The sequence below is a fragment of the Carcharhinus amblyrhynchos genome, chromosome 25 (assembly GCF_965287045.1).
Source record: "Carcharhinus amblyrhynchos chromosome 25, sCarAmb.v2.hapA, whole genome shotgun sequence".
NCBI lineage: Eukaryota > Metazoa > Chordata > Chondrichthyes > Carcharhiniformes > Carcharhinidae > Carcharhinus > Carcharhinus amblyrhynchos.
This window is the reverse complement of record NC_137348.1, coordinates 15798619-15942797: the sequence shown is the minus strand read 5'-3', so window position 1 is coordinate 15942797 and position 144179 is coordinate 15798619. Positions and strand designations below refer to the sequence as shown.

At 43.5% G+C, this 144179-nt stretch overlaps 1 protein-coding gene across 1 annotated transcript; it reads right to left on the bottom strand.

Moving 5' to 3' along the window:
• Positions 1-25723: 25723 nt before the first annotated feature.
• Positions 25724-142269, bottom strand: LOC145358353 (carboxyl-terminal PDZ ligand of neuronal nitric oxide synthase protein). The gene is made up of 11 exons (XM_080212310.1): positions 142056-142269; positions 140730-140801; positions 55274-55366; positions 52640-52698; positions 50342-50450; positions 48812-48953; positions 46908-47047; positions 42932-43093; positions 36741-36906; positions 34156-34498; positions 25724-27771 (listed from the first exon to the last, which is right to left on the bottom strand). Exons 1-11 carry the CDS (start codon positions 142158-142160, stop codon positions 27183-27185), a joined length of 1980 nt encoding a protein of 659 aa, XP_080068436.1. The 5' UTR covers positions 142161-142269; the 3' UTR covers positions 25724-27182.
• Between the last annotated feature and the right edge of the window lie 1910 nt (positions 142270-144179).

The window sequence follows — 144179 nt, the reverse complement described above, 5'->3', positions numbered from 1 at the left end:
AATAAGCTATACTCTGTTTTAATAATGTACCATATTATAATTACTGAATAACCTCCTGACCCTGGAAAATTAATTTTATATTTGTATAATGTTGCATATTTTCATAATGATAAAGTTACCACTTTTTTTTATTCTGATATTTAAAATTCTAACATGTCCTAATTCAAAGGTTGCTTTCTATCAACTATATAAAAAGTAAAGGGTAATCAGTGCATTTTACTTCCTGGTTTGCTGTCTGTGAGAATTCTTCCATTCGATTGGTTGCTTCCCCTGTTTGATGATAGCATTGCTGCTGGTTGCTTGGAGATTGACCTGGCGTCAGATTCAAACAACATCAGGACAACTAAATTCACGCCACAGAGATTGCTCGATCTCTGCGGGCAGCTTTCTACAAGATTAATTGTGAGTGTTGGCACTTTGCTTTTTGCTGTGAAATCCAAGCCATAAAAAGATGCCCTGATATTGTTTTAAGTAGCAGCAGAGTAGCCACAGTTTCACATAAAAGTAGAGCAAGCTGAAAAGTAGCAGCAAGAATTCCAATTTAATGAAGAAAAATCTCAGAATCCCTACAGTGCAGAAGGAGGCCATTCAGCCCATTGAATCTGCACCAACAACAATCCCACACAGGCCCTAGCCCCGTAACCCCAAGTATTTACCCTGCTAGTCTCCCAACACTACGGGGCAATTTACCATACAAAGAACAAAGTACAGCACAGAAACAGACCCTTCCGGCCCTCCAAGCCTGTGCTGATTATGATGCCCTAACTAAACTGAAAAAACACCTTCTGCCATTACTCGGTCAGCATCCCTCTATTCTCTCTCTGTTCATGTACCCATCAAGATGCCTCTTAAATGTTGCTAATGTGTCTGCTTCCACCACTTCCTCTGGCAGCACGTTCCAGACATCCACCACTCTCTGTGTGAAAAACTTACCCCGCATGTTTCCCTTAGACTTTGCCCCTCTCACCTCAAGCCTGTGCCCCCTTGTAATTGACACTTCCACCCTGGGAAAATGCCTTTGATTATCCACCCTGTCTATGCCTCTCATAATTCTGTAGGCCTCTATCAGGTCTCCTCTCAGCCTCTGTCTTTCCAGGGAAAACAATCCTAGTTTATTCAACCTCTTCTTATAGCCAACACTCTCGAGACCAGGCAACATCCTGGTGAACCTTCTTTGCACTTTCTCCAAAGCTTCCATGTCCTTCTGGTAGCGTGGTGATCAGAATCATCACAAAATCATAGAAACCCATCGAGTCCACACCAACCACAATCCCACCCAGGCCCTACTCCCATATCCCTACCCACTAATCCCTCTAATCTATGCATCTCAGGACATTAAGGGGCAATATTAGCATGGCCAATCAACCTAACCTACACATCTTTGGACTGTGAGAGGAAACCAGAGGAAACCCACACAGACACGGGAAGAATGCGCAAACTCCACACAGACAGTCATCCAAGCCCAGAATCGAACCCAGATCCCTGGAGCTATGAAGCAGCAGTGCTAACCACTGTGCTACCGTGTCGAACTGCACGCAATACTCAAAAAGGCGTCTAAACAAAGTTTTATATAGCAGCAACATGATTTCCCAACTCTTGTACCATCTCCAAGGTTGTTTTCAACTCAAGATTCTCTGGGAATTGACGGAACAAAATTTAAAGGTTCCTTGAAATGTATTCACTGTGTTTAAGAGAAGCAGGCATTCTGCCTCAAAGCAACAGCTTTGATTGAAGAAATTGCATCTGCAGTGCATAAATCATAGCCCAGCGCCTCTTTAGAGGCGTACAACACATTAAAGGGCTGTGCATCAACAAAACTTTACCTAATTAAGTGCTTGTGACCGTAGAGTGGAAAGTGAGTGTTTCAAACAATTGCTTTAATTAAAAAGACCTGACTTAGGGCTCTTTCAATAAGCAAACTGCTTCGCTACAGGTACCTTGGCAACCACATCTTCTTTATGGTATAATTAAATAAGCAACAATTCTTCCAACAGTGCGGAATGTCGCCTATCTAACTGTCACATGTTAATGTGGAATCGAATTTCAAATCACTTCTGGGCTGATCGATTTGGGGTCAGGCTTTCACTTCTCATGTGGCATTGTGGGTCTTAAAACTCAATTTCTGACAAGTGGAGTGACAAACGGTGCAGTTTTAATAACACGTGAATGAGAAGTTTCTATTGTCCATGAAAACCCATTCTGTCTAGTCACAGTCTCCACAGAGCATTCCAAACTGGTAATGGATATCACACATTGACATACAGGCTGGATAATTCCACATACAATAAAGAGCTGTCGTATTCTGTTCCATTGGAGATTGTCCTTCGTCTAAGTCCTCGGAGGCAGAAGTCCCTTCACCAAAGTCCCTTCATTTACAAGATCCAACAACACTATACAGACTGTTTTCAGTCAGCCGTCTCCATCCGGAGTGCCAGAGGAACTGACACGCCTGTTTAAGTACAGAGCAAGGGGTTCCCTGATTGGACCATGAATATGGCCCTTAATCAGGGAGTTCATATTCAAGCAAGCCAACCTCAATTGCCTGATTAAAATCAATACAGTAATGTCCCCCGAGTAAAAGGGAACAGTTGTGAGGATCAATGGGTGGAATTTTATGGCCTCACTTGGGTGAGATTGTAAAATCCCACCCGAGGCCAGTAGAGATTTCCGTTCTGGGAATATTGCCTGCACCGAGGTTATAGCATTTTGGCCAGTGATTTTTTTTTAAATCTCTTGAACCTAAGCTAGAATCTAGGCCAGGCCCTGTGAACTGCATTCTGTTGACCTCAACACACTTATGTTGCCAGCACAGACCTGTCCACATTTCAGTAAGAGACATTTTTATTAAAGTTTGGGTTAATGAAACATTGGCCGGAATTTTACCGTCCCGCCCACCACTAGAATCGGAAGGGTTGGGGGCGAACCATGGAAAGGTCCACTGACCTCATGTGGGATTTTATGGTTCAAGATGATCAAGGCTGTAAAATTCTCCCCCCCCCCCTCCACTCTGTTGTCTGAATGAGATATCCCAATTTTGGGAGTAACTGTTGTTAATAATGGAAGACTAAAATGGAAGGGGAAAGGGTGTGTGGGTGGGAGGGGGTTGTAAGTAAGAAAGGCTCCTGCTGCAACTCACCAACTCTGGGACTCTGCAATAATGACTTGACTCTGACATCAATAAGACAAGGTGCTGAACCCCACTGTTCCCACAAAAACATCATTCAGAAAAAGGTTCTGGGTTGTATTTTGAAAATGGACAATGCTTTCCCTTTGAGCCGCTGCTTAGTGGCCATTAGACACAGGGTAATGTAGTGGGAGTGCACACTGCATTAATACTGGTTTCAATGTCAAATATGAACACTGGGATTGATTATGTTTCAAAAGGGAAGTATTAATAAGCTGATAAACTACATATTATAAAATTTAAAAATTAACCCAAGCAGGACAGAAAGGTTTCACAGTGACATCCGAGAAATGCCGTATGCAAATAGAAATATGACAAGAGATAGTGTTTGAGGGAAAGATAGAGACAGAAAAAAAAATTAATGTTTTGGAAATAAGAGAAAAAAATTGGGCAGAATGTTAGGTTATTTTAAAATAATTTTGGGGTGGAACTATTTCTGAGGACTGATGCCACACTTCCTGGCAGCCTGTCCTGGGAGGTTCACCTCCTCATCACTTCCTCCACTCCAGTCACCCCATTAAGGATGATGGGTGTGCGGCTGGGACTGTACAACCCAAACTTCACCTTGAGATGCCCTCTGAAAAGCTTTATTCCTTTATTAAAATTCAAATGAGGCCAGAGCTGCCAGGACATGCCTGCCGATAGTAAAACTCGTCGGAAACCCCTCCACAGGACAGACAGTGGCTGCAGCTGTGTCCCATTAAAACATAACCCACTCCCCCCCACCCCCCGGGGGAGGTAGGGACTGAAAGAGGTTTCACGCACCCCCACAACCCCCTCCCTACAACCACCAGGTTAGTCATCAGCAAGCCAGGTTCCAGCTTCCTGCTGGGCTTGTGCACTATTGGGGAGATGACAGGGTTACATAAAACATACTGCACAGAAATAGGCCATTCGGCCCACCCAGTCCTTGCTGGTATTATTCCAGCTAATGAAACCTCTTCCCAACTTTTCTAGATCTACCATTGTAACCATCTATTCATGTTTCCCTCAAATGCATGTCTAAATCTCTCCTTAAATCCATCAATACCATTCTGCTTCAATCATTCCCTGTGGTAGCAAGTTCTACATTCTTACCACTTTTTAAGCTTCTGCTGAGTTCCCCATTGACCTTGGCAAAATCCCTAGTTTTAACACTTCATTATTCAGGCTATTATAGCCATTATAATGGCTACTCACTGCGGCCGGATGGGTAGCTTTGATGACTGAGAAGGTCGGTCAGAGGTGGGAATCTGTGGGCCACTGACCCAACACCCTCATTTCAACATGTCCTCTCTGTCCTGCTTTCCAGCCTGCCTCCATGGGACTGGGAAGATTCTGCCCTCCCATCGTGAGACAGACATTTCTTACAAAAAAGGAGAAGGAATGTTCTAGTTAGACAGGAGCCAAAGTACTGAGCACTGATCCTCCCCATAACTGATGGTGATTGACACTGTCATGTATCTATCGAACCAGCTCCCATCCTGGGCTAACCTGGCAACTATTTCCTGTTGGGTTGATATGAATGGAGACCTTCCAACTTCAGACTCAATTTCCTTCCTGGAATATATTAATGTAACTCATTATCTCACACTGATGTGTTATCTGAGGAAGACAACCCTGGCCAAATTCTTCAACAGGAATTAATTTGCATTCCCAGAATATGATTTAATCCTTTGCGAACAGAATTTAACTTCAAAAAAACTTATATTATTTTAACATAAAATTCCTGTTCAGTCCGACAGTTACATAATCTTGCAACTCGACAAATATTGTTTTTATTTTATCAGAATGGTTAAAATTCCATATTCAGGATGGGGAAGAAAATTTATTCTTTCAAAGTCTTCAATGTGAAAGAAAGATTTGCATTTATATAGTACCTGTCCTGACCACCAGACATCTCAAAGTGTTTCACAACCAATGAAATACATTTGAAGTTTAAATTTTGTTTATTAGTTTCACAAGTAGACTTACATTAACACTGCAATGAAGTTAGTGTGAAAATCCCCTAGTCACCACACTCTGGCACCTGTTTGGGTACACTGAGGGAGAACTTAGCACAGCCAGTGCACCTAACCAGGACATCTTTTGGGCTATCGGAGGAAACTGGAGCACCCAGAGGAAACCCATGGAGAGATGGGGAGAATGTGCAGACTCCACACAGGCAGTGGCCCAAGCCAGGAATCAAACCCAGGTCCCTGGTGCTTTGAGGCAGCAGTGCTAACCACTGTGCCACCATGCCACCCTTAAGGGTAATCACTATTGTAATCATAGGAAATGCAGCTGCCAATTTGTGCTCAGCAACCTCCCACATACAGTGATGTGATAATGACCAGATGATTTTTTGTGATGCTGTTTGAGGGATAAATATTGGCCCGGTCACCAGGAATTAACATACAGTTCAAAATAGTGCCATATGATCTTTTACATTGACCCAAGAGAACAAACAGGCCCCGAGATAATGTTCCATCCAAAGAAGTAAAGGAAAATTTATTTATTAGTCACAAGTACAGCTTACATTAACACTGCAATGAAGTTACTGTGAAATTCCCCTAGTCACCACACTCCAGCGCCTGATCAGGTCACTATGCCTAACCAATACATCTTTCAGACTGTGGGAGGAAACTGGAGCACCCGGAGGAAACCCACGCAGACACAGGCAGAACATGCAGACTCCAAACAGACAGTGACCAAAGCCAGGAATCGAAGCCGGATCCCTGGTGCTGTGAGGCAGCAGTGCTAACCACTGTGCTGCTAATACAAAGACCTCTGGTAGTGTAGCACTCACTAAAAACCAACACTCACTGCAGTCCAGATCTTTGTACTCAAGTCATGGAGTTTAAAAAAAAACTACTTAAAGAAAGACCTCTATAATGAGGGTTGAGAGTAACTTGTTGAATCTCTCCATTTGTATAACTATGTCTATTTAAATAAGTTCATCTGTACTAAGCAAGAACTAAACATTCAATAGTTTGTAACTTCTGTGTTAGAGTTTGACTACTAACTTAGTACATAGAAATATTAATGTTGGTATATTGCCAATGAAAAAATATTGGAATGTCATCCTTCAGAAAAGTTTATCAACAGAAAAAAAATCATATTTTAAATACAAATCTTGTGTTCATTAAAGGTCACAAAATAAGACATGAGAATTTCAAATTATTAGCTTGAAACATAATCCATCATTTTTTATTTCTGATCTGCTACCCAAGGATTGCCTCATGAAGACAAGACAATTTTATCCTTCTCCATTTTCCAGCTCGTGTCCCAATATTTATTTGCAGCCACCTTCAGTGATGCCACTTGTCTGGCTGTTTTAGAAATGCTGATGCAGATCTTCCACCAAACATCTTTGCAAGCCATGGCACTCCAACCTTTCAATGATGGAGGACCACAGCCTTAAAGGCTTAGGGTCAGCAGGAGAACATTGTAGAACTTTGTCAACTGCTGCAAGAATACCTATCACCAAACTAGTTGATAGGTACACACTCTCAGTGACACAGCAAGAAGTCTCACAACACCAGGTTAAAGTGCAACAGGTTTATTTGATAGGACAAGCTTTCGGAGCACTGCCCTTTCATCAGATGAGTGAAGAGTTGTGTTCACAAATAGGGCATATATAGACACAGACTCAATAGCAAGATAATGGTTGGAATGCGAGTCTTAATAGGTAATCAAGACTTTACAAGTACAGGCAACGTGAGTGGAGACATGGTGAAGCACATGTTAAAGAGGTGTGAATTGTCTCGAGCTAGGACAATTAGTAAGATTTTGAAAGCCTTCCCCTAAAGGGAAATACTTCAGCAGTCAAGGGCGTTCAGCCTCTGATCTTTGGGTAAGCATACTCCAAGGCAGCCTTCAAGACAGACGACAATGCAAAATCACCAAGCAAAAACTGATCGTCAAGTTCCACACCAATGAGAACGTTCTCAACTGGGATCTTGGGTTCATGTCACACTATCTGCAACCCACACTATTTGCCTGGGCTTGCAGCATCTCACTAACTGTCCTGGTTTGAGGATATTCACACCTCTTTAACCTGTGCTTATCCCTCACTCCACTCACATTGTCTGTCTCTGTAAAGACTTGCATTCCAACCATTATCTTGTAATTGAGCCTGTGTCTATATATGCCCTGCTTGTGAACCCAACTCTCCACTCACCTGATGAAGGAGCAGTGCTCCGAAAGTCCATGCTACCAAATAAACCTGTTGGAATTTAACCTGATGTTGAGAGACTTCCTACGATGCTTACCCGAGTCCAACACCAGCATCTCTACATCATCACTCTCAATAATGGTAAAGGACACTTTAACCCTGACTATACCCTAGCCTCAGGCTTATTATGGACACATCATTTTGTAATACTTTCTACAATATAGGAGAGAGAAAGAGGTTTGATTTGATTTATTATCATATGTATTAGTATACAGTAAAAAGTATTGTTTTTGCACTATGTAAAGCATACCGTTCATATAGAAGGAAATGAGAATGTAGTGTTACAGTCATAGCTAGGGTGTAGAGAAAGATCAACTTAATGCAAGGTAGGTCCATTCAAAAATCTGATGGCAGCAGGAAAGAAACTATTCTTCAGTCGGTTGGTGCATGACTTCTGACTTTTGTATCTTTTTCCCGACAGAAGAAGGTGGAAGAGAGAATGTCCGGGGTGTGTGGGATCCTTGATTTTGCTGGCTGCTTTGCTGAGGCAGCAGGAAGTGTAGACAGAGTCAGTGGATGAGAGGCTGGTTTGCATGATGGATTGGGTTACATTCAAAACCTTTTATAGTTTCTTGTGCTCTTGGGCAGAGCAGGAGCCAGAACAAGCTGTGATACAACCAGAAAGAATGCTTTCTATGGTGCATCTGTAAAAAAGAGAACATCTTTACATAATTCTCCCTCTCTGAAATATCCTAAAGCAATTCATATGTAACAAACCAGAGGCAATGTAATATTGTGGTTATGTTGGTGGATTAGAAGCCCAGGTGTCTGGACTAAGGCAGGAGTTTAAATCCTACCAAGTCATTTGGGAAATTTAAGTTCAGTTAATTAAGTTGGGAATAAAAGGCTGCTGTCAGTAATGGTGACCATGTAACCACCGGATTGTTACAAAACCCAGCTGATTGACTGCTGTCCTCTCGGGGCAGAAATTGCCTTACCTGGTCTAGCCTTTGTGTGGCTCCAAGATCCACAGCCATGTGGTTGGCCTTTAATTGCCCTTTGAGGTGGCCTAAAGTGTCTCTCAATTGTGACAAGCTGCTCACCACACAGACCGGGGCAACTCAAAAAGGTGGCTCAGTGTCACACCCTGTGAGTGAATTTTTAATAATGACTCTGGGCTATAATCATGGTTATGTGGCTGAACGTAAAATCCGTTTGAGTCAGAGGAAACTCCCTCAATAGGCAGTGAGATGAATGACACCAATTTTTCATGGCATTGGTCAAGTGAAGGATATTGGCCAAGGCACCAGGAGGATTTGCTACTCTTCTTCAGGTTAAAATATCAGCTGGAATTTTACCGTGGCTCACAGACCAGAATTCTTCGTTAGCCTCGACCGAGATTTTAGGAGCCTCGCCTGATCAAGATAGTAAAATCCCGCCCGTCATCACCTACAGGCAGATGGAGCACTGATCAACATTTCATCCAAAAGGTAGAGGAGTTTATTTCATTTATAGTGCATATTTGGAGTAGATCCCTTATAAGATAAAATATCAGACTTCTTGTCTATTGTCCCAAAATCCAGAAGGACCCAAGACCAGTTCTAGCTCTGGAAACTACAATCCCCTTCATATCCAGGGTTGAGGTGTCTGACCCCCTGCTAATTGAGTCCAGGATTAAGGGTGAAAGTTGGCCTGGTCTCCCCACCATCGCTTCCCTTCCAACCTGAGTGCAGTTCAGAGAATTTAACCTAGCTTTAAGTCATCTGTTTCCTCCACCCCAGGACCAAAATCCCTGAATATCCCCGTATCCAGTACACAACTGGCCCTAAGCTTCCCGGATAGAGGGTACTCTGTCGATTAAAGAATTTTGCGTGAACATTGTGCAAAATGACATGAGTAAAAGGCATCTGCAGCAAGGTGCAAATGGAAATATTTGCTGTTAAAATTTCCAGATGCAAAGAGTGTAAAAAGTGTTAAGAAAGGCACATGAACACTGTTCAAGCCATCATCTCTAGGGCATGCTCCTGTGCCATTGACAGAATAACAGTTCATTTGACTGGGATGTTGGATACAAATGAAATGTTAACAGTTTCATTAAATATCATATGCGATTATCTGCTGGGAGTTCTGACGCACCTGCAGCCTTGTTGCAGAGAAAAGGCAGAACAGTTATTGTCTTTTGAATGACATTCTTCACCACACACCATTAATCATCGAAAAAACATTTCATAATACCTGCTCCATTTGTCATCCCATCATTTTCCTTCCCATTCTGTCTCTTATTGCCTCATTTTGGCTGAATTGTTCCAAACTATATCTTTGCTAATCAAACAGTAAATAAAAACTTTATTTTGTGAAGGCTGGAATTGAGAAATGAACTGAAAGAGTTGTGGGTAAGATTGGACAATGGCCTTTTCCTCTATGGTGGGTGAATCTTCACAGGATACTGGTGCAGGGTCTGCAACTCTTTGGGGTATGATTCAAATTTCAATCCATGATCCCACCAACTTGTATAACTGCTGGTGCCAGGACCAACAGGTTTAGATTTCCTGATTTAGGATTTGGATGCAAAAGACTGAGTAACCTTCGGGATACTGTGGGAGTTTCTTTTTGTTAGATACAGATTAACCTATTCAGGCGGGCATTTTGGTAAAATCCCTACACCTTTTTAAGTCAGGTGGAGTGGCACAGTAGCACAGTGGTTAGCACCGCTGCCTCACAGCACCAGGGATCCGGGTTCAATTCCCTGCTTGGGTGACTGTCTGTGTGAAGTTTGCACACATTCTCCCCGTGTCTGCGTGGGTTTCCTCCAGCTGCTCCGATTTCCTCCCATAGTCTGAAAGACGTGCTGGTTAGGTGCATTGGCCATGCTAAATTCTCCCTCAGCGTACCCGAACAGGTGGAGTGTGGTGGCTATGGGAATTTCACAGTAACTTCATTGCAGTGTTAATGTAAGCCTTACTTGTGACACGGATAAATAAACTTTAACTTTACTTTTAGAAATTCAAGCTTCGGATTGATATTTAAAAAGACTCAGCAGTTTGGCCACTCTGTATAATAAAGTGTTGTTCTGGATATTTTGCCTTAGGTCTTTTATTGAAATCGCACACCACAAATCTTGTGGTGCCAAGAATTAAGGGAACTTTTGACAATGAGAAATTCAGATGTGACATATGGTCGGCATCAATCATTAACTAATGTGTGCCAATTAATCATAAACTAGAATTCTCATTAAACTAGCAATCGAATCTGAGAAATGGGTGGATTTTGTCTTGTGCTTCTTAAAAGACTGTTCTGTCAATGTTATTTTCTTAGTGGAGCAGTTATTGCAGAGAATGGAAAACAAGCACAGCCTATCTCAATAACACTGCCTGACTGCACCTTATCTCAGCTCATCTGCTACTGGAACCCTCATTATTACCTCTAGAATTGATCGAGTCAAAACACACTTCATTAGTTTTCCATGTCTATTCTCCTCAAGATGTGGGTATGCCAGCGTTGGACTGGCGTAAACACAGTAAAAAGTCTGACAACACCAGGTTTTAGTCCAACCGATTTATTTGATAATAGATTCACAAGCTTTCGGGGTTAGCCCCTTCGTCAGGTGAATGGAGTGTTCTGGCCTCAGACAGAGCATATAAAGCACAGACAGTTTAGAGATTACTGATTAGAATGCGAATCCTTGCACCTAACCTGCTGTTCAAGACCTGAAGTGGCTGACAATGTGAGTGGAAGGAGCACTGATCACAGTTTAAAGAGATGTGTATTGTCTCCAGACAGTACAGTAAGTGAGGTTTTGCAAACCCAGGCAAGTCACGGGGGTTACCGATAGTGTGACATGAACCCAAGATCCCTGTTGAGACCGTCCTCATGTGTGCGGAACTTGGCTATCAGTCTCTGTTCAGTGACTCTGCGCTGTCGTGTGTCGTGAAGGCTGCCTTGGAGAATGCTTACCTGAATGTCAGAGGCGGAATGCCCGTGACCACTGAAGTGTTCGCCAACAGGAGGGGAACAGTCTTGCCTGGTGATTGTCGAGCGATGTTCATTCATCCGTTGTCGTAGCGTCTGCATGTTCTCCCCAATGTACCATGCTTCGGGACATCCTTTCTTGCAACGTATCAGGTAGACAATGTTGGCCGAGTTGCAGGAGTATTTACCATGTACCTGGTGGATGGTATTCTCACGTGTGATGATGGTATCCATGTCGATGATCCGGCATGTCTTGCAGAGGTTGCTGTGGCAGGGTTGTGTGGTATTGTGGTCACTGTTCTCCTGAAGGCTGGGTAGTTTGCTGCGAACAATGGTCTGTTTGAGGTTGTGTGGTTGTCTGAAGGCAAGAAGTGGGGGTGTGGGGATAGCCCTGGTGAGATGTTCGTCTTCATCAATGATATGTTGAAGACTCCGGAGAAGATGTTGTAGCTTCTCCGCTCCGGGGAAGTACTGGACGACGAAGGGTACTCTGTCCACTGTGTCCTGTGTTTGCCTTCTGAGGAGATCGGTGCGGTTCTTCGCTGTGGCGCATCGGAACTGTCAATCTATGAGTCGAGCATCATGTCCTGTTCTTATGAGGGCATCTTTCAGGGTCTGGAGGTGTCTGTCACGATCCTCCTCATCTGAGCAAATCCTGTGTGTACGGAGGGTTTGTCCATAGGGAATGGCTTCTTTAACATGTTTAGGGTGGAAACTGGAGAAGTGGAGCATTGTGAGATTGTCTGTGGGCTTGCGGTACAGTGAGGTGCTGAGGTGACCGTCCTTAATGGAGATGCGTGTGTCCAAGAATGCAACTGATTCTGGGGAATAGTCCATGGTGAGTCTGATGGTGGGGTGGAATTTGTTGCTATCATCATATAGTTGTTTCAGTGATTGACATTTTCTTCCTTTGGCCTCATGGTGAACAATCACTGAAACAACTATATGATGATATCAACAAATTCCACCCCACCATCAGACTCACCATGGACTATTCCCCAGAATCAGTTGCATTCTTGGACACACGCATCTCCATTAAGGACGGTCACCTCAGCACCTCACTGTACCACAAGCCCACAGACAATCTCACAATGCTCCACTTCTCCAGTTTCCACCCTAAACATGTTAAAGAAGCCATTCCCTATGGACAAGCCCTCCGTATACACAGGATTTGCTCAGATGAGGAGGATCGTGACAGACACCTCCAGACCCTGAAAGATGCCCTCATAAGAACAGGATATGGTGCTCGACACATAGATCGGCAGTTCCAATGCGCCACAGCGAAAAACCGCACCGATCTCCTCAGAAGGCAAACACGGGACACAGTGGACAGAGTACCCTTCGTCGTCCAGTACTTCCCCGGAGCGGAGAAGCTACGACATCTTCTCCAGAGTCTTCAACATATCATTGATGAAGACGAACATCTCGCCAGGGCTATCCCCACACCCCCACTTCTTGCCTTCAGACAACCACACAACCTCAAACAGACCATTGTTTGCAGCAAACTACCCAGCCTTCAGGAGAACAGTGACCACAATACCACACAACCATGCCACAGCAACCTCTGCAAGACATGCCGGATCATCGACATGGATACCACCATCACACGTGAGAATACCATCCACCAGGTACATGGTAAATACTCTTGCAACTCGGCCAACATTGTCTACCTGATACGTTGCAAGAAAGGATGTCCCGAAGCATGGTACATTGGGGAGACCATGCAGACGCTACGAAAACGGATGAATGAACATCGCTCAACAATCACCAGGCAAGACTGTTCCCTTCCTGTTGGCGAACACTTCAGTGGTCACGGGCATTCAGCCTCTGACCTTCGGGTAAGCATTCTCCAAGGCGGCCTTCACGACACACGACAGCGCAGAGTCACTGAACAGAGACTGATAGCCAAGTTCCGCACACGAGGACGGTCTCAACAGGGATCTTGGGTTCATGTCGCACTATCGGTAACCCCCGTGACTTGCCTGGGTTTGCAAAACCTCACTTACTGTACTGTCTGGAGACAATACACATCTCTTTAACCTGGGATCAGTGCCCCTTCCACTCACATTGTCAGCCACTTCAGGTCTTGAACAGCAGGTTAGGTGTAAGGATTCGCATTCTAATCAGTAATCTCTAAACTGTCTGTGCTTTATATGCTCTGTCTGAGGCCAGAACTCTCCATTCACCTGACGAAGACGGAAACCTCGAAAGCTTGAGTCTATTATCAAATAAATCGGTTGGACTAAAACCTGGTGTTGTCAGAATTTTTACTGTATCCTCCTCAAAACATAGAAAACTCTGTTGCCCACATTCCTAACTCGCACCAAGTCCCATTCTTCCATCTCCGCTGTGCACGCTGGCTTATATGGGCCCCCTGTTAAGCAACACCACAATTTTAAAATTTCCACCCTTGTTTTCAAACCCTTCAATATCCTCCCTACCTCCATAGTCCTCATCCTGCAACTTGCGTTCATCCAAGGTTTCATCACATTCCAATTTTAATCACTTCTTCTTTGATGGATATGTTTTCAGCTGGATGGTCTTAACCCCTAAACCTCTCTTACTTGCTACCTCTCTTTCATCCATTAAGACACTTCTTAAAACCAAACTCTTTGATCAGGCATCTGATCATCTGCTCTAATTATCACCTTATGTAGCTTGGTGACAAATGTTGCTTGGTAACATTCCTGTGGAACAACTCAGGACAATTTACTGTGTTAAATATGCTATATAAATGTTGATCATCCACAAGGAACTACTATAGTTAACTAACCAACGAATACATCAATACAGCAGACTTCAAATCCATTTCTGCACTGTTCAGGATAGTTACACTTATTCCATATTGATCTAGCAGTTACCAGCAGCCTCTGCTTGTACACAAGTATAACAGCCAGAATCCAAGTTTCTTCCAGTTAGTATCAGATGTTTTAGACCTGAAGAAACTTATTAGATCCATGTAGGAATAATCCCTTGATCCACTTCAAACGTTGCTGTCAGTATATATGAACACCAGTTCCCTTACACTGGACCTCATTAATAGTCCATCTGCCAAACTTAAACCTCTTGGCCTGCATCAGAAACAATCCATTAAGGAGACGTTTGAAGTATATTCAAAGTGGCTGACAACAGATGGTGTTTAAATGACTTTCCACTGTGCAAAGAATGGCAGGAGAAAGATGAGGGGGCTGACCGAGCTGAATTCCCATCTAACAAGGGCGGCACGGTGACACAGTGGTGAGCACTGCTGCCTCACAGCGCCAGGGACCTGGGTTTGATTCCCAGCTCGGGTCACTGTCTGTGCAGATTTTACACATTCTCCCCATGTTTCCTCCGGGTGTTCCGGTTTCCTCCCACAGTCCAAAGATATGCAGGTTAGGTGCTCAGCAAAAGTATATACCAGTGATAAGGAAGGACTGTAGAAAAAGAGATAATCATGGATATCTAAGGAAATAAAGGAGGGTATCAAATTGAAAGAAAAGGCATACAAAGTGGCAAATTAGAGGATTGGGAAATCTTTAAATGTCAACAGAAAGCCACAAAAAAGCTATAAAGGAAAGTAAGGTGGATTATGAGAGTGAACTAGCTTAGAATATGAAAACAGATGGCAAAAGTTTCTACAAATACATAAAATGAAAAAAAGTGGCTTTAGTAAACACTGGTCCTTTAGAGGATGAGAAGGGGGATGCAATAACTGGAAATGAGAAAATGGCTGAGGCATTGAACAGGTATTTTGTGTCGGTCTTCACAGTGGAAGACACAAATAACATGCCAAAAATTGATGACAGGAAGGCTATGGCAGGTGAGGACCTAGAAACTATTATCACAAAAGAGGTAGTGTTGAGCAAGCTAATGGGGCTAAAGATAGACAAGTCTCCTGGCCCTGATGGAATGCATCTCAGGGTACTAAACGAGATGGTGGGAAAAATAGCAAATACACTAGTGGTAATCTACCAAAATTTGCTGGACTCTGGGGTGGTTCCCACAGATTGGAAAACAGTAAATGTGACGCCACTGTTTAAAAAAGGAAATAGACAATAGGCGAGTAACTATAGGCTGGTTAGCTTAACTTCTGTAGTAGGGGAAATGCTTGAATCTATCATCAAGGAAGAAAATAGCAAGACATCTGGATATAAATTGTCCCATTGGTAAGATGCAGCATGGGTTCATGAAGGACAGGTCGTTTGACTAATTTGGTGGAATTTTTTGAGAACATAACATGCACAGTGGATAACAGGGAACCTGTGGATGTGGTCTGTCTGGATTTTCAGAAGGCATTTGACAAGATGCCGCACCAAAGACTGCTGCAAAAGATAAAGGTGCGCGGTGTTATGGGTAATGTATTAGCATGGGCAGACAATTCGTTAACTAACAGAAAGCAAAGAGTGGGGATAAATGGGTGTTTTTTCTGGTTGGTGATCAGTGACTAGTGGTGTGCCTCAAGGGATCAGTGTTGGGACTGCAATTGCTTATGATTTACGTAGATGATTTGGAGTTGGGGACCAAGTGTAGTGTGTCAAAATTTACAGATGACACTAAATGAGTGGCACAGCAAAGTGTATAGAGGGTGCTGAAAGTCTGCAAAGGGGTATTGATAGTCTAAGTGAGTGGGCAAGGGTCTGGCAGATGGAGTACAATATTAGTAAATGTGAGGTCATCCATTTTGGTAGGAAAAACAGCAAAAATGGACTACTATTTAAATGATTAAAAAATTTGCAGCATGCTGCTGTGCAGAGGGACCTGGGTATCCTTGTGCAAGAATCACAGGAATTGGTTTGCAGGTGCAGCAGGTAATTAAGAGGGCAAATGCTAGAGGGATGGAGTTTAAAAACAGTGAGGTTATGTTGCAGCTGTATCGGGTGCTGGTGAGGCCACACCTGGAGTACTGTGTACAGTTTTGGTCTCCTTACTTGATAAAATATATACTGGCACTGGAGGGGGTGCAGAGGAGATTCAGTAGGTTGATTCCGGAGTTGAGAGGGTTGGCTTATGAGGAGAGACTGAGTAGACATTAGAATTCAGAAGAATGAGGGGAAATCTTATAGAAACATACAAGATTATGAAGAGAATAGATAAGATAGAAGCAGGGAATTGCTTTCACTGGCGGGTGAAACTAGAACTAGAGAGCATAGCCTCAAAGTAAGGGGAAGCAGATTTAGGATTGAGTTGAGGAGGAACTTCTTCACACAAAGGTTGTGAATGTGTGGAATTCCCTGTCCAGTGATGCAGATGAGGCTACCTCATTGAATGTTTAAGGCAAGGATAGATAAATTTTTGAACAGTAAAAGAATTAAGAGTTATGATGAGCGGGCAGGTAAGTGGAGCTGAGTCCATGAAAAGATCAGCCATTATCTTATTGAATCGCGGAGCGGGTTTAAGAGACCAGATGGCCTACTCCTGCTCCTAATTCTTATGTTCTTATTGGCCATGCTAAATTCTCCCTCTGTGTACCTGAACAGGCGCAAGAGCGTGGTGACTAGGGGAATTTCCCTGTAACTTCTTTGCGGTGCTTATGTACGCCATCTTGTGACTAATAGACAAAGTACTGATTTGTGAAAAAAAGATAAAAAGTAAAGTTTATTTATTTCTTTAAGTTATTCAAAATATTTCTCAATTTGTTACCATAATTTTCAGTTTAGAAGTTAGTTACTTGGGTAATAAAATTCAATATCTTCAGTATGGCTAGAATTTGTACAATTAAAAATAAAATGTCTTTGATTAGAATATCAATACTGAAGGTAAAGACAGTTGGCAAAGATACATGGCCAATGTGTGCAGGTTCCATGGTCAGCCAAGAAATCAATGGAAAGCCTATGGTGGAACTCCTCTCTGAGAGCTCACCCACACTATCTTACAGCATCTACCTCCCCAATCATCCTCAGTCCAATGGATTCCAAGGCCGGTCACCTCTCAGCCACCTCGTCCTTCCCCAATCCAATAACAATGAGACCCCTTCCTCTGTCTGCCTGTTCAGCTGGATATTAAGTCACGCCGTTCTTTGAAAGAACAAATTTCACTAGCACTGAATCTAGGCATTGCCTTAGTGTTACTTGTTGGAGTTTGCTGTGTGCACATTGTTGTAATGTTGAAATGGGGCAGCCAGTGACCAGAAGTACTTCACTAGCTGTAAAGAGGCTTTGGGATGTTGTGAGTCAGGAAAGGTGAGCCCCATGGCAAGGACTGATTCTAGCCTCGTGAAAAACAGACTGTACCTTGTTATAGCATCATAATAAGAAAGGGTGTCTATTCTAACATAATTAATTATACAAGTTAAATGTAAGAAGTAAAAAGACATACTACTGGTCTTCCATCTTCTTGATCAGACATAGCATGGTAGCTCAGTGGTTAGCACTGCCACCTCACAGCACCAGGCATCTGGATTTGATTCCAGACTTGGGCAACTGTGTGAAGTTTGTATATTCTCCCCATGCCTCTGTGGGTTTCCTCTGGGTGTTCCAGTTTCATCCCACAGTCCAATGATGTGTAAGTTATGGGAATTGGCCATTCTCAATTGCCCCCTTAGTGTCCAAAGATGTGCAGGTTAGGTGGATTGGCCATGCTAAATGCGTAGGGTTATGGGGATAGGGCAAAGGGGAGGACCTAGTTGGGATGCTCTTTTGGAGAATTGGTGCAGGCTCGATGGGCTGAACATCCCCTTCTTGCACTGTAGGAAGAGGTATTCCAACATTGGGTGAGAAAAAACATTCCCCCAGCTATTCCGTTGCTCAAGCAGTGTAATGGGCTGGCAGACACCAATGGAGGCCAGTTCGCAGGCTTCCTGCTGGCATCATGGCCACTGTGTGTCTCCCAGACTACTTCCAGCATAATCAGCTCCAGGCCGATTTCCATTTCATTAGCGGGCCCGGAGACTTCAATCCTGGGCCCATTAGCACCTGTCCCATCACCGAGTGTGATTCACTGCAACGGGTTTTACTCCTGCTCCCCAGTAACAGGAAACAGGCAGCCTGACCTCTCTGGAGGAAGACAGGACATTGAAGCTCCCCTGGGAGCTTCAAGTTAGGGAGGTGCCCCTTTGGCTCTGTGGCACTGCCCATGAGGCATCTTGGCACTGCCCACCAGGCATCAGGCAGTACCAACTGCTGCTGAATGGCAGCTTTATGCCACCATGGGAAAGGGGAAGTTTACCCAATCCAATCCCCAATAATTCAAAGTCATCAATCTGCACAAAGTCATTGAAATTGTGCTAACAAATAAAGCAACTTAAGCAAAGTGGGAATTTAGAACTAAAAATGAATGAAATTATTGGATGACTTGAATTAAGAAACTGAAATCAGCAGAGCATTCTGCAAATGAAAAAGGGTTTCACATGTAGCCTGAATTATCAGAAATACATTTTATAATGAAATACATTCTGTGGTCCCTCACCACATCATCATTAACGGAATTATTGCAAAATGGTTCCCAAAATTGGAACAAGTGACAACCATTGCAAAGTAGCTCATTATACAGAAAAACATTTTGGGACTTTAGAAGACTCGGTTAGGCATTATATAAATACAGGTTGGTCCTTTTACACAATCCTATATTGTTAATAATAGAACAACTATTAATGCAGAGAAATGGAAAACATGAGGAACCATTAAGGATAATTGAATTACATCGGGGTCGTACAGGAAATTAAATTCAGAATGAATTATGGTTCAGCAGCAATAATGGATTATAAATTAGATTTTGCAATTCTCGTTACATATTCTGCTTTTACCACATGGTGGGCAGGTAAATACAAATGATGAGAATTAGCTGTAACTATTAATTTTCAATTCCATTTAGAAATATTATCAGAATCCCACACAGCTTTTAAAGGTGAGTCAGAGAGGTCTTTTTTCAGTGCAGCCTCATCTCAAGTGTATCAGTTCAATTAAACACACAGAAATGGGGAGTGATTTCACTAATTGTGCTACGGTGGAGACTTGCAGTAGAATTCAGGTCGCTGTGTAATATTGACCCTAAGGTGCCAATTATGAATGGGTTTGAGACTCAGTGGTAACATTTAGGTAATGGCCAGCAACAAGTTCTCATAGAACTGGAATTAGCTGAGCATTCCAGATAATCTATTTCTTCCAATCCTCTTGACTTCTCCAATTTTTTTGTTTTAATATGAATTGCTGAGTGCTTGGAAATTTCATTCCTGATGTGCAACATCAGAACCAAACTATCAACATATCAAGATAAACGCAAAATACTGCGGGTGCTGGAATCTGAAACAGAAAACAGAAAATTGCTGGAAAATCTCAGCTAGTCTGACAGCATCTGAGGAGAGAGAGAGATAGAGCCAATGTTGCAAGTCTAGGCGACCATTCCATCAATGTGTGGAATGGTTAGCACCCACTCATTGGACACAAGAAGAAACTTTCATCATGGAAATGTTCACATCTATTCTGCTGTACTCTCCCTGGTAGAGAAACTAACCAACGCACTGCTACCTTACTACAGTAATGCTCCATTACTGTAATGCACCACTACCACATTGTAACATACTGCTACACCTTTACTGTAACACACGGCTACACTTTTGGCTTGAGGGGCATTACGTCAAGCATGGCTGACCAGGGTTGATTCAAGAGAACATTGGGTGGAATTTCCCATCCCGCCAACCACGCGATTCGTAGCGGGTGGGACACAGGCGATACAAAGGTCTGTTGACCTCAGGTGGGGTTTTCCAGCCTTGGGACAAGCGTAGCCGGAAAATCCTGCCCAAGGAGTCTTCACAACAAAATCACATCTTTAACATTCATCCACCACACCTTTCTGACACAGGCAGTGTCATAAAAATAGATTTATGGTGCTTTATGCAGCTCCTTCCTCTATGCGGATCTTTGAAAGCAGCAAGTTTGCAATTTGTCCTGCAGTTTGCTCAGTTCTGCCTGATGTGGCACCCAGACCACAGTCCATTAAAATGATCCGAGTCTTAAATGGAATTTGCAATGGTCTTGATTAGTGACATTAAGCCATAATGGCCCAGTGAGCAGCAAAAGGATGATGTTCATCACATATCTCCAGAAGCATTGTCTAACAAAGAATTAGCGGAGCATTGATTTCCTCTATTCTGATGTCATTTTGAATTTGCCACATTCAATCTAGCAACAGTGCAGGTTACAGGCAGGCTGATCGCCTCATCAAGTTTAATCATTCTCACAGACAGCAAAGCAGGAAATAAAAAGCACTTTTTATAATTCACATTTTAATCAGTCCACAGAAAGCAAAATGAAGAGTGGGACTTACACACGTGATTGAGATATAAGCTGGAAAGATAAACAAACCTAGGGAACAATATTACTGTGAAAATAATGGAATCATTAAATGTGTGACTAAGCGAATGACACTCCATACTTGTAAAAGTAGGTTTTCAGGGCACTATTAAAAGCTCAGTTATACCTCATTCAACAATGTTTAGCATTTATAATAGTTTGCATGGTTAGAATAGGATAGTTCACAACTATTCACTGATTCAGTATTGATTGCATCTGCAAAGATGTGGAGAAGCAATGTCAGCAACATCTGGATCTCTGGAATTAACAGCACCTGTGCAGAGGCCAAAAAACATGGTCATATCCACTCAGTAACAGCAGAGCCTGTTGATGGTGACACCTTCATCACAACTGCAAATTCTGGCCCAAAGGTGCCTGTTTATTTGGAGGACAGTTAAGGTTGCAACTCTGAGGACATTCTGTCAGCAGATGTGTGTAATATATAACTGCATGGTACAAACACTGCAGATTTCACAATGTAGGCTTATCACTGTGGAATCATAGCACTGTACAACACAGCTGGCCATTCAGCCCATTAAGCCAGTGCTAGGTTCTTGAAAGCTATCTACTTGTTCCCTACTGTTCCCCCACAGCCTTGTAGCTTTTCACCGTATTTGTCCAATTCCCTTCTGAAAGTTATCATTGAAGTTGATTCCACCACTCTTCCAAGCCGTGCCTACCTGGCATTGCAGAAACAATTGCTTCACAAATGCACTTCTGAAAATAAAGATACTTTAAAAATTGTCTCCACACTTCTGTCATATATGTTTCTGCATTCTAGACTCAAGATTATTCACCCTATTGTTTTGACTGCTGAGTTAATCAATTAGTTAGCTGTCCTCCGTTCCAAAATAGCCTTGAGACATGGCAGTTTTAAACTGTACTTGTACACAACCCTAGGTTAACAAGGGAACTGAATACCAGTTGATGCTGGAGTTACTGCCATAAGAAAGTGCTGAGTGAACAGAAAGTTTCAAACCAGTGAAACAGATGGCAATCTCAGAGCTTGGTAAGATGCTTTCTGATTGCAAATGAGCTAAGAATCCATCAGAATCAATAAAACTTGGCATTTATTACAAGTGCATTAGAATGTACGCCTAGCAATTTAACTGTACCCAACACTCCGATCAATATTACAGTGGTTATTCCCGTAGTTCAAATTTGAAAAGATTGGGAATGTCAGAAACTTAGAGAACTCACTTTTTAACAGCTGGTCATGTGAAGTCCTTAAAATAATTTTCACCTGTTGTCAGCAAATCCCAGTTACAGAAAAATCTTGCTCCAACTGTCCAAACATCCACTGCCTTTTCGGGCCAAGAATTCCAAATTTGAATGTTCCAAACTCCATAAATATTCCTTGATGAGAGCACGGAGGGCACTGCTTTTGAAAAACTGCCAGCTGATAGCAGCTGATGTTTATTACGGATCAATGCACCATGGAAAACATGGACTGTGGAGAAACCTAATGGCGGGGGCGGGGGTGCGGGGGGGTTGTTGAGATACACTGACTGTGCTTCCCTGCAGTGATCAGGTCCAGTACAGACTCCTGTTCCCCAACATTGATGTATCCAGGTCTTTATTTTCTGTTGGCTAGCTGATATTGAAAACTGTGAACGGTGTCTGGCTGCACTGCAAGCAGGATGGACAGGACAATATGTCACATTCCATTGATAAAGATCCCACAGAGACTACCTGCCTGCTACAGTGACAGAGTGGTCACATTACTGTAGGAATAGGGCACACGTGTTTCAGATGTAATCAAAGTCTACTCCCCGCAGTAGAAAGCTATTTTATTCGTAAAGATAAATCTAAGTTAATGTAAGTGATACAGAATTTTAAAAGAAAAGGATTAGCCAGTAATTTGAGTTGAGATGCTAAGGATTAAAAGGAGTAATCTGCACTAATTACAAATTGAAAGTTTTAAAATGGAATGGGAAGTGGTTAATTCAAGACAACCTGCCAAATGGCCTCTTTCACTGCCAGAGAATTGAATGAAGCATGTTGTGACTTTGTGCGATATTGTAAAATCGGTGCTAGCGAGTTGGCAGCCTGTTTGGCATCACTCATGAATTTTATTTCCATCGATTAATGCCCATTCTCCACTCTGGCACAGCATCAGAATCCACCCTCATGATGCTCGGCTCAGCACGAGTTCAAACCAGCTACAAATTTCTAATCCTTAAAAGGTGAGTTAAAGCTGGGAAAGATTGCTGTGCCTGAGCTAACCTATCCAGCTCCAGCAAGATACAACAACCAGCAACTTCAGGTGAAACAAACCTTATCTGATGTCTGTCAAAGTAAGTTGAAACCACTGGGGCCAAACTTCTTTAACCTGTTAAAACAATCCCACTAAAATGAAGACCTTTTAATCTAGTACAGTGAGTAGATACAATAATTTCCGTTTATCCAGGCAACAAATTTATTGTGCCAGCTATCTTCTCTTTTTGTAAATCTGATTTCCCCCCCTCCCCCCCCCCCAAAGAAACCTCGACTATCTCTATAAAATCGTTCTGCAGGGATACGGTCAAAAATGACTTTCTAGGTCGAATCAATTCCGAGTGAGATTATTTCAATCTGTGCGGCGGTCTGTGGCTTGACAGGATTATCGCAATATGCTCCATGCCTGCCTTTGTGAGATAGCTTTTCTTGGAACACTTCAGCCTTCAGCAGAAGCTCAGCACAGTTGAACGGGCCCCGGATGCGGATCTGTGGAAAACATCAAAGGGCTGCCTGCATTTCACAGGTTTACAGCTTTATCTCTGCTATCAGCCATTTAAATGACATGGTTATCAGCCAGTGGGTATCAGGAAGGATCATTCCCATTTCTACACCATTGCTATCCACAGTTCAAACTATAGTTCAGCTGCATATCAAGAGTAATAATTGGCAAGTCAGCAACAACAACTATTGAGTTGGATCAGGGTGGAGGTGCAGATGGCAACTGAAGTTGGGTGTCTCCCATTCAGGTCAAGTGCCAACTGCAAGGGTTGTGACGGACCCCACCCCCAACACACTCTCCATGTAAATTTGTAGGGGCAGGTTTACGAAGCAGCCTCGTTCCAGCAGGTAGGGAGGGTGTGGGGCATAGGGAAGCCAGTGCAATGGGAAAGGGAGAAAATACTTCAAAGGCGGGGTTTCAGTTGTAAAGAACATCAAATGTTGCAGGCCACCAATTTAAAAGTATTTTTGTCTATCCTCCAACAGGCAATCATTTCCAACTGAGTGAAAATCGACATTTGGTTGCCCCGTACGCCACGCAACAGGCGTGATGTATTCCTCCTCAGATTCACATGTGGCTTTTCCACCTGCTCGCTACATCACTGCAACAAAAACTTCTCTTTCTAGCATTTTTAACGTAATGAAAGGTCCCAGGAGCATTACAAATCAAAATATTTAGGCTATGGATAACTGGGGTGATGAGGTATTCACTGGGCCTGATTTTACCATCGCGTTGCACCCACTTACAGGCACAAAAACTTGGTAAAGTCGGGCATGAGATGGGTAGCGTGATTGGCACCTCCGCGCCGGTTTCCCCTTCACCAAGGCCCGAAAATGGCTGCAATCAGGATCCCTCCCAAAACGGGTGCGACAGCCATTTAAATGCATTTAAATTGACTTAATGGGCTGCACACCCAACTTTACTGGCACTTCCCCTGTACCACCACGTTCACCCGTCCAGATTCAGCATGAAACAGACATGCTCCATATAAGTCTGATTTGGGCGCTTCATCAGTGAGGGTTAGTGAGGAGGTAAGTGCCTCGCGTCCGACAGCTCTCTCTTTGAAATCAGTGGGGGTGAAAGGGGGTCCACTGCCACTCTGCATGTGATCAGTGCCAGTGAAAGGCGGGGGGGGGGGGTCTGCTGCCACTCTGCCTGGGATCAGTGGGGGTGACAGGGGTGGAGGGGTCCGTGAATGGTCTGGGTGGCAGGTGGGTGGGGTGATAAGGGGGTCAGTAATGTTGTGGGAGTGGGGCAATGTCAATGGGGGCCAGGGGGAGGTATTATCCGGCCTGGGAGGGATGCAGCAGAGGAGAGACGTTCTATTTTTCTTTGCGCGTGCGCAGTTGGAGGCGCCAATCGGAGCTGCAGGGTTTCGGGCGCGTTAAACCCAGCCAACAGGCTTGTGCAATCACTGATATTTCTCAGGCAGTGTCCCTATGGGGGCACCTGAGAACGGGTCTAAAAGTCGGATCTGAAGCACTCCCAATTTCAAGTCCGCCCAGCACTTAGAATCAAAATGGTAAAATAGAGCCCACTGTGTGGATAATCGCACCCACAAAGCTATTTATCCAGGATGCTAAAGTGCATGCCAAGTCAGAGAGTAAATGTCACCAACTCCCATCACAACAAGATGATTCAGGTGAGGGGGTTGAGCTATGAGGAGAGGCTGAATAAACTAGGCTTGTACTCGTTAGAGTTTAGAAGAATGAGGGGAGATCTCATTGAGACGTATAAGATGATGAATGGGATGGATAGGATAGAGGTGGAGAGACTCTTCCCGCTCAAAAAAGACAGTAGGACTAGGGGGCACAGCCTCAAGATAAAGGGGGAGCAGTTTAGAACGGAGTTGAGGAGGAACTTCTTCACTCAAAGGGTGGTGAATCTCTGGAATTCTCTGCCCGTTGAAGTGGTGGAGGCTGCCTCACTAAATATTTTTAAGACGCGGGTTGATGGGTTTTTGATAAGAGAGGGGATTAAGGGTTATGGGGAGAGGGCGGGAAAGTGGAACTGAGCCACGACAGATCAGCCATGATCTTATTGAATGGCGGGGCAGGCTCGAAGGGCTAGATGGCCTACTCCTGCTCCTATTTCTTATGTTCTTATTTTACTGAATTGTGGAGGTTGAGAGGGTGGTGGGAAGAGTGAATTTGTGTTGGCACTGTCCAAACCCCTCTGTTGCCAGTGGAGCTACGGCAGTGGTAACTTAGCATAGGCACAACTGTTTTGGTCCAACTCTTCCAACTTTCAAATATCAAGCCCGATTTTAACTCTGTGCCAGTGGGTAGGTTTCAAATGGGTTAAAATTGGGTCCAGGGTGTTTGTAGTCCTATTCTTCTCACTCCATGCTTGGCCCACTGTCAAAAGTGGCAGGTTTCAATGTAGAACACAGATCCTAAGGCCCAAAGAGGAGTTTATTCTCCCATTACAGGCTATCCACTCTCAGATTCAAAATCAGACAAAGCAAAGTGCAGGAGGAAACATTCATTATTTGCATAGTCTTAAAGCACAGGACAAATAGCCCAGCAGCAAGTGGGGGAGGAAATGTATCATCTGATGGGTGAAAGACAGAAGCAACTCAAAAACGATACAATTACTGACCATCCAAAGCAAGAACAGTCACAAAATTTCTGATCCAAATCAGCAATGTAAGACACAAAAACGTTTTACTCCAGACAGGTAGTGTATTCAAAGTTAGTTACATTATTATAAAATATAAAACTGATTCAATGTAAAGATTGCAATTTTATATATATTTATATTGCTTTCCTAGTCAGCCATTCAGTAAATGGCAGTGAAGTTACATCTGCTGATTTCATTACTTCTTCTTCCATCTGTACAGTGAACAATGAAAATTTTCTAAAACACGATACCTGCCTCAGCAATGGTATCACTTTCATTGGAAAAGCACCCAAAGAAAATGTGGAATTCATCAGCTTTCCCTCTCATGTTTTGTCTGTTTGTGGCCTGCTCATTTCATAGGTAGTACCTTTCAGATGTATATGTGTGTGTGTGTGTGTGTGTGTGTGTGTGCATGAGCATGTGAAGTGGATGATGTGAGTAACATGTGCAGTACACTCCAGGTTGCGCTGGGGGGCCTCATGTGGATGCAACTCACCCCCACATCCTTCAGAGACTGTACTTTTGGTAACCTTTCAAAGTTGAACAATAGTTGGATTTACTCTGCATTGAAAAAGGAGACATTTGAGCTCAGGTACCTCAGACACAGTAAGGTTGCAAGATGTGTGGCACAGTGGTTAGCACCGCTGCTTCACAGGGCCAGGGACCTGGGTTCGATTCCCAGCTTTGGTCACTGTCTGTGTAGAGTTTGCACATTCTCCCCTTGGGTTTCCTCTGGGTGCTCCAGTTTCTCCCCATAGTCTGAAAGGTGTGCTGGTTAGGTGCACTGACCCAAACAGGTGCTGGAATGTGTGACTAGGGGAATTTCATAGTAGCTTTATTGCAATGTTAATGTAAGCCTTACTTGTGACCAATAAATACACTTTAAAAAAAATTGTAAAGATACTTTATTTCCCCTATTTCCTGATAATTACATGCCCGGAAAATGTGTGTACTGCTCATAGCACATTCCCATGATGCTTTTGAAATTTATGTAGCCCATCTACAAGTTGAACCCAACGCAACTTGGAATTGTACATAGCTGGCTTGAATTCAACCCTGACTACCAATGATCTCCAATACATTTAGTATTCAAACTCCAGTTCTCTTACTGGGCATTTGATAGACAAATCAGCCTTCAGTAATCATGGAAGTATTAAGAAAGGCTTTCCAGAGCTTGAGACTCTTTCTACAGCTCGAGGTCAGCTGTTCTTGAAAGATGTAAGAGTATAACTGCAGATCACTGAAGATGAACAGAAAATATTCCTGTAACAACGAACAACAGCTTCAGCCAGAAGTTAGACGATTTAAGTTTTGATCTTCTGTTTCCTCCATTGAGGCTCTTGGATGTTCCCTTGAGTCTTCAGCATCATTGTACAACAACTCATCCTCTGAGAAACTGATGTGAAGGCAGGTTTCATTAACTGGTGGGGAAAAGGGTGGGGTGCCCATGGCATAGTCTCCAACATCACAGTTGCTGCCTCGACCGTGCACTGGGAAATTTGCAAGGGGTGTCGTTGTCCAAGGCTGGTTTCCACAATTTCCAGGAGCTGTGTTTACAGTTCTGTTTTTCTCACTTGACTCTTCATCGAGGATCGAAGTGGGAGGTTTGGCTGCAAAATGGAAATCTTCAGGTGAAGGCCCAGTCATTCGCACCTCTGTGGACAGTCCAGCATCAGCCTCAAAGACAGACGCAGCAAAAGTACAGGAGGAAACATCTGTAAAACTTGATGCATGTGAACTCTGCAGCAGGCTGTTCATGACCACTTGCTCAATGCCTGGCGAGGTTGTCTCAGTCGCTATCAGGAGTGACCTGGTCGAGCGCTTCCTCATGATGGGCGGTGGGGGGTTTAAGCGAGGTATGGCCTGATTAAACCTTGAACAAAGAAGAGAGACAATTCAAACAAGACTCTTTCTGATCATATTCCACTCACTCCTAAATTGTCCAACAGCCATGAAACTGCAGCAACCAGCAGATAGTTTCTTATTAAAAACAGTGATTCGAAGATAATGATGGCTGTGTAAAATAGTCAGCTTGCCAGATTTGATTGTCCAATTGCAATTAAATGTCTCAATAGATTACTCAAAGCATTGTCTGTAAATGGATCTTTATAGTAGTGGCCCTGTCATTCCAATGAAAGCTTTTGACTGCTAGACATGATAATAGTCTGCAATTTAGCTAATTTTATGACTTACTGCGCAACATGAAAAGAAACGTTACATAAAACAAACTGCTGGATGACGGCCACGTTTCAAACCTTATCCATTTAGGCTGGGAGATGGGGAGCCAATAGCAATTTTAAAGAATTTTCAAATCCATCACAATCTTTAAAAAATAGGCTTTCAATTTAACCAAGAACAATAAGGGGAGATGGAAGCAAAGCGCAGACTATAAATAAATTCATTGTGATTGAATTGTTTTCCTAACAAATTTAGTACCATACTCAGCAAAAAAAGGAATATCAACGGCAAATATCTGAAGGGCAGATATGAAGTTGGGCCTGTGTGTAAGGTGTTGAGGAGTGACAGGGCCAATGTGAGCAGGCATTAGTGAGAGATCTGGACCACTAAGATTGCTGGGCATCACTCCTGCCTAAACCCAGTGGGAATGACAAGGTGGAAGACACATCCTCACAAGCAGAAATCACGTGATTAAAATGGCAGCAGGTGTGAACTCATTGGGAATGCCTGATCACCATTTTAACCACATTCTCACTGCTCGTCAATGGGCAGGGTTCTGATACACCCTCTATTGTCATTGCAGATATTTAACAAAATCACGTGGGAAGAAATGCTTCATTTCAGCACTGGAAGAGCTGGACGTGGCAGTCCGATGGCAACGTTACAAACTGGTGAAGTTCCAGTCACCCCGAGTGTGAAACAGTCGACCCCTCAGGTCTCTGATCAGGGGCTAAATGGATCTGGTCATTTGCAATGTTGTTTTAGCTATGGTTAAAGATTTGAGCCAGTGGGTATGCCAGAGCAGTGTCTGCATGTAAATTTACACTAGCATAACCATTGGTGTAACAGCTGTGTAAAATTCACGTAAGATGGGCACAATCTTGTGCAGCTCAGTTTAGTCTTCAAGAGGATTGTTGATTGTGCACATTTCCAGCAGCAAGCTAGGAAGAGCTGTTTAAAGAGAGAACAGTATTAGGGCTCATTCACTCACTTGACTCTCATCAGGCTTCATCACAACTCTCATCAATCTTTCTCTCATACAATTGAAAAGGGCGAACCACTGGAACATTCATTCAAACAAGGCGGCTGGGCACGGCACCCAGTCAGGGAAGAACACTAAATTTTACGAGCGCAGACCTCCAGGTTCTGCTGGAGGAATCACAAATTGCTGGGATTCTGTACCAATAATCCTAGGGAGAGATGACAACTGCACTGAGCACCAACTGTCTCACCTTCCCTAGACTAGAGAACAGAGCCTCAGGAAGTTCAATCACCTCATTAGGAGAGGCAAGGTAATAGGCTGGAGGGGGAATACCCATCTTTCAACATCTCACACTGAATACGGTATCATGAATGCACAGAGTGTAAAAGATGGATCCCATGCTGATGAGAACATCACCCTTATCAACAGCTATTTGGAGGGGAACGCAGCAGAAACAATTCAGGGCAGAAGATCAGCAGAAAGGGCTTTTCACTGCTTCCAAAATTAATGTAGAATCACAGCACTATTACAGAACAGTAGGAGGCCATTTGGCCTAATGTACTTGTCCCAGGTCTCCGAATGAGCAATGCATCCAACGTCATTCCCCCACCTTCTTCCCAAGATCTTCTTTGTCAGATAAGAATCCAGTCCTCTCTTGAATTATCTGATTGAACCTACTCCTACCACACTCACAGACAACGCACTCCAGATCTTAACCACTCACTGCATGAAGAAGTTTTTCCTCACATCTCCATTACTACTTTTATCAATTACCTTAAATCTATTCCCACTCATTGTAGTGCCATTAACCAGCGGGAACAATTTCTTCCTATCTACCCCATCCAGAGCCTTTGTGATTTTGAATGCCTTTATCAAATCTCCTCTCAACCTTCTCTAGCGTAAAAGAGAAAATGCCTCTGTCTACATCAACATTGACAAAGTAGAAATGTTTGAGAGCTTCAAGTTTTTAGGGTTGCAGATCACCAACAACCTGTCTTGGTCCCCCCATGCCAACACTATTGTTAAGAAAGCCCACCAATGCCTTTACTTTCTCAGAAGACGAAGGAAGTTTGGCATGTCAACAATGACTCTCACCAACTTATACAAGTGCACCATAGAAAGCATTCTTTCTGGTTGTATCACAGCTTGGTAAAGCTCCTGCTCTGTCCAAGACCGCAAGAAACTACAAAAGGTCGTGAATGTAGCCCAATTGATCACACAAACCAGTCTCTCATCCATCGACTCTGTCTACACTTCCCGCTGCCTCCGCAAAGCAGCCAGCATAATTAAGGACCCCATGCATCCCAGATATTTACTCTTCCACTTCTTCTGTCGGGAAAAAGTTGCAAAAGTCTGAGGTCACGTACCAACCAACTCAAAACTGCTCCTTCCTTCTGCTGCTGTCAGACTTTTGCATGGACCTACCTTGCATTAAGTTGCTCTTTCTCTACACCCTAGCTATGACTGTAACACAACATTCTGTACTCTCTCCTTTCCTCCTCTATCAATGGTATGTTTTGTCTGTATAGCGAGCAAAAAACGATACTTTTCACTGTATGTTAACACGTGACAATAATAAATCAAAGCAAAATCAATTTGCCTCTGAGGAAAACAGTCTCAACTTCCCCAATCTATCTACGTAACTGAAGTTCCTCAACCCAGATCCATTCTCATGCATCTTTTCTGCACTCCCGAATGTTTCAAATCTTTATTGAAACGTGGCACTCAGAACTGAATACAATCCTCCAGTTTAGGCAGACCCATTCTTTTGCACAAATTTAACAGAATCTCTTTGCTCCTCTACTCAATGCCCCTTTAAATAGAGTAAGAAGTCTCATAACACCAGGTTAAATTCCAATAGGTTTATTTGGAATCATGAGCTTTTGCAGCGCTGCTCCTTCATCAGGTGAGTAGGGTGCAGCAGCATTCCGAAGGCTCGTGATTCCAAATAAATCTGTTGGGCTTTAACTTCTTACCATGCTCACCCCAGTCCAGCATCTCCACATCATTAAATAGAGCTTAGGGAACTATATTTATTAACTTTATTAACTGCTCTCTCAATCTGGTCTGCTACCTCCAATGATTTAAGTACACATACACAAGATCCTCCCTCCTGCATCCCCTTCAGAATTGTACCCTTTACTTTATATTGTCACTTTGTGTTCTTCCTACCAAAATTAATAATTTGATATGCCTCTGCATCAGATTTCATCAGTTTGACTATACACTGGGAATACACTGAAACCAGAGGAAATTCACCTTTCTCAGAAAGTTTCATTCAACTTGAAACAACAATGCTAGTAAATGCCAGAGGTGAGGCTAATACCACAGCTTTCTTGGTGAAACTTGATGAATCGGAGTAGACAAATTCCATCCCTGATGGAAAAGACCACAATGCCTGCTCTGGACGTTCTGCTCCTGATCCAAATAGTCTGGCTAAAAAGCCCTCGTACGTGGACTTTAGGTGTGACAAAATTGTATTTGATTGTGCTATTCCCCCAGTCAATCGATGGGAAAATAGTCAATGCATTAGACACACACGAGAGAAAACAATCACCTTAACAGTCATCAGAGGAGACCATAAGTAGGCGACTCGTAAAGGTGGGGGTAACTAAAGTGGGGGGATTTATTTTGGAAACCCCTCTTCACTCTGCTGGAGCACTGAATAACCCTGGGCAACCAAAAGGGTGTAGTCACCTGATGACAAATCTGAGCTGGCAACGTGTCTGAGGTTTAGGTCATTCATAGATTGCTAAGAACCTACAGTATTCTCTCTTTCTTTTAACTATAATTCCATATTGAGAATGGCCCATTCACTGCAGTTCAAAAGAAGATTACATTGAGAGTTCTTCCAATGACACTTCTTTGAAAGCTGAGTGGGCACAGTTCATTTTTCAAGTTCATCTCATTTCCACAAAGTTGATGAGCTGTATTTAGGATCACTCACAGCTCTTCATCTCAAATGCAGTTTTCCAATGACCGTGATTAGATCTGTGATCAGAATCCCTGCACCAGATGCCTGGTTGTCTGGAGAGAAATGCTTAACCTGCTCAACGGTGAGACCTGACAATTTCACATCCAACTTTATTAGTGAAAAGAAACGTGTCGCTTTGTAACGTAGATCAAAATGGGTAACTATCACAGTGATGGCTCAATGTTCATAAGTTCACAAGATATAGGAGCAGAATTAGGCTATTCGGCCCATCGAGTCCGCTCTGCCATTCGATCATGGCTGATATGCTCCTCATCCCCATTTTTCTGCCTTCTCCCCTTAACCTTTCACCCCATTATCAATTAAAAATCTGTCTAACTCCTCCTTAAATTTACTCTCTGTCCCAGCATTCACCACACTTTGGGGTAGTGAATTCCACAGATTCATAACCCTTTGGGAGAAGGAGTTTCTCCTCAACTCTGTTTTAAATTTGCTACCCCTTATCCTAAGATTATGACCTCTCATCCTGGAATGCCCCACATGAGGAAGCATTCATTCCATGTCCACTTTATCCATATCTTTTATCATCTCGTATACCTCAATTTGATCTCCTCTCATTCTTCTAAGTTCCAGAGAGTATAGGCCTAAACTATTCAATCTCTCTTCATAAAATAAATCCCTCATCACTGGAATCTAGTGAACCTCCTCTGAATTGCCTCTAATGCCGCTACATCATTCCTCAAATAAGGGGACCAAAACTGTGCACAATACTCCAGGTGTGGCCTCACCAATGCCTTGTACAGTTGCAACAATACTTTCTTATCTTTATATTCTATTTCTTTAGCTATAAATGCCAACATTCGATTCTTTATTGTATGCTGTAGCTGCATTCTAGTTTTCTGTTGCCAAAGATACCAGTTGATTTCAATAAGGTCTCGGTCAAATCAGGCCTGAACCTGCACTGAAAGCAGATTTATCTAAACTCTCCACAGCTTTGTGCACAGTGTAGGATATGAGGAGTCCTGGGCTGTGCTGAGTTGCCTGATCACAGCCAAGTCAGTTACAGTGGACTTCAGCATCAGAAACAGAAAATGCTGGAAAATCTCAGCAGGTCCGACAGCATCTCTGGACAGAGAATAGAGCCAAAGTTTCAGGTCAGGATGACCCTTTGTTTTCTTCAACGTGACTTCATCATCCTCAGGCCAATGGAACAGCAGAAAGTCTTTGCATTCTGATCATTGTCTAAGCACATTTATGTGTGCACACTGACATCGGGCAAGGATGGAAATAGCTTGCACTGTAATAAAACAACTCCACAGGGTGTCGCAGGAAGATAGCTGACTTGGGTGAGAGGTACTGGCTGGCAGACTGTTGTCCTTCCTCCGAACCATGGAACCTGACCTTAGCAGCAGTCAGCATCTTCCACACAAGAGGAAGTCGGGGTGAAAACAGAATATGTGCTTATTTCTTAAAATATTAGAAAGCAAGCTAAAATTTAGAAAACAGTATATTTTTGGAGTGGTATTTTAGAATCATAGAAATCTACAGTGCAGAAGGAGGTCACTTGGCCCATTGAATCTGCACCAACTCTTGGACAGAGCATCCTATCCAGGCCCTATCCCGTAACCCCATGTGTTGGTCCCACTAACCTCCCTTAGACACACTTTGGACACTAAGAGGCAATTTAGCATGGCCAATCCACCTAACCTACACACTTTTGGAGTGTGGGAGGAAACTGGGGAGACAAGGGGAGGATGTGCAGATCCCGCACAGTCGCAAGCGGCTGGAGCTGAATCTGGGTTCCTGGCACCGTGAGGCAGCAATGCTAACCAATGTGCCACCTTGCTGCTTTCTGATAGTAAGGCCACGGTGGAGATTCTTCAGTGGATTGCCTTTTGTTTCTTGTTCAGTTATGCTATCATCAGGCAAGCAGAACGAACACAAAGGCGTGGAAAATATTTTATCTCTGAGGTGAGAGAGTGAGCACAGCCCACGTTTCTCTGTGAAGGACATGGAGCGAAGGAGGTGTTAAAACACCAGGAAACTAACCTCCCCCAGCTCACGTGTCTACTCCAACTGAGAGGGGACAGTATAGTGTGAAAGATAAGATAGTAGGGTTGTTGGGAGCATATAGTTAAACAGAGTAACAATACATTTAACTCTACCTTTCAGTCTTTGCTTCCAAGCCCAGGTCATCCATTTGAAATTCAGCTACAAGCTTTCCCCTAGCAGGAGTTTTTTCACTGCTCTCCAAGCCTTCAATCCTTCTACTTGCCTCTTTCTTCCCATTCATCGTCCAGCAGTTGCTATTTTCCTGGTTCTCCTTGCCCAAGTTCATGAGATTTTTGAAAGACTGACCGTGGTCATGGCAAGTCTGTGTGCTTGGTCCCCAAGAAGCAGGAGGAACTTTTCCAGGAGTTGAGGTGGAAGGTCCATTCATTAACAGATCATGGTGATGAAGACTCAATAATGAAATTTGTTCCGAAATTGAACTCAAACCTGGATCAGCTGAGGATTTTTAAAGAAGAGATAAAACACATGGTTTGTAGGCTTCAACATGCTTAAGGCTAGAGTCCATCTATGGTAACCCACTTTGGAACAGACTTGAAGTGATTTTATGTACAAATGATCCCCATACACAATAATTAGTTATCACTATATCTTACTGATATTAGGGGACACAACATTTGGAACTAATGAAGTGATGTCCTCCCAACAAGAGTTTTAGATTGTACCAGGAGACAGAAGAACACACTGGAAGTCTTTATTCTGCAACAGACATGGTACATGGTAGGTTATATGGACTCTATAACCTACAGTAATTGCTAGTGGATACAATACGACTACACTCACCTCACTCCTGGATTTTAGGCTTTTATCACATATTATTAGCTGCTGTCCTTGCCAATTGGATCATTGGGAATTAATCAATCTACAACCTGTAGTTATGAAGTGACGGTTAGTTTAAGGAAGTGAGCTACAATTGTTTTAAAGTATTTAATGCTTCGCTTCTACTATGGTTTTGACATTCAATGTATATCTGCCAATTTATGCAAAAAAGAGGGAATTTTAATCAAATAAATGGGTAAGTTTGGGTCAGGTGGTGGTAGGGTAGTTAAAATCTGTAGAAACTCCCAACACCAATGAGCCCATGTGCGGCCAAAATGAAAACAGGAAGGTGGGTGACTGACTGATGACTTTGAAGCGGTGGGATGACAATTTAGATATATTGTTATTCAATTTTTTGACTGTAACAGTGAACGGTGGGCTTTCTGAGGCTTGGGAAACAACATTGCACCCATTTGAGAGCTGCCCAATCATGGTAGTAACTGCCTGCTAGCTCCAGCATGCCTGCCTGGCTAACCCTGTGACCTGGCATCTCTCCCCCCACCCAAGACTTTCTCTATGAGGCCTCTGACTTCCCTGTGTCCCCTCCCTCCCCCACCCCGACTCCAATTCCTACCTCCTCTCCCATTCTCAGGCCTCCAATTCACCACTAACCTTCTCTAATGGAGCCTCCACACTCCCTCCACCTCCATATCCCAGAATCAGCAGCACCCCCACAGACATCGATCCCCCACTCCACACCGTGCTCCACACCGTGCATCCCACCGCACCTCCCCCCTCTTCCAATCCCTGTATCAGTCTCTTTTGCCCAGTGAAGTCTGACCCTGGTCTTGCAGCTGTCATTGGCCTGCTCCCACCTACCCTGACCAGACGGCTAGTCTGTCTGTCACACTCTGCAATTGCACACCCTGCAATTGTGATCAATGGGAGAGGGAGGGGGGCGATGGGGGTTGGCCATGGGGGTGGCTGGGGGGAGGGAGGGGGCCCCGCTGCCACTCTGCATTGTGATCGGTGGCGGGGAAGGGAGGGGGGAATGGCCTGGGTGGGGAATAGGGAGTCAAAGGGCCAATTGGTCCAGGGGGGCGGTCGCAGGGTTAATTGGTCCAGGTGGTTGGAGATTGCAATAGGCCGCAGGCCCCCATGGTAGCTGGCCAGATTGAGGCCACAGAAGCTGTCTGAAAACTGAGAGGCTGAGTGACAGGCCTCTGCTGCTTTCAGAGCAGAGGGACGATGCATGCGTAATTGTGTCCTCTGCTTCTCTCAGCCAGCTTTTGAGTGATTTACGATCTGAACCCTCCCCCTCTGGGCGAGAAACGGATTTTGAAGTTTTCTTTTCACTTCAAGTGCATGAGATCACAGATTGGGACGCCCAAAAAACTGATCAGAAACTCTCCCGTTTTCACATTTGTCCTGGACTGAGAATTTCTTTGCAAAGATTGCCCCCGGTATCTAAAATTACCTATAATTCCATCATGCTTGCTCCAACTTATGGGATGGACATTGAGTTACTGAAAGTATATATTTGTTTAGTGAATGACAAACTTGCACATCAATAAACCTTCCATCGGAAGTCGCACCCTCCAGAATGGGACTCTGTGGTACTTGATGGGTGATGGGGATTCAGATACTGTGGAGCATTTATTGATTAATGAGATAACTTTACCAAGTCTGAATTGAAAAGAAATTGGCCTGGGTTATGATCATTATTATGCAATACCACAGAACAAAATGGCTGTTGTGTTTGGTACATTACAACAATGATGACATTGCAAAAAAACTTCTTCGGTTGTAAAACACTATAGGGATATTCTGAGGTCACAAAAGGCACTATTTAAAGGCAAGTCTTTATTTTTCTTCATAGTCGGGCAACATGGACTTGCTGAGTCTCTGCAATGCTCCTTACCGGTTGGCTGTGCACACATTCTGTTTTCCAGATCCTTCAGCTGCTTGACTAAGAGGGACACATGCTGCAGGAGGTCCCTGTTCTGTAGCATCAGCTGGTGAACACGTGCCTGGGACTCGATCCTAGCTGCAGTCTCAGCTGACAGCTGGTCTTTCAACAGATGCACCTGACACAATAGAAGGATCGATCTCTGTAATTTGCGTTTGTACTCAGTGAGGTAACTGCAGCCCCCCCCCCGCCCCCCCCACTCCATCCCATCACCCCGCCACCTGCACGGATTGATGGTACCATAAACAAGCTCACAGCTCAGTGAATAGCTGAAAGTTATTTTTAGATTTCAAGCACTTGCATTCGAGCTTGGTCGAGTACATTCATTGTGCTGTTGTAATACAACAAAGCATCTAATCAAACGCTAGCTGACGTTCAAAGCCAAATAAGGACAATGATGCTTGGTAAACATCACTGGATATTCTGAGTAATGTTGAATGTAGTGAACTGTGTTTCCTCTCTCAGATACTCAAGCATTAGAATCATCACAATGTATTCTCGACTTGGTGAGATAGCTTGAACATAAATCCATTACTGCAAACCTGTTGTTTAGTCCCAGTTATGTGTCATGAATGATTTGTTGTTAATACAGACTTGAACCTGTCCTAAAACACAGTTCACTTGCTCTGTAATAGGCATTTGAATCAAGTGATGGGATTTCAGCTTTGAATTCATGCCAGTGTTTATGCTTCTGTTAAATTTATGGTGGGGCCACTGTATCCTTGTGATTGGTTGCTCAAGATGTTGACGTTGTTCTGGTCAATCAGTTTGCTGCAGGTTTCCTGCTCTCTGGAAATCACTGAGTCCTGGTTTCTGTCTCCATCCCCCGTACAACCAGGTATTCAGCCCATCGAGTTTGCACCGACTCTCCAAAACAGCATCCCTCCTCCCCACCCTATCCCCGTGACCCAAAACATTTACCACGGCCAATCCCCCTAACCTACACATCTTTGAATTTTGAAGGAAACTTGAGCGCCCGGAGGAAACCCATATGGACACGGGAAGAATGTGCAAACTCCAGTCACCCAAAGCCAGAACTGAACCCAGGGTACCTGGTGCCTTGAGGCAAACAGTAACTAGTAGTTCACTTTCAATGACCTATTAATTACAGCTGTCTCTATTAGGATACAAATGCTTAGAGTATTCAGGTGACATTCATCTGCTATTTAACGCTTAAAACCACATACTTTAAAGGATTAATGTTATGATTCCAGTACAGACCAAGAACTTTAAAAAAGGTATTTAAAAAAAATTAAATTGGAAAAAGAAATTAAAAAAGAATTTCCAGTGACTAACTGGAAGGATCAAACAACAGGGTTTCAAGTTTTAAGGCTTTTGCTGTGACAAACTAGGCTTGTACTCGTTAGAGTTCAGAAGAATGAGGGGAGATCTCATTGAGACGTATAAGATGATGAATGGGATGGATAGGATAGAGGTGGAGAGACTCTTCCCGCTCAAAAAAGACAGTAGGACTAGGGGGCACAGCCTCAAGATAAAGGGGGGGCGGTTTAGAACAGAGTTGAGGAGGAACTTCTTCACTCAAAGGGTGGTGAATCTCTGGAATTCTCTGCCCGTTGAAGTGGTGGAGGCTGCCTCGGTAAATATTTTTAAGACGCGGGTTGATGGGTTTTTGATAAGAGAGGGGATTAAGGGTTATGGGGAGAGGGCGGGAAAGTGGAACTGAGCCACGACAGATCAGCCATGATCTTATTGAATGGCGGGGCAGGCTCGAAGGGCTAGATGGCCTACTCCTGCTCCTATTTCTTATGTTCTTATGTTCTTAAACAAAAAACATTGATTAAACACTAATTTTGTAGGCAACTTCAACACTAAACTATAGAAAAGTTTCCACCTTTAACTTTTAATATAGCTAAAACTTTTCTGCCTTAGTAATACTTTAAACTGTCGCTCAATGAACACTTATTCTTACAGAACCAGTCCAAATCTATTTTCTGGTCCTGATCGCCAGTTGCCTTTTTACTTCCTTGGTTGGGTAGCTTCTAATCCTAAAACTGATTTTCATAGTGAGGGTTACCCAGGAGATTTCTCCTTTTAGCCAAAGCCAGACAGATCTTCCAGCCTTTGTTAAAAACCTCATGTATTTGGTCTTTTAATCTAAATGTGAATGCCCACTTACCTTTAACATGGTGAACAATAAAGACAGTATTTTTTTTGCTTCAGATGGAGGACTAACTGCCTCACTCTCTCTGCCCTCTCTCAGATTCTTGCAGACTGATTTGTCAATGAGGTTCAGGGATATCTTAAAAAAACATGCAACCTGACATCACAATGCCTTTCTACTGACTTTTCCTTCCCAATGCCCATCCCCATTTCAGTGTAAATCACATGGATCTTGTACTCAGGTAAAAATGCTAATTAGTGATCCACAAATCCATTCTGCCTTGAAGTTAAATAGACATCTTAAACTATATCTTTTTCTAAAACCCTACATGCCTGACAGCTTTCTGTGAGATCTGGTGACCTTCAGTCCATCCACAGCCAACAGGTGCTCTTGCCATTGGCCTGAACTGTCTACTCCAGTCTACTGCAGGAATCATGGGGGCAGGACCGAGAATTCAATGGACAAGCCAAAATCCATTGACCTCAGATGGGAATCTCCAGTGACTAGGAAATCCTGTCCGTTATCTACAGGTGTGAATACCTTGCATCTTCTTCCCAGTAAATCGACATGAGCTATCCTTTAACCTTTAACAATCAAGTTACCCCAGCTTGTTGATCAGGCCACATCCAAAGCAAGCCACATGATTCGCTTCATTCCACTATTTTACCTTAAAGAGAAAGTCCCAAAACTTAACAACCTTACGAGCTTCATATCCGTGATTGGGTGGCACAGTGATTAGCAGCGCTGCTTCACAGCTGCAGGAACCTTGGTTCAATTCCAGCCTCGGGTTACTGTCCGAGTGGAATTTGCACATTCTCCCCGTGTCTGTGTGTGTTTCCTCCGGGTGCTCCGGTTTCCTCCCACAGTCCAAAGATGTGTGGGTTAGGTTGATTGGCCATGCTAAATTGCCACTTGATGTCAAGGGAATTAGCGGGTTAAATATATGGGGTTACACCCATATATTTATACTCCACATATTTAACCTGCTAATTCCCTTGACATCAAGTGGCAATTTCGCATGGCCAATCAACCTAACCCGCACATCTTTGGAGTGTGGGAGGAAACCAGAGGGCCTGGGTGGGTTTGTTGTCGGTGCAGACTCAATGGGCTGAATGGCCTCCTTCTGCACTGTAGAGATTCTATGACTGTAAAATAAATGAAATTGACAGAGCAATATCAACTGGATATCAAATATCTAATAGATGGAGCATTCTATGGTAACATTACAACATAACTAATGGGTTAAAGGTACCAGCAATAACCATGAAAGTAAAACCCATCTCAAATATTATCAATTTCAACTCCCTCCTAGATGTCTCACTGCTTTACAAAGTAATCATTAACTTGGGATTATTATTTCTTGCTGTTGGTAATTTTGTGAGCAGCCCATCATAATATGATCAGAGCTGTCCTGCTGTGCTCATTTTAAAATTGTAAAGATAGAATTTTTGATGGATTCTTTATCACACAGACAAGGACGTCTGTCTGCTCCGCGGAGATTAGTCATTCGCTCAATAAAATGGTTGCTTATTGCAGTTGTCTCGAGCCCTTTCATGACCAATGAAGAGAACGTTATGACCTGGGCTCTCAGTAAATTTCTGCTGGGAAAATCAAAGATGCTTTCTTCCTCTCCATTGATGTTACAATGGTACAAACTGTTCTTTCTGCTTTTTTCAAGCTTCAAGCAGACCATTCTACGTGTTTTGCTCCTCCCTACCACACCCTGTGCTGAGATTAAAGCTTCTTTTACCATCTCTATTCATTACCAGAATCTCAATCGCTCCTCCTTTGGGCTTTCAAATTTTAGCACCGTTTGGGTTACTGGAGGTTTCCCTTCTACTCTGCTCCAACCTAGGAGGAGTTCCTGATGATTGCCCTTCTCCCTTCAATTACAGTTCTCAGTAAAACAAGGACATCTGCTCCCGGGCACTTTCTGTTGTTAAATGCTGCACCGATTCCAGGAGTGTGCAGGAGCCTCAAGAAGGGAGGGAGGGAGAGAACAGCGAAGGGACAGAGGGAGGAAAGTGAGGGAGAGATCAGAGAAGGGACAGAGGGAGGAAAGTGAGGGAGAGATCAGAGAAGGGACAGAGGGAGGAAAGTGAGGGAGGGAGAAGTGATCAGAGGGTGAGAGGGAGGAAAGTGAGGGAGAGATCAGCAAAGGGACAGAGGGAGGAAAGTGAGGCAGGGAGAAGTGACTAGAGGGAGACAGGGAGGAGAGTGACTAGAGGGAGAGAGAGGAAAATGAGGGAGAGGTCAGTGATGGGACAGAGGGAGGAAAGTGAGGAAGAGCAGTGACAAGAGGGAGAGTGACCAGAGGGAGAGAGGGAGGAGAGTGAGGGGGAGAGGGAGGGAAGTGAGGGAGAGGTCATCAAAGGGATAGAGGGAGAAAAGTGAGGGAGGGAGAAGTGACTAGAGGGAGACAGGGAGGAGAGTGACTAGAGGGAGAGAGAGGAAAATGAGGGAGAGGTCAGTGATGGGACAGAGGGAGGAAAGTGAGGAAGAGCAGTGACAAGAGGGAGAGTGACCAGAGGGAGAGAGGGAGGAAAGTGAGGAAGAATTCAGTGATGGGACAGAGGGAGAAAAGAGAGGGAGGGAGAAGTAACCAGCAGAAGGGAATGAAGGAGAGGCTGTGATCAGAGGGAGATGAGTGAGAATGATCAGAGGAGGAAGAGTGAAAGGCAGAGTAGTGACCAGGAGAGAGGCAGGACAGCATGTCAAATTGGGTGACTGAAGAGTTAAATGTTTCTTTATGAGACAAACGGAGGTAAATCTTTTGCTCACACTGCAGCGTTTGAATCCTCTTTATGATCCATTGAAAGGAACATCAGAGAGGATAGAGCACAGGGTCAGCCTACAGCACCACCTCATGGCAATGTTGTGTCAACACACACCCAGACAATCTACATTGCTCATTACTCAGTGCAATAGCTGGATAAAGATGTGCCACAAAGCTCTTGGTAACTGCCTTCCCTGTACAATTTCTGTGAGGTGGCACTGATATTTACCTGCGAACAGCCACATACAACAGCCATAGCCATCACAGAAAGCATTCTTTCTGGTTATAACACAGCTTGGTATGGCTGCAGCTCTGCCCAAGATCGCCAAACTCTATAAAGAGTCGTGAATGAAGCCTGTCCATCATGCAAACCAGCCTCCCATCCATTGTCTGCACTTCCCGCTGCCTCAGAAATTATGCCAGCATAATTAGGGACACCACACACCCGGACATTCTCTCTTCCACCTTCTTCCGTCGGGAATAAGTTTCAAAAATTTGAGATCACATACCAACCGACTCAAGAACAGTTTCTTCCTTCTGCTGCTGTCAAACTTTTGAATGGACCTACCCTGCATTAAGTTGATCTTTCTCTACACCCTAGCTATGACTGTAACACTACATTCTGCACTCTCTCCTGTCCTTTTCTATGAACGGTGTGCATTGTCTGTAAAGTGCGCAAGAAACAATGCTTTTCACTGTATGTTAATACATGTGACAATAGTAAAATCAAATCAAATCAAATCAAATCACACTGAAACCTAAGTTAAGGTGTGAGTGTAAGAAAGACGATCTCTGTAATACGTCTCCTGTGAGGGGCTGTGTCAGTGTCACTATCTTCTCACCAGTCTGCTAGTACGGCTCAGTCTGTTTGTATTAACACTGCAGAATCTCAGATAAGACAGCGTGGTCCAGTGACTGAATTTCACCAGTGTAAACTGCAGTTTGTGTAATAAGACACTGTCAGTCGGAAGCAGGTGTTAGAATGCTTCACAGAGGATGAGGGACTGAAAAGGTACAGGAAATGAGAAAAACTGAACTGACTGTATACATTTAAAAACCAACTGTACCCAACAATTTACACACATGCATTTCCAAATTCTGAACTTTTAAGCTGCCTGGAGATCTGTTTGAAGTCATGTTTCATAATGTACTTTTTATAGTCTATTCCTGGATAATCATTTCTAATATTTTAAACTTGAGGATCTTCCCTTCACCCACTCCCCTGCCAGGTAACGGGGGACTAACCTGTGCCACAGCCACCTGGGTCTGTTGTTGCTGCTGTAGGAGCTGATGCTGGAGCAGCTGTAGGTGGTGCTGGGATGCCAGCGGGGTTGGGGAGGAGCACTGGCTGCTGGGACATCGTGGCAGCTGGGTTGACGAAGCAAAAGGAGCCCCATTCTCAGAATCCTGGAAAAGGGAACAAGTCAAGGACATTCCAGTTGATGCTATAGATTTCACGCAAAATAAATTAAAAGCAAAACCACCCAAATAAAGTTCACTCTGTCCACCCTCTCCTCATCCTCCCAGGATACGTGCTCTCGGCCATTTTGGCAGCTCATCCTCCTGAGAACCCGAGAGTGCTGTCAGTGTGTTCCTGCAATACTCCCATCAATAGCTTCACAGGAGGCCAATAAGATGTGCAGTGAGCTGTGTAACAGGCTTCTGCAATTAGATTTCAGGTTCTAAGATGAAGAAATGCAGCAGGGTATGCATCAATGGGTCTTCCTGGAATTGTCCCTTTTACAATTAAATTATTCCAGCCAAAAGAACCTTGTCACAGAGAGCCGCTGTGTTGTGTTGTGATGTGGTTCATTAGTGCACTGCCTGAAAGGATGGCAGAGGCAGCTTCACTTGGAACCTTCAAAGGGGAATTGCATACATATCTGCAAAAAGGAAATTGGTTTCTTTAAAACAAAAGTTTTGAATATTTACCTTTGGCTGGCATCAGTGGAAGCTACTGGAGGACCCGGAATGGGGAAGAGCTGGAGGACCCTGAATGGGGAGGGGCCAGAGGACCCTGAATGGGGAGGGGCCAGAGGACCCTGAATGGGGAAGGGCTGGAGGACCCTGAATGGGGAGGGGCCAGAGGACCCTGAATGGGGAAGGGCCGGAGGACCCTGAATGGGGAGGGGCCAGAGGACCTTGAATGGGGAAGGGCCAGAGGACCCTGAATGGGGGAAGACCCTGAATGGGGAGGGGCCGGAGGACCCTGAATGGGGAGGGGCCAGAGGACCCTGAATGGGGAAGGGCTGGAGGACCCTGAATGGGGGAAGACCCTGAATGGGGAGGGGCCGGAGGACCCTGAATGGAGAAGAGCTGAAGATTGGACATGGGACTAATCCCTGCACTAAGTGGGAGCAGGTCACCTCACACTACTGCTACGTTGGTGCATTCTGCACCTTCTCTATGCCCCCAAAATACTGGTGGAATGCATACCAATTTCTACCCCCATGAGTTGAATTCTTGGCAATTATAAATGGGCTTGTGTAATACATGCTGTCGGGGACTTGATCCAATCGATTGATTTTCCTGAGAAATGATCTGCAGGGTTGTTTCCGAGCCCCCTGCCATAGCAATATTCCAGAGTCTATATCTGATTCTTTATAGTATATTAAAATTCTAGAATTCTAAATTGAACATTACTGTCTTATGGGCACATGTACAATATTTGTACAGATACACCACATTAAGGGAGAGAAATATTGATACATTTAATGTAGAAGGTGGGGAGGGGATATAATCCATAATGCACAGTTTCTAAATCCTCACCCATTGAGGTAACTGCACCCAATAGCAGAGATTTGATAATCATAGCACTCCTGTAGCAGCACTGGAATATTAATGCAGGTTCCAAGGACCTGCAATAAACTGTCAGTGAAACCATTACAGCAATAAACTGCACAGACATTATTGATCTATTAGAGTACTAAACAAGTTAATCTCTCTCTAATTAGTATGTGATATACATGGCATACATGATCTCTGGTTCTCTTGTTTGGATAGCTGCAATTGCAACACTTAGGATAAGACGCTCAGCCTGAGACAGGGGAAAGTGTCCACTTGACTGAAGGCCTATCCACTGGCAAAACATTTCACCCTATTCACTATTGGCTGCACTGGAACATAGGACTTAGAGCAGAATGGGCCATTTAGCCTTGTGAGCCTGCTCTGCTATTCAATGAGATAATGGCTGATCTGATTATTGTCTCAACACCACTCTCCTGTTTGCCCCCCGCAACTTCTACCCTTTAACTTCCTTGTCTCTCCAAAACTAACTAACTCAGCCTTGAATACATTCAATGACCCATCCTTTGCTGCTTTCCAAGGAACAGAATTGCACATCATCCTCCAGAGAAAATATTTCTCCTTATCTTCATCTTAAATGGTAGACCGTGTATTCTTAAACTTTGTGCCCTAGTTCTAGTCTCTCCCACAAGTGGAAACATCCTCCTGGTATCCAACCTATCAAGTTCCCCCAGGATCTTCTATGTTTCAATACGATCACCTCTCATTCTCGAAACTCTAACTGGGTATCGGCCCAACCTGTTCAACCTTTCTTCATAATGCAAGCCCTCACCCCAGGAATGAGTCTAGTGAATCACAATCTCCACCGCCTGGAAAGGCAAGGACAGCAGAAGATACCCCAATACTTCCAGGATCTCTTCCATTCTGGCTTGGAAATACATCAGCAATCCTTCATCATTACCAGGTCAATCTTCAGGAACTCTCTACCTACGAGCACTGTGCAAGCACCCACACTGCATCGTTCAAAAAAGAGAGTTATCACCAACTTCTCAGGGCAATTAGAGATGGGCAATAAATGCTGGTCATGCCAGCCAGGCCCACATATGGAAGAAGAGTTTTTAAAAGCAATGGAATGGCTAACTTGTTTAGAAAAGCCTATTCTTTAGTATAGTAATTCACTTGTGATTTCCAGCCCTACTGTCTTCTATGTCCAAACTCCAATGTTGGGATTTTCCAATCCCGTCCCAACCAGAGGGAACAGATCATTTGCTGGTTCTGTCAAACTTTCTGCCCCTCCTGCAATGATTCCTGTGTCAGGCAAGACCAGAAAATGCCACCCCACATCATTAATAACAATCTCGACTACTTATTTATTTAGCTGTCTCTGGAGCTCAAACCCTTCCCTTGCCCATCAAACCCACCCTCAAACTTCCCCCAGCCGTAAGACCCAGTTTCAGTTTCCCTCATATTTCATCTGAGCTCACCTAATTGGGAATGGCTTCAAAGGAGCAAGGTGGCACAGTGGTTAGCACTGCTGCCAGGGACCCGGGTTCAATTCCAGCTTTGAGTGACTGCCTGTGTGCGATTCAGTGAAACTTTAAGATTCAATTCAGTGAAACTTTATGGATGGTCCTCCCCCTCTGTGCAGAATTATATACTGAGGGACCTGGAGACAGGGGAAGGATCAGGCACATGGCTGATAATCAATAAACAAAAACATCAAGGAAAGAAGCTATGTACTATCTGGGCAGCATGGCAGCACAGAGGTTAGCACTGCTGCCTCACAGCACCAGGGACAATCCTGGCCTTGGGTCACTGCCTGTGTGGAGTTTACATATTCTCCCTGTATCTGCATGGGTTTCCTCTGGGTGCTCCAGTTTCCTCCCACAGTCCAAAGATTAGATTGATTGGCCATGCTAAATTGACCCTAGTGTCGGGGGATTAGCAGGGTAAACATGTGGGGTTACCCTAATTGCCCTGAGAAGTTGGTGATAACTCTGTTTCTTGAACGATGCAGTGTGGGTGCTTGCACAGTGCTCGTAGGTAGAAAGTTCCTGAAGATTGACCTGGTAATGACGAAGGATTGCTGATGGATTTCCAAGCCAGAATGGAAGAGATCCTGAAAGTATTGGGGTATCTTCTGCTGTCCTTGCCTTTCCAGGCGGTGGAGATTGTGATTCACTAGACTCATGTGGGGTTACAGGAATGGAGCCTAGGTGGGATTGTGGTCCACGGCAGATTCGATGGACTGAATGGTGGATTTATATATATGTGCTACATAAATCAAATATAGCACAGATACTGTTTCCATCTGTGCTATATTTGATTTCTCCAAACAGTTGATACCATCACATCGGCATCGTGTGTTTGAACTTTTGGTATACGCATGGAGGATAACCTCCAGTTCAGTGTGAATCAAATTGAAAGAAGGAAATAATTATATCCTAAGGATAGTCAGCCTGCTTAATCAAAGTACCTGATCATTTCTTTCTTTACGTGTTTGTGTTGAGTGAATGATTTCCAGTTCAATCCCATTGCACGGTAACTCCCTGGGGCTGTAGGATTCCACATCCTTGTCCATCATCCCATTCTTCTCTGCTCCAGGTAACTGATGGCCTAGTTAAAGAAAGTTAGAAGATTAGAATGCTGAGCCAATAATGAGCACCGGATACACTTCTCACAACAACTATTGGTGTTGAATATATACAAAGATACATGGAGTCTAATGCATAGAAGACCCAGTGGTCCATGCTGGTATCTTTGCTCCAGATCAGCCTCCTCTCATTCTTCTTAACCTAACCTCATAAACATATCCTCCTATCAGTTTCTGCTTTATGTGATTATTTAACTTCCCCTTGAACTGAAGCACTTCATGTCCAAATGCAGCAAGATATGGACAATATACAGGCTTGGACTGACAGTGGCAAGTAACATTCATGCAACACCGGCACCAGGCAATGACCATCTCTGACAAGAGAGGATCTGACCATCACCCTTTGACATTACCATGGCATTACCATCGCTGAATCCCATATTATCAATCTGGGGGTTACCCCTAACCAGAAACTGAACTGGACCAGCCATATAAATACTGTGGCTATCAAAGCAGGTCAAAGTCTCAGAATCCTGCGGTGAGTAGCTCACTTCCTGATTCCCCCAAAGCCTCTCCACCATCTACAAGGCACAAGTCAAGAGCGTAATGGAATATTCTCCACTTGCCTGGTTGAGTGCAGTTCCAACAACACTCAAGAAGCTCAACATCAGGCAAGACAAAAAAGCACGCTTGATTGCTAACCCTTTCACAAACATTCATTCCCTCTACTGCCAATGAACAGTGGCAGCAGCGTGTACAAGATACACTGTTGGAACTCACCAAGGCTTCTTTGGCAGCATCTTCCACAACCACTACCATCTAGGTCAAGGGCATCAGATATCTGGGAACATCGCTATCCTAACTTGGAAATATATCGTCGTTCCTCTTCCTTCAGTAGGTCAAAATCCTGGAACTCTGTCCCTCACAGCACTGTGGGTGTACCGACATCTCAGGGACTGCAGCGGTTTAAGAAGACAGCTCACCACCACCTCCTGAAGGGCAACTAGGGATGAGCAGTAAATGCTGACCTATCCAGCGATACCCACATCCCATAAATGAATTTTTCAAAAATATGTTCATAGTATTCACCTCAATTACTTCTCGAGACAGCAAGCTCCACATTCTAACCATTCACTGGGTAAAGAAATTCCTCCCAAACTCCTTACTGAGTTGAACATTGACAATCTTATACCGATTGCCTTTAGTTTTGGGTTACACCACAAGTGGAAACATCTTCTCTATGCCTACCCTATAAAACCTTTTTGTTATCTTAAAGGGCTCCAACAAGTTACCCCTCAGTTTCTCCTTTTTGTAGATTAAAAAAACCTCCAGTATGTTCAGTCTTTCCTGATAGTTTTAACATCTCAGTTACAGGATCATCCTTGCAAATCATTTTTTTTTTAGCTTCTCGAATGCCACTATATTCTTTTTACAATATGGAGACCAGAACAGTGCACAATATTGTCCCAAGTGAGTTTATTCTATATTTTATCAACAACTGTCAGTTCTATTTTTACAGTAATGTTGAGTTCACCATCTGGAAATTACTGCTGCCAATTTTCAGGAGCGTATTTTCTTTCTGCTTCGCTCAGAACATTGAGCTACACTTCATTTCCAAAGTACAGATGCTGAACAGCAGCTCCACACAGCTGAAATCAAACACTGAAATAAGGAGCATTAGTTCCACCACATTAAGTGAACCTAACACCACTGGGCAGCTACACCTGCCAGGTGGACCTCACGGTATCTCCCAGAGGGGAGGATTACGTTGGAAAGGCTGACTTTACCTCCAGTGAACAGCACTTCTGTTGCCTTGTCGCTTGCACCATCCGCCTGCCCATCAGCATTCTGTTCAGCGTGTTGTAAACTCAACTTATGACAGACCTCAAAGGCCTGTCCCACTGTACGGACAATTCGCATTGCTTGGCTCTGAGGCAGAAAGATTGGTGAATTGTAGATACACTTGCAGATCATCCAAACAGAACAGCATTTTACCACTTTGCTCGAATCCCATCATTTTAGAAACTACAGGATCCGAGCAGCACATTACATTGGGACATTGACAAGTATTATATGATCCAAATAGTAACATGGCAAATATATTTGATTCCACTTTTTATGTTAATTATGAAATGCATTTTATTGTAACAGAGCAGGGTGCAGTGGTACCCAGCTTCAAAGCTAGTCTAATTAATGAAGTGAGTCTCATTTGCTTGCTGCAAAGTTCCTGGATGAGAGGAGTCTCAGCCTAGCAAAGGAAGGGGCTGAGGTACACTGTTGTGTAAGAACAGATGGACTTGTTTAGTCAACTCTTAAAAAAAAGCAGCAATGTGGGAAACACAACTGCTGCAATTCAGAATTTCCTGCAGTTCGACAGCCTGACACTCCCTGCTGGAGTCTACACATTAAGAAAGGCAAACCAGGATGAATACTGAGGAATGCATATCCAATTTACAGAATATAAATAGGTTGCTTGGCCCAACAGGGCTACCCTAACATTTAATTATTTAATGAACTTGCTGCTAGCATGGCTCAAACCTGCACGGGGAAATGCCATTGGATTTCAAGTCCAATGCCTTAACCGCTCAGCCATTGAGGCTGGACCCTTACCCTGGTATTTATTCTCCAGAGTCTCCCCTCGCCTTGTTTTGTCTCACCCTATCAGCAAACCCTTCTATTCCTTTCTCAATCACTGCAATTATGAGATTAATTAGATTGTATTTTGGGACTGTAGCTTTAAATTTAGGGTAAATTACACAATGCGATTGCAAGTTCCACATTTTAACCACTCTCTCAGTAAAATAAATTTCTCCTGAATTCCATATTGGATTTATTAGTAACCATCTTATATCTATGCCACGAATTTCCAAAGTGGCAACACCTTCTCCACATCTACCCTAGCTTATGCTTTTGTAATTATAAAGACCTCTATCAGGTTCCCTCACCCCCTCTTCTGTCCAAAGATGTGCAGGTTAGGTGGATTGGCCATGCTAAATTGCCCCTTAGTGTTAGGGGGACTAGCTAGGATGAATGCATGGGGTTGTGGGGATGGGGCCTGGGTGGGATTGTAGTCAGCTTGATGGGCCGAGTGGCCTCCTTCTGCACTGTGGGAGTCTATGATTCTCTTTCCTAGAGAAAAGAGCCCCAGCCATTTTAGCCTTTACCAGCCTTCAATATTGGAATGTTACTTCAGCAACAGGTTTGTGTTTTTGGAGAAAGGTTTTTTGCTTCTGACAACTTCTGTTCATGAAAACGGAGCCGTGTTCTACACTGAATAAAAAACACATGCACACCAAATATAAGAAAAGGGTTCAAACCTTTTTTTTGGATTTAAACACATTGCATCGGAAGGTATTACTGATGCCATCTCTGGCAATATAGCTGAATATCTTTAAATCCTGGGAATCATGGGATACATAGAATATTCTAGAAACCAAGTAAGAAAAAGAAAGTTGCTGGTAAATAGTAACAACAGCACATCAGATTGATGCCAAGTAACAGTGCAACGCATTACTGGAAAGGACAATTAATTTTACTTGTTTCTTAACACCAGTGCAATGTAACCTGGCTCCCCTCTGCAATCACTGCATTGGTCTTTCAGCAGTTTAAAATTCAAAAACACCGTACGTGCCAACTTTAGAGTTCAAGAAAGGTCCAGGACATCTGCCTTCTACAGGTTTTATTTATCCCCCACCCCCACACACATTAAAAAAAAACACTTGCAGGCCTGGTGTTCTGAGGCAACTTTGATAATATTCACACTTTGAGAAGTGTGGGCGGCACACTGGCACAGTGGTTAGCACTGCCACATCACAGCACCAGGGATGGATCTGGGTTAAATTCCCAGCTTGGCTCACTGTCTGTGTGGAGTTTGCACATTTACCCCGTGTCTGCATGGGTTTCCTCCGGATATTCCGGTTTCCTCCCATAGTCCGAAAGATGTGTTGGTTAGGTGCATTGTCCATGCTAAATTCTCCCTCAGTGTACTCGAACAGGCGCCGGAGTGTGGCGACTAGGGGATTTTCATAGTAACTTAATTGCAATGTTAATGTAAGCCTACTTGTGACAATAACAAATAAACTAAACTAGTGTATCACCCCAGAGAGTAGTGAATCCATGGAACTTTGCCGCAGAAGGCTGTGGAGGCCAGATCATTGAGTATCTTTAAGGCATAGATAGGTTCTTGATTAATAAAGGTATCAGGGGTTATGGGGAAAAGGCAGGAGAATGGGGATGAGAAAAATATCAGGTATGATTGAATGGTGGAGCAGACTCTACAGGCCAAGTGGCCTTGTTCTGTTTCTATGTCTTATGGTCTTATTCCTCACCCATAGGCTCTGAAGATTAACCTACATTGGTTCCATTCCTACATCCTGACCACATTGTCCCAACTTGTCGACTTGCAAGTTGCATAAACACCTCCATTTCTTTAAGCTATGTTTAGTGAGAACATGGTTTTGTTTTATAACCCCAAGGAGGAAGTATAAAGAAAAACAAAATACCAAATAACTTAATTAAAACAAGTAAGGGATTGCTTGAAGGCAAACTCTGAAGGCTTTAAAAACTTTAATGTGTAATGTGTTCACAGTAATTGTGATCCAGTGCAATGTAATGTGTTCACAGTGACTGGGGTCCAGTGCAGTGTAATGTGTCCACAGTAATTGTAATCCAGTGCAGTGTAACGTGCTCACAGTGACTGTGATCCAGTGCAATGAAATGTGTTCACAGTGACTGGGGTCCAGTGCAATGAAATGTGCTCACAGTGACTGGGGTCCAGTGCAGTGCAATGTGCTCACAGTGACTGTGATCCAGTGCAGTGCAATGTGCTCACAGTGACTGGGGTCCAGTGCAATGAAATGTGCTCACAGTGACTGGGGTCCAGTGCAGTGCAATGTGCTCACAGTGACTGGGGTCCAGTGCAATGAAATGTGCTCACAGTGACTGGGGTCCAGTGCAATGAAATGTGCTCACAGTGACTGGGGTCCAGTGCAGTGCAATGTGCTCACAGTGACTGGGGTCCAGTGCAGTGCAATGTGCTCACAGTGACTGGGGTCCAGTGCAGTGCAATGTGCTCACAGTGACTGGGGTCCAGTGCAGTGCAATGTGCTCACAGTGACTGGGGTCCAGTGCAGTGCAATGTGCTCACAGTGACTGGGGTCCAGTGCAGTGCAATGTGCTCACAGTGACTCTCAATTTCTATTCTCTATAAAGTTTAAAGTGCTGTAAATTACAGTTGGTCTCTGGCACCTCAATAACTTGACTTATCATTTTACCAACAAAGATCTATATTAATTCACCTTCAATGTACTATCCCAAGGCATTTCATTGGAGCATTATTAGAATAGATAGATGACCACCTCATAACTTAAAATCAGCATTGTAGCCATTTTCTCTAAGATGTGCCCTACCTAAAGGAAACAGGCTTGTAAAAGAGATGTTATGAAGGGAAGATTTCAAGGAAAAAGAGGAAGAAAAGCAACAGAATGTCAATGCTGGAAAGCTTGAAAATTGAAGTTATTGGAAAATGAGAAGACTGGCACAAGATTGAGAGAGATATAGAAAGACTACTCTGAGCCAGGACCTGGCTTTGGGCAGAACACACACAATGACCGTACCTGTAAATTGGGTCATGCATCACCAGCATCTTATTCGCATCCCATGTCCATTCCTTTCTCTAGAAAAAGATAACATCTCTTGATCAGAAGAAGACTTTTATTCCGTACACAAAGCACAATCCTTTATGGGGTGAAGAAACTCTCACCTGACTCACTGGCTCAAGACACCTGACCCCACAATGTACCTTTTTAGATCAGGACCGTACATTTAAACAGTAAGTCCTTGCATTGTTGCTGCTCCTTTGAGTGGGAGATTTTTAAATGAATGTAGTGTGGCTTCCTGGGTAAAGCATGAATGATTCGGGATGGGCAATAAATGCTGGCCTTGCCAGCGACACCCCAATTGCATGTACAAATAACAAAATACACTTCACAACAAGCTGCGATTTCCAATGTTCGTGTTGAGATCTCTAACCATGAAAAGGATTTTGGATGAATTTATACAGATTAAACTGAGCTTTCATGGATAATGTACAACTTCTGTGAATGTAGGTCCACTTTAAAGGAAACCTCTATCCTGCATACCACATCAGTTTATCAAGTAAGAGTCCACACCAGTGTTAGAACAGCTTCATTCACATGAGCTGAACACAGTTTAACTACCGGGATCCTACAACCAAAAAGGTTCGATTTTTAACCTCAGAGGTCTCTGAAGGGAGATCAGAGGTCAAGTCTTTTGCTTCCTGTCCAGCTGGGACAAGCACGTACAGTCTGTGGAAATCAAGGGTGAAAGACAGACATGGCAGGAAAGACTTTTCTCATTGCTTAACAGAAAATTTGGCAAATTAGCTTCATTGTGATAGCACTGTTTGTTTGGAATATTTTGATAAGCATTATAGAATAGATGGTATCTCATACAATCTCTACAGTTCAGAAGAGGCCATTTGGCCCATTGAGTCTGCACCAACTCTGACAGAAGATCTTACCCAGGCCCTCTCCTCTGCCCTATCCCTGTAACCCCAAACATTTACCATTCATCTAACCTACACATCTTGGGACACCAAGGGACAATTGAGTGTGGCCAACCCACCTAACTTGCACATCTTGTGATTCATTATGCATATATTACACTTCTGCAAATCTTATGTTTGAAAAACATTTGTTCTTTTACAATTAGCCTTGGCACACTGCAATACTGATCAGTCTGACTACTAAGCGGGAGCATGAGTCAGGTTGCAGTGCTCTACTCGCATAGCAAGAAGCTTCACCATAACAACCACAGTTCATGCTATCACATTATCTAATGGTAATGCAAAACTCCTGACCTTGGGTACAATGGTGCCCATTTACAGGAGACACCTGTGATTGCGAACTGAGGGAGTGTAATACTGACCCAAAGTTTGTAACTCAAGGATTTCTTGTCTGCATGAACCTTTTTTATCTGCTAACTTATCCTTGCAATAATGGGATTACAGGAAATGTCCATCCAAACACATTTGGGAGTGAATGGTTTTGTGGTTTAACACTGGAACAAGTACTGCTGCTGATTGGATTCCTACTTCAATAGGAGCCCTCTGAGTTGTAACTCAAGAATCATATTAGCACAAAAAAGGAAGTGTTTTGGCTTAGGTCCAATTTCCCCAAAAGTGCAAAGTGCATCGATTCCTCCAAGTTGTATTGAACAACTGGAAGACAGAGGCAGGTGTCTCAGGTATGATATTGATATTGGTTTTTTGTGGTGATGTTCTGATGCTATCATTAAAACAACTGATACTGATGGCATGCATTTCCCATTTTCGGGACGTGGGCATTGCTGGCAAGGCTGATTTCTATTGCCCGTATTCGACTGCTCTTCAAGAGGTGATTATGGGTCAGCTTCTTGGACCGCAACAGTAGTGATGTGAAGGTACTGCATCAATATTATCATGTGTGGTATTTCTGGATTTAGAGTAATGACGAAGGAACGATTAAATAAGTCAGGCCAGGATGGTGTATTCAACTTCCCAAACAAATGTGATGGGAAAGTGTCTAAGGATAGAGAAAGTTCCCTGAAAATGTTATTCCCAGGTATCAGGACAGAGGACAGCAATAGATGGAACAACAAACCTGTCAGATTTATTGCTGACTGACCTACATCGCCTTTTCCCTCAGGCTTTTATTACATAGTCACAGCTGGATGGACCTGATGGGTTTATACTGGTGATACTGGATGGCACAGTGGTTAGCACTGCTGCCTCACACTTCCAGGGACCTGGGTTCAATTCCGGCCTTGGGTCACTGTCTGTGTGGAGTTTGCACATTCTCCCCGTGTCTGCATAGGTTCCCTCTGGGTGCTCCAGTTTTCTCCCACAGTCCAAAGATGTGCAGGTTAGGTTCATTGGCCATGCTAAATTGCCCCTTAGTGTACCAGTATGTGTATGTTAGAGGGATTAGCAGGGTAAATATGTGGGGTTTTGGGAATAGGGCAGGATTGTTGCCGATCCAGACCTGATGGGCTGGATGGCCTCCTTCTGCACTGTGGGGTTTCTATGATTTTATAGAGAGTCACAAGATTGAACCCGGACCCAGAGCTGACAGCCCTGAGAATAACACATTGGGATGAAGTCAAAAACCCCAACTCAAAGAAACAGATCAAGGTTATCAACGGTAATTAACAGTGAAATCTCTCAGGAGAACACAAAGTGATGAACTTGCCTTTTGCTTTTTCCTCAGAACAACCTTCACTCCATCCACAGACACCACGATGCTCACCTTTTTCTTCTTAATATTCTTGGCTTTGAACTCGTACTGGGAAGAAAAGAGAATCAATTGTACGTCACACCGAACTGAAGATTACAGCAGCAGATAAGGATGAGAGCAGCAACAATAGTTCCAGCAGTGGCCGTGGGAACCTGCTCCAGAGGATCACCATTGAAGAGCAAGATTTGCAAAGGTCCCATTCAGCTTGCAATAAGGGCGGCCGTCACCGGGGAAATTATTTTGTGCAGGCAGCATATCGATAATGCAGTATTTGCTAAGAGCTGTGAATTGGTAACAGAAAACCTTGCCCACAGGAGGTTTACCTTTGACCCAGATGGATCCAGAGGAATGAGCACTATTATTGAATACACACACTTACTGATCGATCGAATGTTCCTGCAAGAAGCTCAGGAAGTAGGTGTTACTTCAGCCTGGTGGACACTTGGGATTAATCTGCTCACAAAAGTATTTAGATTCCGCTAAAATAGATTGTGTGGCATTGCTTCCCATAATGTCACCAGGTCTATGTGCTGTGGATACAGTACACAACAAAGAATAAAGAAAATTACAGCACAGGTACAGGCCCTTCGGCCCTCCAAACCTGCTGCCCTGACTGAACTAAACTCCCTTACCCTTCCACGGACCAAATCCCTCTATTCTCATCCCATTCATGTATTTGTCCAGATGCCCCTTAAAAGTCACTACTGTATCTGCTACCCCGCACCCCCCCCCCCCCCCCCCCCCCCGGCAACGACTTCCAGGCACCCACCACCCTCTGTGTAAAAAACCTGCAGCCTGTACAGCCGGGAGAATTTCCTATTTTATACCTGTATCATCATTATTTCTGTACATTAATGAATACTTTCTTAAACAATCTTAATTTCCGCTCTGTAATTAAAGCTGCCTTTCAGTAGCTTAATCCCTGGCAGTATGTTGGCATTTGCGGAATGTCCCAGGGAGTTCCAGTAATTTAAAGGGGTTTCCATGGGAATGTCACTACTTCCAAGGGATTCCGTTTGGAGGGAGTGGGAGTCAATGTTTGCAATGGGGTCCCCAGGGGTGTCAGCATGTGCCCCAAGTTCCTGCATGCCGGCATTTGACAGGGGGTTCCCCAAGGTCTGTCAGTATTTATAGAGAACTCCCAGTGTATGACGGTATTTATAGGAGATTCCCCAGCATGTATCCGTATTTACAGTGGGCTGTCAGGGTGTGTCAGTATTTACAGGGAGCTCTCAGGGTGTGTCAGTATTTACAGGGAGCTCTCAGGGTGTGACAGTATTTACAATGGGTTCTCAGGGTGTGACAGTATTTACAATGGGCTCTCAGGGTGTGACAGTATTTACAGGGAGCTCTCAGGGTGTGACAGTATTTACAAGGAGCTCACAGGGTGTGACAGTATTTACAGGGAGCTCTCAGGGTGTGTCAGTATTTACAGGGAGCTCTCAGGGTGTGACAGTATTTACAATGGGTTCTCAGGGTGTGACAGTATTTACAATGGGCTCTCAGGGTGTGACAGTATTTACAGGGAGCTCTCAGGGTGTGACAGTATTTACAAGGAGCTCACAGGGTGTGACAGTATTTACAGGGAGCTCTCAGGGTGTGACAGTATTTACAAGGAGCTCACAGGGTGTGACAGTATTTGCAGGGAGGTCTCAGGGTGTGGCAGTATTTACAATGGGCTCAGAGTGTGACAGTATTTACAGTGGGCTCCCAGGGTGTGACAATATTTACAGGGAGCTCTCAGGGTGTGTCAGTATTTACAGGGAGGTCTCAGGGTGTGACAGTATTTACAGTGGGCTCTCAGGGTGTGACAGTGTTTACAATGGGATCTCAGGATGTGACAGTATTTACAGGGAGCTCTCAGGGTGTGACAGTATTTACAGTGGGCTCTTGGGGTGTGACAGTATTTAAAACGGGCTCTCAGAGTGTGACTGTATTTACAGTGGGCTCTCGGGGTGTGACAGTATTTAAAATGGGCTCTCAGAGTGTGACTGTATTTACAATGGGCTCTCAGGGTGTGACAGTATTTACAGGGAGCTCTCAGAGTGTGACTGTATTTACAGTAGGTTCTCAGGGTGTGACTGTATTTACAGTAGGTTCTCAAGGTGTGACTGTATTTACAGGAGGTTCTCAAGGTGTCAGTATTTACAGGGAGCTCTCAGGGTGTGACTGTATTTACAGTAGGTTCTCAAGTTGTCAGTATTTACAGGGAGCTCTCAGGGTGTGACAGTATTTACAGGGAGCTCTCAGAGTGTGACTGTATTTACAGTAGGTTCTCAGGGTGTGACTGTATTTACAGTGGGTTCTCAAGGTGTCAGTATTTACAGGGAGCTCTCAGGGTGTGACTGTATTTACAGTAGGTTCTCAAGTTGTCAGTATTTACAGGGAGCTCTCAGGGTGTGACAGTATTTACAGGGAGCTCTCAGGGTGTGACTGTATTTACAGTGGGCTCCCTCAAGCAAGTGGTCTTCACACAGTTAGAATCATAGAATCCCTACAGTGCAGAAGGCGGCCATTTGGCCCAACATGCCTGCACCAACTCTCCGATAGAGCATCTTACCGAGCCCCACTCCTTGCCCTATCCCGGTAATCATACGAATTTACCCCACTAACGCCTGTAACCTACACATCTTGGCACACTCAGGGGCAATTTTGCATGGCCAATCCACCTAACCCGCACATCTTTGGGCTGTGGGAGAAACCAGAGGACCTCAAGGAAACCCATGCAGACACGGGGAGAATGTGCAAACTCCACACAGGCACCCAAAGCTGGAGTCAAACCTGGGTCCCCAGCACTGTTCGGTAGCAGTGCTAACCACTGTGCCATTGCACCACCCTTTATGTTGGAAATAATCGATATATTTCAGATCTTCGCTCCATTTGTAAGTTACGAATGAACTGCTCTGGTGGCAATGGTCAGCTCTACTAATAATGCTTTTTTCACTTAACCCAGTCTAGTGGCTCTCTGCTGAACATTGCAATATTACAGTACTGCATTTCCACCACTGGAGGCCCTCTATGATCTATGCAAAGACTCAGCTGCTTCTATCTGAATGACACTGCTGCACTCTACTTATTATCCAACAACGTCCTGGCTCACTTCCACCTGAGAACAGGCAGCGGGATGGTTGGTTATGAAAAGTTCACTCTGGCGCTGTGGGGCCACAGATACAAGATTACATGCAAGCGATTTAGACCAAAGGGCAGCAGAAACCTTTCTGTAACATTTTGGGATTCACTTCCAGGGTTAATGGCTGAGTTGGGAACAGTGGCATAGTGGTTATGTTACTGCATTAGGAATCTAGCCATCTGCATTAATAATCTGAAAATACAAGATCAGAACCCAACAGGGCAGAGGGAATTTAAATGTTGTTTATTCAATAAATCTGGAATAAAAAGTCAACAATATTAATTCATAGAATCATAGAGTCTCTACAGTGCAGAAGGGGGCAATGCGACCCATCGACTCTGCACCGAACACAATCCCACCAAGGCTCTATCCCCATCACTCTACGTATTTACCCTAGCTAATTCCCCTGACACTAAGGGGCAATTTAGCATGGCCAATCCACCTAACCTGCACATCTTTGAACTGTGGGAGGAAACTGGAGCACCCAGAGGAAACCCACGCAGACATGGGGAGAACGTGCAAACTCCACACCGACAGTCACCCAAGGTCGGAATTGAACCCGGGTCCCTGGCATTGTGAGGTAGCAGTGCTAACCACTGTGTTACTGTGCCATCTTCAAACTATTGATCCCATCTAGTTCACTTTGAGCGAAAGAAGTCTGCTTTCCACATTCCTTTTGGCCTTCTTGTGACTCTGCCCCACAGTAGTGTGGTTGAATCTTAACTGCCACTCAGTTATCAAGAATGCAGCTCCCCTTCAATTTCGAGTTCAATAAAGGACGCAATAATTGCTGGCTTTGTCAGTGAACATTTGCAAAGTCAAAATCTGTGTCAACACCCAACATTAGATTGGATGGTGATGGATGAAAAGGGATTTGATGAATAAGGTGGCAGGGGAAGTTATTTGATGTATTTGCTCATGTGAAGGGCAATGGCTAGCACTGACTAATTGGGCTGAATGACCTGTTTCTGTGTCATAACTTATTTGCATTTCTATAGTTGCAGGGAAATTCCCTTAAAAACTTGTTGCCAACAGTGATGTTGCTAAGCCCTCCATAATAACCTGTCTTGAGAAGCATTTCTGTCTAATTGCAATCACAGTCACCAAAGTAGTTATTTAAAATGTGTTCCCAGGAATAAATTCATTTGTTCAAAGCAATACAATGTGCCATTAGAAGCACTACATTGGCAGGTATACTGAAGGTACGCTCCAGCTAGGGTGCACAATCATTCTTCATTGTGGAGCTTTAATCCACAACCTGAAAAGGGAACTTTGGAACATATTATATGTGAAGGATACAACTTTAATTCTGTTTAGCAGCAGCAGGCTCAGTGATTCAGCTTCTTACACATCTTTCCTATCTCATCTGAATCATCTCCAGCATGTCATCAGGGCATGCAAGTACAACGCTCCCAAAGTCTGAATCATTAGTTTGTGAATACTAGAATCACAGAATCCCCACAGTGCAGAAGGAGGCTATTCGACCCTTGGAGCCTACAACAATCCCCATAACCCTACAGGTATATACCCTGCTAATTCCCCTGACACGAGAGGGCAATTTAGTATGATTATCAACCTAACCCGCACACCTCTGGAGTGTGGGAGGAAATCGCAGCACCCGGAGGAAACCCACGCTGACACGGGGAGAATGTGCAAACTCCACACAGACAGTGACCCGATGCCGGAATTGAACCCAGTTTCTTAAATCAGAAAAAGAACAGAAAATGCTGATGATACACAGATCAGGCATCTTGTACTTCCAGAGAAAGAGTTCATGGGTGGTATTGTGGCGCTGTAAGACAGCAGTGCTAAGCAGTATGCCACCAATAAAACCAAACATTTCACACAGCCAAGATTAATTTAGATTCTGCACCTGGCAAATTCTCAATGGGAGCTAATAGAACAGCCGTATTTTTCCTGGCATGACATTCTTCATAGGAGTTTGAAATTTATTTGACAAGGAATAATGGAGTCCAGTATATAGATAACAGATACAACTTATATTATTACATGAAGGAGATTTAAGATTAAACGTAGAAGACTTGGAACAGAGGGCAGGAAAAGCATAGTGCAAGCCCAGCATGTACACACCTCAGCCTATTGAGGTGCTCTATCTAATGACCAAGCTTCACTGGATTAAAAAGGACACATCCTTGATTTAAAAGGTCACATCCTTGTCCTTGATCAATGCAAGAAAGATTATAAGGAAATTAAATCAGAGCATTGAATATTAATGTACTTTTTGGATTGGGGGTCGATATCAAGGAAAATGAAGGCTCATGTTAAAAAGGATGGACTTTATTCAGAAAGTTATAATCCTCAATGAAGCAATGTGTTATCTGGTTGTGAAGTAACAATGAGCCCAGAGCAGGAGATCTGAGGAACAGTCGACTGGTGGAGAGAAAAAAGCTTGAATGAAAATTAAAAGGAATAGTTATTCCTTCAGAGGGAAAATTTTGGAACTCCTGCTTCAGAAGGTGGTGGAGGTGAAGTCACTGAATATTTTTAAAGTAGTGGTAGATAGATTTTTGTTCGGCAAAGGAATCAGAGGTTATTGGGAGAAGATGGCAATGTGGAACTTGAAGTACAAACAGGTCAGCCACAATCTTATTGAATGGTGGAGCAGCCTTGAGGGGCCGAATGGCCTACTTCTGCTCCTATTTCATATTTCTGCTCCATATGCAATATTCTTATCGAACAAAATCTCATATTGAAAGGTGGGGCAGGTTTCCATAAAGAACCAGAAAATTCATCCATGAAAAGATCGCAGGAACAAAGGCATCAAATGTGAAAGGATTACAAATTGAACAGAAATGAAATAACTTTAGGGGTGATAGAATGTATTAATTAATCTATTCTCAATGCAGGAATTCACACAGTCTGAAGAGTTGGTTGCCCAGTACAAATGAACTGAATACGGATCACTGTTTTGGTACCAAGTGTCACTGTGGTACAACAGAAAACCAAAAACCACAGCCTCATGATTGTGGAAACTGAGACTGGATCATTAAAGAGTCAGTCTGAACTAAGAAACAGCTACCTCAACCTTACTGTGCCAACAGACATGGAGAAAAAGAAAAAGTGGAGAGAAGCAAAGAAAATAAATGAAAATGAAGAGTCACCAAGGGTTATTTTTTGTGCAACCCTTAAGTAGCTGGAGACCACAGACATACTGAAGGAGGCCTGGTAGTAGATAGCAGGAATGGTTCATAATGGAAATCTCAAGAAAGGAATAAAATTACTTCCAAAAGATAAGGGTCCACATTCTCAAATATGTTCACATATCCATAAGGGATTTTTCAGCTGTTTCAGTATGGGTTTTAGACATTCTGAATTTGATTTCGTTCTGATAGATATTTGTCAGTCTGCTTTTTATACCTCTATCTTCCCAAGGAGCTGTTTCCTCAACACCCTCCACCTCAATCTGCCTCATCTTGGAGGGTTGGAACACTATCACCATGTTTATCCAAGTAAGGCATAGAAGTATTTACAGCAAAATGATGGGCAATTAGGTCAGTTTTACCTCAAGAGGTGTATCCAATTCTGAAGAGAATAAGACCTCCCATTGTATATTTTAGTGAAATAAATAAATATCCTCATGGCTGTTTGGAGAAAGTTAAAAAACTGGATAAAGACCTTTCAAAATAGCTGAATCTATATCTGTTTGTGATCTTCGAACAAAAGAAGCTACCATAGCAGTATTGGAGAAACTTGCACCTTGTTATCTCTGAAGATACATTAACAGCCTCCCCCATTCCCCCCTCCGTGGGCTGCAGAGACCAAATTCAAAAGAATTATACAAAGGTCATCTGCATTTCATAACGCAGGTTGGTCAAAAGGAATCTACTCACCTTCTAGGACAAAGGGCTCCACAACCTTCAATTCTTAATGGTTGGGACACTTAACCACTTTGAGAATGCAAATAAAGAATACACCTCCCTTGTCAAAGAGAATGTGGAGAGGTGGGAGTCATGTGACATGGGCTTCTTGTCCGCGTTGTTAGGAATGGGTTAACAGACCTTCCAGCCTTCCAGTGTGGAGTCTGCACATTCTCCTCATGTCTGCATGGGTTTCCTCAGGGTGCTCCGGTTTCCTCCCAGTCTGAAAGACGTGTTGGTTAGGTGCATTGACCCAAACAGGTGCCGGAATGTGGTGACTAGGGGAATTTCACAGTAACTTCATTGCAATGTAAGCCTTACTTGTGACAAATAAATAAACTTTACTTTTACTTTAATTAAGTGCTAATTTGATGTCAATGATTCAATAGAAGTCACTGATATATAAAGGGGCTCCAGATAGCTCTGGGTGTTGAAGGAGAATTGTATGTGGAGTTGGATCAAAGAAATAAAGGTAGTTTAAGAAGGAGTTGAACTTTACTGAACCATAACCGAGAGGCTCAAACATGCATAACCAGTAATATTGTCTTGCTGGAATGTAAAATCTCTGCCTGCCATTTTACCATTTAATGAGCAGCATACAGAAAAAGGGATTTGTCCAGAATAAATACCTGGCCCATCTACACTATCTACTGCAACCTCTGTACATTGTCTACAAAACCTCTGGATTTGTGTGAAGGTAACTTTGCTGGAAAAGTGAATTATACAGCATCAGTTTTCAACCTGCCAACCTCTGTGAAGGAATAACTCACTGGACTTTGATTCTTGATGCTGGAACCACGTCAAACAATATTTATTTTCTCCCTGGTTTCTGCAATTATTTTTTTCTCTATCTTTCTTTTACTGTATGAATGTAAAGGGAAATGATGCAACTCCCCTCCCCATGTGTATATGTGTGTAAATAATCTAATCCTTTGGGTTCATCCCATCTCGGATTAGCTGTGGTGTTATTAATAGAAACAGAATTACACCAAAATCAGGGAGTTGGGAAATATGCCTCCGCTTATAAGGGGAGGAAATCAAAAACGCCTTCCAGCTTACAGTTAAAATTAACCCCTGTCCCTAACTCTATAGAGTAGTCCAGTGTACACATACCAAGTCCATCCCCTACAGGAACAAGCAGGATCATGTGATGAGGAAAATTGGCTCCTGCACCATGTTCCCTCTGTTGAGAAGGTCAATGGCCTGATGAAGGTGCTGCACAAGTTGATGATCTGATGTTCATTTCAAGTCAATTTGAACATCAAACCTTTTCACAAGCACACCACATTCATTCAGCTGAGTCCAGGTTACTGAGAGCAACAAATTTAGACGACAGGCAGCAACGCCACTCCTTTAGTGTTGGACACTTATATATTTAAATGGTTGCAGATTGCTTTAAGAGCTGATCACATGATTTGATGTTGATGTCGTTCAGGTGATGTAGAAGCTGCTGCTTTACTTTTCAGTTTGTACTCTGCACAAGTCAGAGCTCTTAAATTCAATGTGTGCAAACCATGGGGCGATTTTCCAGCATCACCATGGGGTGATTTTCCAGCCTCGTTGCACCTGGCAGAGATAACATCGATCCTGGAAAATTGTGTGTGGGAATAAAAACTGGTTTTGTGCCTGGTGCCAAACAGTTTGCAAATGTCCCTGTCCCTTTCTACTGGCACGAACTGGATGATGCCCAGAAAGGGCACAAGGCTGATTAGTATATGCAAAGTAGTATTTAAATATGCTTAGCCCATCCAACGTCAGATTCTCCCAGCTCCCGGGATTTTCTGACCCTCATGTATGCGGCACGACTGGCTAGAATTACTACTGATCTCCACTAGCAGAGATCAGATGTGATGGCAATGCCAGGGGGTTGGAGGCCATTGAAACCCCTGGGTAGTCAGGGTCCCGGCTGGGCAGTGCCCAACCTGCCACCATGGCAGTGTCAATTGAGCACAGCCAGTGTGTCTGGCCAGTGCTAAGGGGGTGAAGCCTGAGTGGAGGTGGGGCTGGAGTGGGAGCTATGACAGGGAGACTGTGATGGGAAGGGTATACTGAAGGGTCTGTGATGGGGACACATTAGAGGCCATAAATAGGGGACATGTCAAAGGGGGACCTATTGGGAGGGCCTAAATGCCTGATGCCAATGTGTCAGGGAGGGGGGGTGGGGTAACATGCCGCTGCTGATGTGGAGGGTGGGGGAAGGGAGTCTCACTATGAGATTGGGACACTCTCCCAATATGACACCCAATTGCTTTGCAGCCGGACTCACCACTATGTTTTGGCCTTGCCGCTTCCGGAACCAACTCCCAACTCACCACTCTCCCAAAAGGTGGGACGATTGCGGTGCGGTCCCCGGTTTTTCTTGCCGTAATGACATTCAATTTTTGGGGAAATCACAGCCCGTGTTTTTTCCCGTTTGTGTAAAACACACAAGCCCTAATATAGTGAGGACGTTACAGACCCCTGTAGCACAGGTACCTTAATTTTCAATAATAATAGGAAACACCTGAAATTGCCCATGAAATCTGAATGCAGATCAGTGAAAATACCTCACAGTCCAAACTCAGCTCTGAAATCAGGCTCTACCCAGTCCTCACTTCCAGTTACAGGAAGAAAACAAACAAGGACTGGGAGCCTTACCCACCATCAACGTTTAAAATGAAAGAAACACTGAGGGCTGTGGAAACTACCTGGCTTCTATAGCCTGCATAATATGCACCAATAGCATATGGGAAACGTGTTCTGTAACTGCAAATATCATGGTTACTGATATTACATTTCACACTGGTTAGCTCACATTCCCGGGTGGCACGTTTGCACTGCCACTTCATCTTCCTCCCTTATTAACCCACAGTTTTATTCAAGTTGCTGCTCATAGGAAGGTCAAACACAAGATAAGGGTACAGGGCACCCAGCTACTCGAGGCAGCTAGAAACCATTGCCTTCTCTATTTAAACACCATCACTTTCCCCTCCACAGCAAGATCAGCCCTGCGAGAGAAGCAATGATTTTGCCAGCAGCTGATAACGTGCCCAGGCTTTTTTTGGGGGGGGGGTGTTAACTGTTCACAGTTTTTAATTTCTAACAGCTCAGGCAAGTTCATTCTTGTGTTTTCAGAAGCACTGTACAGAGCTCTGTCAAGGCAACTCACTGAAAGTCAACAAATTAGAATTAATAAGCTTGGGAAAAACTTGCAATTGTATGCTTTTTTTTTAAACACTCTCACAGGCTTCACGGCTATGGACTGTTTTTGAGGTGGCAGTCTCTCTTGTCATGCGAGCAGCCAGCATTGCACACTATCAGGTGCTGCATTGAGCTACCTGACTGGTTACCTTACGGTTGTGAAGGTTTTTCAGGGATAGATTTTGACCAGGTTAGCTGCCAACACTGCTCCTTGAGAATTGATGGAATTGTGTCTGATGAAATAGAACTGATTAACTCCACCCTGGGCGGCACGGTGGCACAATGGTTAGCACTGCTGCCTCACAGCACCAGAGACCTGGGTTTGATTCCCAGCTTGAGTCACTGTCTGTATGGAGTCTGCACAGTCTGAAAGGTGTGCTGTGAGATGTACTGGCCATGTTAAATTCTTCCTCAGTGTACCTGAACAGGTGCCAGAGTGTGGCAACTAGGGGATTTTCACAGTAACTTCATTGCAAGTGTTAATGTAAAGCCTATTTATGGCACTAATAAATAAACTTTAAAATTTTTGATTAATGCCTGTGGAACATTATCCAGAAGTCACAGCTCAAAAACCTAGCTGCCTGGACTTGTGTCAAACCATCTTAGCTTCACGCTTTTTCCTGAACTTTTGGACAAGCTTTCAAAGCATTATGAAAAAAAAATGCAAATAATGCTAACCTGCCTTCAACTTCAGACAATCAGAAGTTGCATTTGATTACACAGATTATTTTCTGTTTCTTTTGAAGCACATTCCTGTTGTAATTTGGCTAATCACAAACTAACACTGGATCGGGTCAGCTCTGCCCTACCAGCTGAGGAAGGACCTCCAGCAGCAGTGACTCACTGTTAGCAGAGGGTTAAGATGCACTGGACCATTCAGGACTTCAGTCTTCTGATTCTTTTTTTAAAAAAGAGAAACACCAAAAGCAGTGTCTGTGTGGAACCTCCCTGGGAGAGCTCAGCATGAACTAACTTGCCTAATTCAGATAACTTAATGCACAACTTGGCAACTTCCTCTAGGGATTGCTTTCTATACCTGAAAATATGTTGACTGTGGATTGGTGCTGTCATTAAACGTTAAAAGAAGCACTTCAAAGGGACTGTATTTGTTCCTTCATGTTCTATTAATAAGTCGTCAGAATCTCGCCCTGTGTGGGATCTCACAATGTAACCCTTACATTGACAGCACACTTATGATAAGCCGCTAACAGAGAAGTACAAGACTCCTACATCATTGCAGATCAATGGAGTGTACTCCATTGGAATCAAATCACTTCCCCTGACTACCTTAAGCAACTTAACCCACAGACAGCACTAGGCCATCTCTGCTTACATACATCCAATTGGGATGTTGATACCTTCTCAGGGGACTGTCCTGAAGAATTACACGTTATAGCTGAGCATTTAGATGACTCCACTAGTTAACACAATGAGTAGCTGAGCCATAAAGGCCATGAATATTCAAGGTTTGATCATTGATGAATATTCAAGATTTGATCATTGCTGCGTTCTGAGCTGGCTGCACTTTAGGAACAAGTACCCTTATCTCAACAAGGAATTAGTGTCTTCAGAAAGCAAGGGTAGAAAATTGAACAAAGGTCACAAGGCTCCAGACACGGATGACTGGACCATGTGCACTCCTAAATAGTCATGATACCAATGAATTTGGTGTCAGGAGCCAGAAGGCAGCAAATTCCACCACGAGTGGACATGTAGAAGGGGCTCAGGAGGATATATGGTACTTGAATGAACATAGGAATACTGCTTCAAACAGATAGAACATAAGAACATAAGAACATACATAAGAACATAGCTACTAAACAAAGTAATATTTTCAATATATCAATTTAATAGCTGCATTATCAGCAGGGCACTCAATATGATTTATGCAACAATAAGTAATCAAGGGATCAGTACCAACATACCCAAAGAGTGGTGAGCCTGCGGAATTCATTACCACAGGAAGTAGTTGATGCCAAAACATTGAACGTATTCAAGAGGCAGCTGCATATAGCACTTGGGGCGAATGGGATCAAAGGTTACGGGGAAAAAGCAGGATTAGGCTATTGAGTTGGACGATCAGCCATGATCATAATGAATGGCAGAGCAGGCTCGGAGGGCCAAATGGCCTCCTCCTGCTCCTATCTTCTATGTTTCTATACATTTCTCAAGTAGCGCAGATTTGGTTTGTCTTGCTAAATCCAAATGTTTTTGTTTCTGAATTTCACGTGTCACAAATAACCAAGTTACACAGCAGTTTGCACCGGATAATGCAAGTACATTTTCATGTAAATGGGACCCAAAAACATTTCCATTATTAACAATGTGTTAATTAAACATTTAACAGAAGCAAGTGTTTTGTCTCTGTAGGGTTAGCAAGCCATTTTATCAGACTTCTAGATTTAAATAAACACAAGGGCATTCTATTGTAAATTGAGGTACCAAGGTGAAGGGTCATAGCTCATAGTACAAAGGCAGAGAGATGGCAAGATAGATCAGTATTTAGGTAGCATCAGTGTGGGTTCTAAACATGATGATTGCAATCAGACTGAGGGAGGCCAAGAGCTCCACAGTTTTAAGATTCAGTTTACAACTGGAGACTGGGATGAATATCAAATAAGGGAGTCAAAAGTACAGGGCAAGCAGATCAACACATCTGAGGAGCAAGAATGGGAAAAAAAGGATATTGTACTTTTAAAGCTGCTTGCATGACTTGCAACTTTCTTTTTAAATTCATTCGTGGGATGTGAGCATTGCTGGCAAGGTCAGCATTTGTTACCCATTCCTAACAGCCCTTGAGAAAGTGGGGATGAGTTACTCTCTTGAACTGCAATGCTGTTTAATGTTTAATTTAATGTTCCTGAACTTGATACTGTGATAGTGAAGGAATGGCAATATCCCTTCCTCAAAGTCAGGATGAAGAATGGTTTGCAGGGGAACTTGTAGTTGGTGGTGTTCCCATGCATTTGCTGCCCTTATCTTTCCAGGTGGTAGAGGTCACCAGTTTAGTAGGTGCTGTCAATGCAACCATGGCAAGTCACTATAGTGTATCTTGAAGATGGAACCCACTGCTACTGTACTGCTGATGACACATGCAGGGGGCTTTGTCCTGGATGGTTTTGAGTTTGTTGAGTGTTGTTGGAACTGCATTTATCCAGGCAAGTGGAGAATACTCCACCACAATCCTGACTTGTGCCTTGTAGAAGGTGGATGTCACAGCCAATTAAATATTTTTGAAGGGCGTTCGTTCTTAAAATGTCAGCAAATACTGCATCCAAAATGGGCACAGCGATGTCCCACATATGGTGATGAGATAAAAGACCAGTTAATTGATTTTTGGTGGTGCTGCTTAAGGGTTGAATATTGTCCGGAAACTGGGGAGAACCTCCTGCTCTCCTTTCAAATAATGTCACAGGACATTTACATCCATGTTCCAACCTGTGTTTAGTGGTACCTCTGAAAAACCAGTATTCCCTGAGCACTGCACTGAACTGTCAGCCTAGATGCTCAGGCCTTGAGTGAAATTTGAACCCACAACCTGCCTACATGAGTTAAGTTCAAGGGAGCACTAGCTTCAGTAGTAATATTAACAAAATAGAAAAAGGTTGCAACAGAAAAGGACTGTACATAAGAGCACCCTGTTTATCAGGTATCAGGCTTTGACACAGATCCTGTCTGCAAGGTGCTGAAAGACACCCACAATCTCCCAAAAATATGGGAGCAACATTAAGCTCCTGAACAGGCTCAGATGGAAGAAAAATACTGCACATGTTGGAAATCTGAAATGAAAATAGAAAATGCTGGATAAACTCAGCAGATGCAGAAAGAAACACAGTTAACAGACGGTAATTTGGACTTGAAACGTTAACTGTGTTTCTTTCTCCAAAGATACTGCCAGACCTACTGGATAAATTCCGCGTGTTTTTATTTTAGGCTTTACAGATGTTCAACCACTGAGGGAAAGAGATCATTTAAAGGAGAAAACAAGCTTCTTGGAAGTGGTGGAGAAGAAGTGAAAGTTCAATTTAAAAGGAAATGGTAAAGACAGGAATGTCACTGCAGGGAGAATGATGGAGCCACCACTTAGAATCAAAAGAGAGCGGCCAGAAGCTTCAGAAGAATTCAAAGATACAAAATATTCAGCTCCCCAAATGGAAGTCACGCAAATGTGGTGATTCAGTCGTGTGCTGAACATATGGGATTTTGTCAGCACTGAAGGCATGCAATCTGAAGAAATTTGATGAATATAAAGTGGAATCATTAGCCAAGGAATGAATAGAGTTAGAGGGTGAGTGGAGATGGTGTTGGAGATGAAGGAGCAGCAGTGTAGATGACAGAGTGGAGCCTAAGGGAGCTTGTGTTAATAGAAAAGGATCAGCTTCTGGAGGGTCTCCCATTTATCAATCTCCTTTCAAGAAAAATAGCTAAAGAAATTTTCCCCATAATACCAATCAAGCCAATGGTGTGTTAAACTGGTGAAACTCAGTTACTTGTTGCATTTCTTGGAGGCTAAGTGTATTCTAAACTATCAGGGCATAATTTTGCAGAAAGCTGTCATTCAAGGCCCCATGAATGTTTGCACATAAATTTATTATTTCCTCTTTGGTGCTCTTTCACCCGTGGAATAACTGATTCTTGCTGAGGCACAGTTTAAAGGCAGTTGCAGGTAACTTTACACAACATGGTATGGGAAAGTGGCTCCTCATTCTAAGGCCCACAATATCTGAAGCCTTACTGAGCCAATTTCCTTGGTGAGGGGACAGGAACATTGTTGCCCTCAAATACACACAACCTCAAAGCTGCTCCTAGCAACTACATTGTCTAACCATGAGCCACTTTCTTGAGGAGAATGGCTAGAGAACTGATTTCCATCTTCTCTCCTCCGTTCCCTCCTCCTGTGGTGATATATGCACCAATGTTCAGAGTTACAACTTCCCCAGTACAAGATGGGTTGAAGATGGATATTGCCACCAGATACTCAGCGGTAGGTATTTTCCAGATCATCACATTCAGGTGAAAGCTGTGTGTAAATGTCAATGAAGGCTTCATTGAAGCTTGGCTCAGTGCTGCAATTACTCCGTCAGCCAAGCAAGTTTGCACTCATTCCAAAACCAGAATCGACTTCGCCTCAAGTAAATCACAGAAAATAAGGTTGCATATAGCGCCAGAATGGAAACGATTGGATAATAATTCCCCGTCAATCACACCCAAACTGTTGTAACTGACTGGGATGGGCTTCACACACACCATTTGCATGTAACTATTCTCCACATACTGCATTTGCTGGAGAAAACCGCCAACTTTTATCAGGAGACTCTGCTGTAGTTTCCATTTGCTATAGGTTGTAGACACTTTCTAAAGAGACTCTAGTGTTTTCATAGAATCAAAGAGTCTCTATCGTCAGAAGGAGGCCACTCAGCCCGTTGAGACTGTACTGACAACAATCCCGCCCAGGCCCTATCCCAGTAATCCCATGAATTTATACTGCAAATCCCCCTGACACAAAGGGGTAATTTAGCATGGCCAATCAACCTAACCCTTTGGAGTGTGACAGGAGACTGGAGCACCCAGCAGAAACTCATGCAGAATCATAGTACAGAAGGAGGCTTGTGGTTTGACTGATATTGATGAATAAACATCATTCTTTTCCAGTTGGTTTCCTGAATTGTTACAATGACCAATCCATCAAACCTGCACATCTGAGTTGACTAAAAGCCTAAAGTGAAGTAAAGTTTATTTATGAGTCACAAGTAAGGCTTTCGTTAACACTCCAATGAAGTTACTGTGAAATTCCCTAGTCGCCATATTCCGGCGCCTGTTCAGGTCAATGCACCCAACCAACACGTTTTTCAGTCTGTGGGAGGAAACCAGAGCATCCGGAGGAAACCCACACAGACACCAGACAAATGTGCAAGCTCTACGCAGACAGTGACCAAAGGCAGGAATTGAACCTGGGTCCCTGGCGCTATGAGGCAGCAGTGCTAACCACTGTGCCACCTGGCCAAAGAGGTAGGTTTTAAAGAGTGTCTTCAAGGAGTAAAGAGGGATAGCGAAGCAGAGAGGTTTAGTAAGGGAATTCTTTAGCTTTGAGCTTTGGTGCTGAAGAAGAGAGAAAACTGCAGAATAAGCATCATTATGTTATCAGCATTTTACTGATCCTTCCACATATTCATTCTAAAGGCACTGCCTGATCAGCCGAATGTTTCATGCAATTTTTTTTTGCCTCTAATCTTTCCAAAAGACTTTATGGTATGAATAGATTCCAGAATTGGTGGGACTGTGATGTCTGGATTTTAGGTGTATTCGTTCTTTCAAGTGTATGCAGGAAATGCTGATACTGTAATGAAAATGCATTTCAGAATGTTTTGGTACGTGTTATCAGTAATATGCATTCAATAAATTGGAAGTGGTTCCTATATAACAGTCTTAATTGTAATGAAAAACTTAGCCTAACAATGATAATGCGGCCACACACTACAGAAAAATTGCAGCTAATCCAATGAACTTCAAATAGTTATGCAATATTCTTAAATCATCACATCACTTACATCACTTTCAAGCACCCTGCTTTATCATAGACAGCAGCCCAGGCTCAATCCATTTTCCAGGTGACAAAATCTAGCATCATATAACTGGGTGTTTTTCCACTTTCCAAGTGAAAATAATACCAAGAGATACACGCCCTCATCACACTCTGCCAAAATCTCAATGAGTAATGACAAGATAGGATTGAATTTTGTCTCTGCAGTGTCTGGAATATTTGACTCACCCTGTGTAAAGTACACCCCGAGGAAGTGAAGTTATCAGCAGGGATTAGTTGAACATAACACAGGGGTCAGAGAAAGTTTCTGTGCGTTGTGTAATCCAAGTAATGGGTTTCATACTCAGCTATAACAAACCTATATCAGTGTTTTCACAAAAGAAAACATGTATACTCATGTAAATATTTCACTTGCTCAGTTTTTTGGGTAGAAGCTGGGGTATATGGTCCATCGCCAATGGCCTGGCTGAGGTTATAATAAAACTTATGTGGAACCATTACTCTGAACCTTTGTGTACCCATCATGTGTCACAACACATGGGATGTCCCACTCTGTCACAGCAGCATTAAATTAAGACACTTTAAATTAGTATACCCCTTTACATGGAGTTATGTTTTATATTTTTCTTTTAGGGAAATACCATCTGTTTTTGTAGGGGGAAGAGTTGGGGAACTGCTGGTTAGGTTTGCATATGATTAGAAATGGACAAACTACATAACCACAGCATCTCTCCCTGACTATCATATCACATTCAATGAATCCACCACCACTATCATCACTTTCTGAATGTACATATTTAACAAGATTCATCAGGCCTTTGATTGGGAACACAATGGCATTAGCAGCAGATGGCAACTTATATTGATATAGCATCTTTAAAATAAAGAAATATCTCAAGGTATTTCCCAAAATATGGAGGAAAACTAGGAAGCAAAAGATTAAGAAGTTCACCAAAAACTTGGTCAAAAAGCTAGATTTTGAGAAGAGTTTAGTTGAGTTATCATCAGCGCACATGGGTTAACTGACCCAGGTGTCTGAATAATGTTGCCGAGAGGCAGTGCATAGATAAGGAAGAAGATTCACAAGGAATATTTTAAGTGTCAGACACTTAAAATGTTGTGTCTGAGCTGGCAAGAAACATTGTTTTCCAATGGGTAGAAATGGAATGTACAGTACACTACAGAATGTAGAGTCATGAAAAAAAGGTGTCAGAAAATTATATGGCCAACTTCATAGAAAGCCACAGAGGACTCAAGGGAGACAGAGAAATGGGAGAAAATAGTTCATTTTTGTTATAGGCAGAGTTCAAATCTCACTCAAACTGTGTCTAGTGGGAGATGTTCTATAAAGGTCACTCACACAGGCTATCTAGAAGTGTGATTGGTCTTAAATTGTGTAAATCTGATTTACACTAGCTACCTTTTTGATCAGGGACAGTAACCTGGTTTCCCAAATCAATCTCACTCACTCACTTCTTCTGCTTTGAACTGTAAATCATTTCAAAGTGAGCAATTAGCCCTGAAGCCAGTGTGCAGTATTATTACAGAACATACACTGAAGGCTGTAAACGCAGGCATTTTTACAGTCATAGTAGCTGCCTCAGCCAGAGAGACCACCAGGGAAGGGGAGGTAGTTAGAATGCACCATTGTGTACAATTGGTTATTTGTGTGAAATAGTTAGTCATTTCCCATCTCCATCAGGAGCCTTTGGGGCAGGTAACATAAAACAGTTTCAGAGGTAGGTCGGAAGTGATTCACTTTGAACCATCCAGACCAACACAGACAGTAACACTGAATTCTCATCATGGGGCATATTTAATCAATGCTCCGGGTTACACGCAGCAGCACATTTTGTGAGAAAGAGAAAACAGTCAATCATCCCAACAGCAAAAGCAACTTATGGTGAAAGATGTTCATTTGCAAAGAAGTGAACAGAGAGACTGACGCCTGAATTTTCACAATGACCCCCTCAATGATCTATCTTCATGAAGTGCTTTGAAAGACTAGTCATGGCACAAATCAATTCCAGTCTCCCAGATCACCTGGGTCCACCACAATTTGCCTAGCGCCGCAACAGGTCCACAGCAGACGCCATCTCCCTGGGCCCGCACTCAACTCTGGAACACGTAGATAATAAGGACACTTACGTCAGACTCCTACTTCTTGACCACAGCTCAGCCTTCAACATTATTATTCTCACGAAACTCACCTCCAAACTGCGGCCTGGGCCTCAGCTCCTCCCTCTGAGACTGGATCCCGAACTTCCTAATTCACAGACCACAATCAGTAAGGATAGGCAACAACACCTCCTCCACGATCAGCCTCAACACCAGTCCCCACAGGCTGTGTTCTCAGCCCCCTACTATACTCCTTATACACCTATGACTGTGTGTCCAAATTCCCTCCAATTCAATTTTCAAGTTTGCTGACAACAGCACCCTGGTGGGACAGACCTCAAACAATGATGAGAAGAGTACAGGAATGAGATAGAAAATCTGGTGAACTGGTGCGGTGACAATAATCTCTCCCTCAATATCAACAAAACGAAGGGGATTGTCACCGACTTCAGGAAGCATAGAGGAGACCATGCCCCTGTCTATATCAACAGGGACAAATTAGAAAGGGTTGAGAGTTTCAAGTTTTTAGGCGTCCAGATCACCAACAACCTGTCCTGGATGCCCCCATGCCGAACTATAGTTAAGATAACCCATGAATGCCTCTAACTTCTCAGGAGACTAAAGAAATTTGGCATGTCCACGATGACTCTCATCAACTTTTACAGATGCACCATAGAAAGCATTCTTTCTGATTGCATCACAGCTTGGCATGGCTCCTGCTCTGCCTAAGACCGCAAGAAACTACAAAAGGTCGTGAATGTAGCTCAATCCATCACACAAACCAGCCTCCCATCCATTGACTCTGTCTACACTTCCTACTGCCTCGGCAGAGCAGCCACATAACTAAGGACCCCTAGCACCCCGGACATTCTCTCTTTAACCTTCTTCCATCGGCAAAAAGATACAAAAATATGAGGGCATGAACCGACTCAAGAACAGCCGCTTCCCTATTGCCCTTTGACTTTTGAATGAATCTACCTCGCATTAAGTTGATCTTTCTCTAGACCCTAGCTATGACTGTAACACTATATTCTGCACTCTCTCATTTCCTTCTCTATGAACATTATGCTTTGTCTGTATCACACGTAGGAAACGATACTTTTCACTATTTACTAATACATGTGACAATAATAAATCGAATCAAATCCATTGTTGTGAAAATGGAGGAAGAAGCCAAAATCTGGGAAAAGCTCCCTCCCTGCCCCCCTCCCCCAAGCACCTACCTTTCTCGGAAAGGCGGGAACAATGCCAGGTCAGAATTTTCACATGTTCATTTCGCAAAGGCAGTGCCCATATAAAACAGCAGTCATGTCTGATTTTCATTAACTAGGAGTTAACATGTGCGAATTAGACCTGGTAGGAGCAGGTCTAAAGTTTGAGGAGTCCTTTGGAGAAGTGGTGTCCCTTTTGGAGAGGTAGGGTACCTCTTTGGATATGATCCTAGGACTTCTTTGAGGGAGATCAGGTGCTCTTTGGGAGAGGTAAGGTGCCATTTAAGATTGTTATAAGTTGACATGAAGTATCCAAACTCACTGGAATTATTAAGAGAACCATCAAGAGAAACTGTCTGAAGCAACTGTCAAAAGTGTTAAGGCATTTAAAACTCCTGCCCTTCATATCTTTGAAGAACCTGTGTGGATTGTAAAAATTAATCACTGCTTGCTATTTCGTTCTGACATAAGCCTGGAGGTTATCATTACTGGATTTGTGCTGCATGGCCGATTCCATTATGTTCTGTTATCTCACTGGGATGCCTTCCATCTCACAATTTGATTGACAGCCCCAAGTGATTAGGGACACTTTGAAGTAGAACTATGAATTTCAATGTTTGTTTTTACAAGAGATTAAGCATTTGAATAAAATGCTTGCTCTTATAAGGGATTATGTAACTGAAGAAATGTATGAACTCTTATTTTATGAATAAGAATTTTTTTCAATGTGGTGATATCTGCAATTCAGTTAGAAATTTATTTAATCTCATCTTGGCTCCTGAGGTCTGCCCATGTTGGGTACTGGGTGAGTTGGCATGATAGATGCAAGGGAAAACAAGAGACAAGAGATGAAATTGCTGGACCTCTAACAGAAATCTTTGTTTCTTCTCTGCACACAGGTGAGGTCCCACAGGATTGGAGGATAGCAAATGTGGTCCCATTATTTAAGAAGGGTAGCAAGGATAACCCGGGTAATTATAGGCCAGTTGAGCTTGACATCCGTGGTAGGGAAATTATTGGAGAAGATTCCTCGAGATAGGATCTATACACATTTAGAACAGAATAGTCTCATTAGCAATAGATAAAATGGCTTAGTATGAGGGAGGTCATGCCTCACAAATTTGGTTGAGTTTTTTGAAGAGATGACAAAAATGATTGATGAGGGAAAGGCTGTGGATGTCACCTACATAGGTGTTAGTAAAGCATTTGATAAGGTCCCTTGTGGCAGGCTAGTGCAAAAGGTTAAATCTCACGGGATCAAAGGTGAACTAGCTACTTGGGAACAGAACTGGCTTGGCCATAGAAGACAGGGGATAGCAATGGAGGGGTCTTTTTCTGATTGGAGGTCTGTGACTAGTGGTGTTCCGCACGGCTCTGTACTGGGACCCCTGCTGTTTGTGATATATATAAATAATTTGGAAGAAGATGTAGTTGTTCTGATTGTTAAGTTTGCAGATGACACAAAGATTGCTGGAATTGCAGATAATGATGAACATTGTCAGGGAATACAGCAGGTTATAGATAGGCTGGAAAATTGGGCAGAGAAATGGGAGATGGAATTTAATCCAGATATATGCGAAGTGATGCATTTTAATAGATCTAATGCGGGGGGAGCTATACAATAAATGGCAGAACCATCAGGAATATAGACACACACAAGGATCTGGCTGTGCAAGTCCACAGATCCTTAAAGGTGGCAACACAGGTAGAAAAGGTGGTGAAGAAGGCATATGGCTTGCTTGCCTTTAATGGAAGGGGCATAGAGGATAAAAGTTGGCATATGATGTTGCAGTTATATAGAACGTTGGTTAAGCCACATCTGGAATACTGAGTCAAGTTCTGGTCACCACACTACCAGAGGCTTTGGAGAGAGTACAGAAAAGGTTTACCAGAATGTTGCCTGGTACGGAGGGTCTGAGCTATGAGGTGAGATTGAGTAAACTAGGATTGTTCTCCCTGGAAAAACGGATGTTGAGGGGCGACCTAATAGAAGTTTGTAAAATTATGAAGGGCATAGATAGGGTGAACAGTTGGAAGCTTCTTCCCAGGTCGGAAATGACAAACGAAAGGGGTCACAAGTTCAAGGTCAGGGGGGCAAGGTTCAATATGGATATATGGGGGACATATTTTACACAGAGGGTGGTGGGGGCCTGGAATGCACTACCAAGCAAGGTGGTTGAGGCAAACACCTGGGATCATTTAAGACTTATCTAAATAGCCACATGAGCAGGCTGGGAATAGAGGGAGACAAACAGATGGTCTAAACATGATCGGTGCAGGCTTGGAGGGCTGAAGGGCCTGTTCCTGTGCTGTATTGTTTTTTGTTCTTTATTCTTTGAAAAGGACAGTGGGCATGAGATCGCACTAAGTTGGCATAGGGGTGATAAATGACCACGTGGATAGCTGAGGGCATAGTCTGGCATGGAGGGTATGAGGATTGGGGAGTGGTTGGATAGAGTGGCATGAGGTGGCATGGAGGATATGGAGCCATGGAGCAAGGGTAGAGGCATGAGGTTGTATGGGTTGCCATGGAAGGAATATATAAAGTGTTTGGGGGTGAAGAGGATGTGACAGCTGTTTATTGATTCAATGCTTTCTGAAAAATCTTTGGCAAAGTTCCAGTGTGCCAAGACAGGCTCTTAACCAGCCCGCCTCTACATCTTTCAGCCTCCACATTCGCTCCAGGCTCATCTGGGCCAACTCGGATTCCCCCACCCACCCAAGTCTGGTTCACAAAGCTGGGAAATATCCTGACTCTGCACTCTCAACCTGGGAGTAAAAGTTCAGGCTTGAGTGTCTAAAGCAGACAGCAGCTATCCTGTGCTGCTTAATGCATCACTGGCTAGCCCTCAAGACACACACACCATGACTAATGAGACAGCTTGCAGAATAACTAACTTACAGATCATAGAGTTTGTTTCAGATAATACACAAGAGGAAATCAAGAAAGCGAATGCTGGACTCATTCCTGCTGTGCTGAAACTCTTTCTCCTGGTTTAATATTTAAGAATTTGGAAAATTGGCCTGGACTGTCCAAGTCTGCAATCCCAGAGCAATTCTCCAGGATTTTGACACTCCAGGCCATATTTAAAACAGAAGGTTGGAAAATCTCTGACTGGAAGATTTTTTAGAGCCGACAAAGGTGGAAAATGTGGTGTCCTTTATTAGGCAGGAAGGGAAATTTTGATGGTGGGTTGAGATAAAGGGTGGAATTTTCTAGTACTACCTGTTGCTGGGATCATCCAGTCCTACTGAAACTCAATAGACTTTTGGTTGGGCTGCCAAATCTCCTGCAAAGGTCTGGCAATGACGGGGCTGGAAAACCTCGGTCAAAGTCAGCAGCCTGTTTGCATCATGTCCATCAGTGCACTGGCCTGTGGGAATTCCAACTTATATCCATTTGCATTCCATGAATACTCATTAGCATCAAATGGTTTTTATTAAATTACTTCCAACCATCAAGATAAAGTCAGTGGCACATGAGAATCTTGTGACACTCAGTTTCTCGATTGTGTAAAGGTGGAATGCAGCAGTCAGTTTTGTGCAGTTGTGTGTAAGATCAGTGAACTTGCTTGTTTAACACCAAGGTCCAATGTTGGGGAGGGGGAGAATGGACTTAACCATTGGAGGCTTGGGATTGGCAAGTGAGAGTCAATGGTGAGAGGGGTTGCGCACTGGGTTTGGGGGCATGTACAAGTGGAAGAACGATCCACGGGAGAGCGGAAGTGGGGTTTGATGACAATGAGGAGGGAAGTGGGGAGGACCTGTTGTCCTGGGAATGGTGGGGGAGGCAGTCAGTTAGTCAAGCTCAGACAATGAGGAGTCTAAAAGGCTGATGTCATTATTGTTTAAAATATGTGTCCATTTCAGGGTATTGGCTGACACACAGGACTGTAAGTTCACCAGCATTTCAATTACCCCTGCTGAGACCACCCTCAGATAAAGTCATTTAAAATGTATAAAAGGGAGGGCCAACTGATCCTGCAAGTTCAACTACATGGCACAGATTGAGAGTACAACACTGGACACCAACATGAGCATTCAATAAAGAGTGAATGCAAAAAACACAACATTGTTTCTTCCACAATAAAGGAAATGTCTATAACTTCCTTAGATCCATCTCTGCATGCCAACTATGAAGCACTGGAGCTCTGACTAAGCCAGTCTTAACAAAGCACTAACATAGTGAAAAGAATGCAATGGGAAATGTTTACAAGTGACATTTAAATTTGTAAAACACCTTTATGCTCTCAAAAAGTCTCAAATCAATGGCAACATAGTCAGACGGCAAGGTTGTGCGGTGATGCAAAGCCCCAGTGTTTGGCCAGGAGAGTCTTGCAGCCCAACAGACCCATTGTATGGTCAGCTGACAGCAGGTTTCACTAATGAAAAGCTTCCCTGCTGCTAAATTGAACTTGTTTTGTGTGTGCGTCACTGCCACTTAGAATTTTGATTCAAATCATGTGGGAAAGAAAAGAAAGTGGAAGCACGGTTCTGGTTATGTCACCAGTAATGTACGCTGGTGACAAAATCCAGTGGTGATGTGGAATTCTCCCACTGAAAGGAATTTGTATTAGCCTGAGGCTCTGGGAGGTTGAATAAGATTCCCCTCACCGAATTCAACTGAGCAAAACTCTCATTGCTATCCTCCAGAATGGACCTCTGAATGCACGGGAAATTTTCTCACTATATTTACAATGTGGATAAAACACACTGGTCAGAAGAATCTCTCTGTCTTTTAACAATATCCCTGAAGTGGAAGATTCTATTCTAGGCTTTCCAGATTATTAAATATATTAACGCTTTGATAATATATTATCACAGGGCTAGAAGGAGTGTCAAAAGGTTCTCTTCAGTTTCTACATCTTAGCCACATTATGAACGTATTGAGAAGGTTTCTGAATGAAAACTGAATGAAAACAATTACAATTTTGCCAAAACATGAAGGAAATCTGACATATTAGCCAAATACAGATTCCTTTCAAGCTGCAAGCAGATGTTTAGTTGGGGCGGCACAGTGCCACAGTGGTTGGCACTGCTGCTTCACAGTGCCAGGGACCCGGGTTCAATTGCTGGCTTAAAGTTTGCACTTTCTCCCCGTGTCTGTGTGGGTTTCCTCTGGGTGCTCTGTTTTCCTCCCACAATCCAAAAGATGTGCTGGTTAGGTGCACTGGCCATGCTAAATTCTCCCTCAGAGTACCCAAACAGGCTCCGGAGTGTAGCGACTAGGGGACTTTCACAGTAACTTTATTACAGTGTGAATGTAAAGCCTACTTGTGACTAATAAATAAACTTTAAACTTTAAAATATTTCAAGAAACAATTGTGGACAAGCAGCTTTGAGAGCTTTGAAGCAAGAGAGAAGAATATCCAAATTCCTGGAAATCATCACCCTTTCAAGGCAGGCTGAATTTAAACCCCTAATTCCGAGTTTACAATTCTGGGATCAGAGCTCAAAAATTTATCCTGAAACTGTTTTCTGCTTGCCTTAGATTTGAAGTCGCTCCATCAAGTGGAACTGGCCCATAGCATAAAACTTGGTTGAAAATCTGGACTAATTCAGTCACAGGGTGCTGACTGTGGAATATGTTATATATAACTATATATTACATTGGTGCAGTGAGGGGTAGACTTCTAAAATGGATGAGGCTGAGACAGGAACTTGGTGTGGCAATGGTATCTGGAATAGAGAGTGTTCCTTGTCAAAGTGCCCCTCACTCACTTTGAAGAAGATATAAATGACCAAAAAAAAGATTTAAATTCAAATTTAATGAAGTTCCTATTTTCCAAATATAGCAAATGGAGGAAACTGGTCAAACAATAATTACTCACTTAACCATCTCTGCTGATTGGTTGGACATGTATCATTGTGCCACAGTAGCTTATATGTTCAGGCTAATGCTCCTACACTCTTACCCAGCCCAATAACTGAGTTTGAGTGATTATGGGATGAATTTTCCACTCCTGTTTGTGGCAGCGGGGTGGGGGTAGGGGGGTGAAAACACAGGCAGGGTCAAAATTGGGCAGGAGGCCCAAAACGGCTTTGACACTGGTGGGATTTCCATGCTCGATTGTCCCTGCCCCATATTATTGGTGGATTTTAAAGTCAAGATTCCAATTTGCATCAATTTAATTATCATCAACAGAACTTTACGCCTGATAACCCCCTATGTTAAATTGTCCATTCCAGTTGATGTGAGGGCACGCTGATGAGAATCACAATACATCCGCCCCATGATGTGTACCTGGCGAGGAGAACCCGCCGGAGGTGCACTGGTGAGCACAGCCCCCAGAGGGATGGTGGTGGGTGTGGGGGCTGGGGGTGGGGGTTGTCTGAGGCTGCGGGGCTAAGTTGCTGGTGGGACAGGCTCTGCCAACATGACATTATGGGGCCCAGCTCTTACAACGTTTATTGGCAAAGTCTTTGAAAGCACAGCAGGAAAACCTGGCAACACAGCCAGTGGGCTGCTCTTTCCTCAACCTCCAGCAACCGCCCTGCCCACCAACACCTGAGGTGACCCTTTGCCAAAAGATGGCAAAATTCCAACCTTTATTTGCGGAGACTGATTACTTTGCCGAAATATGGAAAAACATCATGAATATTACACAGCTGCAGAGTCTAAAACCAATTTGGAGCGGCAGGTTAACTCAGTTGACCAAATGGTCAGCATGTGCCTCAGATTAGTACCGATGGTGCCGGTTCAATTCCAGCTCGGGCTGAAGTAGATTTGGACACTGACTCCTTGCCCTGTCCCTGGGAGTGAAAAGCAATGGCAAACTAACACTGACAAAATCTGCCAAGAAAAACAGCTCAGGTTAAAGCATCAGCAGACAGTGAGTCAGGGACCTGCCTTTGGACAAAGCTCACAAGACGGAAGAAGGAACGCCCAGTTAAGACAAGCTAGAAGCATCCATTAAATCCCTTCTGTGTTTCATCACTAATTTAGTAGCCGCCCTATTAAAATGTAGTGAGCTGTGGTCAAAGCTCTCGAGTCAATGTTGCTTCATTAGTAATGTTGAGAGCATTGTAGGTTGAGGCAATAATACTCAAATGTTAGACTTTGTTAGACTGGAGATCACAAATGGATTTGAACAATCAAATCTGGAGGTATCCAGTCAATTATTGTACAGCATACTACATTCAGACTGCAGTTACTGCAACATCCACTGCGATCAAACTGCAGTCATTGCACTGCATACCACACTCAGACTGCAGGCAGATACACAGCTTGGCATACTGCCCTCAGAAGGCAAGCTAGTTGTTCATTAGTTTACACAGTGCAGCCCCCATTGTAATTTGTCAGCAACAGGCTCCAGCAGAACTTCAATATTTTTCAATCAATCCTCTTCATTGAATAATTTTGTGAACAATTACTGGATTCAGGCTGCGTGTAATGAAACACTTGGGAGTGATCCTGTGAAATAAAGTAGCATCAATGGGAGTCACTCTTTCATCAACACTTCCTTCTCCATTTGTAAACACGAACAACTGCATTTGTGTAAAAGGCAAACAGCCCCAGTCTGAGGAATGCACCCATTGGTGAGTTATCCAAGGTCTGGACTAAGGTCTGCATACGAGAACACAGGTAAAAAAAACCTATCTTTTCTTAAACTTCAACTGACTCATTAAGAAATAAAATTAATTTATTAAATGTCCTGGTCAATATGAATAAATTCATTTGAGGTGGTGTTACTTTAATGGCATTATTCCTTCACTTTGAATGGAGCACACACTGTCTGCCAGCCTCATCAGAGGTGCCTTCAATATGATCTGTGGTGTCCTGAAGCCTTTGCTGCATCTCTGCCAGGTACATGCTAAAATAGTTCTGATAAGATACTTCTAAACCATGAGCTGCATCCTATTCCTTTATATTACTGGTGTTACCTGTCTGAACAAGTGCTTAGAATAATGACACATTCCAGCAGCTTTACTAATCTCTAACTTAAATATTTACAGAATAACACAAGCGAGATCAAATACTCCAATGTGCAGCGAGAGCAAGAGGGCATTGGGGAACAGGGCCAGGGGCAAAAAAACACTGTTCAGCAGGAACTCTGCTGTGAACGGTAAGATGGGCCATGCTGGATAAACAAAATGTTGCATTTTACTATATATATTAACATTCTGCATCCTATCCTTTCCTTCTCTCCTATGTACTCCATGAACAGTATGTTTTGTCTGTAACAGAGTGCAAGAAACAATACTTTTCACTGTGTCCCAATCCATGTGACAAAAATAAATCAATTCAATTCAATTTACATACAGTTCAAAAGGAGTAAGAAATTGATCTTTGTTAAAACAACAGACACTGGCTGGCAAAGCACAGCACAGACACACGCTCACTAACCAGGCTTGAGGAAACAGACATTAAGGGAACGCTGAATCATCTAGATACTACTTGAATATTATTAGGAGAGTCCCCTAATTGGTTGCTTCAGCTAAATGACCACAGTAGCATGTCTTTCACTGCCATTCTGTAGTATCCTACCCCTCTTCTCAGAGTTATTTATGTATCACATCAGTTCAGTGAGCTGCTCGAAAGTCCCACTTGATGTGCTGGGAGCACACAATAAGAAAGTCCAGCTTCATTTTTGTCCATTTGGTCCTCTTCGTAAACTTTGGTCGGATGTGGTTTGCTAATTGATAATCGATTGCATCAGAAAATACAGTCACAACAGACCCAGAGACACTCCCATATTCGAAAATAATAAATTCCCAGTTGCTGGGCAACAGCTCAGCACAGCCATTCAGAAGTGCCTTTCCTTCGATTATGGATCAAAGGTCAACAAAGATCCAGTGTGGCTGTCTGGACATGATCCAGCCAGGAAGTGGCTGCTCCCTGTGCAAAGTTCTTTGTAGAAGGTGACACATCTTCCAAGGAGCCATACAGCCTGAAACTGTCCACTAAACTCGAGGGATACTGTAGCTGAGTATCAGTGGAGAACCATTCATTGTCTAATTGAAGGACTTTGTGCTGCCCTCTAAATATACAGGGCTTTATCTGCATTCCCAGTGCCTGCTTCAGGACCTTGCCAGGCAGGTTTTTCTCACAGCAGAGTGAGGAACAGGATTACTGCTTCTCAACAGAAACAAAACCAGAAAAGGCTAGAAACACTCGGCAGAGTTTGGTGAAGGGTCATCGTGCCCAGAAATGTTAACTCACTTTCTCTTCACGGATGCTGTCTGACCCCACTGTCTGTTTCCCGTTTCCGGCCTTTCCTATTTGTATTTCAGATTTCCAGCATCTGTGGTATTTTTCTCCTCTCTCTTGGTGCATGCTGAGAAGATCGAGGTTTATCTGTTCTCACTTTCAAACTTCTAAGCTCTGCAGTATTTCACTCTGCAACATTTCACTTTGTGTGTACAACCAAAATACTCAGGAGTAAAATCAAACTTTGGGCCTGAAATTATTAGTTTGATGAAGAAGACAGGAGAATGTTGACTGAAATTAATAAAACCTCACACCAGGGTTTGAGATGAACGGTTTTAGTCAATGTTATTTCATTACAGAGTGTGAGAATTTCACCAGCTTATCAAGGCAAACAATACCATCTTCTTGTCTTCTATATTTCACTGGAGTTTATTAAGAGTTGGTTTCTTCCAAGTACATTAGAAGTAAACACAAATAATTAGGATGCCAACTGCTATTCAGAACCTTACTGAATTCATAGCACAAAGAAAATCAGAACAGTGACACCAATTAATTAGGCTAACTTAAGATTCCTTAAGGGTAGACATTACAATAGCAACAATTTGCATTTATATAACACCTTTAATATTCACAACATTCAGTCTTGAATGGTGGTGGGCAGTTAAACAACTCACTGCAGGAGAAGCTCCACAAATATCTCCATCCTCAATAATGGGGAGCCCAGAACATCACTGCAAATAAACAAGGCTGAAACATTTGCAACCCTCTTCTGCCAGAAGTGCCGAGTGGATGATCCATCTCGGCCTCCTCCTGAGGTCCTCAATATCACAAATGCCAGTCTCCAGCCAATTAAATTCACTCTACATGATATCAAGACGCTGCAAATGCTGTGGGCCTTGATAATATTTCAACAATAGTACAGATGTCTCATGTTCCAGACCTAGCTGTGTCCCTAGCCAAGCTACAACACTGGCATCGACCCAATCAATGTGCAAAATTGCCCAGATATGCCTTGTCCACAAAAGACTGGATAGATCAAAGCCAGACATATCCAATCCAGTCAATTACAGCCCCATAAGCCTGACCTCAATCATCAGAATAATGGTGGAAAGTGTTGTTGACAGTGCAATCAAGCAGTGGTCAACAGTAACTGCTCATTGATGTATAGTTTGGGGTCCACCAAGGCTACTCAGCTCTTGACTCATTTCAGCCTGATTCCGAACATGGACTGAACAGCTGAACTCAGCGTGACTGCCCTTGAATTCAAGGCAGCATTTGCCAAGAGTGTAGCATCAAGGAGCCCTAGCAAAACTGAAGTCAATGGGAATCGGGGTCGGGGCGGGGGGGAAAACTCTCCATTGGTTGGAGTCACACCAAGCACAAAGGAATATGGTTGTGGATGTTGGAGCTCCATCTTCTCAGTCTCAGGACATCACTGCAAGAGTTCCTCAGAGCAGTGCCCCTGGTCCAACTCTCTTCAACTGATTCATCAATGACCTTCCTTCCATGCTAAGGTCAAAAGTCAGGATGATCACTGATGATTGCACAAATTTTATAATAGATACTGAAGTAGTTCACATCCAAGTGCAGCAAGACCTGGACAATATCCAGGCTTGGGCTGAGAAGTGGCAAGTCACACGTGTGCCGTACAAATGCCAAGCAATTACTAGCTCCAACAAGAGGGAACCTAGCCATATCCTCTTATCAGCTGAGCTTACTGTTCTGCTTGTCTCTTTCAATGCCCTTTCAAACCATCAGCCTCCAGAGGTGACAGATCTCAGTGACTGTCCCTCAGTTGGAGGTGTTAACGTCTGCAGTCTTGTGTCTCTATTGCAGGTGTCCTTGTAGCTGAGATATAGATGCCTAGGAGTTTTATCCCAGAGGGCATTTCACCGTACAGAAGGTATCTGTATATTTGATCATCATTCATCCAATGAATGTGGCCGAGCTGGCACTGATGTCACTGGCTTAGCAATGAATGTTTGTTGAATCAGTCCCCTTCAAGATCACTAAGTTTCTTTATCCTGTCAAGGCATGTCACAATGTGTTTGAGACAGAGATGATAGAGATGGCTTTTTCTCCTGTTTGGCTGCGCTTGCATTCCATATAAGGTTCACCTTCAACAGACTCTCTCACACCTGTAAAGTGTTTGGTTTCACATCAGCATCAGGAAGACAAATAAAACCATAAGACATAGGAGCAGAATTAGGCCATTCAATCATGGCTGATACTTTTCTCATCCCCATTCTTCTGCCTTTTCCCCATAACCTGTAATTCCCTGATTAATCAAGAATCTATCTATCTCCGTCTTAAAGACCTGGTCTACACAGTCTTCTACACAAAGAGTTCCACAGGTTCACCACTCTCTGGCTGAAGAAATTCCTCTTCATCTCTGTTTTAAAGGATTGTCCCCTCAGCCTGAGGTTGTGCCCTCTGGTTCTAGTTTTTCCTGTAAGAAGTCTCACAACACCAGGTTAAAGTCCAACCAGTTTATTTGATAGTAATCCCACAAGCTTTCAGAATGGTGTTCCTTCGTCAGGTGTGTGGAAGATTCTAGAACATAGAACATTACAGCGCAGTACAGGCCCTTCGGCCCTCGATGTTGCGCCAACCAGTGGAACCAATCTAATGACCCTCTAACCTAAACTATTCCAATGTTATCCATATGCCTATTCACTGACCATTTGAACGCCCTTAAAGTTGGCGAGTCCACAACTGCTGCAGGCAGGGCATTCCATGACCTCACTACCCTCTGAGTAAAGAACCTACCTCTGACATCCGTCCTAGAACTACCACCCCTTAATTTAAAGTCATGTCCCTTCATGTTAGCCATCACCATCTGAGGAAAAAGGCTCTCACTGTCCACTCTATCCAATCCTTTGATCATTTGGTATGCCTCAATTAGGTCACCTCGTAACTTCTCCTCTCTAATGAAAATAACCTAAAGTCCTTCAGCCTTTCCCACCATACCAGGCAACATCCTGGTAAACCTCCTCTGCACCCTTTCCAATGCCTCCACATCTTTCTTATAATGCGGCGACCAGAACTGTACGTAATACTCCAAGTGCAGCCGCACCAGAGTTTTGTACAGTTGTAACATGATCTGACGGCTCTGAAATTCAATCCCTCTACCAATAAAAGCTAACACACCGTACGCCTTCTTAACAGCCTTATCAACCTGGGTGCCAACTTTCAGGGAGCTACGCACATGTACCCCGAGATCTCTCTGCTCGTCAACACTACTAAGAGTCCTTCCATTAGCCCTATATTCTGTACTCCTGTCAGTCTTACCAAAGTGAATCACCTCACACTTTTCCATATTAAACTCCATTTGCCACCTGTCGGCCCAGCTCTGCAGCTTATCTATGTCCCTCTGCAAACTGTAACATCCATCCTCACTGTCTACAACTCCTCCAACTTTGGCTTCTCTGATCGGAGAAGGGCATATAAAGTCACACACAGTTTACAGAATACTGATTAGAACGCAAGTCCTTACAGCTAACCTGCTATTCAAGTCTTAAAGATGCAGACAATGTGAGTGGAGATAACATTAGCATGGGTTACAGAAATGCGTGTTGTCTCCAGACAAGACAGTAAGCGACATCTTACAAGCCCAGGCAAGTCATGGGGGTTACAGATAGTGCGACATGAACCGAAAATCCCAGTTGAGGCTGTCCTCATGTGTGCAGAACTTGGCTATCAGTCTGCTCAGCGACTCTGCACTGTTGTGTGTCATGAAGGCCGCCTTGGAAAACGCCTACCCAAAGATCAGAGACTGAATGCCCATGGCTGCTGAAGTGTTTGCCAACAGGAAGGGAACAGTCTTGCCTGTGATTGTCGAGCAATGTTCATTCATCCATTGTCGTAGCATCTGCATGGTCTCCCCAATGTACTATACTTCTGGACATCTTTTTCTGCAGCGTATTAGGTAGACAATGTTGGCCGGATCTTATAAGCCTCATAGCTGTAACAACGTACTAGGTTTGATGTGTGAGTGATCTGGTGTGCTGCAGGATGCAGGCATATTAATAAACCAAGCTTCAAACAGACTGATAAACAGCACCGAGCAGTCGATAGTTCAGGCTGTTCATTCTCAGGAATCAATGGAGACTAAACCGTATGAAACAAAATCATCTGCAGAGAAGCAGTGTGAAGTAAATCTCCTGCATCGTCCTTTAACACACATAATAAATTGGTTAGATCAGGTGTATATCACAAGTACAAAGCCATCTCATCCTTTGAATAACAGTTAACAACCAATAAAAAGGACTGAATAGCAAATGGTCTTCAACGGATGTGGAATAAATAAAAGCAAACCACTCTGGGTACTGGCAATCTGAAATACAAGCAGAAAGTGCTGGAAAAACACAACAGGTCTGAGTATCTGTGGATTTTCTGCTGTTGGGCCCATCATGTTTCGACCTCCTTTCAGTTCTGAAGAGTCATATTGGACTAGAAAGTTAGCTGTGTTTCTCTCTCCACAGCTGCCGCCAGACTTTCAATGATATGAGCTTTTCAGAACTGACATATTTGGACATACTGGGGGCAATTTTCCTGTTGGGTTGGGCGGGGAGGTGGAATCATGGAAAGGTACGTTGATCTAGAGCAGGATTTTCCAGTTTTATGGACAGCATGGCTGGATAATCCCACCCACATGTTTTCACGCAAAGAGTATCTTAATTTCACTTCTGTTTAACTCAATATGAATCACAATTTACCCAATTGCTGTTTAGGTGTGAACCTAACCTAGCCAGCTCCAATTGCACCGCATCAAAACATGTCTCAAAACCTTTCTGTAATTAATTCTGCACACAATATCCTTTGTGCCAATACTTCCTAATTTACTCTCCCACATAGCCTGAGTGCGTTGATTTTCTGATTATATTAGTCTATGCGCCATAGATTGGTCATCGTGGCACAGTTAAAAGAGATACACTGAATTGTAGTCTGATTGTGGGGAGGAGGCAAAGAGAACATTTTGCCCAATTGGTTGTCAAAGTTGACAAACGCTGGAGGTGAGCAATTAAAAACTGAACCTGAATGACTCCAGTTTCCATGAGGTTGCTTCCCCTTGTGGGAGAGTCTGGTATCAGAGAGCATAATCTCATGGCAAGGGGTCGCCCATTTGAGACAGAGATAAGGGCAAATTTCTTCTCTCAGGGGGTAGTGAATCTGTGAGATTCTTTACCACAAAAGGCTGTAGAGGCTGGGGCTTTAAGTGTATTTGTGGCTGTTGTATGGGATGATTCTCTGGGGGGGCCACTAGCCCCAGCCATAAGTCCTGATGGTTCACTGAATCGAGATTCTCGCCGGGCGTCACGTCCATTACGAGTCTCCCGGCCCACTGCCCAAAGGGACCAAGAACATGATCAGAATTTATTTAAATATAATTACTAGGTTTGAGGCCGGATGCTCCGGACGCCCAGTACGCTCTCCCCTGCCCCCACCCCGTGGAAGCCCCACGGACATCAATCTTTACTTGTCCCGACAGGCGGGGATGAGGAACTATTGACTCTGAAGTGGAGGGGGCTGCAAGGAGATATGCACTGCCTCCAACAGTGCCTAGCTGTCACTGTCAGACTGCAGAGAAGGGGGGATCCCTCGAGGGATCTGGAGGTTGTGCTGGGGGGCTTGGGGGGGGGGGTGCTCAGTTGAATGAGTTGTTCTCCCCGGGATGGGGGTCTCATGGGCCAGATTTCTCCTTGTTTTCTTGGAAAATGTGCACATTACTCTTAGGATTTTGATTTCAGGCATCTTTCTGATAAAATTCTTTATTATTGTCTGTGTTCTGTAAAAACTTTCAAATGGCCTAGATTCATTAAAATTTATGCCCCTTGAACATCTAGAAGCTTTCAAAATCACAGCAGCACTGCATTCTCCCATGGGGATTACACTTGGCTGATTTCAGAAACTGCAAGTGTTACCAGACTTGCATGAAGTGCTTTGATTGACAGGAGCATTCAATTTCACGAGGGAGAAACCCTTTTCTAGCTTGCATGAGCCCAGCTGCTATCTGACCTCTTTGAACTGCTTTGACTGACAGCTCCGCAGTAGATCAAAGAGGAGATTAGACAAGGTTTGTTTACTCAAAGAGCTGATGGTCCATTAGCGGCTAAGAGCTTTTTTGACTGACAGCTTCAGGGCAGATTAAAGCGTTCATTGTGATACAATCAGTTCATGCGCCATTAAATTTGAAGTGCTTTCTCTTTTCACAATATCCATTCTGTCTTGCCCCTGTCTTTTAACATTGCATTTCTTAAATCAAGACTCTGACCCTTCTAAGAAAGCAGAAAAATTGCTTCTTTTCCATTGTTTTCTCTTCTTGCCTGCAAAGCTTCTCATTGATTTCATAAACTTGCTATTAACATTGTCTTTCTTTACACTATTTTTGTTAATTCTGCCAAGTTTCAAGATTAAATGTACTGGGGTTTTTAATCTTTTAGATAGAGATGAGTAGTGCTGCCAGCGGGAAACGCACCGATTTGCCACTGGCGTTAAGAATTCATTCAGGAGAACGATCATGCATGGATATTGAATCAGTATAGGAATCAAGGGCTAAGGGGTTAAGGTAAGAAAAAGGAGCTGAGGATTATCATATCACACTGGACCATGATCTCAATTTCAAATTCAAGGTAACGCCAGCTAGAGTCAGATGGGTGAAACTCCTAAGAACCAATGAAATACCAAATGGCCCCCAGTGTTCAAACGGACACGATTCTGCATTCTCATCTCAAATGAAAGTGGCAAGATTATTTTGATGTCTTATTTAATGAATATAAATGGCCCTTCTAAGTGTCTCATTGGATGAAGTGAGATTGGGTATAGATTTATAGAAAATAATAGCAAATCCTATTGACTTGATGGGCCGAACAGCCTGCTTCTGCTCCTATATCTTACTGTCTTATTTTCCTAATCCCCAGTGGATTTGCGCTGATGGCATTGCAACCATTACCAAGAGTGAACAGACAAAGAGGTTTTGGAGCAGAAAACTTTGCAAATAAACTTGAAGGAAATATTGCAACATCACGTGAAGGCTCACCTTCCGCAGCTGTGAAGAACCGACAAAACTGAAAGGGACAAAGTTTAAAAAGTCTCCAATGTTTTTAATATTTTGAACATACGATGGAAGATCTCTTAAAGCAGATCACAAGTATACAAACTTTTAAAATGATGCAGTTTTTCCCTTTAGCCTTCTATGTCCTTTATCGTTAAGACAATCATTTGATTTCAAATAAATCTTTGGTTGAAGGACTCTTAAAACATGGAAGCTCATTTAACATTAAATTAAAGAGACAAGGGAATCCTCAGCCACTGAAAAGACAAGTTGGGTAAAATGCCTCTTTTGGCTAAAAAAAATGATCACTTTTCATCATAATTCATAGCTGCTTTGGGATCTCAAGAAATAGTCAATTGTATTTCTCCCAATCTAGACTTGCTGGATTTATTAAGAGCAACTGAAAAGGCTGGTAGGCTGGTAGAAAAAGTTAAGGCACGTGGGATACAAGGACAGGTAGCTAGATGGATCGAAAACTGGCTGGGCAATAGGAGGCAGAGAGTAGTAGTGGAAGGGTCCTTTTCTGGCTGGAGGTCAGTCACCAGTGGTGTGCCGCAGGGCTCAGTACTGGGACCTCTCCTCTTTGTAGTATATATAAATGACTTGGAAGAGGGCGTACGTGGTGTGATCAGCAAGTTTGCGGATGACACCAAGGTGGCAGGATTGGCAGATACTGAGGAGGACTGTCAGGTGACACAGCAGGATATAGATAGGTTGGTATATTGGGCAGATAGATGGCAGATGGAATTTAATCCTGACAAATGCGAGGTGATGCATTTTGGAAGGAATAATGCAGGAAGGAGTTACGTGATAAAAGGTAGACCAATTAAGAGTATAGAAATGCAGAGGGACCTGGGAGTGCAAGTGCACAAGTCTCTGAAGGTGTCAACACAGGTGGAGAAGGTTGCAAAGAAAGCTTGTGGAATGCTAGCCTTTATAGGAAGGGATATAGAGTATAAGAGCTGTCGTCTAATGCTTCAGTTGTACAGAACGTTGGTTAGACTGCATTTGGAGTACTGTGTCCAGTTCTGGTCACCTTACTACTGGAAGGACGTGGAGACCCTGGAGAGAGTGCAGAGGAGGTTTACCAGGATGCTGTCTGGTATGGAAGGACTGGGTTATGAGGAAAGATTGGGAAAACTGGGGCTCTTCTCCTTAGAAAGACAGAGATTAAGAGGGGATCTGATAGAGGTGTATAAAATAATGAAGGGTATAGATAGAGTCAACAGTGGCAGGCTTTTCCCTATTTTGGGGACAACTATTACGAGAGGTCACAATCTAAGGGTGAGGGGGGAGAAGTATAATTTGGATACTAGAGGAAGGTTTTTCACACAGAGGGTCGTGGGGGTATGGAATGCGCTACCAAGTAAGGTGGTGGAGGCAGGCACGCTGGACTTGTTTAAGGTTTACTTAGATAGGCACATGAGTGAAACAGGGATGGAGGGTTATGTAAGACGGTTTTAAAAAGGGTCAGAGCCTTGGGTCGATACTGGAAATGTAATAGTACATGTTAATGTTTTTGTCTCTTTTAATCCACAGGTGTCAGTCCACCTTGTTGTCAAACGAGGGGCATGCACATGGTGGGTCGTGCGTGGGCTGCTCTTGGATGTTTCGAGAGTAGCCTTGTACTTCATGTCGTTGTGTATGCTTAATCCTGGACCAGCAGACAGGCACCACAACAGCTCAGTGACTATCACTGCTAGCTGTGCAGATACATGGATTTGGGCCTGTGTCTGTGGGAGTTTGCGCATTCTCCCTGTGGTTGCGTGGGTTTCCTCTGGGTGCTCCGATTTCCTCCCACACCCCAAAGATGTGCTCTTAGGCTGATTGGTGTACCAAATTGACCCTACACTATTCTCCCCTGAATCTGGCTACAGTAGGGGTACCATTCGCATACACACGGGGCAAGGTAGGTGTAGGAAAATGCTTTAAGGTGGCGGCGTGGGCTCGTTGGGCCAAAGGGCCTGTTTCCCATGCCGGGTTGATTTTTGTTCTTTGTTCTAAAAGCAAACTTAGCCTGCCAGGCACTGGGAGCACCGGTGCCTCTCTAAAAACTGTTGAACCACTTCTTTGCAAGTCATTCAAGTCCCATGACTTAAGGCTGCTATTAAGGTGAAAGCTGTGCATCATCACCTTTTTCATTAATATAGGAATTTCACTCCTAACTACACATAGGGAAAGGGTTTTTCTTTCAGATTGGCTTGTTAGACTGAATTGCATTTTCCTGTCTTGCACTCAGCCCTGTTTATATATTATTCATGACCACTGGTGACCAAGCCTTCAGCTGCCTGGGCGCACAGTTCTGGAATTCCCTCCCTAAACCTCTTTTTCTGTCTACTCTTTAAGTTGCTCCTTAAAACCGACCATTCGAGCAAGCTGCTAGCCACAGTTTTAACATTTCTTTGTGTAGCTCAGCTTCACATTTTGTTTGATAAATACCCTGTGAAGCATCTCGGGATTTTTATAACCACATTGTTGGTAAAGAATCACAATTTCTTTAACAATATCCACTTCAAAGAACCGAAAGAGATTGGGTTAAGCGATGACAGGGTCAATATAGCCTCAATAGTTAACTCATTGTTAATTGCCCCAACATTGAATGATACTACTTTATTCACTGCAAACACAATGAGCGGTCAGAGGCAACAGCAATTTGTGCCGAATGAATTTGTTGTGACACAACTGCTGTAGAATTTAAATTGTTCTTAGCTTTAGTCGGCAGTGACTAAATGTTCAGACGCAGCAAATGCACAAGTGTCACAGACAGTGCATCCCAATAAATGAAGACCAGCCATTAGCTGGTCCAAATTACTCCTTATAGTGGCTTAAGGACAGGGTTCTGAACATTCTGTGAACTCTCACATGTATTATAAATGGTTTGCGACAGGCTCCTTTCAGATTTGTAATGTTGGGCTCTGTTGTGGGTTTCACCAAGTAACGGTTTGATCAGTACATTGCACTAATGAAGCCAGTCAGATGGCCCGTGTGCTTTGTACACTAGACAACAATTAAACAGATGGATAGCAAACAGGAAATCTCTTAAGAGGAAAAAAACTGATTAAAGATTAACGAGTTTAGTAGATCAAAGTGAAATGCACTCAGATGACCAAGCTAGTCAATGATTGATATATGCGCGATGCACGTGCAGTCCATTGTGTCCTCCCTGGTAATGATCCACAACAGGGAGTTGGGCAAGGTCTGAATCACATTCCTTGAGAAAACGTTGAGAAAGCAACTTGGACTCTCTTACACATGCCAAATGATAATGACATGATTTGACAGCCACATTTATAAAAAAAGATAAAAATAGAAGGTGCACTGCAACAACTTGCCAAGCAACTCCTTCAACAGCACCTTCCAAACCATGACTTCTGCCATCTAGAAGAATGAGGGGGTGTAGCTGCGTGGGAATACTTCCAACTGCAAGTTCTCCTCCAAGCCACCCATCAGGCAGCATTCTCCCAACCTGCCAATGGCAGGTGACGGTGGACAGGAAGGGAGAATTTGGCAAGAACCAAAAAGTCAAAAACCTGCCCACATATAATTACATTGCAATCCTCTCAATGGCAGGTCAGTCATCCTATTGGCAGGTGGCGAGAACACCATTTGCATTCAACTGCATCTTATGAATGTTCATTAAAACAGCTGCCCGCCAGTGTCCCGTCAGGCCTTCCAATCTTACGTCACACCAGCAGGAAATCATGTCAGCATCAAACTTTCAGCTGAATCAAACATTGTACACTCATAGGAAGCATTGTGCTGAAAGTCAGTTGGAGAGTCAACAATAGAGAATTGCTGGATAAGAATGCTTTGAGTATAAAACTGCCTTGGTAGAATCTGCATCATTGTCACTTGCAACTGACAAGGCAAAATCTATTCCTCTGTCTAAGCAATAGATGTGAAATAATCAATTAATCCCAATAACAAAGTCCCAGCCTCCCAAATGCAATCTTTCTAAGTCTTGCTCAGAGAAAGCAGTGATCCCCACTGTCCTTGAGGAAAGTTCAACCTCTGTTATCTGTCCAAGAAGGGAAGCAATCTGTGATTTTTTAAAAAAAACATTATGTTTTAGCCTTCTGAAACTGTGGCTACCTGTGTCACCCAGTCCTCTCTGTGACTTACTGCTTGAATACGCTCTCTATCACAGTTTGATCTCACTTTGTCCCTGAAATTGTTTGATTCCCTGCAGCATACACCCTCTTCTCCCACCCTTACCCTTCCAAGCTCCACCCAACTTCCCCACCCCATCCGGAGACTTTCAATCTATTGACATCCTGGGGTTTAGAACCTGAAGTGGATTCGTCAATTAAATTCTGTGACTGCAAGAGCAGGTCAGAGACTGGAAATTCTACAGTTGGTAACTCAACTCTTGACTCCCCAAAGCCTGTCCACAATCTATGGGGCATATGTCAGTAGTGGATACTGTCCACTTGCCTGAGTACAGCTCCAACATTCAAGAGGTTCAACACCCGATCTACCACCTTCAATGTACACTCTCTCCTGCACAAATGCTCACTGGCAGCAGTGTGTTCCATTTAGGAGATGCACTGCAGCAAATCACCAAGGCTCCTTCAACAGCACCTTCCAAACCACGACTTCTACCATCCAGAAGGATAAGGGCAGTAGATGCATGGGAACACCACCAACTGAAAGTTCCCCTCCAAGCCACACATCAGGCAGCGTTCTCCCAAACTGTCCATGGCAGGTAGCGGCAGACAGGAAGTGAGAATTTAGTGTGAACCAAAAAATTGAAAATCCGCCATGTAAAATTACATTGCAATTCTCTCAATGATGGATCAGTCATCCTGTTGGCAGGTGGGGAGAACACTATTTGCATTCATCCGCATCTCATGAATGTTTATTTAAACAGCTGCCAGCCAGTGTCCCATCAGGCCTTCCAATCTTGCTGCACGCCCAGCAGAAAATCATGTCAGCATTAAACCTCTCAGGAGACTCAGGAAATTCAGAGTGTCAGCTACGCCTCTCACCAACTTTTACAGACGCACCATAGAAAGCTTCCTTTCTGGATGTGTCACAGCTTGGCATGGATCCTGCTCCGAACAAGACCTCAAGAAACTACAAAGGGTCCCCAATTCATCATGCAAACCAGCCTCCCATTCATCGACTCTGTCTACACTTCCCACTGCCTTGGAAAAGCAGCAGCATAATCAAGGAGTCCACGCAGCCCAGACATTCTCTTTTCCAGCTTCTTCCATTGGGAGAAAGAGTCAAAAGTCTGAGATCAAGTACCAACCAACTCAAGAACAGCTACTTCCCTGCTGCCAACAGACTTTTGAATGGACCTACATCGCGTTAAGTTGATCTTTCTCTACACACTATCTATGACTGTAACACTACATTCTGCACTCTCTCCTTTCCTTCTTTATGTACGGTATGCTTTGTCTGTATTGTGCAAGAAACAATACTTTTCACTGTATATTAATACATGTGACAATAATAAATCAAATTTAAAAAACTTGATTGTTAATGAGTGCTATGTACAAGACAAGACAGTTCGCTAAAGACTTTGAGGTGAATGGAGCAAAGCTTTCTGCCATTGTGCTGCAGGGCTGCTGATGCCCTGTTCACCACTCTGCCAGGGCACACCGGTTCCTGCCCTCCATCTCCATGCCGGGGATGAGGATGATGGCCTAATGAACACAAAGAGGGCAATGTGGAAGGGGGGCTATGCAAGAAGTTCAGTGGGTAAGGCAAGAGCTAAAGAAGGCAGGCAGAGGGGCAAGGAGATAGATGAAGATGGAAAATGGAAAGAAGAGGAAAGACCCAGGGGAGGGAAGCTGGATCCCGTCAAGGTTGCATTAAAAGTTCACAAAAATGGGGGTCAAAAGGATACCACATCATTTACTGGAAGGGGATGGATAAAGACTCCAGAGGCCATAGGTAGAGGTCCAAGTGGGACACGGGCTCCGCACAAGTGGTGGGTTTGTTGAATGGAGGTACAGACTTCTTTTTGAGGCTATTAACCTTTCCCTCTGGGTTGCTAATATCTTGCATGGTGTGGTGAAGATGATTCCTCTTGTGGGAGAATCTAGAACTAGGGGTCACTGTTTAAAAAGAATGTGTCGCCCATTTAAAATGAAGCTGAGGTGGAATTGTTTGTCTCAGAAGGTCGTTAGTCTTTGGCGCTCTCTTCCTGAAGAGGCAGTGGAAACAGTCTTTGAATATTTTTAAGGCAGAGGCAGATTGATTCTTGTTAAGCAAGGGGATGATAGGTTATTTGGGGTAGGCGGGATGCAGGTTTGAGGTTGCTATCAGGTCAACCATGATCTTGTTAAATAGCAGGGCAGTGTCAAGGAGCTGAATGCCCTACTCCTGCTCTTTGTTTCTATGTACTCCACAGAAAATTTAAGAAGTTCTCAATCCAAAGAACTGAATGAAGTTTTATTCTCCCATTTTTGAGCTGGAACATGATCGGCAGGAGAGAGTATTTACTGTGCATTTCAGAAAAGGGATAAGAATGATCATGTTACGTTTCCTTTTTTATGAAAGTATAATTACACTAATCAATCGGTGTCAGCAGTGCAGTTTATCATTGGAAGTTCCTGCTGCCATTCACCTTTGAGGCAGATCCATGTGTCCCTTTGAGTTAAACAAAGCCCAGTGGGGATCAGATTGTCACTACAAACTCATAGTTATTTCATCATAAATTCAAGTTACATGCCAGCGAAGCTAGCAACAAATATTATGTTACTGCAGTAAAAGTTATGCTGCACAATAATGTGGGATCTTCATTTGCTCAAGCTGTTAAATAATTTTAGTGCAAGATATAACAAACATTACCTTCATCAACATTTCAGGTTGGGAGATCTTAAAGGCAAGTCACCATTGGGGTAATGGAGGGAATTTTAACCAAGAAAACAGACAGGTTTGAGTCATGTGATGGATTAAAATCTTAAAGATCAGAATACCAAACCCAACCTGTCTGAAACTCGCCCATTTCTGATTTTTACTGAAGCTGAAAGATGGACAAGTGATCTGCCCACTCCAAGGAGATGGACTGATACTTTATGTGAGATAATCAGGCTGCGAGCCTCATGCCATTCAGCTTTTTGACTGTAACTGTTGTTGGTTGGATTTCCTGAACTTCGGGGAATCAGAGAATAGAATCACAGAATGCCTACAGTGCAGAAGGAGACCATTTGGCCCATCAAATCTGCACTGACTCTCCAACAGAGCATCCCCTATCCCCGTAACCTTACATGTTTTCCCCACTAATCCCCCTAACCGACAAGTCTTAGGATACTAGGGGCAATTTAGAATGGCCAATCTACCGAACCTCTGCAGGAGCTACATCCTGATCAATACTTATCAAACTCAAGAGGCGACTGCCTTTACACCTACTTCCTGGATCTGCCTTGCCTGGCTGGCAACCTCTGCCACTGGGCACTCCACCCATGACACTCCCCGTGAGGTCTCCGATCTCCCAACCAACATGAGGCGCCCTCAGCTTTCAGCGAAGTAAAAATCCAGGACAATGCCTGTGTGCAGAAACTTTAATAAAAATAAGGACTCGAATACCACGGTAATGATGGCAATGTGATGGTCTCAGCCAAACTCTGCTGATACTAATTATACATCATGTTTAACCTTCAGACACTGAAGGAGTTTAATGAACATATGGCAGTTTTTCATTCCAGAGTGGTCGACGTTCCATGTGGGACCTGGCACACACCAACAAGGATTCATGTGTCAGAAGTGAGTCAGCAAGACAAACAGCTCAGGTGTCCAAACATTGATATTGGGCTCTTCAAAACCCATCAGCATTTCAAGTTACAAACACAGATAAGATTATTAGTCTTATTCCATGTTGTTTAATTCCCAGGAATGATTAACTGGCAAGAGGTGTGACAAACTGGATCTGTAACACCAGGCCCCGTTGCAAAAAACTAGCATCTCATCAACATTAAAAAATATGCAGAGCAGACTACTGCGCATGTATTAACCCAACTCCTAATGCCAAAATCTGCAATGGGAATAGTGGCAATGAAAATAAATATAAAAAGACATTATGAACAATAGTCCAGCATTTAAAGCTATATAGCAAGGAATGGTGCATGTTCATTCACTATTTGAATCCCAATAGTTCTCCAACTGACTACACTTTTGCATTTCTTTTGGCTGCTATAGAATCGTTACTGGAGTTAGAACCAAATCTTACTGCATACTGAAAGGTTTTCTATTGAAGGAGGTCAAAATCTATCTTCACACTTGTGTCAATCCCTTATAGTAGGTAAAATCCGGGGCTACTTTTGGTGGGGGCGGGGGGGGGCACAAAAAATAGAATGATACCCATCCCACCACCTCCTCATCCACCCCTGAGCTCATCCCAATAATATGGTGGGAGGGCAGGCACCAAAATTGGCAGCCCACCCAATCAAGGATCAATTGGACTTGTTACCAAGTCAAATGACCTTAATAATACACTGCCCATAACATGAAATAGTTGGTGTGGGCAATCTGGCAAGAGAGGGTAGCCTCATTTTAAATAAGTGTATTATCTTTGTGAGGGCTTCCCTTTGCAGATCAGGAGCTAGCATCCCCAACACAGACCCTCCCCCCCCCGCCCTTTCTTCCTACCAGCTTGCAGCATTAAATCCCCCACTCCCAACCCATGCCCCTCCCCAACCTGCCCAAACCCTCCCTGCCCAAGACCTTGGACTTAACTGTGTCCAGGATCCATTGTGCATCCTTCTCCTCCTGCTCGCAGTCCTGGCAGCGCTCCCAATGTGCTCTTGGTGATAGCGGGACTGACGGAGCTGCAGAGCGAACTGATTGGAGGTCAGTCCCTAGAGCCAGACATGCTCCCCAGTGGGGGGCTGCAGCTGGCATGGAGCAAGCCCACTCCATGTCAACTTTGCTTCTGGCAAGTGAGGGGGGTGGAGGTTCCACCCCTCTGTAATATTCTTCCCCTGGCCTACATTGAGAAGCTAGATTGGCAATAATAGATGTGAACTTTTGAACGCAAGTGAAAAATTGATAATGTTTTTATCTACAGCTATGATGCATTTACAATTAATCAAGCAGTGAATTCCTTCACTGTCCTTTGGATCCTGAAAAGCTGATTTACTTCAGCTGTTTCAAATCCAATATTAATGTCCAAATGTTGAAACCAGCAGTAAGCCTTGTGACGTCCGTATTGCCATTGTAGCTGCAACGCACAGGCCTTCTGGTGCATTCCTGCTGCAACTCCAGCCTGGAGTGTAGAAGCAAGGCCAGGAAATGGCTCATAACCCTGATGTGTGACAAATGGCTCTTCACCCACCCTCTTGTACCAACCCAAACTCCCAAAACCAGCTGTGTGAGCTAGCGAGCACCTGTCACAGTGTGGGCACCTGCAGAACCTGCGCGTACAGGGTGCCCTTCCATTGATTCATCACAGTCTAGCCAACTCAATGCTGGAGGCCACAAGCAAATAACACGTTTCAATGTAACAGATTGCATCATTCAAACAAGATTGCTGTTTTGCCATTATATCAGAATTGCATGTTGCTTGATAATAAAGCTTCTTTACGATTATGAAAGGAAGTGTTAACTTCCAACCACAACTCTATAATTTGGATCTGAATTGTTGAAATTCCCAATACAGCCCCATTTTTATATTTTATATGTTTATAAGGGGAACTGTAAACTTCCAACCACAACTCTATAATTTGGATCTGAACTGTATAAACTGCCATCTATACAAAAGTCTGGGTTGTGTAGAGGCACAAACCTCCCAACTGCCAGAGGTCTGACTTTAGCCTTCCCAAGTGTGATCCGGAGTGACACAGCTTTGGTGAATGTCTGCTTAGACATCAACTTTAGCACTGCACTGAAATGGAATCGGTTTTGCTGAAACACTGAAGTTGTTGAAAAATCACACTAGAGGCAAAAGGGCTCTCTGTGACAATGAAAATGACAGGCACCAGCAGAAATCCAGTGGGACACAATATTGTGCAACAGAAACATGAAGTAGGAGCAATATAGCACCTGAAAATATGAATTTAACCTGTGTTTTTTTTATTAATGTAAGTATCAATGGTTTTAAATAGCACCCACATGATTGTAATAGTACCGTGGTTGTCAACCTCAGTTACACAAGGGAACAACACAATGCTGTCAGAAGCTGCTAAGGGAACAAGTTGAGCAAGTCAGAGTCTGTCGCAATGTTTTTTGGTCGACAGTAGCTATTGCCTCAGGCTCACTACACACTCTTGTAAGGCAACCTTCAATTAAATGCTGTTCCTCTATGGCTTATTTCCAGTATTCTGCTGGAAATAGTGAATGAAAACCTGTTCTATCTTAATGGCAAGAAATATCTTGTGTTTTGACAAGTCAGTGTGAAAGCTAATATAATTCATAGAACTGAACAATTAGAGGGGTGCAAAATTATAGAGCAGTTATAATGGGGGACTTCAATTATCTAAATATAGACTGCAATGGAAAGTTGGTGGCATAATGGTTAGCACTGCTGCCTCATAGCACCAGGGACCTGGGTTCAATTCCCGACTTGGGCCACTGTCTGTGTGGAGCTTGCGCGCTCTCCCCATGTCTGTGTGGGTTTCCTCTGGATGCTCCGGTTTCCTCTCACAGTCCAAAGATGTGCGAGTTAGGTGTTCATGGGATGTGGGTGTTACAGGCTAGGCCAGCATTTATTGCCCATCCCTAATTGTCCCCGTGAAGGTGGCGCTAAGTCACCTTCTTACACCACTACAGACCATGTGGTGTAGTATACATCCACAGTTAGGATGGAATACATGGACGGACAGACAATCACACAGAGAGACACAGGAGAGATAAAGAGACAGAGAGACAGATAGATGGATAGATAGACAGAGAGATAGAGAGAGAGAGAGACAACAAGAAATAAACAGGTAGAGAAATAGAAACAAAGAGATAGTGACAGACAGGCAGACATAGAGTGAGATGGTGAGAGAGCGGTAGCAAGAGAATCATAGAATCCTACAGTGCTGAAGCAGTCCATTCGGCCCATCGAGTTTGCACTGACCCAGGCCCTTTCCCCATAATCCTATGCATTTATCCTAGCTAGTCTTCTTGAGCAACTAAGGGACAATTTAGCATGGCTAATCCACCTAATCCGCACATTTTTGGATTGTGGGAGGAAACTGGAGCACCTGGAGGAAACCCACGCAGACACGGGGAGAACATGCAAACTCCACAAAGACAGTGACCCAAGTGGGAAATTGAGCCCGGCTCCCTGGCGCTGTGAGGCAGCAGTGGGAACCGCTGTACCACCCAGGGAGAGACAGAGACAAAGAAATTGACAGACAGACAAGAGTCAACAGAGAGGAACAGATTGAGAACAAGAGAGCACAAATTTTAAAGTAATACAAAAATTTATGAACACAAGTTAAGAAAATCTTTCTCAGCAGTGATTATGGTCTGGAATGCAATACATGACAGAATGCTGGGAACAGGTTCAACAAATGGAATTAGATTATCTGAAAAGGAAGAATGTGCGTGGTTACTATGGGAATTGATCATTTGGTGAGCCAGCACAGACACAATGGGCCAAATGGCCTGCTCCTGCAATGTAAGAATTCTGTAGTTCAATGATTAAGCAAGAAATGTAAGTAAATTATCTGAATTAGCCCACACTCTTTCTAAAGTCCATGCAAGTGCACTTCAGACATGACACTGCACCCTCTATCACTGTAACTCTATCAACAGATATATTCATATCTCTAACAAAATTCCTGCCTGTGTGGAGTTTGCACATTCTCCTTGTGTCTGCGAGGGTTTCCTCCAGGTCCCCCAGTTTCCTCCTATAGTCCAAAAATATGCGGGTTAGGTTGATTGGCCATGCTAAAAAATGTTCCTTAGAGTCCTGAGATGTGTAGGTTAGAGGGATTAGCGAGTAAATGTGGGATATGGGGGTAGGGCCTGGGTGGAAATGTGGTCGGTGCAGACTCTATGGGCCAAATGGCCTCTTTTTGCACTGTAAGGTTTCTATGATTCTATGACTAGGGGATTTTCACAGTAACTTCATTGCAGTGTTAATGTAAGCCTACTTGTGACTAATAAACTACTTTTAAACTTAAACATTTTCTACATGTTCAAAGCTGAACCTTACATTTGAAACCAGTTCTTCTTCAAATTATACAAGTTCAGTCACTGCCTATTTACAGATTTACTTTTACTCATGTTACTCTTTTACTTTTTACTTTATTGCTGGTTAGGATGCATTGGCCATGTTAAATTCTCCCTCAGTGTACCTGAACAGGTGCTGGAATATGATGACTATGGGATTTTCACAGTAACTTCATTGCAGTGTTAATGCAAGCCTTACTTGTGACTAATAAATAAACTTTAACTTTGAACCAACTCCTCATTTTGCATCTTAAGCAGCCCCAAAAATGTTAAAACCCCTGAACTGAAACCTATTTTCATAAAGTTACCGCAGTAAGTGTTAAAGCAACGTCCAAAACCAAACACATTGTCACACAACCTCGCCAAATAACCAAGACTAGATTTTGAGAGAGCAGCAATCTCATAAAGAATTCTTGGTCAACTAAATCATAACAGGCTCCTTTCAATTTAATGCATTTTTTTGTACTTATGCACTGCAAGGTTTGAACTAACTGATCATCAGTTTTTAATCCCGACTAGAGCTGCAGGTAAAAGCAGTTGTGTTCACTACATTTAGCCTTGATATCTGCCACCCGAAATATAATTCAGCAAACTTCAGTGTCAAGTGGAGTTTTCCCAAAGGCAACTGTGTTGACGTTTTGCTTCTGCATCTGCGCCCATCATGGAAATCAAGAGTATTTTTAGACAGAAGTGCCATAGGAAGGTCAACCAACTTGCTGTAAAATTCCTGCACCTTGTTTTCATTTTGAATTTCTAGCATTTGCAATTTATTTTTCCCCCATTTGTTCCCTTTGCTAGACTTCCAAATATATTTTCCAACAGAATCACATTAACACCATCACAATTTCATGCAGTAGATTTAAAGTGTGATTTCCATGAATAACATGCAATCTCCTCACACAAGAGATTTTATGAAACTATGCATTGCACACATGCTATAACAATAACGTGTATTCTCTGTACCCTGTCCCCTCCATACCCTGCCTCATCTATTTCTGTATTGCTAGGTGATAGCGACACATTTTCTACATTGCTAACCATTGTAAAGAATTCAAAATGGAAAAATAAACAATAGCTGTATATCATTTGACTTTATCTAAGCATTTGATTGGCTTTTCAGTGAACCAAATTATTAAGAGCTTAGTTGGTTCACAATGCACTTCATGTTCAAGTTGAACTTTATACCTGAAACCAGCACTGATATTGCACTTTTAACACAGTAAAACATTCCCCGGGGTTCACAAAACTGTTATCAGACAGAGTTTGACGAGTCAGCCACATAGGGAGATATTTGGAAAGGTGACCAAAAGCTTAGTCAAAGAAGAAGGAGCAACTTAAAAGAAGGAAAGAAGTGTAGAAAGGCAAAGAGGTTCAGGAAGAGAATTCCAGAGCCAAGGATCTACGCAGCTGAAAGCTAGTCTGCCAATGTTGAAGCAATAAAAATTCGGGGTATTCCTGAGGCCAGAATTGGTGGGGCACACTTATCTTGGAGAGCTGTAGGAGGCTACAGATTTAGGGGGAGGACAGGCCATGATGCCTACTTTATTTCCATATGCCTTTGTGGCCTCATGTATTTTCTGCAACCATACATTTCTACCTAAACTCTGAATTTCTCTGACCAGGTTATTGCTTGTCCAAAATCAACCACTGAAATACTTCTGCTCTCTAAAATTCACTTCTGAAAGCTAACTGTCCTGACAAATCTTCCAGCCTTCAAAACTCTTCCTAAACTATCCTTTTACAGTCATTTGCCATCCTGACCTCACCCCTTCCCATATCTTCAATTCCTAGGCGTCATGCTCAATGTTCAGCTCATTATGCACAGTAGGAACTCAATGGGCCCTATTTTACCATTACCTCACAGCCATTTTCGGGTGCGAAAATGTGGTAAAGTCGGGTGTGAGGCCATTATCACAATCTGTACTTGTGTCTGCCAGACTTAAACTGCAAATCTTTGTCAGTGCCTTTCCGATACTTGCAGCTTTCCGCTTGTATCTGAAATGAATATTTAGCCCAAGGAAATTAATGGAAAATTTTCCTTTTGCCTCCACAGATGAGTCATCATTATCAAAAACTATCCAATCAACATAGGTATCTCAGATGACAGAGGCAAAGTTCATGAGGACATTGAATCCTGAGGTGGAACCAGAAGCAGCCACTGAAGGCGTACTACCCAGCTTACAAAATCCATAATGTAATGCCTAATTGCAGAACCTTCTACTTGTTGTCAGATTCCCCAAAGGGCTTTCTCTGGGTTAGACCATTCAAATCAAAGGATTTGCAGCAGCCAAAGATAAGTCAGGGACCTGAGACACCTTTGTCACCATTAACTCTAACCCGAATGCAGAGTTTGCAGAAGAGTGGATCCCTGTTCGTCTTTCACTGCCCACAGGTATATGTCAGTTTTCACATGTAGTTGATGATAACTAGCTCTATTTGTTCACCACTGCTCTCAGTCTTTGACTGCTTATTCAACATCAGCTCCTCAGTTCGGTATAACTGTCTCTGGTTCAGGCTGCCACAAGAAACAATGCTTTGCCGCTGATTCTATCAATCTCCCTAGCCGCATTCCCAGCCTCAATCTTGAGCTGAACTTTAAATTCTATATTTATTCTATGTTCAGAGATATTTACTTCACTTTTCAACATTGCCCATCTTTACTTCGGCTGCAGCACCTCAACTCTTGGAAGTTTTATACATACCTCCATCACCTCCACATTAAACTGTTCCAGTCATATATCCAGCAAAAAACACTTGTCCTCAGTATCCTGTCTCACAACTTAATCCTCTTGGACAACAGCTAACTAGTCTGCTCATGATCCTGGTGCAAAGACACCAATCCCTCTCCAACAGAGCTCCAGGATGCTGTCTCACAGAATGCAAGGTGGTCCAAAAAGGGCAGAATTCTCCCAGGTCCCCACTGGCATGTTTGATGGCAGGCATGGTGGAAGAATATGGCAGGAGGGCCAAATACCGGTTTCACACACTGGCATTGAATTACAACATGATCTTCCATGGGTGCCCAGCATGGCGGGTTATTAGCATACAATGCAGATGAAGGCCTGACACCATCAATTCCTGCCCCCCAACCTGCCTGCCACAACAGATTCTCCACGATGCTGGTGAGAAAACATGTTCAATGAAAGGCGTTTGGAACAACATGGCGTGTAGACGTCCGGACTCATCTGAACAATGCTTGAGACTGTCTCTCGAGTTTGGGATGAAGGCCAACCGCAACCCTGGAACACCACAGCAGTGGGTCAGGGGTGCATCTGCAGGTGGACCTTCTAGATTTGGTGTCCTGAAGGGGGTGCATCTTCCAGCCTCAGCATGTTCTTGGAGATCCAACTTCATTCTCAGGAGGTCCACCTTTTCTTATCAATGCTGGCTCATGATAGTGGATGTGTCTTCAATATTGCACCCGGACACAGTCGCAGTCTAGATGGCATCCCGACCTGCTCCACCACCAAATAAGGCATGAAGCACCCAGTTTCTTAACTAATGTTAGGATCAGATTTGTTGTAATTTCCTGCCAGCTGCCACTGCTGGAAACATCCCACGTTCCTGCCCCCGCAACGGCACTTAGTCTCAAAATGGGGGAATTCCACCCAAAGATTCTAAGGTCACTATCCAGTTCTCCTGTATCAAAGGTGGGCTCCCACTTAACTACACGATCCTCCTAATACTCAGGGAACATGTACATTATTATACATTTTATCTGCTGATCAAATTAAAAGGTAACAAATTTATTGCCTCTTGGCATTAAGGCTGGATCCTATGCATCATTTCTGCTGCTGTTGTCATATTCTATCCAGTTATTCGCATATGCTGCACGGGTTCAATTAGTGATCACTGGCTTTTAATGTTGAATTATATTCACAGAAACATGTTCCTGGAAAAGCCTTTTGTGTTGATATTGTTTAATTAAATGTGTTGGGGTGCAAAAAGTTTCCAAACTTCCTTCACCAGCGCTGACAGACACTCTATCGTCCTGCCAGGTATACATTCTGCAGCAAACTAATTATTAAGTGGGCTGCAGCGCTACTATTTGTAAATTCAGCATTTTCACCTGCACTTCACAGAAATCCTAATTCAATCTGATGTTACTTCGTGAGTTAGTTCTTCACTTCGCAGGATTTAACTGCTCCAAACCCACTTAATGGCACCAGGTAAATGATCAAATGACACTGCTGCGGGACTCAATTGGAGAATTAAGTATACAAATTTGGTTGTGTTGATAATTTTTGTGGAGAGTGTGTAACAAACTGAGGCCAAAAACCTCAGAGGTGAATAGATACTGTTAGACCATTTGCAGGGTGGAATTTTAAAGGTTCCCCTTGAAAGATGCTTTCACATATTGACACTGACTTTTTTTAAGATCTGCAGAATATCACAGACTCTGCCTGGAGTACCCAGCAGATTTAACAAGCATTAGGTTCTTCTCATCAGCACTGTCTCTACAGCATTCCTCACAAACCCAGTCAGGCTTTTGATGTCAAAAAGAATAAAGGTAGATAGGAAGACCTGGATATTGGGAAATTTAAGAGGTTTGCATCAGGGAGCCTTTTTATTTAGGTTTCCTTACTTTCAAAATGGTCATTGTACTGGAGCAGCCAAATATCTAAAGATAAGCTTTATCCTTTGGAACACTCCTTTTCTCAACCCTCATTTAGGTTGTGCCTAATTTCAGAGCCCAGGTTAAGATTTGAGTTCATGTTCTGTTTGTTGAGTGTCCAAGTTCATTGCCATCTTGAGGTTCTTTTCCACTGAGGGAGGAGTGTCCCAGGTACTGGGATTTGCTCTTGCGGCAGCCTGCGCAAACAAATTGCTGTTGTAAAGCAAGTGCATGTAGGTGATCTGCCAAACTGGGGGGAAACAATGTCCATTGGGCTGCTGCCTAGGACTCCCTCCTTCCATATGCTGAAGCTGTTAATAAGTGCTAGACGATGAATAAGAGCCCATTAGTTGGTCATACTGACGGAGTGGAATGGCCAACTCTGGTTGGAGGAGACATTCCTGGAGGTTTGATCACTTGATGTTATTGAAGAGATGGTTGTGTTGGATGCCATGGGATTGGGGTGGAGTAGAATGTCCAGGTCTTTCGAGAAGACTGAGCTGAAATGAGTTGAATGGTCTCTTGTACTTGCTTAGTGATTTGAGAAATTTGATTTTGACATATTCCTGACAAGGAATGCTTGACTGATATTTTATGAGGGGCGTGCTTACATCCGATGTGTCTGATTTTGCTTCTGATGGCTCTGCTGCTATTGGTCCTGCATTGAATGAATGTGAGTGACAGAGCACACTGCTAGGGTCTGCCACAAAAACCTTCCAAATTCCAAGTGGTAAAAGTTCAATATGCAAAAAGGTCAACCTTTGCAAACAAAGGGTCACAGTTTGGTCTATAACTGTGCTGAGTTAAACTGAACTCAGTCATGGGGCCAGCAGGCGAACTACAACTGACCTTGCAAATTCTGGTTATCTTATGAATGAAAAAAAATGAAGTGACAGTTCCCACTCCTGATCATTAATTAATTACTTCACAGCTGAAACGAGCACATGAACTGAACATCAGATGAAAACAAAATCAAATTGTAAAACAGTCTTAAAATGTTCATCTCTCCACAGCCTTGAACCTCCCCCAACTCTGCTATCTTCTTGAGTCCTCACAACCCTCCATGCTCTCCATGCCTAATCTAAATTCTGATTCCATCTCCAGTTTTAGAAATGGATTTTAAGCTGCCATAGTTCAAAACTCTGGCATTTTTTTCCTAAACTTCGCCATCTCTCTATCCTCAAGAAGAATCCCAAAGCCTAATTCTTTGACCAAGTTAAATCTCTTTATGCGGCTCAGTATAACATTCTGTTTCAGAACCCACTTGCTAAGCATCTTGGGATGTTTTACAGCGCAAGTTGCGGCACTTTAGAGTTGAATTGTTGACTAACACATAATGTCTGGAATCACAAGTTACAATAGTGAGGTAGTGGAGAAAGGGAATAAAATTAAAGGGAACAAATTTTTAAAAACGCTATGTTCATCACGGAGCAAGTTTTGAATATCAGCCAACTTGTCTTCACAGAATAGATGAGCGAACATCAAATGCAGCAACTCTCCACATCAAGTTGATGACTGAAGAGTGGAATTGGCAGAATACTGGGAACAGCTGGGTTGCCTGATAGTCAGCAAGCCTAGGAGTGACCTAAATTGGGTAGGGGGACCTTATTGAATGGGGAATGGAGACTGGAGGAAACTTGGTTTCACCTTTAAAGAGAAAAGTTACATTAAAGTAATTACTTCAGAATGCAGTAATAAACATTGTGGGAAAAGCAGATTTACGAATCCAAATTCTGCTGTTCATGCAATTGCTGGATGGCGTTTTGATGACTATGCCTGAAAAACACATTTGCAAATTGGCATTGCATCTTTGCAGTAACTAAGGAGAATCTGAGGAATATCACAGGCCCTGCTGTGAGTATCAGACAGATTTCATTTTCACTAAAAGCTGAGCAGAGTAGGAAACACAGATTTTTTATAGCCATTCCATCAGGCTATTGGAGGCAGAGGTACAGTATATTCCTTGAAAACAAGTACAATGTATTCTCTTTTGCATTTCTACATGGAAGCAATATCAAAAATTAACCAAACACAAAAGGTTTTAACTAATACTGAAGATAGACAATCAACACATTACATATGGCAACTCTGTGGTGCAATAAGACCTGATCATTGACACAAAATTTAGTTGTCCATGTTAGCAGCAATATCTTTGAATGTATCTAGTACCTAAGGATGGGTTTCTTTGCAATGCAAAGCTACATTCTCATAAACCTCTACTCATCTGCATCACTCATATATAAAAGTGCAAAAGAATCTCCCACACTCTGTGCAGCGCAGAGGCCACCAGCGTGACTAAGATGACATTTCAGGGGACAGGGCCTATTTGCTGGACAGGCTGAAATCAGTGTACTGAGCGGGCCACTGCGCGTGTGCCGACCTGTCGGTGCTGGGATCGGTGCATGCGCAGTAGCCCCGCACTACTGGCCTCCCGATCGCTGGCCAGCTGAGTAATCCCCACCATGCCAGCTCTCCACCCTCCCATGCCTGGTTGCTACTACCCTACCTCGTTCCCCCCCACCATCCCTCCAGCCCGCCCAGACCGTTGGCTTCCCTCCTTCCCCCATCAGTCCCAGGTGTAGAGTGACAACAAGACCCCCACCTCCACAGATTTCCCGAGGGCCCGCCCACCCCAGGCCCCACCCCCAACGTTTTGCCCTCTTGGTAATGTCCCACACATGATGGGCAGTGCCATGGTGCCCCCTGGGCACTTTGTCCCTTGAGCAGTGCCATGGGCTCAGGCTGGCACTGCCAAGGTGCCAATGTCTAGGGGCACCCTCTCCACCTCCCAACCCTCTGGGGGCCCCCATTTGCTCCCCGCTTCATTCCAGCAGGGTCAGGCCACTAGTATTCCAAAAGTGGGGAGCTACTGTAAGCCCCACTGGAGTAAAACATTTTGGCAGGGTGGGAGACACTAGCGTGCCCCGAGACTTCAGTCCCGGGCCCGATAATCATATTCAAATAACACTGAAATGACCATTTAAATAGTCTGTGCAGCCTGCCACCAATTTCTGGCACAGAACAGATGCCTCTGGAAATCCGGTGCTGAGAGACGCAAGCAGGGCACGAACGCTCATGCAATCCCCGCCAATCGGCCACCGTGTGATTCTCTCGGCCCGCTGCGCTAAAAAATTAGTGCAGCGGGATGGGAGAATCATGGCCACAGTCTTTGACAGGAGAGTTTAACCACCTCTCCTTGACATTCAATGACATTCCCACCGCTGAATTCCCCATTAACAACATCCTGAGTGTTACCATTGAGCAGAAACTTAACTGGACTGAGAATTTAAATACTGCAATAAATAGTACAAAAGCAGGTTGGAGAGTTAGTGTTCTGTGGCAAGTAATTCACCTCCTGGCTCCCCAGAGCCATTTACAAAGCTCAAGTCTGGAACATGACAGAATACTGTCTATTTGTCTGAACAAATGGAGATCGTCCAGCCTGCTTGACTGGTACACACACTATCCACCACCTTCAACAATCGCCCTCTCTATCACCAGTACACACTGGCAACAGTGTGTACCATCTACACAATACACAGCAGCAACTCACCAAGACTCCTTCAACATCACTGCACAAATGGATCTTTTTATATTTTTGAGCAATGTTGTGCTATTCTGTGAAGAAGGCTGTGTGCCCATGTATAAAGGATTTAATTAAGCTGGAGAAAGGTTACTAGAGACAGGTTGCCTGAGAGGCTTAAGACATGAAAGGACAAAGGTATTAGGTTTGTGCATTTGTAATGAGATATTATGATGGATTTGAGGTAACAGTAAATGGCTTGGATTGGGTAGCGCGGTGGCACTGTGGTTAGCACTGCTGCCTCACAGTGCCAGGGACCCGGATTTGATTCCTAGCTTGGGTCACTGTCTGTGTGGAGTCTGCACATTCTTTTCATGTCTGCGTGGGTTTTCTCCGATGCTCCAGTTTCCTCCCACAATCCAGCAAAGCGCAGATTAGGTGGATTAGCCGTGATAAATTGCCCCTTGGTGTCAAGGGGCCTACGTAGGGTAAATGCGTGAGGTTTAGGAGTATGGCCTGCGTGGGATTGTTGTTGGTACAGACTTGATGGGCTGAATGGCCTCCTTCTACAGTGTAGGAATTCAATGATTATACTTACATATTTTGATGTTGTGAGTTTGCTTTACAATCAAAAAGGAAAGTCAGATGACAAGCATCTCACAGGAATCCCATGGGTAAACAGATTACATTTTATTGACACCCAGAGACAAAATAGAATTAATAAAAGAATTATATTTGAAAAGATTTAAGTCTGAAAGGACAAAAACCCAGCTTGCAGGTGCATCAGGTGGTCAGGAAGGCGAATGGGATGCTGGCCTTCATAGCGAGGGGGATTGAATATAAAAGTAGGGAGGTCTTGCTGCGGCTGTATAGGGCATTGGTGAGGCCGCAGCTGGAGTACTGTGTGCAGTTTTGGGCGCCGCACCTGCGCAAAGATATTTTGGCCTTGGAGGGAGTGCAGAGGAGGTTTACTAGGCTGATACCGGAGTTGAGGGGGTTGAGCTATGAGGAGAGGCTGAATAAACTAGGCTTGTACTCGTTAGAGTTTAGAAGAATGAGGGGAGATCTCATTGAGACGTATAAGATGATGAATGGGATGGATGGGATAGAGGTGGAGAGACTCTTCCCGCTCAGAAAGGACAGTAGGACTAGGGGGCACAGCCTCAAGATAAAGGGGGGGGCGGTTTAGAACGGAGTTGAGGAGGAACTTCTTCACTCAAAGGGTGGTGAATCTCTGGAATTCTCTGTCCGTTGAAGTGGTGGAGGCTGCCTCGCTAAATATTTTTAAGACGCGGGTTGATGGGTTTTTGATAAGAGAGGGGATTAAGGGTTATGGGGAGAGGGCGGGAATGTGGAACTGAGCCCCGACAGATCAGCCATGATCTTATTGAATGGCGGGGCAGGCTCGAAGGGCTAGATGGCCTACTCCTGCTCCTATTTCTTATGTTTTTATGTGATGACAATGGAACCAAAGATGAAAAGAGGGGTGGGGGCAGTATTTCAAAGTTACTCTGGAGAACCAAGGTGTTTGACTATGTGTAGAAGATCTCCTGAAAATGGCTCCAGGCTGGGAGAAGGTACAGTCTGAATCAGCCATCCAGCCATATCAGAAACGTCTGGGGCTGCAAAAAGCAGTCTTGTTTCTAAAGATGCTTTGGATTTCCACAGCAGGCTGGAAGTGAGTTTGAGAGATTGTATGGTACAGCTTTACTAAAGCACAGAAGCTTTGCCTTGGCTAATATTACAGGATTAATATAGTTAAACATTTATAAGGGAGTTTTTACTTAGAAGGTGTTTACTTGTGGATCTTTTTGTTTTATTCTTGTGTGGGGGATTTGATTTACTCAGCAATTAACATCTGCCGTGTTTGTAACAATCACCACCAAATTCATGATTTCCACTGAGTAGAAGGACAATGACAGCAGGTGCATGAGAACACCACCATCTCCAAGATCACCACCACCCTGGCTTGAAGATTTATCACCACTTCTTCATTGTTGCTGGGTTGAAATTCTGGAACACCCTCCCTAACTGCACTGTGGGTGGGCCCTCACCACACCCATTCCAGCGATTCTAGAAGGCAGCTCACTGCCACCTATTCAAGGGCAATTAGGTATGGAGAATATACCAATAATCCTCACATCCCAGGAACAAATAAATTAACAACAGATGCTTTCCAAATGCTATTGTGTTGATGCTCTCTGCTTGTTCATTTCATTTGTCCAAATGGTACTTCCTTCTCTCTTGGTCACACACAACCTCATTAATATCGGAATCAAATTTCACAAGATGTCAGTTAGATTTCGGAAGACATCAGCAGAAAATGAGAGCTCCAATCGACTGAATACACAATGAAGAGAATGTAAAATTATACAGTCTTTTAACAATGTGTTTTGTGTAATGTAAGGAGCTGTAACTACCCAACCGTAATTATAATTAAATGTCCTTCAGTGACATGACTGTAATGGTCAAAACTAACTTGCTCCTTGTTATGCATCCATTCTGGTAGTTTACCTCAAGGGTGAAAATTCGGAGATCAGCAACTCTTTAATAAAATTATTTTGGAAAAGCAGATTAATTGAAGACTCTGCTTAAAATATAGTTTTGGAGCATCTTTCAGAGTTCTTTTAAATTAATAATAGCAACAATGGAAGGTTCCAAAGGAACATAACACGTCAGGTTAGCCACACTTACCAGGCTGAGCTTGGATTGGCCAGGTCAATTACACATGGCTGAGTTGGCTACAGTTAGTTAATTATCGTTTTTTGTTGTGAATTATTCACAACTCCCTACTACTTGGGTGTTGCAGGGAAAACATCTTGAAATAACTGCTTCATTAACACAATTAAATTAAAATGTTGCAGTTTTAAAATCAGTTTCTGTTTAGATTCAATCAACAGGCCCCACCGTTTAGTTTAATTCTTAGTTTAATCTTCATATGCTAGATATAAATTAAGAATAAAAATCCATAAATTCCTATCTTTTATCATCCTGAATTTTTCACTTATCAACATTTTAGTGTTTGTGAAATAAGTGTTCAGTGTTGAGGCCTTAAAATCTGTAAATAGCAAAACTAAATGATATCTCAAGCCACGAATCAGGACAAGGGAAGGTACCGTTCCCAGTGAAAAGCAATGGCCAAATCCCAGCATTTTATAGCAGCAACTGGTAATACAAGCTATATCCAAAATATAAGGTCATTCTTTCACTGATAATTCCCAAAATCATTCCTTAGAGGAAGCATGGACTATGGGAAAAGCATTTCCTGTGCCTTGCTGACTCTTCAGATCAGTGCAGGAGCCATAACATGACAAAGAAACTCCAAACTTTAGTCATAGGATCCCTACAGTGCAGGAGGTCATTTGGCCCATTGAGTCTACACTAACTAAAGTCCCCATAATCCCACTAATTTTCCACTTAGTCCCCCTGATACTAAAGGACAACTTATTATGGCCAATCAACCTAATCCACACATCTCTGGAGTGAGAGAGGAAACCGGAGCACTAAGAAGAAACCCACGCAGTCACCAAGAGAATGTGCAAGATCCACACTTGGGTCCCGAGCACTGTGAGGCAGCAGTGTTAACCACTGTGTCACCATGCTGCCAGGATAAAATAGCTGAAATTTCGAATCTCACATTTGAGGCTTAGAACAAAAGACGTGTAATCATATTCTGGAGTTTACCACATACACACTCACATTCTGCAGCTTAAAGTATCTGGAGTATGGAGGAAAAGACACTATTGACCAAAATTAATATGGAATAAGAAACAATCCAACATGTTTATCTGGTTAAACTAGAACACTGCATTACTTTGTTTAATAACATTAACTAAAGGGAGTCTACAAACTCTTCCCATTAACAGATGATAAAATAACAATTTTTCTGGATTATAATTCTGTTGCCTTTTTAAGATAATCCCTTCAAAAGGGACTGCACTGGAATAGCCATATTTGCCAGCTAATTAGCAGCAACAAATCCTTGCTGACACACATTTTCATCTCTGATCAAAGAACTTTCTTTTCAATTCCCAGAAAAGGTCTTCAAGTCTGCCAAATGTATGTTCACTGTTCATCTCCACCACAATGTATGCGTCAGGCCAATCATACCATCCTCCTTCAGCATGAGGATTAGGCTCTGTTAAACCTATGAATATCGGGGACCGAAGAACAAAACTGACGATGGAAAATTTAGAACTTTCAGTTTTTTTTAATGCAAAAGCGTCTTTACAGAATTCAAACACTTTTAGCCCATTTTTATCAATAAGCCTGTATGTAGTGAACACATTCTTGCCCAAGAACATTGGTAATTATGTAGGCTGGCATCAAGTGTCCCATTGAGTGATAGCTTGGGTGAGATCACACACTGTGACAGCCTCTTTGGAAAGTTGTCTCCCCCACCCCCCTCCAAGTTGTCTCTCCTCCCCCCTCCCCCTCTGCCAACTCCCACCCCCACCCCCTCACCTCCCACAGTAACTGAACCAACAAGATTTATTAATGTCAGAAGCAGTATATCAAGCAAAACTTAACTACAATCTTTCGTCTAAAACCTGATGGTGGTGGGGGAATGTGAAAAGTGTCCCAGGTTATAGAAAATGAAACCAGCAGCCTCCACTGTGTACATTAAATAGGAACAGTTGGAGGTCGATGAAGACACAAGAAGCATAAACAAAATGAAATGAATTATGCACAGCCAGCAATAGTAATTAATTTAAAATCCAAATTCTTCCACTTCTGGTTGAATTTAGTTTATTTTCTAGAAATATTTAACTGGAAAGCTTTGTTTTAAGCAACCGCAAGCAAAGCCGTTTCCATTCTAAAAGGGACCTGCTGAATACTGACTGCACATAAATCAGCTGGGATTAATGCCACTAAAACAGATTAATTTTTTAAAAAGTAAATGCAGTTTCATGCAATGCACTGTTTCTTTTATGATGACTTATCTTCTGTTGTTTTTACTCTCAAAAGCAGCCTGTATGTATTTTGCAAGTTACATATACAAATCACGGAGAAAGCAACATGAATCAAACTATAAATACCACACCAAAGCTAATTAAAAACTAGACAAAGCTTAGCAAACATATTCAAAACGGGTGATACTTCTTTGGTGACAAGATATCAGCTCAATGGGGCCTGTGCATATATATACTTCTCCTATTTATATTTTTCCTTCATAAAATCCTAAGTAAAATGGATGAATAACCAATCCATAAGCCACAGTAGGTTATGTCAGGTTATTGTGGCTACAGTCTATATGGGAACCTTACAGACAAGACTTATTGAGTAGTATAAATAACCTGCACTATAATAGTGTGATTCATTAAAGTGCTATGTGCGCTGCAGAGGTCTGTCTGAAAATGCTAACAGTCAACCCTGAAAACATTGCCTCTGCTGCATTCATCTGGCAGCATCATCTGTTCACAATTAATGGACCACTGACAAATACCGGCACAGGTCTGAGGACCCGTTGTGCTCGCTTTTTAGAAACAGTGCCTAGGGTGGGTTCAAAAGATAGGCTGCAGACCTCGAAGGTTTAAACAAATAAAGAGCTTTATTGAAAAGATGTTAACACTATCGGCTGCTAAGATAGACTTCTCATTTGCCCAGACAAATGGTCAATGACATCATCAGTGATGTCCCGTGATCGGTCTTTTAAAGTGCCCCTGTTCCACTGTAAAGCTGCGAGTGAGCAAACACTCGAAATAACATGAGTACACAACACTATTCCTCCTCCTTTAAATCAAAAATTCTGGACACCAATACAGTGTAACATTAACAGTCAATAGGCCAGAAGTTCCGGAGGCTGACATTCTCTGTGGTTGTCAGCTAACCTCGAGCTACTGCTTTTTAGTGTTTACTGCAACCTCTGGCGACTTTGGTTTGGTTTGGATGTCATCCATGGTCATCGTACCAGAATGTAGTATTCTGAGGTTGGCCCAGTGTGGAAGTGTTCTCAACTTCCCCAATTGATTCACATTGTGTTATAGAATCCCCACAGTGCAGAAGGAGGCCATTCAGCCCATCGCATCTGCACCGACCACAATCCCATCCAGGCCCTACTCCCGCAACCCCTGATATGTACCCTGCTAATCCCCTTGATACTGGGACTAATTTAGCATGGCCAATTAACCTAACTTGCACATCATCTTTGTGCTGTGGGAGGAAACCAGACCACTCGGAGGGGACCCATGCAGACACGGGGAGAATGTGCAAACTCCACACAGACAGTGACCCAAGGCCAGAATTGAACTCGGATCTCTGGTGCTGTGAGGCAGCATGCGCTAACCACTGTGTCACCGTTTTGTCCTTAGTTTCTCTAGAAGGTTGATTTGAACTCTCTGTCAGTTCTATCTCTGATGTGGAGATGCCAGCGTTGGACTGGGGTAAACACAGTAAGAAGTCTGACAACATAAGGTTTAAGTCCAACCGATTTATTTGATAGTAAACTCACAAGCTTTCAAGGTTTCTCTCTTCGTCAGGTGAATGGAGAGTTCTGGCCTCAGACAGAACAGCACAGACAGTTTACAGATTACTGATTAGAATGCGAATCTTTACACCTAACCTGCTATTCAAGTCTTAAAGTGGCTCACAATGTGAGTGAGTCAATGCTCCTTCCACTCACATTGTGAGCCACTTTAAGACTTGAATAGCAGGTTAGGTGTAAAGATTCACATTCTAATCAGTAATCTGTAAACTGTCTGTGCTGTTATATGCTCTGTCTGAGGCCAGTACTCTCCATTCACCTGACGAAGAGGGAAACCTCGAAAGCTTGTGAGTTTACTATCAAATAAATCGGTTGGACTTAAACCTGGTGTTGTCAGGCTTCTTACAGTTCTATCTCTGGCAGATTGATTCTTGTTGCTAAAAGTTGATCCATACGTCTTCCCCATATTACACTGTCTCATGTTGTACAGTGTAGGAGACCTGTCTGCGCTAAGATATAGCAGGTATCCATTTTCACTGGTGGTATAGTTCCTCGCCAGATCTTTTTGATGAAAAATGTGGTTTTGTTTTGTTCTCTTGTTGTATTGCCTGATACTAACCCCTGTGGCACAGTGGTTAGCACTGCTGCCTCACAGTGCCAGGGACCCAGGTTCAATTCCAGGCTTGGATCAGTCTCTGCATGTTCTCCCCATATCTGCCTGGGTTTCCTCCTAAAGACATGCTGGTTAAATGCATTGGCCATGCTAAATTCTCCCTCAGTGTACCTCAACAGGCGCTGGAGTGTAGTGATAGAGGATTTTCACAGTAACTTCATTACCGTGTTAATGTAAGCCTACTTGTGACGCTAATAAACTTTTTCAGATTTTCCACACCTGTGGTTAGCCTCTTTTTCTTCTCCACTTCCTGGCTGTATCTTCCTTGCAGTTCATGCCATTGCAAATTTTCATTTGCACTGCTGAGCGTGGCACACACAGGATAAATCTTAGCCCAGAATAGGGTGAACTGGTGTGCTGTGGGTGTTGGAGCTCTTCGACTTTGCTGCAGCTAAGTCTCCAGCCTCCACCCTCGCATTTTGGAGTTTCTGTTTCTGGAGTGCAACTTCGAAAGCATCCAGTAGAAGCTGTTGCTCTTGAGGGTTTCTAAAAGGTTCTTACTCTTTAAGGACATATGAAATTGAGCCTTTTTGGGTTGGGGGGGTGTAGAAGTTACGTTACTAACAATTGTGAAAATTAAAGTTCCATAATTGGCAAAAAAACTCTGTCAAGTAATGGAAAATGATTATTACCCAAACAAGGCCTTCAGTGGTGCCTTCAGTAATGCCATCGGCAAGACCAACGGTTACACATTCAAGACAAGTGACTAAATCCAAAAACATTGTTCCATAAACACCATATTCCAATACTAGGGCACAGGATGAAAACAAAGAACAAGTTGCAAGATATGGGGACATATTTATCAAATAAGGTCCCTCCGTGGAGTTCCCCTCCCCAACAGTCCTGATCTCCCGAATTCACCCCCTCCCCCAAAAAGGCATCTTTTGCTGCAGCTACCCTATTGGTCAACTTTTCAAACTATTCTTTCACAGGATGTGGAATCACTGGTTAGGCCACCATTTATTGCCTATTCTTAATTGTACTTGAGAAGATATGGGTGAGCTACATTCTTGAACTGTTGAAATCCATTTGGTGCAGTTACATCCATGTTGCCATTAGGAAGACAGTTCCAGGATTTTGACTAAGTGACAGTGAAGGAACAGTGATATAGTTCAAGTCAGGGAAGTTTGTTGTTCCCATGCATCTACTGCCCTCGTCCTTCTTGGTGATAGGGTTCACGAGTTTGGAAGGTGCTGTCAAAGGGGACTTGGTGAGTTGCTGCAGTGCAACTTGTAGATGGTACACAAAACTATCATTCTCTGTGGACAGTGAGGGAGCAAATGCTTTTCAGTGGACTGCCAATCAAGCAGGATTGCTTTGTCCTGGATGATGTCAAGCTTCTCAAATGTAGCTGGAGCGGCTCTCATCCAGACATGTGGAGAGTGTTCTATCACACTCCTGACTTGTGCTTATAGATCAATTTGTAACAGATAACTCATGTAGTATAAATAATAATGAATTAGAGACAGTTTATAATCTGCATGCAATCCATGAACAATCGAAAAGACTTTGTCCAAAGTCATCTCACATAGAACACTTAGAAATAAAGCTTTTATCAAAAACAGTCCAGGCATTCAAATGCAGATTGCACAGCTGAAAGAATAGTATCTAACTCGGAATCCAAAACAGTCTTTCATAACATACTTCAATCTAATTGTTAATTTTAATTATTCATAATTGTTACAATAATAGGTAGCAAAACTCATTGACATACAAGCTTTATGCATTTGAGAAAGAAAGTCAGTTAAGGAGCAATTGCTGGGCCCAAGGTCAGATAGGACAGAGAAAGAGCTTATATAACACATTTCACATACTCAGAGCATTCCAAAATACTTTATGGCCAATTAAGCACTTTTGAAATGTAGTCACTATTCTAATGTAGGTAAATGCAACAACTGATAACGTGCACAGCAAGGTCCACAAACAATAAGTTAAATAATTAGACAACCTGCTTTAATGGTATTACATAAGAACTAGGAGCAGGAGTAGGCAATTCAGCCCCGCGGGCCTACTCCACCATTTAATACAATCATAGCTAATCTCATCTTGGCCTCAGCTCCACTTTGCTGACCATAGCTCTTCAAACCTACACTAAACAAAAATCTGTCCACCTCTTTCCTTAAATTTACTTAATGTCCTATCATCTACCACGCTCTGAGGTAGTGAACTCCACTGACTCGCAAGCCTTTGAGAGAAGTAATTTCTCCTCAGCTCTGTTTTAAATCTGCCATTCCTTCTCCCAAATCTATGATCTTTTGTTCCAAGTTGTTCCTACAAGAAGAAACATCCTCTCCATGTCTACTTTGTCAATTTTTCTTATCATTCCGTATCACTTCAATTAGATCTCTTCTTATTCTTCTAAACTCCAGGGAGTATAGGCCTAAGCTGTCCAATCCTTCTTCATAAAACAAACCCTTCATCTCTGGAATCAATCGAGTGAACCTTCTCCGCATTGCCTCCAATGCCTCCTCAAAGGAGATCAAAACTGTGCATGGTATTCTAAGTGCAGTCTCACTGATGCTTTGCACAATACTTCACTACTTGTATATTCTATTCCTTGGGCAATAAATGCTAAGATTCAATTAGTCTTCCCAATTACCTGCTGTACCTGCATACTAGTTTTCTCTGATTCATACAAGAAGATATCTTGTTGGTTGAGGAATGAATATTGAACAGATCTGTTGTTCTTCGTCTTGGGATTCTTGACACCCAATGTAATGAGCAGACAGGATTTTGATTTAACATCTTACTCAAAGGACAGCACTCCAAAGATGTAGCACTCCTTTGGGCTGCAATGATGTGCTAGTGAGGATTGAGCTCAGAATTTGCTGCTGGCTCAGAGATGAGAGTTCTCCCACCAAGCCAAGGCTGACAAGGGTGCTAGGCAACTTCCCTTAAAAACTCTTGCAGGCTATACCGCTTCTATTAACTATCCAAGTCACAGGCAGCTCTTTATTGAGCTTTTTGGAGCCATACCCAGGTCTTTGTAATCCAGAGTACTGATGGTACATAGTGGCACAAACAAAGGAGCTGCTCAGACTGCAGCAAATACAGACATACAGTTGTTTGTCAGCAGAATGGAATTCCTCCATTGATGCTTCCCACTGATATTGCTTCCTCATGTACACAAACTTGTTCCAGTCATCCTGATACGGGGTGCTCCTATTGGGGACATCCAGCCTGCTAGACAGCAAATATCATTTTTTTTGCAGGGCTGTATTAACTGTAAGCAAAATCCTGTTGTTCAGTAAACTAACCCTGAGCTTCAAGTCCTATTTTCTGCACAAAACAATGGGTCTACACCACCCTTTCCATCCAACCCCATGCCACCCCATGGTAAACAGCCAGCACTGTTCCTGTAATCAGCAATGCACTACAATGCCACTCACCTCTCAATGAATTACAGACATGGCAGCTCCAATACAATCTATTATCCCCAAGCCCACTGTATCTCACCCTGAAAGAGCATCTCTGACCAAATTGTTCTCATACTCAAAGAGACAACCTTTGTTTCATTGTATTGATTATATCAACTGATTATATCCCATTTTGTGACACTAAAGTCAGTTAACAGGTGTTTCTCACCTTCCCTGAAGGATTTTCCTGACTGGAACAAAGAACTCCTCTCCCAATAACCTGTTTTATTAAAGAGAATTCTAGCAACACTTCAAAATATATTCAAGTAACATTAGATATCCAGCAGGAGCTGCAACATGCAAGACTTTGTCATCTCAATTCTATTTACATATTTTCTATAAAGTGGTTCTGGATTGGCTTTTCAATTTTTAGGAGATAGGTTCTGGTCATCACACCATTTAAATACTTCAAGAAATAAAGTATAGTGGAAAAGATCATAGGACAGCAACTTCTCATTGACCACCAGTTGGAACTGTGTATGGAGCAGCTTAGTTCTTCAGCATTCTTTTCTTCCGTATTTGTTTGAACCCTGGGTCTTAAACAGATACACATTAAGGATACAAGGTGAATGGTCATTTCAGGAGGAGGAAGGGAATTTTATAAGGAAGGAAGGGATGATGGTTCAGGGACGTCATGGCTATATCAGATTCCCTGAATTATTTCATGCTTCGATTTATCACCAAACTACACTGTGGGGGTAATTCTTCCAAAAGAAACTTTGTGCTGAATTTGGATAACAACTGGAGTAAATCCCACTGGTTTATTCAGCGAGAGCTTCACAATGAATCTCCCACACTCTGTGCATTGTGTAGTGCCCTAGCAGGATTCATATGAAAATTAAGGGGGCAGGGCCTATTCCCGCTGGAGAGGCCAGCGGCATAATGCTGAGCAAGCCATTGCACACGCAGCCATCTGTCAGTGCCGAGATCGGTGCAGGTAGCCCCGCACTGCCAGCCTCCCGTTTGCTGGCTAGCTCCCCGACACCACATCGCTGGATGTACAACCCCACGACAGCCCGATCGCTGTCCCCTCCCCCCCCACCCCCGCAACCTCCCCCCACAAGATGTGCCCGGGCCAGCCTCAATCCTTCTCATTCCCCTTCTGGCCCACCTTGCCCCAGCAGTCCTGATCTCCTGATCCCTCCCAACAGCAGTCCCATTCCCCACCCTAATGCACAGCCCCAAATGCTGGCCCCTCCCCCTCTCTGTCATTGATCCCAGTGCAGAGTGGCAGTGGGCTTACCCCCCCCCCCCCCCCCGCCAATCACTGATCATCCCCTGAAACCCTGCCCCCATTAGGCCTACCCTTGGGCCACACCCCTTTGTCACTGCCCATTGCCTGGTGGGCAGTGCCAAGGTGCCCTCTTGGGCATTGTCACTTTGCCCTTGGGCAGTGCCGGGGCCTCAGGCACCCCCCCCCTCAACCCTGTTCCCAATTTCTTTGGTAATTCTAGTGTGGGTTGCATTATTTCATGCAGATATAATCAGCTCACTGAGGGAGTAAAGAATGCAGCTTCTGCTTTAGTGCAAAAGGACCTGGATGTCATAGTGCATGAATCGTAGAAAGCTAGTATACAAATGCAGCAGGTAATAAGGAAGGCAAATGGAATTTTGGCATTCATTGCTAATGGAATAGGGTATAAAGTAGGGAAGTGCTATTGCAACTGTACAGGACATTGGTGAGACCGTATCTGGAGTGCTGTGCACAGTTTTGGTCCCCTTACTCGGGGAAAGTTGTAAATGCGTCAGAAGCAATTCAAAGAATGTTCACTAGATTGATTCCAGGGATCAAGGACATGTCTTATGAAGAGAGATTAAGCAGTTCAGACCTATACTCATTGGTGTGAAGATGCCGACATTGGACTGGGGTGGACACAGTAACTCACCTGACTCACAGGACTCACCTGTTGAAGGAGCAGCACTCCAAAAGCTCATGATTCCAAATAAATCTGTTGGACTTTAACTTGGTGTTGTGAGACTTCTTACTATACTCTTTGTAGTTTAGAAAAATGGGAGGAGATCTGATTGAGGCATAGAAGCTGCTAAAGGGTATTGGCAGGGTTGACATAGGACAGACATTTCCCTTGTCAGACATTCTAGAACAAGAGCTGTAGTTTTAGGCTAAGGGGCGGCAGATTTAAAACAGAAATGAGGAGGAATTACTTCACTTCAAGGGTCAGGAATCTGTGGAATTTTCTACCCCAGAATGCAGTGGACGCTGGAACACTACACAAATTTGAGGAGATGGAAAGGTTTTTAATGAGGAGCAGGATGAAGGATCAAGGGAAACGGGCAGAAAGGTAGAGATGAGATCAGCCATGATCGGATTGGATGGTGGAGGAGGCTCGAGGAGCTGAATTGTCCACACATGTACTTGTGTTCTTTTAAATAGGCTTTGCTTTAATATTTCCTTTTTTAATTAGTTCAACATTTGTACAAGTTGGACAGACTGAACAACCTACTACAACAAACGCACAAAACACTCCATATGTGCACAAAAAACATCTAAGGCAATGCACCACAGAGTTTTAACAATGATGTCACAAACCCTATCTTTGTTGGGAAAGCTGTATTTACAATCAGAAACATACTCTTCTGAACAGGGTGTGGTGGCATAGTGTTGTATTAGTGATGTATTCTTTATGATTTTGGACTGGTGACACAGATTCCTGAGTCATGTTAATAAATCTTAACATTTGTTGTTCAGTATCAGAAAAATAGTGGCCAGGAAATTTGCCAAAATTGTTGTAAACAGTCAACTGAATCAGGAATATCAGGGAAGATGAGGAACATCTGTTACCTGACTCGAGTGCCACAAAATGTGGCTAGCTCTTAATGTCAGAAATCTTACCAGCTCAATCCCCGAGAACAAAATGAAAAAGGCCAAGCTACTCAATAGAGTTGAGGATTCTGCTGTTAAGGATCCCAGCACCATCAATCTGGGCATCATCAAAGAAATATCGAACTGGCCTGGGTCCCAAAAAGACCTGAATTCTACCATGAACAAGCATCCAAAGAGGGGTAATGTTAAACTTAAATAATCCAGGCATTACAGCAACAAAGCTTTTTCCCGGGGTGGAAGAGTCAATTACTAAGAGACATCGGTTTAAGGTGAGAGGGGCAAGCTTTTTTTAAACACAGAGGGTAGTGGGCACCTGGAACTCGTTGCTGGGGGAGGTAGTGGAAGCAGGTACAACAGTGACTTTTAAGGAGCACCTTGACAAGTACATGAATAGATGGGGATAGAGGAATATGGTCCCTGAAAGAGTAGAGGGTTTTAGTTCAGTCAGACAGCATGGTCAGTGCAGCTTTTAGGGCCTGTTCCTGTGCTGTAATTTTCCTTGTTCTTTGTTCTGTTCTTCCAGATGGAAGTTAAATTTGTCAGTGTTATTTATTTCCCCCAGGTGCACCCAAAATGAGTTAAATTGCCTGATAAGTAGTAGTTATTATATTCCAGTGGTTCTGTGAAGTACCAATTGCCCTCAGATTACTGCAATGTTGTCAGGACTACCTGTAACAAACGATTTGATGAAACGTTTTCTTCACTAATGAGCTGAATGCTGACAACTTGCACGTGTTTCCTCTCAAAATATACCTCCCTTTGGAGAGTTCTTTTAAATATAATTTAGACCTTAGGCAATATCCGCCAATAAACTATGTACAATGTATTTTCTTCTCCATTCTTCCTCCTTTTCCCTTCACTCTACTGAAAGCAGCAGCACAACTTGAGACGCAATACTTGGTCCAACTGGCAACTCTCCATGTGCGAGCTAGACGATTACCAACTGAGCTGGCAAAAGGGTTGATAAACTGAGGGCACAGATTTAAGGTAATTGGCAAAAGATCCCAAGATGAGGTAAGAACAAATTTTATTAAGCTACGATGTAATTTTGATCCAGAGTGCACTGTCTGACAGGGTGGTGGAAGTGGATTTAATAATCACTTTTAAAGGGGAATTGGAAATATTTACAGGGCTATAGGGAAAGAGCAGGTAAGAACATAAGAACATAAGAAATAGGAGCAGGAGTAGGCCATCTAGCCCTTCGAGCCTGCCCCGCCATTCAATAAGATCATGGCTGATCTGTCGTGGCTCAGTTCCACTTTCCCGCCCTCTCCCCATAACCCTTAATCCCCTCTCTTATCAAGAACCCATCAAACCGCTTCTTAAAAATATTTAGCGAGGCAGCCTCCACCACTTCAACGGGCAGAGAATTCCAGAGATTCACCATCCTTTGAGTGAAGAAGTTCCTCCTCAACTCCGTTCTAAACCGCCCCCCCTTTATCTTGAGGCTGTGCCCCCTAGTCCTACTGTCTTTTTTGAGCGGGAAGAGTCTCTCCACCTCTATCCTATCCATCCCATTCATCATCTTATACGTCTCAATGAGATCTCCCCTCATTCTTCTAAACTCTAACGAGTACAAGCCTAGTTTATTCAGCCTCTCCTCATAGCTCAATCCCCTCAACTCCGGTATCAGCCTAGTAAACCTCCTCTGCACTCCCTCCAGGGCCAAAATATCCTTGCGCAGGTGCGGCACCCAAAACTGCACACAGTACTCCAGCTGCGGCCTCACCAATGCCCTATACAGCTGCAGCAAGACCTCCCTACTTTTATATTCAATCCCCCTCGCTATGAAGGCCAGCATCCCATTCGCCTTCCTGACCACCTGCTGCACCTGCAAGCTGGGTTTTTGCGACTCATGCACAAGGACCTGAGAGCAACCATTTGGATAACCTCATCAAAGACCCAACACAGTCACAATGAACCAAATGTCCTTAATCAGAACTGTATTTATTCTATTTTTCTGATTATCGGCTGGTGATTGCTCAGAGTTCACAATGAAGCCATATTCTTTATTGATAATATACAATCTTTTATAGGAGTTCAGATGAAGGATTGTTGACCTAAAACACTAACTCTGTTTCTCACTATAGATGCTGCCGCTTCTGCTGAGCACTTTCAGCATTTTTTGATTCACGTTCAGATTTTTAACAATTCATTCTTGCGATCTGAATGTTCTGGCTAGGTTAGCATTTACTGCAAGCCTTAATTGTTCTTGAGATGATGGTGGTGAGCCACCTTCTTAAACCGCAGCAGTCAATGTGGTGTAGCTAACGCCCACAGTGTGGTTAGGAAGTGAGTTTCAGGATTTTGACCCATGCCACAGTGATGAAGCAGTGATTTAGTCACGACAGTATGTGGCTTGGAGGAGAACTTGCAGGTGTTCCGAACCCATACACCTGCTGCCCTTGCTTTACTACGTAACAGAACCTTGGTGAGTTGCTGCAGTGCATCTTGTAGATGGTACACACTGCTGCACTGGCAATGGTGGAAAGGAACATTAAGATGGAGGTTGGAAATGCTGAATAAGCAAACTGCTTTGTATTGGATGATGGGGAGCTTCTTGAGTGTTGAAGCTATAGTCATCCAAGCCAGGGACCCAGGTTCGATTCCAGCCTTGGGTGACTGATTGTGTGGAGTTTACACATTCTCCCCATGTCTGCGTGAGTTTACTCAGTGTTCCGGTTTTCTTCCACAGTCCAAAGATGTATAGGTTAGGTGGATTAGCTACAGTAAATGCGCAAGGCTATGGGATAGAGTAGGTGGTGGGCCTGGGTAAGGGTGCAGACTCAATGGGCTGAATGACCTATTTCTAAGCTGTAGGGATTCTGTGGTTTTATGGTACACTCCTGACTTATGCCTTGTACATGGTGGACAAGCTTTGGAGAGTCAGAAAGTGAGTTGCTTGCCATAAAATCTGCAGCTCTGATCTGTTCTAGTAGGCACACATTTATATGGCTGGTTGATTAAAGTTTCTGGTCAATGTTAACTCTAACCCCCATTCCAGGATGTTGATGGTCAGGGATTCAGCAATGGTAATGCCACTGAGTGTCACTGGGGAGATTACTGGATTCTCTCATGTTAGAGGTTGTTATTACCTGACACTGGTATGGCATGAATATTACTTGTCATCAATCAGTCCAAGCCAATGCTATAGTTAAGAAAGCCCACCAATATCTTTATTTTCTCAGCAGGCTAAGGAAATTTGGCATGTCCACTGTGACTCTCATCAACTTTTCAGATGCACCATAGAAAGCATTCTTCCTGGTTATATAGCAGCTTGGTATGGCACCTGTTCTGTCCAAGACTGCAAAAAGCTACAAAGGGTCATGAACGAAGCTCAGTCCATCATGCAAACCTACCTCCCATCCATTGACTCTATCTACACTTCCCGTGGCCTCAGAAAAGCAGCTAATATAATCAATGGCTCCATGCATCCCAGGTATACTCTCTTCCACCTTCTTCCGTTGAGAAAAGATATAAAAGTCTGAGGACACATGCCAGCTGACTCAAGAACAGCTTCTTCCCTGTTGCCATCAGACTTTTGAATGGACCCACCTCATGTTAAGCTGATCCATCTCTTCACCTAGCTATGATTGTAGCACTACATTCTGCACTCTCTCTTTTCCTTCTGTATATATGGAATGCTTTGTCTATTTAGCATGCAAGAAACAATGCTTTTCACTGTATCCCAATACATGTGACAATAATAAATCAAATCAAAAAGCCTGAAAGGTGTCAGGGTCTTGCTGCATACAAGCACTGACTGTTCCATTATCTGGGAAATTGTGATGGAGCTAAACACTGCATAATCATCACCTCTGTGGGGGAATAGATCACTGATGAAGTAGTCGAAGGTGGTTGCACCTGGCACACTACCCTGAGAAACTACTGCAGCAATGTCCTGGAACAGAGAATTGTGACCTCCAAAAAAAAAATAATCAGCTTCCACATGATGGATGATCCGAATTAGTGGGTATTTTCCCCTAATTCTCATCCACAACATTCCCTTCCCCGCTGTATACACACATCTCACGGCAGAGCAATCTCAGTAGGAACCTAGTCAGATTTCTCCATCCCCTCCCATGATGACTGAAGTCAAACATAAAGTCCCCACCACTACTTCAATTGAGATTAGCTAACCCACTTCAGGCACTCCATGCTACACTGAGCCTTTGGGTAATCTGTTTTAATGCCTTATGGAACATTATTCCTTCCCTCAGAAAGCAGCACAAAATATTTTCTCTAATGGTGCCTGAAAATAACTCCAACGCGACCAACATCACTGACAAGTTTCAGACACAGACAGTAATTGCTGGAGACCACTAACAAAGCAGCTAAAGAAATCCAAGATAGCTAAGGAGTCAGTCTTCAACTGGGAAGGAGGGGAGGGCAGAAAAACAACAGAAAAAGAATCAGCTCCTGCTCTGTTATAGCAATTCATTTCCAAATCCAACTTGGGGCAAGGCTGAGGCAAAAGCTTTATCCCAGGTTCCTTGAATAATGTAGCATAAATGTCAGGGGAGCCTCCAGCCTCTACAGCAGGAAAATGCTGCACAGGAACAAGGAATAAAAACGAAGGGACATTGCACTTCCATTTAATAAGCAAATAATAATATTAACGGGAAACGATATATTGGGACACTGCATCAACAGCTGTCCTCAGAAAACCAATTCACTGCCTTAGGCTTCCTGCGAGACTGACTAAATGTTTCAAAGCATGCAACTGTTGCATTTTCCCTCATTTTAGAAAACAAACAGCATCTACTTAAAAAACCAAGTTACAGAACTGTTCATTTTCTGTTTGTATGATTGCAGCTTTAAATAATTATTGAACACGGGTTAACAAATTACAATAGGTACTATATTTAGGTGTTTTTACAGACATTCCGTCTGCATGCGCTGCTTATTTCACTGACTAAACTCCGATAGTCGACTGCTATAAATTTTTCTCACAGAAGAATGAAAAGTTCCTCGGTTTAACAAAATGTTCCAGCCCTGTGCCGTGAAAGCACCTGGAAAGTCATTTCATTGACACAACATACACAGCAACACAGACTGAATGAATCAGCAATGCCTTTAATCCTTCACTTTACCCTGAGAACTACAAAAATAAATATTGAACCACTTACTCTCAGTTTCATTTGCAATACAAATTCAATAAGAATATCAATGGTATAATATTACTTTTCTTTAGTCAAGAAAAAGGCATATGTTCTATGCTTACTATAATAAATTAATTGTCATATTTATATTAAAATGCATAAGAACTATCAAAGCTTCTTAAGAAGGTCAAAGAAAACATTTTTGTATTTGCGTGTTACAATATAAAATAGCTGCATAAAAGCTATCATCTTTATGCTTCAATGCTGTTACAATCATTTGGATATTTGTATCAATATTCTAAAGGAAGTGCAATCTTGCATAGTTCACTTAGGCAAAGCTTTTAATTCATTGTCTCAGGTTGACTGAATCACAATCATCACAAATAATACACATATAAGCACTTCACCCGAGAAGTGCACAGTTTAATGTCTCTCCTGACAAAGCCAATTCTGGGAAAGATTAAATCTGAGCTATATACCTGCATTTTTCAGGCCCATCTGTCACTGGGGTCTTCTGGTTTCACCAACATCAATGGACTTTTGGCTGGCCCGCCACATCCCCCTGTGGCAGACTCTACCACAATGGTGCTGGAAAATCCCAGCCATAGAGTTAAACTTGACAGAAATCCCAGTAAGAAATCTACAAGTGTGTACAATATACCTTCTCCATAGTGAAATAGCATGACTACTACATTGGGAAGAAACAAAAACAATTATAAGTGGATTCTTAATGCTTAAATATTGGTCAGTGCAAATCACAAATCTCAAAGGAGTTCAACACAAAACAAGACTCTGCTACCGAATGCCAATTTACCCATGTACAATGATCTCTTTGAAGATGTAACTTTGCAGCCAATCTGAATAAGAGAGGGAATCGTCTTTTTGGTATAGTTTCAACATTTTAGAATAAGAGTTACCAGAAAAAATAAGGGACAGCTTGTTGGACCAAAATAATGAAGACGCAGCACATTTAAAGGTAGTTAGGCAGAGTAGGCCACATGTCCCCCTCGAACTCTGCTATTTAATAAGATCATGGGTGCAATCTTACCGAGTATTCACGCCATGTTCCCACTGCAGTGAAGTTGGAAAATTTGGCAGCCAGCCAAATCTCTGTTCATTATGGCAGGATGGGAAAATCCTGCCAGCATGATCGATGATAAGATTCCAGCCCATGGCTGATTTGATTTTAACCTGAACCCCATATTCCTGCCTTCCCCAATAACATTTCACCACCTTGTTAAACAAGGATCTACCTAGCTCTGCCATAAGAATATTCAAAGGCTCAACTTCCACTGTCTTTTGAGGAAGAGCGTTCGAAAGGCTTACTCACTACCCTCTCTGAGAGAAAAAAAATCCTCAATTGCCTTAAATAAACTAACACATTTTTAGCAGTGACCCCAAGTTCTAAATTCTCCCACAAGACAAAACATCATAGTGTCCACATGGACCTTTGTCAAGATCCCTCAGGAACTTATGTGTTTCAACTGGGGAGGCATTGGCCTAGTGATATTATTGCTAGAAGTATTAATCCAGAAAACTCAGCTAATGTTCTGGGACCTGGGTTTGAATCCCGCCACAACAAATGGTGGAATTTGAATTCAATTTTTTGTTAAATCTGGAATGAAGAGTTTACTGACCATGAAACCATTGTCAATTGTTGGAAAAACCCATACGGTTCACTAATGTTCTCTGGGGAAAGAAATCTGTCATCCATACGCGGTCTGGCCTACATGTATCTTTTAAAGTGGATGGACAGCTGGGGTATATTGTTGAAACACGGCAGAATAAGTGCATGAAGTGATGCAAAGGAAAATATGAGGATCCGTTGGCTCAAAATCTGTTAGATCTTGACAAAGATGGATGAGCAGAGTCCAAGACTTTGTGCTAGTGAAGATATAGGCTGGTATAGGCTTAGGCGAGGCTCGTAAAATCTCGCCCGAGGCCAATGGAGAATTCCGTTCGACCAGCCGCGCCCACCCCAATTCCAGGGCAGGCGTTGCAGTGAAATTGCAGCCATAGTCTGTGGTTTTCTGAATGAATAGTTGTGACAGTGAAGGGTGACAAGAAAAAAGTGTCAGAGAAATTGAACCTCAAGATGATTTATGCCGCAATGAAGTGGGATCTATGAAATAAGTGTTGGGAAAATCCATTTTTTACTCAATCAAACTCACACGGTTAGTTTGCACAAGTTACTTGCATTCAGAAAGGCAAACATCTTTAAAAATATTGAAAATTTATTTCTGTCCACGGCTTGCTTTTCCAGGACTTCTTGAACTTGTTACAAAGTGGCTGTAACGGACAGCAGCCAGCTTCACCCCACCATTCTTTAAGGTGGAAAGTACCCACAGCACCATCAGGTGAGGCTGTCAAATGGTCAGATGAAATTGTGCTGTTTCAAAGGCAACAATTTTTAAAGTGGTGCCATATTGCAATAGGTTTTAAGAGTGGAAACTAGTGCAGTGGCAAGCATGATCACACAGACCATTGTTACTTGCACTTTCAAAATGGTGACATGCTCATTGGCATTCTCCTTCTGAAATAACCAAAGACAAAAAGAGTCTCAGGTGTGGATAATCTCCAAAAATGCAACACACTTTGATGTGGCGCTGTCATTCAACAACTGGTTCATCTCAACACCAAGAAAGGATTAGGCAGAGGACCATAATACTTTACCTTTTCACACCACTCACAGCATTACAATTCCACAAGACACTCTCTGCACTGTCTTTGTTATGCAGCAACTAGTAGATTTTGCAACAGTTTTGCTGAGATAAATATTGTGTAATGTTTCACAATATCCAAAAGTTAGGCTAGTGTGACTATGCAAGACATAAAAAGACCGTAAATAGCAGAATGGTCCTCTTAGAGCAGCAATAGGCAACCTAGAATAGTGAGTGGGCCACAAGTGACCCTCATTCATCTCAGTGGGTCACAAAATTGAAATCAAGCTCGTTCACTATCCATGATCCCAAGAATAAGATTAAATGTGTTTAATCCCAACCAAAAGCTTCATAACAAGTTATAGAAAATGCTTAATCATTTATTAATAGAATTTCAAATGGTAAAACTAAAATAAATATTTCAATTTTGTGGGTGCAGAGGGAGCATACAGCTCTCAGTCAATGTTATGTGCAATTAGAACACACCTCATCTCATCTGCTTTTGCTTTACATGCATTTTACTTTAGTCATACTGATGGGAAAAAAATTCTGCAGATGGAAACCAGTGGAATATGGTAATGCTATGTATGGGCAATTGTCAACAAAATGTCTGGTAGGCCACGCTGAGAACCCATTTGGGCCACATGTGGTCCCTGGGCCGCAGGTTGCCCACCGCTGTTTTAGAGAATGTTGTCGCTTTCTCATCATCTCTCCTGTCTTCTGCTGCTATAGTTTTAGGTGGAACGTTGGCTTGAATTTTGCAGTGGTAACAATAGCAAAACTGCCAGTGACTTCCAGAGTTTGCACGTGCACGGTTAAACATAGAAATGTTTCTCCAGAGGGTGTAATGTTGGGGTGCCCTCAGATTGGGTGCCTTTGATTTAGGGACTGCCCTGACGCCACCCTCCCGACCTGCCTCCGCAGAGTTCACAAGCTGGCTAAATAGTTTTAGCCACCATGCATAATGCCACCTTCAGCTGGATACCAGTGGTGACAGGATGAAGCACTTGTGATCACTAATTGACCACTTAAGGGTCTCAAATGATGGCAGGCTGGGAAGATCAGCCATGGGCCATCCCACTGAGAACTTTATTCTAATCCAAGTAGGAAGGCAGTGAGATTCCAGTACATCATCATAATGCCTAATTACATGCCCTTCCCACCTCCAAGCACCTCCAAGCTTGCCTTCAGCAAGAGCAAAAGATTCTATCTTAGTCTCACTGTAAAACCCCCTAAGGTTACAGCTAGTTGAATGAGAGGTAACTGGGTATTTAACAATGTGCTAAGTTCATAATTACTGCTAACCACTCCCATCGGCTCCGAAATTGTGATTTTATATTTGTTGAATATCAAATTTCCCCATTATCATGATATTCCATGTATTTTAAATATAAGATTTTTAAAAAATAATGCAACTTCTAGCTTAACATCATGTGCACATCTCAATAATTTATTTCATCACATGTAAACATTTTTAACAGTAAATAAGAGATTTTTTACTTCCGGGCTTGGTGTTGGCGAGAATACTTCAAAGTGATTGGCTCCTTAACCTGTTTAATGACATCACCACTGCTCGACAATGCAAGATGCCTTTGACTTGATGCCAAAAACAAACTAACACCAGGAAAGAGCGGTGCACCAGAGTTCACTCGATTTTTGTAGTCAGCTCTTTCCCAAGGTCACAGGCGAACAATATTATTTTGCCGGTGAAATTCAGCAAACTTCTTGGGGCATTATGTGTGAAATTTTCTGTGTGCCCCATGGCATGTGTCATGACGACAGAAGTGGCCTCCCACTGGCCGGTGACAGGATCTCATGACCCCACCACTGTCAACAGGGTTTCATGTTGTTTGAACATAAGAACATAAGAAATCGAAGCAGGAGTAGGCCATCCAGCCCTTCGAGCCTGCCCCGCCATTCAATAAGATCATGGCTGATCTGTCGTGGCTCAGTTCCACATTCCCGCCCTCTCCCCATAACCCTTAATCCCCTCGCTTATCAAAAACCCATCAACCCGCGTCTTAAAAATATTTAGCGAGGCAGCCTCCACCACTTCAACGGGCAGAGAATTCCAGAGATTCACCACCCTTTGAGTGAAGAAGTTCCTCCTCAACTCCGTTCTAAACCGCCCCCCCCCTTTATCTTGAGGCTGTGCCCTCTAGTCCTACTGTCCTTTCTGAGCGGGAAGAGTCTCTCCACCTCTAAGCTATCCATCCCATTCATCACCTTATATGTCTCAATGAGATCTCCCCTCATTCTTCTAAACTCTAACGAGTACAAGCCTAGTTTATTCAGCCGCATCCCCCTTAGTCGGTTACCAGGCAATGCGGTGGGTCACTATTGGTGGGACCAAAAGATCCCACCGCAGGAATAGCCAGAAAATTCCAGCCTTAGCTGAGTCAATCCTCACTTACCACCTACATTCAGTTTTTCTAGGGGACGAGGGTGGCTTATTGCGAGATAATGGTCAGAAGTGACAATCCTAGCTAATTTTTGTCTCCCTACCCTGAGATATTGAAAATAATTGTGCCATCCACACTGCTGTCCTGGTTGAAATCAGTCACTCAACACAGACTGCGGAGTAAAGCATAAACATTTGAGGTGGCAAAATGTTCTTTTTATTTGATTGTCACAATGAGCAAATGCACTTGTCTGTGAACAAATCTCATCTTCATAAATATTCCCATCAGTAATTAACTGCCATGCACTATACACCTTACACTGAGAGTAGACAAAGTACGCTAGTAGAAAATGCATACCTATCGGGTGACATCCTGCAATGAATACTGTTTCAACATGCTCTTATCTGTCTGTGCAATACAAATTGGCAATACTCTCAGCTTCAGTTCATGAGTTCATATTACTGAAGGTTTAAGGAGAAAAGTGGAGAGATATTCCAAAACTAATGGTAGATGAGAATAGGCTGTGATGGGTCTTGGCACAATCTGACTTTAAAGTCAAGTGGAATTACTTCAATTTCTTACTAGAGCACAGTGCAAATATTTTTACACTGTTCAAAAACATTTCCTGAGTGAAGGGGAGGAAATTAGTTTAATTGTTTCTCGGTGCTGCTGATGTCATCTGCAGTCGGCTTTACAACCCTTCTGATGAAGGGTCATGGACCTGAAAGGTTAACACTGTTTCTCTCTCCACAGGTGCTGCCAGCACTGCAGAGTATTTCCAGCATTTTTTGGTTTTAATCATAGACATTATGCATGTCACATTGGGCAACTGTCATGAAATACAGTCCTCCCATAAAACAATTCTATTTAAAAGCCAAAGGTGGAAAAACAGTTTGTATATGATTGCAGCTCTGCTAGTTTTAGTTCTCTTGACAAGTATTTCTCTCATGAGGGTTCCCCCGACTGCAGATATGCACATTTATTTTTTAAAGTGTAATGTTCAGTCAATGGATATTACATTCTCCACAGTTATAAATGAATAGACTACATGGCAACATGTATTTAGACAGTACCTTTAACACAGAAAAATGCCTTAAAATGCTTTACAGAGACATGAAGAAAAAGAGAGGGCATGAAACCAAAGAATAAGCAATCAGGAGATATGACCAAAAGCTAACTGATAAAGCTTGTTGCTGAGGACTGTCTTAAAGGAGTAGAGGGGTGGAGGGATGTTGAGAACCAGAGAGGGTTGGAAAGCAAATCCAAAGACTTGGACCTGTGCTAAAAACCAATAGAAAGAAGTTTCACAACATCAGCTTAAAGTCCAACAGGTTTATTTAGAGCAAACAGGCCTGTTCCAAAAGCTTGTGGCATTTGCTACAAATAAACCTGTTGGACTTTAAGCTGGTGTTGTGAGACTTCTTTGTGTTTTTACCCCAGTCCAACGCCGGCATCTCCACATCCTGAAAACCAATGGCAGGGTGGAAGAAAGACTTGTATTTACACAGTACATTCCGTAATGCATCCAATGAAGTTCTTTGGAAGTGTAGTCATTTTTGTAATATAGTAAACCGTATCACAGAATTGTTACAGCACAGAAGGCAGCCACTTGGCCCATTATGTCTGCTCCAAATATGTGACTCACATAATGCCATTCTCCAAACTCCCTGCACATTGTTCCTTTCCAGATAACAGTCTCATTCCCTTTTGAGTGCCTCCATTGAACCTGCCCCCACCAGACTCTCAGGCATTGCATTCTAGATCTTAACCACCACATATCCTACTAATTATTTTAAATCTTGTCCCCTATTTACCATTTATATAGATGATCTGGAGGAGGGAACCGAGTGTAGGGTGTCGAAATTTGCTGATGACACCAAGATTGGGGGAAAGGCAAATTGTGCGGAGGGTGTGGGGAGTCTGCAGAAGGATCTAGATAGGCTGGGCGAATGGGCCAGGAAATGGCAAATGGAATTTAATGTTGGCAAGTGTGAGGTGGTCCACTTTGGTAGGAAGAATGGTAGGAAGGACTATTACTTACGTGGCGAAAAACTGCAGCAGGCGACGGTGCAGAGGGACCTCGGGGTCCTTGTGCATGAGTCGCAAAAACCCAGCTTGCAGGTGCAGCAGGTGGTCAGGAAGGCGAATGGGATGCTGGCCTTCATAGCGAGGGGGATTGAATATAAAAGTAGGGAGGTCTTGCTGCAGCTGTATAGGGCATTGGTGAGGCCGCAGCTGGAGTACTGTGTGCAGTTTTGGGCGCCGCACCTGCGCAAGGATATTTTGGCCTTGGAGGGAGTGCAGAGGAGGTTTGCTAGGCTGATACCGGAGTTGAAGGGGTTGAGCTATGAGGAGAGGCTGAATAAACTAGGCTTGTACTCGTTAGAGTTTAGAAGAATGAGGGGAGATCTCATTGAGACGTATAAGATGATGAATGGGATGGATAGGATAGAGGTGGAGAGACTCTTCCCGCTCAAAAAAGACAGTAGGACTAGGGGGCACAGCCTCAAGATAAAGGGGAGGCGGTTTAGAACGGAGTTGAGGAGGAACTTCTTCACTCAAAGGGTGGTGAATCTCTGGAATTCTCTGCCCGTTGAAGTGGTGGAGGCTGCCTCGCTAAATATTTTTAAGAAGCTGGTTGATGGGTTCTTGATAAGAGAGGGGATTAAGGGTTATGGGGAGAGGGCGGGAATGTGGAACTGAGCCACGACAGATCAGCCATGATCTTATTGAATGGCGGGGCAGGCTCGAAGGGCTAGATGGCCTACTCCTGCTCCTATTTCTTATGTTCTTATGTTCTCTTGTTCCCAATCCTTTCATGAGTTTCTCCCTCCTTACTCTGTCCAGACTCCTCACGATTTTGAAATGTAGCAGCCAATTTGCACACAGTAAACTCGCGCAAACTCGCACATGTGTAATCACCAGAAAATATGTCTTTTTATGATATTGATTGGCCAGAGTATCAGGGATAAGTTTCTGTACATCTTCAAAGTAGTGCCATGGCATCTTTTACATCCATCTGATCAGGTAGATGAGGCCTTGATTTAACGTCTCATCCACAATACAGTGCAATGTTCCCTAGGTGTCAGTCTTGATTTTCATGCTCAAGTCCAGGAGACAGATTGAATCCAGAACCTTGTGATGCAGAGGTGAAAATGCTACAAACTGAGCCATAACTGACACTATGAGGATAAACAAAAGGCCGGACTTACAGGCACGGAGAATTTTGTGAAGGAATTGTAGGAGGTTACAGAAACAACAAAGGATCAGTCCTTGGAAGAGCAGAAATACAAAGATGGGGAATTGATATTTATAGATCCTATGTTGATGAGCAAGAATGAAAGAGATGGGTAAGTGGGATTTCCTATTTCTTATTTACATGCTGCCCCATGATAACATCATGCAAAAACACATCAGTTTTCATGTGTACACAGACAATACCTAGCTCTATCTCCCCACTAGCTCAGCCCTTCACTGTCTCTAAATTGTCAGACTGCTTGGATCAGCAGAAATTTCTTCCAGCTGAATATTGGGAAAACCAAAGCCAGAGGGCTATAACTCCAGAGCAGTGTATCTGAGGGATACCCAAAGATTAGTGGGGAGCACTTGACAAAGGTAAGCATTAAATAGCAATTGCTCAGGAACTTCAGAATTCCAATGGGTATTTGCCCTGCACTGGGAACCATCCAAAAAAGTAATTTAGGTGGCAAACTTAGGCCAGTGCCAGCCATCCTATCTGGGGTAGGAGCAATATGTGGGGGATGCTGGAGATGATGCATTTCCAAATTAACCAGGAAAGAGGTGGGAAGAAGTAAACATACTGATTGGGGGCATTGTTCATAACTACTGCAATATAAACACTTCATAGAAGCCAAGCCTTCAACTACTTTGGGCCCAAGCTCTGAAATTCCCTAAACATCTTCACATCTCTCTCTCCTTCTTTAAGAAGCCCCTTAAATTCCATCTCTTTGGCCCAGCCTTTGGTCAACTACATTACCATCAACTTATGTGGCTCACTGGTATTTTTTATAACTCCTCTGAAGCTCCTAGAGACATCTTATCACAGTAAAAGAGCTACATATGCAAAACTTGCTGTTATTGAGTAGATTTGAATGAAATGGTAGAAGATGAATAGCCAACTGGAACTGTGTTGGATCAAATGGGTTTCCTCTGGGTGTTCTGGTTTCCTCCCACAGTCCAAAAGACGTGCTGATTAGGTGCATTGGCCACGCTAAATTGTCCTTCAGTGTACCCGAACAGGTGCCGGAGTGTGGCAACTAGGAGATTTTCACAGTAACTTCATTGCAGTGTCAATGTAAGCCTACTTGTGACATTAATAAATAAACTTTAAATCTAGTTTAGTGGTGACAGAGTCATAGATGACGGCTTCAGCAGGGGATTGGCTGAGGGGCAGAAATGAGCAAGGTTGTGGAGACTGAAGTAAGCGGTCTTTGTGAAGAAGATGATGTCTAGTCGGAAACTCAGCTTGGGATTAAACAGGTTGCCAGAGCTATAAGCAATCCAGTTCAACATTTTAGGGTGGATTGAGCAGCAAGGGCACAGAGTTTCTGGTGGGAGCTGAAGACTAAGGCTTTGTTCTCCCTCATGTACAGTTGGAAGAAGCTCCAGCTTATTCAACAGGGAAGTTGTGGCCACTTTACTGTTTGATTCTGAACCACATAAATAGATTGAAGTCTTTTGTATCATTCTATCCTACTTGTCCATAATGTTCATCACTGCAGGAAGTCCTGTGTAGCTGTTATAACTTATGCACATTGGCAACAGGGCTCTGCCTATTTAAAAAACAGAAGCTTCCTCAATAACTTGAGAAGTAATGACACCACTTAGTACAATGTTGAGATAGTCCAAGGTGGCCCAGTTCTAGTGAGTCTATAATGAATTTAATGACTAGTCGGATAGCTGTGGCATGTTATCTGAGGTAGGGAGTGACAGGAGTGGGTGTTTGAAGTGATGCATCTCTAAGCTAACCAGGGGGTGGGAGGAAGTAAACATACAAACATTGTTGGTAACTACTACTTAAATTGAATATATAATTGAAACAATGTTTAAGTGATTATTTTTAAATACGTTGATTTATTTGCATCGATGTTATACGCAAAGACAAGTATTTCACTACATCTGCCACCAGCTCCCCACACAACCCAACAGTGTTTTTGACCATCTTGTGACAGGGGTTAATATAGAGGCTTCACCTCCAAGTGACCACACACCTGCTGCTCTGTACCGTAGTGACAGGAACATTCCCTCACACACCAGTACCCTAACTATACTTCTCTCCATCAGCCCCCCGCCATCTCCATTATGGTGACTTTACACGTTGGGTCAGGCAGACAGAACTGCAGGGATGATTCCCACTCACCCGTATCCTCCGCATAGCCGCCACTATCTCCACACGGCTGTTTGGCCTTTGTACATCCAGACTCCCGACGTACTTGAAAACAAAACAGAAAAGAGGTGCATTGTGTCAATGTGAAGCTGAAAGCGATATCCCGGCGAGGCTGTACTGGGAGGGAGGACGGAGAACACTGTGGGGAGAAAGGGAGAACATTTGGGGGGTGAGGGAGGAATAACACTGAGGAGGGAGAACACTGTGGGGAGAGAGGGAGAACATTGTGGGGGGGTGAGTGAGGGAGATCACTGTGAGGAAGGAGAGCACTGTGGGGGGGAGGGACAACACTGTGAGGAGGGAGAACACTGTGTGGGGGAGGGAGAACATTGTGGGGAGGGAGAACACTGTGGGGGGGAGAACACTGTGTGGGGGAGGGAGAGCACTGTGGGGAGGGAGGGTGAACACTATGGGGAGGGAGAACACTGTGGCGGGGGGGAGAGCAAGAACGCTGTGGGGGGGAGTGAGAACACTGTGGGGAAGAGGACACTATGGGGGGAGAGAACACTGTGAGGAGGGAGGGAGAACACTATGGGGAGAACACTGTGGGGAGGAGAACACTATGGGGGGGAGGAGAACACTGTGGGGGCGGCGAGGGAGAACACTGTGGGGGGAGAACACTGTGGGGGGGGAGCGAGATCACTGTGGGGAGGAGAACGCTATGGGGGGAAGAACACTATGCGGGGGGAAGGAGAACACTGTGGGGGTGAGGGAGAGCACTGTGGGGGGGGCGAGGGAGAACACTGTGGGGGGAGAGCACTGTGGGGGGGAGGGAGAACACTGTGGGGGGGAGGGAGAACACTGTGGGGGGAGAACACTGTGGAAGGGGGGCTGTGGGAGAACACTGGGCTGGGAGGCTGCAAGCGGCCAGCGAATTTCTTTTGTTAATTTCAAACTCTGCCTTCACGTTTCCCAATTGAATCTGATGCGGGAAAGGGGTTTTCCCAGGCCGGTGGCCGTGGGTGCTAAAAGTTCAGGACGTGTCCTGAATTCCAACCACATCATTTTCGCGTCAAATTAAATAATTAAAAGGATAGCGGGCGTTCTCCCACATTTCTGTAATACAATTGTTGCAGTAACCACATTTCAATCTGTAGGTTTCGGTTAAACTTCAGATTGCCGCCGGGGACAAAGCTATTGTCAGGATTGTTTCTCAAATGTTTGGAGCGAGCAAACGATGATGGGATTCGCACAATGCTTCGCGCCTTTTACACCTTGCATTTACGGTGGGTACAGAGAGGCTTCTCACTCACACACACAACACAACATGACAAGTGAAAAATGTAACGTGGACCTTACCTTGGCCTGGAATTGGATGCCGTGCTGGAAAGCCTCCTCGCTATGCAGGGGGTTCCTGCAGTCACCAACATCGTCCACCAAGTTGTATCTGTTCCTGACCGGCATTTTCAAAAGGTTTCCCAGCAGTCACAAAGTGCTGGTGGCGGTAGCGGCAGAGTCGAGTCCAATGGGTGCATAGCACCCGGAACAGTCAGAGATCACCCAGCCGGGGTGGGGGTGGGGGTGGGGGTGGCGGTGAGAGATCTCCCAGCCCGGGGTGGGGGGGGCGGGGGTGAGAGATCTCCAGCCGGCGTAGGGGGGAGGGGAGGGGAGCGGAGCGGGCTGAGAGATCTCCCAGGATCACAGTGAGAAATCTCCCACAGCACAGGGCCACAGTGTGAGAAATCTCCCGGAGCACAGGATCACAGTGAGAAATCCCCCAGAGCACTGAGTCAGAGTGAGAAATCCCCCAGAGCACAGGGTCAGTGAGAAATCTCCCGAGCACAGAATTAGAGTGAGAAATCCCTCAGGACACAGGGTCACAGTGTAAGAAATCTCCCAGAGATTAGGGTCAGAGTGAGAAATCTCCCAGAGCACAGGATCACAGTGACAAATCCCCCAGGGCACAGGGTCAGAGTGAGAAATCCCCCAGGGCACAGGATTTGACTGAGAAATCTCCAGGGCACAGGGTCAGAGTGAGAAATCCCCCAAGGCACAGGATCAGAGTGAGAAATCCCCAGGGCACAGGGTCACAGTGACAAATCCCCCAGAGCATAGGGTCACAGTGAGAAATCTCCCAGGGCACAGTGTCAGAGTTAGAAATCCCCCAGGGCACAAGGTCAAGAGTGAGAAATCTCCCAGGGCACAAGGTCAAGAGTGAGAAATCTCCCAGGGCACAAGGTCAAGAGTGAGAAATCTCCCAGGGCACAAGGTCAAGAGTGAGGAATCTCCCAGGGCACAGGGTCACAGTGAGAAATCTCCCAGGACACAGGGTCACGTGAGAAATCTCCCAGGGCACAGAGTCACAATGAGAAATCTCCCAAGGCACAGGGTCAGGGTGTGAGCGCAAAGATCAAAAGAGATTGCAGTGTATGAGGTGGGAGATAAATTTCCACAGTACAGGCAAAAGGAGAGAGCTGTCCAGAGGATAGACAGAAAAGGGATCAGAAAGGAATGATTTCCCACAGCGTCATCATAAGACTGCTACCTCCTAGGTCGAAGGGTCACAGTGTACCAGGTTTCCAAAACCGCACACGTTGAGAGCAATAGGCTCTGCCGCCCCCAGCCTGTCATCCAGTCACTGCCTCACCTGCCTTTCGAACCCACCCCAGCTGATATCTCCCTTGTTAAAGAATGGAGAAAGACGATCGCTGGGGTCGGTTAGGTTTCCAAAGGTTAACTTTCTGCAAAAAGCCACAGATGATCTTCTCTACGTCCCCTTTTCCCAGCCCGCAGCTGCGAATAACTTGTAGCCGATGTGCGGTGAAAGATGCCAGCGCGCAGCTCTCGCCCAAGGCGCGCTCTGTCTATCTGAGTGTGTGCGTGTTTGCCATTCACTGTTTGAATGTGTTCGTTTCACAAGCGTGGAGCATCACTCATCTTCTTCCCATTGGATCAAAGTTACATCACATGATTTAAAAAAAAAGTCCTCGACCAGTCCCGCCTTTACATAAACAAAAGTGTCTCCGGAAGAACAGGAAATCCGGAGCCCGTGCCCTGTGGTTGTGAGAGATGTGTGTACTAGTGAAGGAAGCTTGTCTTGCTGCACCGGGCTCCCTGCTGTACGGGTCTAGATCGGACGATCCTAATGACTTCAGCTAGCCATCATATTCAAACTGGATGGCTTGAGTGCTGAAACATCAAATTTATTGCGACATTTGGCGAAATGTCATGAATCTGGAAGGTTAACTCTGTCTCCCTGATCAAAGATGCTGCTAAGAATTTCCATCAGACATTTGGTTTCCCCTCCCGGGTATGGCATCATAAAGCAACCCTTTACAAAATTCTTAATACAATAAATAATATGTAAATATTGTAATTGAACACAATTAGTATCTTTTAAATAATTATTTTAAACGGTTTATTGTAATTTGATACACTTTCAATACGCTAAGCAAGCATTATCTATTCTTGTAATTTTTATAA

Excerpts from the sequence above, each read along its gene's own strand:
- LOC145358353 (XM_080212310.1), bottom strand. The coding sequence starts at position 142,160 with ATGCCGGTCAGGAACAGATACAACTTGGTGGACGATGTTGGTGACTGC. Across the intron at positions 48,954-50,341 it reads TGTTTAAATCCAAAAAAAAG|AGCCAAGCAATGCGAATTGT; the intron begins GTTTGAACCCTT and ends TTTCTGCCTCAG. Across the intron at positions 36,907-42,931 it reads CCCAGGTGGCTGTGGCACAG|GTGCATCTGTTGAAAGACCA; the intron begins GTTAGTCCCCCG and ends CTATTGTGTCAG.